General features: G+C 40.4%; 4 protein-coding genes and 1 long non-coding RNA gene across 14 annotated transcripts in view; 2 read left to right on the top strand and 3 right to left on the bottom strand.

Annotated features, from left to right (window-relative positions):
- SLC11A2 (solute carrier family 11 member 2) overlaps nt 1-15925 on the top strand; it is a 36359-nt gene extending 20434 nt beyond the window's left edge. For 4 of the 5 annotated variants that reach the window (XM_029954280.1, XM_029954282.1, XM_029954281.1 and 1 more), the window contains exons 7-17: nt 499-569; nt 677-744; nt 2071-2226; nt 2887-3045; nt 3490-3576; nt 4558-4677; nt 4835-4984; nt 5947-6020; nt 6654-6807; nt 8846-8899; nt 14658-15925. In XM_029954280.1, the coding sequence (XP_029810140.1) occupies nt 499-569; nt 677-744; nt 2071-2226; nt 2887-3045; nt 3490-3576; nt 4558-4677; nt 4835-4984; nt 5947-6020; nt 6654-6807; nt 8846-8899; nt 14658-14735 (1171 nt within the window). In that variant the 3' untranslated portion in view covers nt 14736-15925. The remainder of the gene's footprint in view (nt 1-498; nt 570-676; nt 745-2070; nt 2227-2886; nt 3046-3489; nt 3577-4557; nt 4678-4834; nt 4985-5946; nt 6021-6653; nt 6808-8845; nt 8900-14657) is intronic. The other variant, XM_029954284.1, reaches the window with a different exon arrangement.
- Nucleotides 15926-19800: 3875 nt separating this feature from the next.
- Nucleotides 19801-60328, bottom strand: METTL7A (methyltransferase like 7A). Of its 2 annotated transcripts, XM_029954918.1 has the most exons (4): nt 59477-60328; nt 34920-35019; nt 30398-30532; nt 19801-20260 (listed from the first exon to the last, which is right to left on the bottom strand). In XM_029954918.1, exons 1-4 carry the CDS (start codon nt 59972-59974, stop codon nt 20196-20198), a joined length of 798 nt encoding a protein of 265 aa, XP_029810778.1. In that variant the 5' UTR covers nt 59975-60328; the 3' UTR covers nt 19801-20195. The 2 variants fall into 2 exon arrangements, with proteins under 2 accessions (XP_029810778.1, XP_029810777.1); XM_029954917.1 differs by lacking the exons at nt 19801-20260; nt 30398-30532; nt 34920-35019 and adding an exon at nt 51907-52514.
- A 7133-nt stretch (nt 60329-67461) lies between these two features.
- TMPRSS12 (transmembrane serine protease 12) lies at nt 67462-87904 on the bottom strand. The gene is made up of 5 exons (XM_029955683.1): nt 87676-87904; nt 86617-86812; nt 78860-79128; nt 71241-71383; nt 67462-67923 (listed from the first exon to the last, which is right to left on the bottom strand). Exons 1-5 carry the CDS (start codon nt 87902-87904, stop codon nt 67672-67674), a joined length of 1089 nt encoding a protein of 362 aa, XP_029811543.1. The 3' UTR covers nt 67462-67671.
- A 172-nt stretch (nt 87905-88076) lies between these two features.
- LOC115305440 lies at nt 88077-89809 on the top strand. Its single transcript, XR_003914783.1, has 3 exons — nt 88077-88156; nt 88698-88829; nt 89680-89809. It is a non-coding gene; the product is annotated as an uncharacterized LOC115305440 (long non-coding RNA).
- A 16899-nt stretch (nt 89810-106708) lies between these two features.
- The window catches only part of ATF1 (activating transcription factor 1), an 82000-nt gene continuing 44529 nt past the window's right edge, over nt 106709-144179 (bottom strand). For 2 of the 5 annotated variants that reach the window (XM_029954854.1, XM_029954853.1), the window contains 7 exons: nt 138114-138242; nt 136223-136342; nt 133984-134084; nt 118636-118766; nt 115207-115389; nt 114963-115122; nt 106709-108412 (listed from right to left, as the gene is read on the bottom strand). In XM_029954854.1, coding sequence (XP_029810714.1) covers nt 108268-108412; nt 114963-115122; nt 115207-115389; nt 118636-118766; nt 133984-134084; nt 136223-136342 — 840 coding nt within the window. In that variant the 5' untranslated portion in view covers nt 138114-138242 and the 3' untranslated portion in view covers nt 106709-108267. Of the gene's footprint in view, nt 108413-114962; nt 115123-115206; nt 115390-118635; nt 118767-133983; nt 134085-136222; nt 136343-136571; nt 136771-138113; nt 138243-144179 lie in introns of those variants that run through there. The other 3 variants (XM_029954855.1, XM_029954852.1, XM_029954856.1) reach the window with 3 other exon arrangements.

A 144179-nucleotide genomic window follows, 5' to 3' on the forward strand; every position in this document is an offset into this window, starting at 1 on the left:
TTTACTAGATTTCAAAAAAATTTAAAAACAAAAACCCAACTCATTTTTGGTTTTCAAGATTCAACTCGAAATTATTTTTTCTGTGGAGCCTTTCTGGAGCCACCGTCTCTCCCAGCAGCCTGTAGGCTCTGTATGTTCCATGTCTCATGTTGGGTTATATATCCCGCTATTATGCACTGTGTGACATCGTGTGTTACAATTAGTTATTTGTATATCAGCGTATCCCACTAGACAATGAGCTCCTTGAGGGGGAAGACCTATACTTCTTAGCTTTGTATCCAAAATGTCTCACTTAGTAGACACTCTGTTTGAGTGAATGTAATTAATTCAGTTGGTGCTGTGATCCTGAACTACCTGAGGCCAGACCACCCACCGCTGTCGTCTCTCCCCCAAGTCCTTCTTCTCCAAGAGTTGTATATCTGGAAAGCTGTTGGAAAGAGAGTGTTTCTCAGTGTTTTCTTTCTTTTCGTTAATCTCCGTCTCTTACTTCTGACCTAGGGTTCCTCTGTGGGGTGGAGTTCTCATCACCATTGCAGATACCTTTGTATTTCTCTTTTTGGACAAATACGGTAAGGGGAGTGGGAACGGAGGGTTCAGTCAAAGAATCTACTTCCCATCATGTAGCTCATGGAGAAATCTGCCTTCTGTGAGCTCACTGTTGCATTTTCCCTTTCAGGCTTGCGGAAGCTAGAAGCATTTTTTGGCTTTCTCATCACTATTATGGCCCTCACGTTTGGATACGAGGCAAGTGTTATATCTATTCATTAGCTTTTTACAACAACCAAAAAGATTTTTTTTGCCTTTTATTTTAAGATTGTATAATGGTAGGGTGGGTTAATTGTATCACATGTATTAACAAAAAGCCGATTCAGCCTAGGCCAGTTTTGAAGGAATAGGATCTATAGCAAAGGCGAGTCTCCAGGAAGGCCTGCGGGGGCTCCTACTTAAAAAATGACTAGATTTTTTTAGGACTTCCTAGACTAGCCTCCCTGGTTCCAAGTTGGCCATCCCAACAATAGAGCATCTTGGGAGGGAGTTAGGGAGGAAGTTGCAGGGTTATTTCTAGCTGTTAACATGAAGGGATTCTAGTTTTACTTATCCTGGCTTATACCAACTGCAACTTGAACTTTCTCTGTATTGTAACAGTTAGTGAACTATAATGGTTATAGCAGATGGTTCCTGCTTTCTGTCCCAACCCAGATACTCCTAGGAATCAGTATAATTTTATGCAGTAATAGTACCTTTCTATGTTCAATTGTTTCTTAAAGTATTTATTTATTTTGAGAGAGAGAGAGAGTGTGTGTGTGTGCGCGCACGCAAGCAGAGGTGGGGCCGAAAACGAGGGAGAGAGAGAATCCCAAGCAGGCTCCATCTGTCAGCACAGAGCCCCACTTGGGGCTCGATCTCATGAACCATGAGATCATGACCTGAGCTGAAATCAAGAGTTGGATGCCTACCTGACTGAGCCGCCCAGGTGCCCCTATGTTCAATTGTTATAAACTGGTTTTTGCTTATTGGCCTCACTAAACTTTGAAAAATATTAGCTAATCTGTGAATAGATTATGCAATAGGTCAGTCTAAGGCTTCCAAGAGAAATGCTGAACCAGGAAAAAGTATGTATGAGAAGTATGTTGTGAAAGAGTCTCAGCATACATTAGCGGTAAACATAAGTGATTTTTAGATAAACAGAGGTGAATAGAGGCCTAAGTGTGGGTAATCAAGAATTGGCTATATTCTTGGGTCTGTCTCACAGGAGTGATTGTGAAGCGGTTATCAGTGAGGCCTTTAGCAGCTGTCTGTTTCTTTAGAATATTAGTTACATTCTCCACACATCTACTTTGTATATTTAAGATATGATATAATATAATCTGGATGCCCCAGGCCTGAATTCCCAGACCTCTGGCAGCAAAGCCCCTCATATGCTTCTTGGTTTTCTAATGGTTCTGTGTTCCTCATTATTCTAGGTAGTTGTTGAAGAAAGTGTTGTAAGGAGCAATGGATGCTGAGGGTTTCCTAGTACTGTGTTACTCCCTGGCCTCATATCCTAATGGTTGTTATGTTGGTGTATAGTATGTTACAGTGAAACCCAGCCAGAGCCAGGTACTCAAGGGCATGTTCCTGCCATCCTGTCCAGGCTGTCACACCCCACAGATCGAGCAGGCTGTGGGCATCGTGGGAGCTGTCATCATGCCACACAATATGTACCTGCATTCTGCCTTAGTCAAGGTGAGTATGGCCCTTATCTCTGTGCCCCCCAGAGAGTTGATGTTCCTTTAGTTGCAAGGGACACACATGTAGTTTAAAACTGTTAGTGCCCTAAAGAAGTATTTTTCCATGGGCGGATATTTATAAACTCCACTAACTCAGACTGTTTTTATCACAAAGGTGACCAGAAATAAGTGACCCCACAGAAAAACTGGGACTAAAGTTCTCCATAAAAGGTCCAAAAGTACACCAAGTCTCTTGTGTTTAAATCTCGAAAGCCTGAGTGGCCTTGCGGAGATCGGAAGTAAAGAGCCCAACCAAGCTTTTATCAGTCAGTCTTGTACAAGTTTGCTGGGAGATTTCCGAGACCTTTATAATTAAGGTTATTAGGACTGGAAATGAGGTTGTTTTTGCATGTCAGTGGTTCTTCTAGCCACAGTAACTGAGGGCCCAGTAGCACGTAGTCATCATTTCCTGTGTGGGGAACGTACAGTGTTCTCAAAGTGTCACGAAGTTCTTACTCACTTCATGAACTAGGATGTTAAGTGCGTTTTCTGACATTCCATATGGCCAATTGTTTTGCCCTCTAAATCTTGCAGCTAACTCCAAACTCCAAATGCAATATTACAAGGAGATTTGTTCTAACTAATTAACAACTACTGCTATCTATCCTCTCTCTAGTCCAGACAGGTAAATCGAGCCAATAAGCAGGAAATACGAGAAGCTAATAAGTACTTTTTCATTGAATCCTGCATTGCTCTCTTTGTTTCCTTCATCATCAACGTCTTTGTCGTCTCTGTCTTTGCTGAAGCATTTTTTGAAAAAACCAACGACCAGGTGGTGAGTAAGCCAGGGGTGTGAGTGGTAGTGAATGTGAGCATAAGTGAAGGAATGGGGTAGGCAGAATGACCGTGACTTGAAGGTCCAGAGAAACAGATATCCACCCTCAGGGCTGCCCCCTAATCACTGCACTAGTCAGGGTCTAGAGTCCGGAGGCAGACTAAGCCTAGACCCATTCTTCCCAGCTTTTGGCACAGCAGGGAGCTTGCCTCAGACTAAAGACTGCCTCATGTTGATGGTATGGGGGTATAGAAGGATTACAGAAGAAGACCACTCATGGCGTTGGTGCCAGTCTCTGCTCCCTTTACATCGTAGCCAATGTCTTACCTCCAGCCTATGTCTCATAGATGACTTGGGTTTGGTGTGTAGTTTGTGATTTGCAGAAGAGTTCTGATCGGGTCCTTGCCTCAAAAATAAAAAGCTCCTAAACTGCTTGCATTCCAGGTTGCAGTCTGTAGAAATGCCAGCAGTCCCCACGCTGGCCTCTTTCCTGATGATAACTCGACACTGGCCGTGGACATCTACAAAGGGGTAAGCCTATTCAGATTTGTGATCACTGCTCCTGAGTCAATATTCTTGGACTAGTATCTGGTCTCTTCTCTGGGTTTACTTCAGAACTGAACGTATCTTCTCTGGAGTGCCATTTATGTCAGAGGTCTAGATGCCTCTGACAAGCGTTTTGGGTTATATGGGAAGGAATAGAGGATCAGCTGAAAGATAAATGTGGACAGTATTAGCCATCCCAAGAGTTAAGCTGGTAGTATGTTGTTTCATAGGATTTTTTAAAAATTTCTTTAAAATTTTTTAAATTTATTTTTGAGAGAGAAAAGAGAGAGCATGCATGTGCACGCAAGAGGGGGAGGGGCAGAAGCCGGCTCTGCACTGATAGTGGCAAGCCTGACATGGGGCTCAAACTCACAAACTGCAAGATCATGAAGCTGAAGTTGGGTGCTCAACTGAGTGAGCCACCCAGACACCCCATTATAAAATCTCCTTTATTATAAAGGATATTAATTGAGGGAGACTAAAGAAGATATTCCTGGTAAAGTGTTCTTTATTGGGACGTCTCCGTCCCTTTTATGTTAGTTATATTGTGAACCTGCATGAGTAGAATACATCGTTTATGTAGCATTTCCCAAATTTATGTGACCTTTTTCTTCACTCCTGTTACTATCTTCCAGAATAGTGTGTTAAGTGATACAATTTGGGAAATGTGGTATAGACTTTTTTTTTTTTAACATATTTAAGATCTAGGTTGAAGATGAAGGCTTTAAGAACTTGGAAAAGAGAAAAATGAGGCAGAGGAATGAAGGAATGAATGTCCAGGAAAATTTAGGTTCAAGGCCTCTGAAGTGAGGTCCGGTCCTGAGTCTAGCTTCTGGGGCGGTTCCTAGCCTAGCGCTTGGTGTAGGTTGGTGCATAGGAGGAGGGAGAAATACTGTGAAGAGAAGTTCTGTTCTGGGAGTTGTCTAAGCAGATGATTGACACAGGCTTTTCCCTTGCCTCTCCCAGGGTGTCGTGCTGGGCTGCTACTTTGGGCCTGCTGCCCTCTACATCTGGGCAGTGGGGATCCTTGCTGCAGGGCAGAGCTCCACCATGACGGGAACCTATTCTGGCCAGTTTGTCATGGAGGTGGGTGCTCTTGTGACTGGTATACATGAGAGGAAGGAAACATTGTCCTTTTGTTACTTCTGCTTACTCCCGTGTTTCCAGGGGCTTCCCGAACCTCCCCAAACCTTTCTCTGCTTCCTATTCTAGACACTCACCCTGCTTCTGTGTTTTCTTCCAGGGATTCCTGAACCTAAGATGGTCACGCTTTGCCCGAGTGATTCTGACCCGCTCTATTGCCATCATCCCCACTCTGCTTGTTGCTGTCTTCCAGGATGTAGAGCATCTAACAGGGATGAATGACTTCCTGAATGTTCTGCAGAGCTTACAGGTGAGGAAGGAGCTGAGGAAACTCCCATTCCATTTAATTAGGCAGCCTTATATATTGCCCTTAGGTACCCAGTCTATAGGGCTGGGTGCTGGGGAAAATTGAGAGGAAGAAAGAGGCACAGTCTTGGTCTACAGTAAATGTATGGAATCCCTGGTATCTAAAAACCTTTTAGGGGCACCTGAGTGGTTCATTTGGTTAAGCATCCCACTCGACTTCAGTTCAGGTCATGGTATCACTGTTCATGGATTTGAACCCTACGTTAAGCTCTATGCTGATAGCGCAGAGCCTGATTGGGATTCTCTGTCTCCCTCTCCCTCTGCCCCTCCCTCACTTGCTCTCAAAAATAAACAAACAGAGAATAAATAAATGCATAAATGAAAGCTTTAAGGGTGCCGGGGTGGTGCAGTCAGTTAAGTGTCAGACTCTAATCTCGGCTCAGGTCATGATCTCACAGTTTGTGAGTTCGAGCTCTGTATCCGGCTCTGTGCTGACAGTGCAGATCCTGCTTGAGATTCTGTCTCCTCTCTACCCTTCCCCCTGTTTGTTCTGTCTCTCTCTCTCTCTCTCTCTCTCTCTCTAATAAATTAAAAACATTCTTTTTAAATAAATAAAATCTGTTGGAAATAGTTTGGTTTTAAAAACCTGTTGAATGGGAATTATTTGCTATAATTACATACAGAGTATAAAACTATTGTTTCTTAATCCAAGCAAACATTAAATAACATAGGACCCTGTTAGGTCCTATGGAGCTTAAGAAGACAAGATACAAGTGTTTTTAGGGACCCAAAGGATCGTGATCGATGCGAAGCTAATGATGGCCCTATAGATTTCAACGTAATGCACGAGCCTGTCGGGGCGATAGGAGTAAGTTTTCATGGGGCACATGAGGCAGTGCGCTAACAGTGCTGGGTAATATAAGGGTCTCCAGTAGTCCCGTCTGATCTGTGTTCTTTCTTTTCCAGCTTCCCTTTGCTCTGATACCCATCCTCACATTTACGAGCTTGCGGCCAGTAATGAATGACTTTGCCAATGGAATGTGAGTGTACTTGTCTCATTTCCCCAAAACTTGGTGGGGACATGGTGTCTTCATCCAACAGGCCAGTCAGAAGATGAGTCATACAGGGAACCGAATGCTCTGGGAGATGATTCTTAGAGCTGCCCCTCAGTCTTTGGCTTAGAAAATGGAGACTCTTAATGTAGTAAAAGAAGGCAAGCACATTTTCCATTTCTAGGGAGAGAAATGGGCTTAATTCTTAGGGCTTTAATTAATTTAGTGGCTTCAGCTTCAGCCACTGAAGTTGCCTTAATTTCATGTTAAATGATCTTAACAAGAAAGGCATAAACTAGTATCTTTTGTAAGCGTCTTAAAAGGTGTAGGGTATTTGAAATTGTTGCATCTCTAGGAACTCAGGACTTGTTGCATTTTTAGGGCTTGTTGCCTTTTTAGGGACTTAAATATTAGGGATTATTTGATAGTATTTCCCCCATCTCTTTCTCCCTATTGGTGTCCATTTGGCTCATTTAATCTAATTGGGACATAGTAAGAACAATTTTCAGGTCATTTGAAATGCCTCTTACTCCTGTCCAGTCTACCCCACAAGACAGAGTGTCCTTTTCTGCTGATGGATAGGTTGGACTCTTCCACCAATGATTGCTGATTCTTTTACAGAGGCTGGAGGATTGCAGGCGGGATCTTGGTCCTCATCATCTGTTCCATCAACATGTACTTTGTCATGGTTTATGTCCAGGAACTTGGGCATGTGGCATTGTATGTGGTGGCTGCTGTGGTCAGTGTGGCTTATCTGAGCTTTGTGTTGTACTTGGTAAGTCCATTCAGGAGGGAGTAGGGGACGTGTATCAGAGTTGCTAGAGACGGAGCTTACTGATACCGAAATGAAAGGACCCAAAAGAGCACATAGCCATCTTAGCTCCAGGTTACTGGAACAGTTTACATGAAATTGTCAATAACGTCAGCTGTGGTTAACAGTATTTTTAACCATAAAATTTAGACTCCTAAGAACTGTCATGTCACTCCTGCCGGTTTCCATTCTTAGTAATTCCTAATAAGAGAGTATATTGTGTTGAGGAACTAAAAGAAGAGCAGAGAAAGAAGAGAGCGGTACGAGATGGGGTCGGTGTGATGTCAGAGCTTGAGGTGGGATGCATGTGAGGTCAGTCCTGCTCAGCTCTGCCATTTCCTAGCTGTCTCATAAAGAACAGTGATCCTCTCTCATTGAATTACTGAAGAGTGATTTTAAAATGGTTAGGAAATCGTAGCTACATAGAAAATGAATACAGAATAATGTGTTCTGAGATAATCAAATTCTTTCTCAAAAGTCTAGGATGATAGCTGTGTTGGGTTGGCACCATCATGGGGGCGCCTGGGTGGCTCAGTCAGTTAAGAGTCCGACTGCCTGGGTGGCTCAGTTGCTTGAGCCTCCGACTTCGGCTCAGGTCAGATCTCATGTTCGTGGGTTCGAGCCCCGCGTCGGGCTCTGTGCTGACCGCTAGCTCAGAGCCTGGAGCCTGCTTCTGTTTCTGTGTCTCCCTCTCTCTCTCTCTGCCCCTCCCCCTCTCATGCTCTGTCTCTCTGTATCAAGAATAAACAAAACATTAAAATTAAAAAAAAAAAAAAGAGTCCGACTTCGGCTCAGGTCATGATCTCGTGGTCCATAAATTTGAGCCCCACATTTGACTCTGTGTTGATAGCTCAGAGCCTGGAGCCTGTTTCGGCTTCTATGTCTCCCTCTCTCTGCTCCTCCCCTGTTCATGCTCTCTCTCTCTCTGACTCTCAAAAATTAATAAACATTAAAAAAAATTTTTTTTAAGGCTTTAAAAAAACATTAAAAAAAAAAGGATGGTACCATCATAGATACATTCTTTTCTCTATTTTCCAAATATTTTGTAACATTACTTACAGTAATGGAAATAGTTCTAGTAACAAAAACAACACATCCATCTCCTTGTTCCATACAAGTTTCTCTGAAAAATGCAAGTGTGGAGGATTAGGGGAATTTATACCATATCTGCTGCAGAGAATGGTTAAGGACGGAGGCTGGAAGCCTCATCTTTTGAACACTTACGTAGTCCCCATGCCAGTGTTTGCCACAGGTTAGGTACTAGATTGAGAAAATCACGTTAGTGACTACTGAAAACTTATGTCCTGGATTGATGTATCTTTTCTTTTTTTTCTCCCCAGTAAACCTGGGGCACGCTAGGATTATGCTGAGCCTATATTCTAGGAATTTACTCCAAGGAAACCCAAGTAATTGAACATGGCCTTGACAGGAGTTATTTTAAAAATTCAGTGTAGAAGTTAAGGGAATCCTTCCTTCTGCACATTGGTTATGAAGGGTCTGAGTTGACCTCAGTCTCCCTGAGACTGCCGAGATTGTTGAAGACCCGTTTCTAAGCCTGCGGGTGATTCCAGGGTGGGCCACTGCTATTAAGCCCCCCAAACATATACTTCATAGAGCAGTTCAGGATGCTACTCCAGCTGTATTGGTCTGTCCGCCTTTCCTCCACCTCCACCTTCATCGTGAGGAGTGGGTCTTCAGGGAACTCCCAGCTGGATAAAACAAACAAACAAAACAAAACAAAAAAAAGCAGTAGGAGCAGGGAGCTCAATATTGAAAATAGTATGAGAAAAATGTTGCTAAGGAAGGCAGACTCCAGGATGTTCTGAAGGGGGTGTGGGGTTGGGAGAATGACTCGTGCACCCTTGGTGACCGGAGATGAGCAAAGCTGGATATGCAGGGAAGAGAGCAGGTTCACGTCTGAGCGGTGCGGCCTGAGCAGTCATGGTGGGTGGACGGGCTCTCCAGAGGGGTTGGTGAATGATGACCACACTTTATCTTTCAGGGTTGGCAATGTTTGATTGCACTGGGCATGTCCTTCCTGGACTGTGCGCACACGGTAAGCATCTCTAATGTCCTGCTGACCGAGGACGCCTACGGAGGCTGTGCTAAGTAAACACTGGGTCAGTCTGTCTGTCCTCCACAGGTAGCCATCAGAGCCAGTGTGTTTCTATGGTTTACTGTGTGAACATAGACAAAAGTATGTGCTGTTGCACAGACTGCATTCAAGACTCAACTGTTTGTTGGGAAAGACTGTGTTTTAATATATGTTTGAAAGATGGAATTTTTTTTCTTCCTGACCTCCTAACCTGGGAACTGGATTAGATAGGATCTTTGAAAAGCTGATATTTGCTGCTTTCATTCCCAACACTAAACTACACCGAGGGCCAGCTTGTCTTATCCTTTTGAGAGAAAAAAATCAATCGTGAATGCATGATTCTTAGCCAGGCTGTGTGTTAAAAAAAAAATTTGGAAAATGTAATACATTTTTTGTAATACAAATTATAGGGTGGGTATGCAAGTTTTGTTTATCAAAAGGTCCTGGACTTTAAAGAGGCTGAGAAATGCTTTTCTTATGCATACCCTTTCAGTGACTTTAATTATTAAAGAAACTCACCTAAAGTGGTTTCATCCATATTAAATATAAAATTAGGAAACATCTCTACCTCTTTCAGCTTCAGGATTCTTTTAACTTCTTTCTACTTTAAATTCTTGGTGGAAGTTAAGAGGGATGCGAAAGCAAAAAGTTAGAAGGTGATAAATGAACAAATAGCAAAGCTGACATGGCAGGTGGTGGTTATTAATCACCTTGGAAAATCACAGAGCAGATCTTCCCCAGAGATGGGGAGCTCATCAGGATTTTCCTAAGTGTCATCTTAGTACCGAGCTTTTCTGGTGATACTTCCTCTTGAACACATACAGTTGTAAAACCGTCACCTTCCTCATCCAGGAGGTTGGTTATAGAAAAAAAATGGTAGCATTTATGAACTGACATTCTCATGAAATTTTGGAATGAGGACAAAAGACTTGAAGGAAAAGAAGACCCATCTGTTGTATTGCTAAAAGCCATCTCCTACCAGAATTGTCTCGTTTTTCCGAAGAATGCCCACGACCGCTTGCAAGGCAATCTCAGGAGCTGCGGACCTAACTGTTGCAAAGCTCTCTCCCTCCCTCAGCAACTCAGTAGGTATCGCTGTGGTTGCAGAGTTCTCTCTCAGCAAGGTTGCACTGGGCTACCTCTCTTCAGCCATTCCCTCAGAGGGAAAAACTTTGAGACCAGATGGTGGAGCTCTGAAGTCAGAGGAAATGGGTCCCTTCAGCATGAAGCTGCTGCTCTTCAGCCACTTCTGATACTTTTACATGTGGAACCTGAGATTGTGTGATTATATCAAACCATATCACATTTGTCTGGTGGAGATAAATAATCAAGTCTTTTATAGCCACTGACTTGGTGAGAACAGTAATGGGAATGGCATTGAAGGACTTTTCATTTTGGGAGCTTTCCCTCCGGAGTCCTGGTTGATTGATATTTTCTATTCATCTGAGCCCCTAAAAGCATTATTGCTGATATTTGGCACACAGTCAAAAGCACAGACTGGATGAACTGTCTTTCATAAGGCATTAAGGATAAACTACTTTTTCACTGACCATACCTTCTCTTAGTCCCTCAAGTAATTATCTCCCAAGATCATGGAAGACACATTTCCCTAACTGTTGCTCCTCACATCTTTCTCCTCCCCCTATTGTCTTGCCCCCAAACTGGTCCTAAGGGCCCTCTGTAAAGATGTTGGGGACTGACATCTTAATCTCTCATCTAGCTGTACTAGGTGAAGGCATAATTGACACACATTCTTGGCAAAGACAGTACAGTGACACTTGCCTTTGCCCTGAGTCTGCATGGGTCCAGTCAGTCTCAGATTCACAATACACATTTAGAAGTCCAAGTAAAGCTGTTTGTTTTCTTTTTAAAGTTTTATTGATGACTTAGGATGATGGAAAAGTCGACCCAGTTAAGCGGCATTTTAGAATGCTACGTGTGGAGTGTTTTACAGTGTTCGAAACACTCCCAACCATATTCCATTTGATCTTCCTAGAAAGAAAGTACATCAGCCAGCGCTCTGGGTGCAATAAACAATGCTTATGGAGTCTTCCGGTGCCAGCATGTGCAGAGTGTGTGTGATGTTAAGGCTACACAATTGTACCTTATGTAAATTCATCCTGTTCTTCAGAAATGTGACATGAAATAATTGTGCTGCTACACCCTCTTGGAAACTCATAGGGATGGGGAAAAGCTGTAGCTTGGCTCCTGTGAGGTCCTGCTAGTCATACTACACGTGGTTGCAACTGAGTTGTTAGTGACCGTTTAACAGTATGTAAACTTGGTTTGTAATTAAAAAATTTTTCTTTTTCCTGTTTGGTTTCCTGGGTATTTTTTTCCACCTTGAAAATAATTCTGAAATACTGAAACATCAGCCACCACCTGGATTGACATATTAAGCCCACATTGTCTGTGATTTTGTCTTTTGAAGGGATGGAGTTATAAGTACGTTTAGTCCCCAGAAGACTTAATGAATAGCAGACACCAAACAAATATCCATCTACCCACTTAGTCACCTACTGTGTGTTTTGCTGTTGCTGAAGGTCACATCATTGCCTTATTTAAACTGGAAAAAAAAGTTTTTTTCTGCTTTTTTTGCTGTAAGATGAACATTTTTCTATCTGTAGTCTTGTTTCACTGTTGATATAGGCTTTTATATTCCATTTATGCTGCCAATAAAAAGTATAAGTGTTTGAAAAGAGAAACTAAAATTGTTCAGCTTAGAAGTTGAAAGCATTTTGGCAGAACAGATATAAATGGAAATATTGGCACCATTTAATAAAAACAAAGACAAAGCTCAGGCCTAATGAACTACTTACTAGCCCTGTCACGATACAAATGACAGGAAAATCTAAGTCTGTACTTCATTTATCCCAAGATTGTCACTTGAACTTCATTTTCCCTTTCTCTGTCGTAAGCTTTTCCTGTCTTTCTTATAGGAGCTGAATACTATAACGCCATAGGAATAATCTGGGAATTCTGTTCTCTGTGTTGTCTTTCCTCATTGAGCTCTCCCTTCTTATCTTGGGTTTAATTTCCAAACTAAAATGGGATGCAACAATTTGATGATCCTGATTTGAGACAATTTCTCTTAGCTCTGCCCTCTGGAATGCTTTCTATCCCTTTGTTAGATAGGACCAACGGATCTAAGTGTGTCGGCTTCCCTTGGCACCTTAGCTTAAAGACAGCTAACACTGACTACTATGTGCTCGTCCTGGTCTGAGCACTCATATCACCTCCTTGAATTGTTCTAATAAGAGGATCAGCCTTTATATCGATGAGGCAACTGAAAGGCCGAAAAGTAAACTTCCTCAAATCACCTCACTGGTAAATGAGCAACTGGCATTTCAACCTGAGTCCCCATTGTCATTACCAAGCCATGCCATACATACATAGTACACTCTTCCTGCAAGGTTAATAAGACACCAAGCTTTGATGTCTGGCAGTACCCAGGAACACCTCAAAGCATTTCGCTTGATACTCTGATTAGTGATAGAATATATTCTAGCTCAGAAGTTGCCAAATGACAGACTAATTTTGTTTGGCCTGTGCTAAATTTGAAACAACTTTGAATGCATTTTGGTAGGCACAGAAGGTGGACAGGGCCCTCTGTGATCCTACCCCAGTAATAGCTAAGAACTATTAAGTTTACTCATTTGCATTAACCTCTCTGCCCCTGTGACAGTAGTTAGCTTATTCCTGTGCCATTCAGCCTCACTTCTTAGTGTCTCAGAGCAATATGACAAACTTCTCCAATGAAGGAAGTCTAACAAGTCATCTAAGCGAGTCTGGGGATCACAGGATGAATAATGCAGCTCTTGCTTATGACGTAATGAGGAAGCCCACCAACTCCGTTCTCTTGTGAAAAGGCAGCAATGAATTTATAGTGTATCTGACAGTCCTTGTTTACTAAAACCTGAAATGTAAGATCCTGAAGTGAATACGGAGGCTTATCTGAAGAGCTGTTTCTCTGCCCTAAGGCCAGTGTTAGTAATTTCCTAGCCCGCCATGCCTAGAACAGTTTTATTTCAGGCTTCATTTGGTGTCCGCTTCACGCAGTCATCATAAGCGTGAGGCATACAGGGCAATTTGTAATGTGTTAAGAAATTCTATTTGTCGAGGTTCCTGGTGGCTTAGTCAGTTAAGCATCCAACTCTTGATCTCAGCTCAGGTCACGATCTCACGGTTCATAGGTTCAAGCCCTGCAATGGGTCTATCCTGAGAGTGTGGAACCTGCTTGGGATTCTCTCTCTGCCTCTCTGTCTCTCAAGATAAATAATCATTAAAAAATAAATATTAAAAAATTATTTTTGTTGAAGACTAACATAGTATATTAGTGTACTTGGCATATTCAAATGTAGCATTTAATCTCATTTTACAAATAAGGAGACGGCTCCAAAAGGATTCATGAACTCGCTTAAGGTCACAGGAAGTGGCAGAGTTGGAGCTTGAACCCAACTCTGGTGCTTCTTCCACTGTACTATTAAAGGAATATGTTCCTCCTCTGTATTTATAGTCCACATTCTGCCTTAAGTCACAAGTTGTTGATCCCAAGGGGTGATAACATTGCTAAAGCCCTAAGTAACAACGGAGGGCCAAAATGAGATTCAGTGATTACTTCACGGTGTACGCAGAGGAGAGAAAAGAGTAAACTACAATTTCACAGATCTCAACATGAACCATAGGGATTTAGGTTTCCAGAAAGGTGGTTTGGCAATGTTTTTTTTTGTTTTTCATTTTATTTATTTTAGAGCAGGGGAGAGGGGCAGAGGAAGAGAGAGAGAATCTCCAGCAGGTTCCACACTTAGTATGGAGCCCAAGACGGGGCTTGATTCCATGATGCTGGGATCATGACCTGAGCCAAAATTAAGAGTCTGACACTCAACCGACTGAGCCACCCAGGTGCCCTCGGCAATGTGTTTTGAAAGCAGTCCAAGTGATTCAGTTCAGCCGGAACAAACATTTGGCACTCAGGTCATCTCCCTGTCGCTATTAGCACACGCTCTTTCTTTTTTTTTTTTAGTGAAAGAATTTGCTTAGGTGCCAGAAGATCATGGGGCCTGGATCTCAGGCTTAGGCTTTAGATGGAGCTCAAGATTTAGAATTAGTATTTGATTCTAATATTTATTTTAATTACTTTAGAGTTTATTTGATTTCTAAAACATAGTACTAGAATACAGAAGTGCTGTGTGTTTGTTTGCTCTTGTCCTTATCACAAGGACCCATCCTGAAGCAAGTGTGTCACAAGAATAGTCAAAGTGCATATTTTGCTGAGGGCATTTGACATTATCTCAATTCTTAACTATTTCTGCTCCTAGCTATTATTTTATGTAAACCATTTCTGTAAGCCATTTCTTTTCTGAAATAAAAGTACTGAAGTACTGGAGCAGCAGTACTGAAGAAAAAGGTCTATATTGATGTGCTAATTAAAAGTACCCATGTGCCAGTTTCAGTATTTAAATACTTGCAGATCAGGGAACGCCTGCGTGGCTCAGTTGGTTAAGCGTCTGACTTCCACTTGGGTCACAATTGGTTGGTTTGTGAGTTTGAGCCCCGCATCCAGCTCTCCGCTGTCAGCATGGAGCCCGCTTCAGATCCTCTGGCCCCCTCTCTGTCCCTCCCCTCACATATGTTCTCTCTCTCTCTCAGAAATAAACATTTAAAAAATGAATAAATACTTGCCAATCGCCCTAACCCTTTTCCATTTTTTTGTCCTTAGTACCATCTGGGATTGACAGCTCAGCCGGAACTCTACCTTCTGAACACCGTGGATGCTGACTCACTTGTGTCTAGATGACTGACAGCCTGAGAGACTGTGTCAGAGCCACTTTGTCTTAGCCCTTTTGTGCCAGGTGTCCTGTTAACATCTCTGTTAATTCAGAGGTGAGTTTTGTTCAGATGCTTTGAACAAAAGTCAAAGATTTCCTCATGGGAAGGGTGTTAAAAGCTGACAGCTCTAAGTGTAGGACGGAGACCCACCCACCTCACAATAGTCCTACGATCGCTGGAGCTAAATGATTGGCCTATGGTGGCCACACACCCCTATGGGCTTGTGTCTTGACTTCTGGAATTTTAAAAATATAGATGTGTATATATTTATGTAAACCTGAACATGTCAGTTTGGGTAGAGTTTTAAGGTTATATGAAATTGATAGGTCTTTCTTATTTTTTTAAAAGCTATAGATAAATTGGATATTTGTTTTCTCTGGATCATAAGTGAGAAAGGAAAGGGAATAATGCTCTTTTTCAGAATGATCTGGTCAAATTGACTTACCTTTTAAAGTGACAGTCGACCATGGCTGGTCAAATTTGACTTCAGTTTTAACCAGACCCTTAGCAACTACTTGCGACCCGCATATCATTTCTAAGGAAAACAGTTCTTTTTAGCAGGTTTATCCAGGTTATTGCATGTTTTGTAATTATTATTCTCCGTTGCTTTTCTTGAAATCTTTTCAGAGGTATGGTGGTATTTCACAAAGAGCTTATTACCTTATCATAAGATTCTGAAACCACACTCTCACTAACCACCGGGTTTCCATGTGATGTAACTCAGCCCATTTTAGCATTTAAGCTTTAGGTATAAAAAGAAGAAACTTTTGTTTGTTTGTTTGTTTAAAGAAGAAACTTCTAACATTTAACTTTGAAAGTCCAAACAGAGAATGATGGAATTTGTTTCCTTTCTGTTTGTAGAGTCCTCCATGTGTTTTCTTTCCATTTTTCCCATTAAAACTCCACAAACACCATTTCTAGGTCGAAAGTCCATTTCCAGGAATGGTTAATATTTCTAGTATTGAATTTTCTTGAATGCTAAGCATTTTATTTTAAGATATTTATACCAAGTAATATGAGAGCAGAACTAGACCAGGACTTGGATCACTAGTTCTCATGTCATAAACTGCCTGCCTTTGTTTTTTCTTTGACCCCTGTTCTTAACCAGGATGTTTTTTCTTAAGATTTTTATAATAAAGAAGTTAATATTTAAAAGTTGGGAAACTGTTGCATAATTATCCATGAAAAGAAGAGTTTCCGCACGGGGCCCACATTCCTGCCTGGAATAGCACTGGGCGGAACTGAATGGCGGCTCTCCATGTTTAATGGACTGTACTTCTGGGTGGCACACACTTCTCTGATTCATTTCCTTCTAGCTCCAGAGCCATTGAGTTTGCAAACCCTGCAGCTTTTGTTTTACTCTGAGCATCATTTTCTTCCTTCAGCTTGAAAGTGAAGTATCTGACCTCTCTTATTGTACTTATTTAAAAAAATTTCTTTTTAGTGTTTATTTATTTTTGAGAGAGCATGAGCAAGGGAAGAGCAGAGAGAGAAGGAGACACAGAATCCGAAGCAGACTCCAGGCACTGGGTTGTCTGCTCAGAGCCCACTGCGGGGCTCGAACTCATGGGCTGAGATCATCACCTGAGCCGAAGTCGGCTGCCCAACTGACAGAGCCACCTGGCACCCCAGTCTTATTTTAAAATTTAGTAATTTTCAGTAAGACTTTTAAAAATTCCAGATATTGCTTATCTTCATTTATAAAGATTGTTCCTCTAAGTGGCAGGGAGTTTTCTAAGGTAATACTTTTTAAAAATTGTCTCATTTCTATTTCAGAGGCCCTTGACACTTCTGGTAAGAGTAACATTCTTACATTTGTAGGTTAGAGTCCTGATCTTAAAAATGAAACTGAATTAAAATCAGTTATCAGCTTTCACTTGAAAAAGAGATTTCTTTTTGAGAGAGAGCGCGAGCACACACGCACACAGGGGAGGGGCAGAGGGAGAGAGACAGACAGACAGAGAGAGAGGCAGAATCTTGAAACAGGCTCCATCCCCATTGCAGGGCCTGCTATAGGGCTTGATCTCCTGACCCTGAGATCATGACCTGAGTTACAACCAAGAGTAGACCCTTAAGCCAACTGAGCCACCTGGGTGTCCTGAAAAAGAGATTTTTTAAATGAGTTTCAGTACTTTAGATTTTTTTTTAAACATTTTATTTATTTAATCTCAATACCCAACATGAACTCAAACTCATGACCCCAAGATCAAAAGTCACATGCTGTTTGAGCCAGCCAGGCGTCCCACAGTATTTTAGATTCTTTATACACAGATAGTAACTCTAGATGAACCAGTTTGGATTTTCCTCCCTCCCTTGGAAATTCAATTTCTCAGGTAGTTTCATTACCAGAGAGTTAGGAGAAAGAAGAAAAGTTAAAAAATCCAGTTTTGCCACTCATAAAAAGATGAAGCGCATGGTTAAAGAGAGACTAAGTACTTGGGGAAGTAAGAAACAGACTAGAGTTTACAAAAGTTTTTAAGTTTGGGATGCCTGGCTCACTCAGTCGGTAGAGCATGCAACTCTTGATCTCAGGGTTGTAAATTCGAGCCCAACGTTGGTGTGGAGCCTACTTAAAATAAAAGTAAAATTTTTATGTGTGGTTTTTTTTGTTTTTTTTTTGAGAGACACAGACAGGATGAGCAGGGGAGGGTCAGAGAGAAAGGGAGATACAGAATCCGAAGCAGGCTCCAGGCTCTGAGCTAGCTGTCAGCACAGAGCCCGATGCAGGGCTCGAACCCACGAACCGTGAGATCATGACCTGAGCCGAAGCCAGACGCTTAACTGACTAAGTCACCCAGGTGCCCCAAATAAAAATAAATTTTAAAAAAAGTTTATAAGTTTATCCATCAGGTCATACAACTCCTGTAATCAGAAAATTTGATAAACAGAGTCATGCTAAAATCAGTAGAAGAGATGGATTTCTAAAGAATGAGTCTTGGGTAACCTTCTTTTCTAAGTTAGAACATTTAATCATTCTCTAATTTATGATGTGCAAATCTGGATTTTACATGTTTATATAGCTATTAACATATTCAATCGTAAGATTAACCTAGAAGCATACACTCACCCAGTTCCTCATGATTAACATTATGGAGTCAATTTATGAGAGGATGCTCTGACAACGAATAACCAGACTGTCAAAAAACTACAGTTAAATAATAATTACTGGGCACCTGCTGCTACATAGCCACATGTCCACCTAATAGAAAAGGCAGTCAGAGGGTGCTTGGGTGGCTCAGCTAAGCATCTGACTTTTGGCTCAGGTCATGATCTTAGTTTGTGGGTTCGAGCCCCGTGTCGGGCTCTGTGCTGACAGCTCAGAGCCTGGAGTCAGCTTTGGATTCTGTGTCTCTCTCTCTGCCCCTCCCCTGCTCTTGCTCTGTCTCTCAAAAATAAGTGTTAAAAAAATTTTTTTAACTAAAAAATAAAAGGCAGAGCATATTGAGGCAAATGAAATAGTTTAGCAAGTGAGGCATCAGGGGTTTCAGTAGTTAATGAAAAACCTTTTCAGCTTTAAACATTATGATATTAAGCCTCCAAAGTCTTGCCCCAGAGCGTTGTGTACGTTCAGGCACTGTCTGTCATCTCTGTATAGGGTCTTCCTGCGGTGACCCCTCTTCTTAACCCAAGCTAATGTGGATAAAAGAGTATCCTGCTTTTTAACTTTTCTACATAGATGATTTTACATTTTAATTTAAACAGTTTGTGAGTTCTCATGCATAGCTACTCTTAGTGAATAAATGCTTTGCATTTCTTTTTCAAGCAATAAATATATTCAGCTGAGAGTAAAATTACAAAAATCTGGAACCTATTGGATTTTACGAAAAAAGCCTACTTCTAATTAAACACTTAAGTCTATCTTTAGTGCACAGTATCTGTTGAGAGAGTGGAATCTTTCCAGTAGCCTGAATAGAAATCTCTCTTCATTGTGTAATCAATGTGAAGGGTGACATTTCTATGCCAGCTGCTCTCCATACAGCATATTAGATCCAGCTGCTGGACTCCTTAGTGGCATAAAGTCGTCAGAGTCTTTCCTTGCCTATTTTCCCAAGAGGACAGCGTTGACCAAAATATGTACACCTGTTGGTGGAACTAGGTAAACATGATAGGTAAAAATGACAATTTTAAAAATAATTGCCAGTGCCAGTGGAGAAAAGTGTATATAATACACAGAACAGTGGGTTAATACCTAGAATGCAGACTTATGTTCAGATATTCCTACATCTTTTCCTTTCCCAAATACTAGACTTCACCCCCCTATCAAATTAACCCTTGATGATAGGAGACATCAGGGAAAAGGAAATAACCACACAGATAATTTTATAATGCATTCTTGATTTTATTTCAGTGAATGTTTTTTTCAATTGTTTGTTTCTGGTTTTGCTTCCCGCCCACCCCTCCCCCACCTCCCTTCCCCCCCGCAGCTAGTCTTAGAGGGTAGATCTGAGTCACAACAGTAATGACTTCAACAGTCTAGTTAACTTTTTAGAACCTTAGGGCAGTTATAGAGGAGTTTAAGGTCACAGGTATAGTCAACATTTAATGTCTGTTTTGATTTCTGTGTTTTCTAGTGTCATTCCAGATTAGCAATAGCACTGGACTCACTCCTTTCACCCCTACAGTTGTCATCCAGGGTAAAGGGATTTTTTTGTAGCAATTTATCTTTGTACTTTTAGAATTGCTTTCAAGTATATAAAAATGAACACACAGATATTTAAATGTTAAACATTTATGTTTGTGGTAAAATAGTCAAGTTTTTAGATAAGAGTGAAGCACACAGTGGTAAACCAAATTTAAAGAACAACGTGACCATTCTCTGATTAAATTGTTTCCCATTCTCAAAAGGAACTTACAAAAGCTTGCCCTATTTGGAGAGAATTAAGCAATGAATAGAGCATCACTTTTTTTTTAGGGTTTATTTATTTATTTTGACACACACACACACACACACACACACACACACTCAGGATCTGAAACAGGCTCCAGGCTCTGAGCTATCAGCACAGAGACCAACACGGGGCTTGAAACCACAAACCATGAGATCATGACCTAAGCTGAAGTCGGACACTAACCCACTGAGCCACCCAGGCTAGACCCTTACATTTAATACAGATAGAGATAATTTTTCTGTGGCCATTATATAACTAACTCCTAATTTTCAGATTGGTTTTGCATAATATAATTTTCCACCACTAACTAGAAAATAATTCTAAAAGTCAGAAAATCATGTCCTAGGTTCTGAAAGATGACAAGGATATTTTTGAGTTGACAATGACTCTTGGTTTGGAAATCAACGTAAACAATTGAGACTTTCTATACAAGGCTATGAGAATCCTGTCTCATACTTCTACAGTATAATTACTACATATTGAAAATTTATTCTTCAGAATAAATCGTTTTCAGAAGCCTTCTTGTCTTGTATGTAACTTCATTTTTTGGACACATTGAAGAATCGAGGTCTTATGTAATCCTTATACATAGAATAGAGAACACCTAGAAACAAAAAGATATACATCAATACGGTATCTATGGGAAATAAACACTAAATTTCTAGTATTTTACTTGTATTTTTCCAAAACTGGGCCTCAGTTTGGGTGCTTTTCTTTTTCTTTTTAAGTGAACTCTATACCCATTGTGGGGGCTTGAACTCACAACCCCAAGATCAAGAGTCATGCTCTACAAACTAAGCCTGCCAGGGGCCCCATTATCCCTTAATTTAAAAATAAACAAGTACCTTCCATCTTACTAACTTTTGGTTTAGATTATATAAGTGGCTCTAGAAAAACAAGCCCAAAAAAGTTACAGCCCATTAAGATCAGTACAAATCTATGTCTGAATTTATAAAATTACTATGCCATCCTAAAATTTGAGTTTTAAAATACTGGTGAAAAAGAGAGAGTAGGGAGATTTAGACACCTCAACTTAGCAAACCCCTATTCAGTGCCTGCTTGTGCTCAGTATCTCAAGAGAAACAAAGGTGCTTCTAGGGGTTTACAGTCTAGTGGCCAATATGAGTTTAGGCAGATGAGATAGCCATAGGTCCTTCACAAGGATGAGGTCCTAGGACCATGGAGAACGGGGGAAAGAGTCAGGGGAAATAGTGTGTGGAATAGAGTGGCTTCCCTGAATTGTGGGGATGTCAGCAGATGCTTGGACTCAAAGCAGGCTAAGGAGTCTGCTCACCTCCGGTTCCCACCCATATCAATTACCAAGGCTTCGGCCGTCTAGAACATCATCTAATCTAAATCCTCCATTTTCTTCTGCTTTCTTTCTGACACCTCTTGTTAATATTTCAGGGTGCACAGAAAATAAAGGGTCAGTAAGTTAGTTCTCAACATGGTAGCCACGTGAGGCAGCTGTCTGCATCATTTTCTAATGAAATAGTATAACTATCATAGATGCATATATGGATTATATAATCCAAGGCACAAACATGCTTACTTGAATCATTGTCATATCTATGGAAATAACATTCTCCAATGCAGAGAGAATTATAGAACTCATTTCCCTGTGTTCATTAGACACAGATAGTTCTTACCTCATGCCTACCTTTCAAATGTTGGTGTTCCCTGGAGTTCCGATTTCAGCTCTGTCCTCACCCCACTCACACCTGTGGCCTCACTGGGAAGCACATTACTAGATCTCTCTTCTAAATGTAATAATCATATTCATTATGCCATGTATGGCATTTCCACATACCTGGGTAGGTGGCTGCCAAACTTTTAAATTATGCATAAATCCAAAATTTGAGCATGCCCCTCAAAATGTTCATTTATTTATAAACTTATTAAAATGTACTGTTGGTCAGTGTATATATTAGTAAAGCTTTTTTTTGTTTTGTTTTTAAGATAAAAGAATATTTTTCCCACAGACCCATGGATTTCCTTCTACATCTGCTAGGGTATGAGTACTCTAATTTAGAGACATCTGCTGTAGGTACCTCAGTCAGTATAATATAGAATTAAGAGTTCAGGCTCTGGAGTAGAGAGCCCATGTGATTGTGAGCAAGGTTTTCCTCTCTAAACCTCAATTTCCTTTTTAAATTTAATTTAATTTAATTTTTTATTTTTGAGAGACAGAGACAGCCTGAGCAGGGGAGGGTCAGAGAGAGAGGGAGATACAGAATCTGACGCAGGCTCCAGGCTCTGAGCTAGCTGTCAGCACAGAGCCCGATGCGGGGCTCGAACCCACGAACCGTGAGATCATGACCTGAGCTGAAGCTGGAAGCTGGACACTTAACCGACTGAGCCACCCAGGCGCCCCTAAACCTCAATTTCCTTATCCACAAATGGGATTATAACAGTACCTACCTCATAGGGTATCGTTAAATAAAGACTTTGGTCTTTGTCCAGAGTTCCTAGCATGGACGTTCTAAAATGCTTGGAATTGCTCAGGTATAGCAATGTTATTCATGAGCCTTTTGGATCATACCTGAGTTTATGTTAATGGTGTGATCCATGGCGGGTTCCTAGGTAACTTCACGATATAGCTAGTCATGCCAGAAAGACCAACCATATGACCAGAGGGTTCTTAGACCTCCAGGAGGGGAATAGGACTGGAGATTGTGTTGTCATAGGGCCAGTGATTCAATCAGCCGTGCCTACCTAACGAAGCCGCAGTGAAAACTGCGTGCTGAAGCTCAGTAGTTTCTTGGTTGGTAACCACCTTGATGTGCTGGAAGGGTGGCGTGCCCTGATCCCACAGGGAGAGGGGTACGGAAGCTTTGAGTTTGGGACCCTCCCAGACCTCACCCTATGTGTCTTGATCGGGCTGGTTCTGATCTGTATACTTTACAATAAAACTGTAATCGTCCTGAGTTCACAAGTTGTTCTAGTGGAATAGCAAACCTAAAGGAGTCTTGGGAACCCCTGAATTTGTAGTTAGCTAGTCACAAGTGCAGGTGGCCTGGGAATCCCCAATGGCTGGTGTCTGAAGTAACAGCAGTCCCTTCAGGGACCATGTCCTTAAACCTGTGGCATCTAAGGTGAGCTGTAGTGGTTGGCATTGGTATTGAATTGTATTATGGTATACCAGGTGGTGTAAAGAGGTGTTTATTAGGATTAAATCATTATATTATACACCTGAAACTAATGTAACATTGTATGTTAGCTATACTGGAATGAAAATAAAACTTAATAAAGTTTACCTACAAAAAAGGTTAAATGAGGTAGTGATATATAAAGCAGTTAGAGCGGGTTGCACCTCATAAACACTCATTAACTATTTGCTCTTATTGTTTTGCCCAGTATGTATGCACTTGCTCTCCTACCAACCCTGTTCTACTTCATTCTTTACATTAGTGAAAGGCACATCTTGTATCTTATTGCCCAAACCAGAAACCTAGGAATCATCCTGCACCCCGCCTCCCTTACTTTGCCCACCCACTGAGTCGCTGAGTCCTCAGTGTGCCTAGAATCCATCTCTCCCCATTTTCACTGTTAACTGCTTTAATTCAGACCCAGTTCATCATCTCATTGGCCTCTCTGTCTTTCTTTTCTCCCCTCCTTTGCCAATCATCTCTAATCGTTTTCTTTTCCCTTTTAACATTTTTTCATGGGGAAATATAATATGCATGGAAAACAGTAGACACAATTTAAATGACTAGATTAAAAAACAGTTATAGACTGAATACCTGTAACTGTGGCTCAAGAAATAGAATATAGCAAGCATCCTAGAAGCCTGACTATATCTCGCTCTCTTTTCCGTAGGTAACCGCCGTCCTGACTTTTATGATAATGGGTTTTTCCCTTGCCTTTATAGTGTGACCATCTGTTTAAACAAATAGTTCCATGTGGCCGGTGTTTGAGCTTCTGTAAGGCAGGCACCTTTCTCAGCTGCCATTCTGACTACGTTACTCCCGTTTCAGTCTTTCAGTGGCTCACTTCATCTTGTTAGCTTCTCAGCTCGTAACCATATACATTTATAGGGGATTTGTTTTATATCAGTTTAGCTAAGCTGTAACTGTTTTTTTCCAGGATTCCCATCCCTGCATCTTCTGAGTTAGCTTGGCTCGTAAGAGATATTTTGAAGGTGGAAATTGAAGCAGTAGCTTCTATATGTTCATGCTTGGAAAGATCGGTGCAGGGTCACCGGCCGCTGTTACAGCTCGTGATGTCGTTGTCCATCTGCTGGCTCCCCGTGCCGTTTGGGGGCAGCAGTCCGACCCACGGCTCCTTCAGCTCCTTCTGGATCTCCTCCTCTAGCTTCTTTGGCTACAAGGCCAGTGGATTAGCTCCGTGATTGAGGGCGCCAGCTTCTCTTATAGGTCACGCCATGATGGAAGTTGGAGTCCATAAGAGACTGACTCATGTTTCTATTTCTTTGTGGGTTCCAGCTCTTCCTTGCAGATTCCAGTTTATTTTTCCTTCCCAACTGCTGCCTTGCTAAATTTAGGCTTCAGTATTAGAAACATAAGCAACAGCCTCACATGGACTGTTTAACCAGCTCCCAATGTTTCTACAATAACTCCCTGTTTATATATCACTATTAGTAGCTTTACTTCCTTCTCTGGTCGAGCCCTGACTGATACAGATTTTGGTATCAGAAGCTTCCAGAGGAACATAACCATGAGTATAGGTTCTCTGAACTGGTTCTGGGTTATGTCGAATTGGTCCTCTGGTGTGAAGAGATTTAAAGATATTAATGGCAAGTTTTTTCAGTAGTAAAGACAATGCTAGCAGTCCCTGGCGTGCCAGCAAAGCATTTTTTTAAGATCGTTGCCTGTAGATACCCATAATCAGGTGCCTATACAAAACAAGGCTTTGGGTGATCGGTATTTACTGTCATAGAACATTTAGTGGAAAAGAGAAGTATAATTAGGTTGGTTTCCTCTAAGTGTGCGGGAGAACTTGGGAAAACAAAATAATGGGCTCAGAGCTTTTAACTCCTTGTTTAAAGTCCTATGACCGACCTGAAAGCGTTAGGACTTCCCAGAAAGAAACTCAGCTTCTGTAGCTGTGAGGCTGATATTTTTGAAAAACAAACACAAGAACTAATCCTGTGAGTGGCTAATCACTACAATAATAAAATTTCCACCCTCACAAAGTCTCTTTTGTCAAAGTTAGGGCATTGCTTTGGAAAGAGTAGGACCCTGAAAATTAGGATAGGGACTCGGGCAGATTTCAGTGAAATGGAGTCCTTAAATTTCTGTATCTGCCTGAGACCCCGTTCCACTCCTTTCTGAGAATGACTGAAACTTGGACTGAAAAGTAATCCCCACTAAATGAAGTTTCAGTGCCAGAGCTTTCTTGGTATACTTCCAAGGTACAGCAGTGATTCTGTACTGACAGTCATTCTTCTTTACGGGGGCAGTTTTGTTTCCCAGGGAAATATGGCAATTTCTGGAGCTATTTTTGGTTGTTGCTCTGGGGGTGGGCAGGTGCTATTTGCATCCAGAGGGTAGGGGCCAGGGATGCTGCTAAACATCCTGTAATGCACAAGACAGACCTCCACAGCAAAGAGCAATCATCCAAAATGTCAGTAGTGCCAAGACTAAGAAACCCTGCCATTCTGGAAGGTGTCCAATGGCTTAGAGAGATTGGAATATTAAGCTGGATTTATCTTCCTCACTCACCCCCTAAATATATCTACGCCTGGGAGAAATAGATTTGTGAAGGGATTCCCGGCATCCTGGGAGAGTCCTGTGGCCACTATCTTCTGTGAGCCAGAAATGACAGGAGGAATTGCTAGGCTTCCTGAATTCAGTGGGGATGGTGGGATCCTGAAAAGCAGGGGTCCGGTGGCACCATTTAATTGACAAAGACAAGGACATCATGATTACTGTAATGGGCAGCAAAGACTAAGCAGTAATCAGAATAGTCTAAGCCACAAAGACCTTTGGCATTGTCTGATTGATTATGGTGTTCCTAGAGTTGAAAGTGGTGGGTAGCATTTAAGCAGAAAAGCTCTAGGTTTGGTGAATAAAAGTTTAACTTTAATTATCACAGTAGACAGCCATGGGCCCCCAGCCAATTCCCAGATTTGAGTCACTTCACAGACCCAGAGTCCCTTGAATAACAGAAAAGTCAGATATCCTTAAGAAAAGATGGCTATAAAGTAAATACTTTACAGGACTAAAAAATAAATACTATAAATTCTCCATCTAGCCTTTCCCAACGGGATCTGTGGCCATTCACCAAGTTGCCTATGCATAAAGAATGGCAAATAATCACATTTGTGGGAGATTATTAAATGTTGATTCTGAATTGATACTAATGCCTGGAGAATTGGGGCAGTCTTCCAGTCAAGCTAGAAGTTTATGGAGGTCAGGTGGTCAGCAGAGTTTTGCTATGGGTCCATTTTGCAGTTTGACTGGTAGGTACCTGAATCCACCCACCATGTGGTATTCCCCTAGTTCTGGAATGTGTAATTGGAATGGACATACTCAGCAACCGTCAGAATCCTCCCATCAGTTCCCTGACCCGTGTGTAAGGGCTGTTATGGTGGGGAAAGCCTGAAAGCCATTCTGCCGAAAGACTAAACCAAAGCAATACTGCATTCCTAGATGGATCGTAGAGTTTAGTGCCATCATCAAGGACTTTAAAGATGCGAGGGTGGGGATTTCTACCACATACAAGTTCAGTTTGCCTTTTTGGCTAGAAGACAGATGGCCCTTGGAGAATGATAATGGATTTCTATAAACTTAATCCAACGGACGACTAATTGCAGCTGCTGTCCAGTGTGGTTTCGTTGCTATGGCATATCAATACAAGCGTCTCTGCTCTTTGATTTGCTGCTGTTAATCTGGTCAGTTGCTTTATTCTGTGTACCTTTTAATTAAAACTATCAAAAGCAGTTTGCTTTCACCTGGTTAGGCCAAGAGTATACTTTCACTATTCAGTCTCAGGGCTGCCTGAATTCTCCAAACTATGCCATAATCTGGTCTGCAAGGACCTTGATCATCACTTCATTCCACAGGACATCACATTAATCTATTACATTGATCTGATCTATCACGGGTGGATTAGGTTACTACTATATAATGGTAGGGTAAGGAGGTGTGTGGGGAATCCATGATATCTTCTGGGCATTTTTTTTAGTACTCCCATGTCCTGTGATTAAAGTCAATGGAAAACTATACCCAACATAAGCAGGTTGGCTAATGACCCAGACCATTTGGGCTGGCTAATGACCCAGACCATTCAGGAATGAAGGTTTGGGTCACCATTCTAGTCACATAACCATGAGGAGACAAGGTGCTTGCTGGAGGCAAAGGGAGTATGAAATGACTAGTGGAAGAACTTAGTGGAAGAACCAGCCATGACCATCTGACCATTTGCAGAAACAAAGTCTGACAGTTAGGAATGTTTCTTCCTTAGTTTGATATGAATACATTTGTGTATACATTAATCTTTTTTCTATTTGCTACTTCCATTTATCTGCCATCTAATGTAAGAAGTGTTAATAATAGTTAATCTTATATTTCAGGATTTAGGTTACAGGATATCAAACGGGAGAATGTGACTCTATTCAAAGACAAATCAACACCACCCAAAGATGGATAAAGGGATTTTTATATCCTCTTTCGGGACAGAATTAGCATGTTTTTGGTTATACAATGGATGGCTGATTTTGCCATTGTCTTTATTTGATAGTTAAGTGTATTAAAAGGGGTGTATATGGATGCCAGGTTGACAAGGCGTGAATAGTGGTGAGTATGTATTGTGTCAACTTAAGCTAAACTATAACTACATTTTCCAGAGTTCCTTTTCATTTACTCCCTGAGCTACTGCAGAAGAGACATTTTGCATTAAGATTTAGAAGACAGAAGTAAGCAACAGCTAAATTCTAATTTTTTTTCTTGGAAGGCAGCACATTTTTGCTTATCTGCTTGTTCACTTTGTTGGCATGAGGTAACAACTAGGAGTGCATCTACTGTGCTCCTGCTGAATTGCCTCCTTCACCTTTTCTGACTCCTGGGCCAGGTTCATGCTTATCTCCAAGACGGAAGGTGTCATTTTTCCCTCTGTTGCTCCTATCATCAAATTTAGAGGCTTAGAGATGGTGCGAAACCCACAAGGGTTCCAGTCTGTCCTGTGTGTTCCAGCTCATCCTTGTAGGTTCCAGATTTTTCTTGCTTCTTTCACTTTACATCTACTTTTCTTTTAATTTTTAAAAAATATTTATTTTGGGGGAGAGCACAAGCAGAGGATGGGGAGAGACAGGGGGACAGAGGATCTGAAGCCTGTTCTGTGGTGACAGGTTGACAACAGTGAGCTTGACGTGGGGCGTGAACTCACAAACCACCAGATCATGACCTGAGCCAAAGTCAGACGCTCAGCTGGCTGAGCCACCCAGGCACCCCTACATCTACTTTTTCTTTTGTCTTATTATTATTATTATTACTATTATTATTATTACTGTCTGTTTATTTTTGAGAGACAGAACATGAGCAGGGGAGGGGCAGAGAGAGAGACAGACCCAAAATCTGAAGCAGGCTCCAGGGTCTGAGCAGTCAGCACAGAGCCCAACATGGGACTTGAACTCACAAACCACAAGATCATGACCTGAGCCAAAGTCAGATACTTAACCGACTGAGCCACCAGGCACCCCTACTTCTTCATTATAAGTGCTTGCCCTACCCACTTCAGGTCTCTGCTGCTGATATGTAAGCAAGAGCCTCACAATTGCATAATTCCGAGCGCCCTAATAGATCTCCTGTTATGTATTACTGTTAGTAGTTCTGCTTCTCTTATCAGACACTGACTGATTCACTTACCATACCAAGCTTTATAGAGTTCCACTAATGTGCCATGCTTCCGTGGCTTTGTTTTTAACTCAGCCTAGAATTCTGATATCCTTCTCTGCCTAGCTAATTCCTCCACATTCTTGGCTCCTATGGTTTAATCCTTAGAGACGCTTCTCCTGGACTCTCAGCCCTCGTTAAATGCCCCTCCTTTATGTTTGTGTTTCCATAGCAACAACCTGTGCTCTCTCTTGCATAGTATCCGTGTTTTTATGTTGTTTTCTTCTGTTCTTGGTCTCTCTCCCTAAGGAGACTAAATTATTTGAGGGTAGGGACTGAGTCTTATCTCTATATCTCTAGGCCAGCACATAGCAAGTGCTCAATAAATGTTTGCTAAATGATGAAAATGAGCACTGTAGGGGCGCCTGGGTGGCTCAGTCGGTTAAGCATCCGGCTTCGGCTCAGGTCAGATCTCACGGTTTGTGGGTTCGAGCCCGCATCGGGCTCTGTGCTGACAGCTAGCTCAGAGCCTGGAGCCTGTTTCAGATTCTGTATCTACCTCTGTCTCCGACCCTCCCTTGCTCGCACTGTCTCTCTCTGTCTCTCAAAAATAAATAAAAAGCATTAAAAAAAATTAAAAAAAAAGAAAAAGAGCACTGTAACTTTGTAGTGAGGTTTCTTGTATTTTTTTCAACACCTGTATATCACAGATCATGGTAATGAGATAATTACAAGCCCCACACTGCTCATTCCATAATCCTAGACCTGCTCTTAGGCTGATTCTACTCTGCACAGTATGAAAGAGAACTAAGAACATTGTGACTTGCTCTCAATAATGTAGACCCAAAGACAAGATAATTTAGGTCCCCAACGTGGATTTCTTGTTAGAACCATCTGGCTTAGCTGTTGATATAACTGGAATTAACCAGATAATTTTACACCTGTTCTCTGGATTTGACATTGTTAAGTATAACCTAATTTATATAGACTAGTTAAAAAAGGATTGCCTATTGCTCAGACTGGGACTAAAAGAACAAATGTTGAGATTGTGGGCTCTAAAAAATGTTAAACTACATCAGTAATTATATCTTCTGTTCAGATAGGCCAGGAACTATGACCGCTGCTCCTAGGTGAGCAGTAAAGGCTGGAATCTAGACCCACTGCTTTAGTTGGGTTATAGAGGGTACAAACTATTCACTGCTCCCTTCACGATATAAGATAACAGAACCCCAAACCTAGTTCTCTACCTTTTTTAAATGTTTATTTATTTTGCGAGAGAGAGTGGGAAGGGGCCGAGGGAGAGAGGGAGAGAGAGAATCCCAAGCAGGTCCCGCGCTGTCAGCACCGAGCCTGATTGTGGGACTTGAGCTCACAAAATGGGAGATCATGACCTGAGCAGAAATCAAGGGTCGGACTCTCAGCTGATGGAGCCACCCAAGTGCCCCCCGGGTTTTTAAACTGAGCTATAATCGACCTCGAACATTATATTAGTTTCAGGCGTACAACAGTGATTCGTTATTTCTATACGTTGAACGCCCAGTAAGCCTAGTAACTAGCCTAGTCTGTAACCATGCACAGTTGCAGAATTTTTTTCTTGTGATGAGAACTTTGAAGATCTACTCTCAGTAACTTTCAAATATGCCAAACAGTATTATTAATTCTAGTCACCATGCTGTACATGACACATGACGTCCCCGGGACTTATTTATATAACTGCAAGTTTGTACCTCTTGTCTCCTGGTTGTTTTTCTTTCTGTGCTTAAAATACCAAGAAATTAAGCCTCTTATGGAGAAGCAACTTCAGCCAAGTGAAGTTCATGGTCTTTCTTACCATTCCTCCTCCATTATATCATCTTGACCCAATTTTCATTTTCCGATATGATAGAATAAAATAAATAGAAATGTTCACAAAGACAGTGAGCACAAGATCAAATTAAGCAGGTTACCTAGAGTCACAGCTCCTACAGCACATCCTTGGGCAGCAACTCTCGTGTGAATAAGATGAATGGACATTTTCTGATCTCTTCTGTACTTTAACTTGTAAAGACCATAGGACACCACAGTCATAAAGCCTGCTATTCCTGTGAATTTAAAAAGTAGAGGTTATGTAAATAGTAGGCTAGGATCCCCAAGATTTAGAGAGCTGATGACTGTCCAAAGGATCAGTACTTGGAAGATAAAGAGGCAGGATACCCAAGAATGCTTTAAAAAGAACCATGCTGGATTTGATCCACAGGTTTTTAAATAGACCCTTAACATTTATGGACTCAATATTTGCAGTTTTTGACTCTTCCCAGAAAAACCTGAATCATATAGTGTAGTAATTTCTCATTTTCCTGAGGCGTGATTTCAGATTGTGCGCGCTGAAGACTTTTATCTGGGACACGTCACTTTAGCTAGTGAGTGAGCCAACCGCAAGCATCCCAGCCTCCATAGCTTTTGAATGTTTGCCTTTGCTCCTCTCTACTTCTTATCAAATAAGGATTAAATCTAGTAAAATGAGAACATCTTTGATCTTCTGTAAAAATGAGATATTTAAATTATAATGAGAGAGGGAAAGGTATCAATATTTGTACAAGAAATGTGTGACTCCAAAAAGAACTGTGACCCTGGGAAACTCCAGAAGCGCACACGAATATTGTTGTATTCCCTACCAATGCAAGGGGTGAATCTACTGCTGTGACAACCAAGATCTTAGGTAATTAGCTCTAAGACCGAAAGCTGATTAACTAAATAGGAAAGGTTCTAGAAAGAGATTTAAAACACTGTGAGAACACTGTGAGAATTCATGACAAATCAAAATAACCAAATAACAGATAAAGAATTATTTAATAAATACCATTGGTAGAATTTGTTGGCATGAAGAACTAATTTGGATTTGTATCTCACAGCAGACCCTCCAAAAAAATTCTGCATGAGTTAGAATTAAATGTAAAAACAAAAGAAAAACACAAATAAAATTAGGAGAAATGGCATACTTATAATATCTAAAAGAAGGTAAAATAGACTTAAGAGAAAATAAGAACAAAATGCCATTTTGACATAAGAATAAAGAAAACTTTTACATCATGAAAACATGAGTCTATTTTCTGGGTTTTCTTGTCTGTCTTGTTGGTCTGTGTATCTGTCACCCCATCAACACCACACTGTCTTGATTACTGTTGCTATATAGTAAGTTTCCATATCAGGTAGAGTGATTTCTCCTACTTTATCCTTTTTGAGGTTTTTTTTTGTTTAATGTTTTAGCCATTTTAGGACTTCTGCCTTTTCATGTAAATTTTATTTTTATTGGCTTTTTTAAACTATTTTTTAAACAATTAAAACAAATTTTTAGGGGCACCTGGGTGGCTCAGTTGGTTGAGGGTCCGGCTTCAGCTCAGGTCATCAGCACCGGCTTCATCTCACGGTTCGTGGGTTCGAGCCCCGCATCAGGCTCTGTGCTGACAGCTAGCTCAGAGCCTGGAGCCTGCTTCAGATTCTGTGTCTCCCTCTCTCTCTCTCTGCCCCTCCCCAGCTTGCACTCTCTCTCTCTCTCTCTGTCTCTCAAAAATAAATTTAAAACATTAAAAAATTAAAAAAACATTTTTTAATGTTTATTTTTGAAAGAGAGGGAGACAGAGCGTAAGCAGGGGAGGGGCAGAGAGAGAGGAGACACAGAATCTGAAGCAGGCTCCAGGCTCTGAGCTAGCTGTCAGCACAGAACCTCACATGGAACTCAAACTCGCGGTTCATGAGATCATGACCTGAGCCATAGCTGGATGCTTAACCTACTGAGTCACCCAGGGGCCCCTAAAAATATTTTTTAAAGTTTATTTATTTTTGAGAGAGAGAGAATCCCAGTGACATAGGGCTCAAACTCATGAACCCAGAGATCATGACCTGAGCCTAAATCCAGAGCTAGAGCCCAACTAAGTCACCCAGGAGTTACACTAAACCTGTAGATCAGTTTGGGGAGAGTCTTCCAATCCATGAACACAGTACTACCTGTGGTCTTTACATTTATTTAGGTCCTTTTTTTTTTCTTTCATTCACATTTTGTAATTTTCAGCATAGAAATTGCATACGTGTTTTGTTAAGCATATATCTAAGCATTTCATGGTCTTTGGAGTGACCATAAATAAGGTGCTTTTTTAGTTTCCATGTTTGTTGTTAATATATAGAAATTCGGTTTGTATTTATGTAGGATAGCAAGTTTTGGTTAGCTGTATTGGCACATGTGTGCCTCTCTGGGTGCGTGAGGGTATATTTATAATTTCAGAATCTATTTAATAAGTGGAAGTAAGAGTCAAGAGTAGTTGCATTGACGTGTATATTTTACAGGCTGATTAGTAAATGAAATAAAAATTAAAATGACAAAAAAAACAGCAAAAAACAAGTAATAATAGAACAGTGGTAGGCATGTTGAAAAACAGGTACATTGCTGAATGCTCTTGAGTTGAGCCAGCTCTGGAAATATATAATAAGGGGTATTAAACTGCATATACTTCCTATCCTGGAAATTCATACTCCAAGGAAATAAAGCAAAAGAAACATCAAGAAGTTGACACAAAGATGTTTATGGCTACACTATGTATGAAAAAAAGCTGAACAACCCAAATGGCCCAAAGGAAAAACTGCCATAGCTGTGAAAAAAATTAAAAGCCTAGGGAGAACTAATATACAGAAATGTGCATATGAAATGTTAAGTGAAAGAAGCCAAAGCAAGTCTTCTGTCAACGCAGAGTTGCACTATATATAATGTGTGCAGAGACCTTACCAGTGATCATAAAATAATTTTAAGCAATATAAAAAGATTATAATGATGGACATTGTTTTAAGATAAATAAAAATGTTTTGTGAACTTTCTGCACAGCTCACTCCCTGCAGCAGGAAATACATAATAGATGTTATTAAAATAACAGTAGCTAAACAAACCATTCAATAATATATATTCAAATTTTATCATTTATTTTTCTAGCAAAAAGTTGATTCTCTTCCCTTATCAAATCAAGGCTCTGTTCTTAGTTAAATTGGTTTTGTTTCTTTTGGGAGATTAAAGTCAGAACCTTTACTGTTTTCCATGTAGTGTCTCTGTAGTTTACATAAAATTGAATTTAGCTGGATACACTTTTATCTTACTACTTTAATCACCCTAAATGTCTCTGGAAAAATAATTTAATTTGCAATAGGCACAGTGATTAATCTCTGTTCATGATAGCGATCTGTTCAAGGTGCATCACGTTCTTGAATTGTTTTTCTAGTTAAAAATGCTAAGGAAAGTGAATCAGTATAACATTATTTGCTTCCATTTCTTGTGGGCACTATTATCAAGTTTTAATCAAGTCAAATTAAAATTATAAATAGCATATTAGTATAAGGTAAAATTTTGATTCTTTTTCATATGTGAATAATGACACAGGAGGTTGCTAGATTTGCAGTGATAATAGAAACCTAATGACATACTTATTCAGAAGGTTTTAGGGAATTAATCCCTTATATAAGTGTAACTTACATAATATCAGTCTCATTTAGTTATTTTAATAGCTTCCCGACCAAATGAACACCAGGAAAGAGGCACGGCTGCAGTATACAATAATAATGCTTATATCAGCTTTAGCATCCAAAAGAAGAAAGAGAAAACTTAGATTTTAAAACATAATATTGGTGCTTAGATTGTGGGTGTGGGTTTTTTTAAGTCCACATATATATAATATTTGTTCTAAATGTAAGCCTAATTAAGTCTGTGTCGGGGAAGGATAAAGAGGTTAAGACTCCAGGTCTAATTATAACACCACTTCTTTAATCTAGAGTTTACTTAACCATCAGCCTCAACATCTAGAACACTTCAGGAAACCAGCAAAAAGGGCCATTGAACATGAACATTACAGAGTTCATGCTCTCAAGTGCACAGACAGGTAGGTAGGCCTAGGCTTTTTCATTCAGAGCTGCTTTACTCTGAATTGACTCACAGTCTCTTAAACTTGGGTATCCAGCTTCTGGTGCCCCAGAATACTAGAAGCAGGAGTTTTTGATTGCACTCAACGTTAATGGAAGAGACAGAAAAATCTATAAACATCAGACACAAGAGTTTAAAGGTTGGAGTTAGAACAGAAAGAGACATACACATCTCCATAGTCACTCTTAGACTTTCATTATAATAAACTGATGCTGCGAATTATCCTCGTGGTCACAGAAGTTCATTCAGTCAACTCCAGTTAGAATGGCTGGGAACTAGTAATTTGAGATGGACCTTGAATGAAAAGGGGTTAAATAAGAAGTGAAGCTTCATAATAAAAATAGCTAACATTTACTGGGGATTTACCATATACTAGAAACTGTTCTGAAAGTTTAACTTATGCTTAGAGAGGCTTAACTTCAATTATCTTAAAAATTCAGTGATGTAAAACATTTCCGTTCTCAAAGATACTGGGTGAGACATTAGTGTTACTACAAACAGTTCTCCAGCGTCCGGTCAAGGCTTGTACTTACCTACGGGGACAAAGGGGGAGTCTCTGGATTTCCTACTCAGTCGGGAGAGTGGGCTTTCATCCCCATCTGCTGACCACTGGTCATCTGGTGACATTTTTCTCTCTAGTAACAGCAGGGGATAAATGTGGTTGCTGTGAATCATTAAAAATCCATTTACCCTCTCCCAATATATTGTTGATTAGTGTTCTCAATTTGCTTGATCTGCCTGCTCCATTAAAATAAACAGTCATGTTTCCTTCACCCTTTTCATTATGGAATCCTTTAGTTTCGTTTGGGGGTAAGGGGTAAAAGAAAAAGAGGTGATGATAGATTCCATGAATACAGAATGAAGACACACATCATAACTGGGTTATTCCGTCTCCTTTCACTGCTCAGCATTTGAGGACATTGGGAACCTCAGAACATCTTCCGCAAACAGTAAGACAACGCTTTTACAAAACATTTTAAAGAATGACGGCAGTGCCAACGTAGGCAAAATTATTTGCAGATCCACAGGTGATGGGAGAATGATCACTCCAGTTCTTCAGAATGTGCATTATACAGTCACTGAGATAGTTACCAAACACATACCATGTGCCAGGTGCCATGCTAGACAATGGAAATAATCCTCGTTGTCTATCCAGGAATAAGGAAACTCGCAAGAGCAACTATAATCACAATCAACATGGTTTAGCAGCACCTGAGTGTTATCTGTGCGACCCACTATTTTCACCTCAAAATTCAAATCCTATAAATCGGCTTTCATCAGAAAATGTACCCGGTAAGTGGCAGAAGCACCATACCTTTGGTGTACCCCACCACCTGCTGTCTGTCTCCGAGTGTTCCCTGAGCAGGAAGCCGTAGATCAGAATAGGCTTTGTAAGGCCGGGACACATTTATGTGCAATTTCCTACTAATTGATAATGAGAAAGCCCAGAAACAACCCGCCCCACGCCCCTCCCCGGCGGGGGTGCAGGGGAGAGGGGGAGCGTGGCCCGCTGCTGGTCTTGCCAAGGTTTCCACATCCTCTGCTGGAAATTCTCTAGTAGCACCACCTGGACCACAAACATTGGGTTTTTGAGGACGACGCTAAGGAAACATTAAAGCTTTTGAAGAAGGTGGTTTTACTGGATTCTGCCTTCACAGGGAGCCCCCAACTTCTCTCAATGGCTGTGAGTCCCACTACCTGGTTCCAGGACCCCAAATCAAGAGGAAAGTGGGCCCATGATTACAACACTGGGTTTGGGTGGAGGTGGGTGTTAGCCCTCTGAGGCAAGACTCTTGTCTTAAAGAATGTGGGGCACCTGGGTGGCTCAATCGGTTAGTCCTCTGACCTCAGCTCAGGTCATGATCTCCCGGCCCCTCAGTTCAGGCCCCCCATCAGTTCTGAGCCTGAAGCCTGCTTCAGATTCTGGCTCCCTCTCTCTGCCCTTCCCCACTCACACTTGGTCTCTCAAAAATCAATCAATCAATCAATCAATCAATCAGAATACCACTTGCTTTAAAGGGGAGCCCGCTGTGGCCCAGATCCCAGGATCCTGGGCAGGATCCACGAGCCTGCACCTGGGGCCACACCTGCGGCTCATGCAGAGCCTAGAGCAGCTTGGGTGCCAGGCTGTGAAGCACTTGACGTCATTCTGCCCGCAGCCAATGCGGGCGCAGGAAGGTGCTGAGTGAGCTGCTGTCCTGCACCTGTGCCAGGAGCCTGAGCCTTCCGTGGCTCCCGGGCGGGTTGGTGGAGGACACTGCTTTTGCTTCTGTTGTGACCCTGCAGCCTTCCGGTGCTTGAGGTCTGGGAAAAGTCCTGGCTCACCGCCACCTTCCAACTGCATCCACCAAGATGAGCGCAAAGCACCAGGTAGCATTCATGGTTTTTTCCTTATGGCTTTAAATTTTTAAGTAATTTCAAATTAAGAAACTTCAAATTTCAAAGTTCCCAGAATAGTACAAAAAATTGGATGTCTGACACCCAGTTTGCCTTTTGTTAGCATTTAGCCACATTTGGTTTATCATCTTTCTCAAGAAAAACTTCTCACTTCTTTCCTCCTGAGAACCATCTGAGAGTGAGTCGCATATTGATGAGCCCCAACCCCAATGCATTTGGGGCATTCTTTTATGTAACCATAGTACTGTGGTCAAAATCAGGATCTTAGTATTGCTATATCCTACAATCTAAAGATTTTATTCATATTTCACCAGTTAAGGTCCCAATGAAGACCTTAATATTTTTTTTCTAGGCTAAGTTTCAATCAGATTATTGCATGTGGTTGTTAAGTCGCTTTATCCCCCACTAATCTGAACCATTTCCTTAGTCGTTGTGTTAGTTACGATTCTCCAGAGAAACAACCAACAGGAGATATATACACCTACATACATACTTACACACATACATACATATATATATATGAGCTTGCGTATCTCCATATGCATATATTTGTGCATATATACTTATATATGAGGAAATTTATTATAGGAAGTGGCTCATGTGATTGTGGGGGCTGCGAAGTCTCATGATCTCCCATCTGCAAGCTGGCAATGGTTCAAGTCCTTATCCAAGTCCAAAGGCCTGAGAACCAGGAGCACTGATGTCTGAGGGCAGAAGAAGATGCGTGTTCCAGCTCAGGCGGGGAGCACATTCACCCTCCTCCTGTTCGGGGGCGGGGGGGGAGGATGTCTCTCAATTTAGGTTTTTTCTGATACTTTCTCATCATTAGATTGTGGTTATATGTTTTTGGCAGAGTGACGCTGTGTCTTGGTGTGCGGTATCTGGAGGCACATGTTAGTGCATCTGGCGGCAGTCACTTTGATCCGCTGGTGTGCTGATAAATGTTTAACAGCTGGTTATTCAGAGGAAGAGAAGCCCCGATTTCGTAATATTTGTCTATTTCCATTTGTAAATACTCCCACCATGGTCAATTTCAAGCCACTGTTATGTCATCACTGAACACAAAATTGGGAAGCGATGTGCTGCCCCTGAGTTGAGTTGATTTAACTCTGGCACACCACGGTTTTGAGCATTTGGATTAAGGTGGAATCTGCCAGTTTCTCCACTGTCAAGTTCCTTTTTTCCTCTTTCTCCAGAGTAAGTATTTTGTGAGGAGATACTTTAATATTATACAAATATACTATTATGTATCAGACTATTACTCATTAACTTCAGCATCCATTTATGATCCTTGCCTGAACAACTAATATTATATTTGTCAGGTGGTAATTTTCTAAATACATCATTCTTTTTACATTTTTCAGCTGGCATTTGACTATAAGGAATTGCTTTCCCTTCTTTCCTATTTAATTACTCATTTATTTATATCAGTTTGGGCTCATGAATTTCTATTTTATTCAGTGGCTTATAATCCATCACTATCATTTTTTTATTTTATTGGTCAAATTGTCCCAGATGTACCTAGCGGGAACCCCTTCCAGCTGACTCCTATTGACATAAGCCCGTCATCCTTCAAACATTCATTATACCCCGGCATGACAAGATGCTCCAGGCTAAACTTATGCTTTTGGTGTCCCCGCCCTGAAATCAGCTGTTTCTTTAAGGAGCTTTGATTCATTTTAGTGGAGAATGATGTTTAGAAACCAAATTTCAAGCATGAGAGGTGCTCATTGTTCCTGGAGTGTCATTCCTTCTAGGCCCTCTCTCAACAGGCAGAATTAGGATTTATATCTATGTCTATTTCTCTTCCTATGTATCTATCTATATTAAAATCGTGAGTTTGTAGTAAGATCTCTAAGTTAACCCAGCTCCACAGGTTCATTCTAGTCTTCCCTTTTCATTATTTGTGATTCCTTTCTCTGTGAGAGACTTGGCTCCCACTATCTTTAGGATATTTACTTATTTGCTTAATTCTAGAATACACAAAAATTCATTCCAGATTTCTAGCCCATACCTCTGTGAAAAACAAGCCCATTAAATATTTTTTATAGTTCTTTCAGAGGGAAAATATTAAAATATCTGTCTTCAAAAATCACTTGGAATGAAAATACATTTCTACACAAAAACTTGTGTGCAGATGTCCATAGCATCATTGTTCTTAGGAGCCGATAAATGGAAACAGCCCAAACACCCATCATTTGATGGAGAAATAAAATGTGAGGGAGGCAAACCATAAGAGACTCTTAAATACAGAAAACAAACTGAGGGTGGATGGGAGGAGGGTGGGGGAAAGGGGAGAATGGGTGATGGACATTGAGGAGGACACTTGTTGGAATGAGCACTGGGTATTTTATGTAAGCAATGAATCATGGGAGTCTACTCCTGAAGCCAAGAGCATACTGTATACACTGTATGTTAGCTAACTTGACAATAAAATTACATTTAAAAAAAAAGAGAAAGAAATAAAATAAAATGTGATATAGCTGTACAGTGGAAAATAATTTGGTCATGAAAAGAAATGAAGTACTGATATGTGCTATACCATAGATGAGCCTTGAAAACATGCTAAATGAAAGGAGTCTGTTATAAAAAGACCATATACTGGGTGATTTCATCTTTATGAAATGTCTAGAATAAGCGAATCTATAGTGATAGAAAATAGAAAGCTGCCTGTGTGACTCAGTTGGTTAAGCATCCAACTCTTGCTTTTGGCTCAGGTCATGATCCCAGGGTCATGGAACAGAGCCGAGCGTCAAGCTCCATGCTGTGTGTGGAGTCTGCTTAAGATGTTCTCTCTCATTCATATTCTTTCTCTCTCTCTCTTCCCCTTTCTCCCTCTCTCACCCCACCTCTGCACCTCTCCCCTGCTTATGCTCACTCTCTCTCTCTCTAAAATAAAAAAATAATAATAAAATTAAAAACATAAATTTAAAAAAAGAAAATAGATTAGTGGTTGCCTGGGGCTGTGAGACAGTGGAAGGAAACAGGGAGTGACTATTAATGGTTACAGAGTCTTCTTAGGGGGTAATGAAAAAAATGTTTTAAGTAGATTGTGTTGGGGGCACCTGGGTGGTTTAGTCGGCGAAGCGTCTGACTCTTGATTTCAGCTCAAGGTATGATCTCATGGTTCATGAGATCAAGCCCCACGCCAAGCTCTGCACTGTGTGGGATTCTCGGGCATGGAGCCTGTTTGGGATTCTCTCTCTTCTCTCTCTCTCTCTCTCTCTCTCTCTCTCTCTCTCTCTCTTCTCTCTCTCTGGCCCCTCCTCTGCTTGTGCTTTCTCTCTCTAAATAAATAAATAAACAAACATTAAAAATAATGATTGTGATGGTGGTTGTACAACGCTAAATATAATAAAAGTCACTTAATTGTATTTCAGGTACATTTTAGGATATGTGAGTTATATGTTAAGAAAGTTGTTTTAAAAAAGTTACTTGAGGGGCACCTGGGTGGCTCAGTCGGTTAAGCGTCCAGCTTCGGCTCAGGTCATGATCTTGCGGTTTGTGGGTTCAAGCCCTGCATCGGGTTCTGTGCTGACAGCTAGCTCTGAGCCTGGAGCCTGCTTCAATTCTGTGTCTCCCTCTCTCTGACCCTCCCCTGCTCACACTGTCTCTCTCTATCTTTCAAAAATAAATAAAAAACATTAAAAAAAGTTACTTGAAATATAGCTATTTGGGTTGACCCCCCCCCCCCCGCCCCGCCCCGCCCCGCCCCGTATCAATATGGTTAATCTTCATTTAGGCGAGGCACCTGGGTGGTGCAGTGGGGTAGGCTCTTGATCTAGGCTCATGTCATGATCTCTCATGATTTGTGAGTTCGAGCCCCACGTTGGGCTCTGCACTGATGGTGAAGAGCCTGCTTGGGATTCTGTCTCTTCTTCTCTCTGCTCTTCCCCTGCCTGCTCCTTTCCTCCTCCCTCTCTCTCCCTCTAAAGAACAAACAAACAAACCAACCTTAAAAAAGCAGAAAAGAATTTCTCTCTCTCTCTCTCTCTCTCTCTCTCTCACACACACACACACACACACACACAAGAATACAATTAAGTGTTTTTTATTTTTCAATTTTAGGTTCCCCTCCCTTCATTTCATTTTACATAACATTCTTTTGCATATTATATGTAAGACATTAAGATGGTTCCCCAAATCAAACTGTACAAAGGTTATATTTTAAATGCATCACTTCTCTCTCCCCTTTTATTAGTACTCTCTTCCCACTCACCCACCATAGATAACCAGTCTCACTAGTGTCTGGCTTATTCTTAAGTTTTTCTGCAAAAATAAATATATGCATAGGTACTTTCTTGCTTACCCTTCTTTTTTACAGAGAAAGTATCACATCATAGATAGTTTTACCTAACATAGCTTCTGTTTACTCAATAATATATCCTTGAAATCACACTGTCTCCCCCTGCTCTATGGGCACATAGTACATACTCCCCTGTGCAAAACTGCCGTCGTTTATCCAAGTGTTCGTATATATGAGCATCTCGCTTGGAAACATTACAAACAATGCTGCGATGAACTGTCTTGTGCTTCTGTATTTTACTACTGTTGGAAGTGTATCTTCAGGATGAATTTCTAGAGGGGGGATTGCTGGGCCAGGAGGTAAATGCAGGTACGGTTAGCTTTGTCAGGCACTGCCACATTCCACAAGGTTTGTGCACATTTGCATTCCCACCAGCAGTATCCGGGCATGTCTGTTTCCCCATGGCTTGCCCAACTGAACGTGTTGGCAGATTTGGGACTTTGCAGACCTGATATGTGAGAAAGGGGCTCTCACAGTAGTTTTAATTAGCACTTGGTATATTGTGAGTGAGTTTGAGCACGATGTTTAGGGCCATTTTTGCATATGACAAATTGTTCTCGTAATTGTAAAGTTCCTGATGAATTTGGGGAGAGTTGGAAGATCTCCCCAGACGCATCAAAGGCTTCTGAGTTAAGGGATCAATATGGGAGGCCTCCAGAAGTAGAAATAATTTTAGCATGAGGAGATTTGTCAGAGACAAACATGAACTGTCCTATAAAGTGCAGCCTAATTTTCTATTTGATACCTAGAAGGTACTGACAGCGTTTTGTCCCGCTGGACCCCTCATTCAGTTCTTCCCACAACTATTTGGCCAGTCTACACTGTTCTCACCTTGGCTCTATGTTAGGCCAGCTGGAGCTTCATTAAGGCTCCCACTATCATTTGCATATTTACCTTTTCTTTTCTTGTCCGGTCTAGCTGGTATGGCAGGCGGAATAACACCTCCTCTTCTCCACCCCCAGGGATGGCCACACCCCAGTCCTCACAACCTGCTGGATGTGTTATCTTACTGGCAAAGGGAAATTAAGGTTGCAGATGGAATTAAGCTTGCTAGTCAGCTGACCTCGAGAGGGGAGGTTATGCTGGATTATCTGGGTAGGGCCAATGTAATCACAAGGGCCCGTATAAGTGAAACTAGGAGGCAAGAAAGGCCAGTTTCAGAGAGAGATCTGAAGGTGGAGGAAGGGACCATGTGCCAAGGGATCGGTGAGGCCTCTAGAAGCTGGAGAAGGCAAGGGGACAGTTTCTCCCTGGGCCTCCTGGGAAAAGCAAACAAATAAAACCCTGCCAACACCTTAATTTTAGCCCTGTGACCCCCATCTTGGGCTTTTGTCCTCCAGAACTGGAAGATAATAAGTTTGTATTGTTTTAAACCACTAAATTTGTGGTGGTTTTCACAGCAGTGATAGGAAACCAATGTGGCTGACGCATGCCTGGCATTCTCCTACGCAGCCAGTCCGCCCCAAAGGCCGGGAGAGAGTGGGACTTGGCAGTTCTGTCCAACTCCCACAAAGGGAAGACTGTGAACTAAGGATGGGATCCTGAGGAAGTAAAAGGCAGCAAAGGAGCTTGAGACGGAGCAGTCAGAGGGTCAAAAAGACTCACAAGAGAAAGGAGGAAGATCTCCCATGGAGCGGCCAGAACCAGGGCAGGTGTTACACAGTTCATACAAGAGACAAAGCCTTCATATTAGGGAAGCAGGAAGTCAGCGGTGACTTTGAGGAGGACAGTTTCAGAGAGGGCTGGTGACCCAATGATAATGGATTGAGGAGTGAGTGGGAAGTAGGCAAAAAAAAAAAAGGATTAGATATTTTTAAGGGATTTGACAGTAAAGGGAGGAAAAGAGCACAGCAATTTCAGGGGAAATCAAAGCTAAGGGTTTTTTGGTGCTTTTCATTTGTTTGTTTGTTTTTACTGGAGGAAGGCGGGGTGGATTTTAGGATATTTGACCACAGGAGAAGGGTGAAGATGCAAAGGAGTGCAACTTGGCAGAAACAAAAGACCTGAGACGAATGAATCAAGAGCCCAGGGCCGGCCTTGTGCGTGCGGTCAGGAGAGGGCATCCGTGAGGTTCTTAAGTCTCTAGACTCACTCAGCGGCTCTCTGTTTTTCCCTCCGTGGGGTAGCAAAGTCATCTGCTGAGAGGAGAAGTGGGGAAATGAGCGTAGTCAAGGACGGGCCCTTGTGGCAGCGGAGGATAAATTACCAGATTTCCGAGCAGCCCTGAGAAGTCTAACTCAGGCTCTGTGTGCTCTCCTGACAGCCGCAGAGGCGAGCGGCTGGGGTGGGCTGTGCGTTTCCCACAGGTGGAGTGCTCAGATAGAGGCTGAGCTAAGACGAGCACCCTGTCCTCCGGGAAGCTCTGAGTCAGACCCGGGGGGACAGGTGAGTAGAGCGGCAAGAGCAGCACATGAGGACGTGAGACACAGAGAGGCCTGGGCTCCTGGGAGCCTGGAGGAAGGACCTAAAAACCCAACTGGAGAATGAAGGAAGTTCCTTTTGGAGAAAGTGACTTTTACAGGATATTTTAGAGAACTTATCGATTTGACATGAAGAAGGGAGAGGGTAGGGCATTCCAGGCAGAGGGCACCGCGTGTGGAGACGCTCCCAGCGTGTAGAGGCAGGGATGGGAGTGGCTTGCAGAGAATCAAGCTGCAGGGCCAGCAGGATGAGATCACAAGAGCCTGGTGTTTTAACCTAAGGATTTTGAAGTTTGATCTGAAAGCCATGAAAAGCCATCCAAGGATTTGAGGCAGGAAGTGATTTTTTTTTTTTTTTAAATTTAGGTTCTGGGGAGCAGCACAGAGGACAGACTGGAGGGGTTGGGCTGAGGCCGGTTAATCCAAGTAAGGAATGATCTGTGCAGACGCAGTGGAGGAAGAAAGGAAGGGACAGTGTCTGGCTGGTCTAAGGAGGTGAGGAAGAGAGCAAACTAGGATGATGTCCTGGTTTCCAGCTTGAGTGAGAGTGACAAAAACAGTTTTGCTATTTACTAAGATAAAAAAATACAGAATAGGAAGCAGATTAGGGGTAAAGGAGACCCCACAGTCAGAAACTGGCAGATTTTTGGGGCTCCTGGGTGGCTCAGTCAGTTAAGCATCTGGTTTCGGCTCAGGTCATGATTTCACAGTTCGTAAGTTCGAGCCCCGCATCGGGCTCTGTGCTGACAGCTAGCTCAGAGCCTGGAGCCTGCTTCAGATTCTGTGTCTCCCTCTCTCTCTGACCCTCCCCTGCTCGTACTGTCTGTCTCTCAAAAAATAATTAAAAACATTAAAAAAATTTTAAAAAAAGAAACTGGCAGATTTTTATGGCAAAAGAAGGCATGAGTAGGAGTGTAAAAATGGACTGGTTTTCTCTGCTGTCCAACCTGGTTAGAAAAGGGACACAACGTTGTCTGGCAGCCGGAGGCAGGGAAGTGGCATTTAGAGGTCTATAAGCTGAAGCATAGGTTTAGTGGGGGAGGTAAAAGGCTAGGAGGCTGTTTCACGTACGGGACTTCAGAGGCACCTGGGTGGCTCAGTCAGTTAAGCGTCCAATTCTTGATTTCAGCTCAGATCACCATCTCATGGTTTGTGAGTTTGAGCCCTGTGTCAGGCTCTGCACTGTCAGACTTACTTATAGAAGTAAGATAACTTTTCCTATAGAAAAATTGACTTTGTTCTGTTACTCTCCCAATTGCTTAAGGAAGCTGGGCCCTGTGAAGAAGCTCCAAGGCTCCGGGCAAACAGTTGGAAGTTTATTGGGATTATTTCTCCCTCTCTCTCCCCCTCCCCTGCTCAAAAATAAATAAATAAACATTTAAAAAATGGGACTTCAGGGGCGCCTGGGTGGCTCAGATGGTTAAGCGTCCGACTTCGGCTCAGGTCATGATCTCACAGTTCGTGGGTTCAAGCCCCGCATCGGCTCTCTCTGCCTCTGCCCGCTCATGCTCTCTTTCTCTTAAAAATAAATAAACATTATAAATAAATATTATGTATTTATTTTAATATTGCAGCCTTTGCTTTTAAAAAAAAGGTTTTGATCTTTGTCCCTAAATTTTGGTGGACAATAAAGTTGAAAAAGAAACTCTTCCTCTGGGATCAGAGCAGATAATCTGTTCCCATAACCTGAGAGGTGAGCTAGAACTTGAACTGAGTGCTGCTGTTTTTACAGTTCTAATACTGTCTGCTTAGCCTGACAGGTAAACTATGAGCCAAGATTAGAGGGATTTGGGAAATCACGTCTGTATCTTTAGCACTCTGTGAAGAAGTTCTTTGCAGCATCTCATGTAGGTGCCAAACTTTTTTTTTTTTTTTGAGAGAAAGAGAGAGACAGCATGAGCAGGGAAGGGTTAGAAAGAGAGAGGGAGACACAGAATCTGAAGCAGGCTCCAGGCTCTAAGCTAGCTGTTAGCACAGAGCCCGACGCGGGGCTCGAACCCACGAACCACAAGATCATGACCTGAGCCGAAGACGGACGCTCAACCAACTGAGCCACCCAGCTGCCCCAGTGCCAAACTTTTTACTGTTCGGTGCAAACAGGGCTTTGCCAGGTTATTTTTTATGGGAGATTTCTTTAACAGTATACCAAGTCTCCAGAAAAATGTTAGGGTGTATAATAATTCAGCCGGTTGGAATTCTAGGACTTTCTTACTTCTACTTATAGAAGTAAGATATCTTTTCCTATAGAAAAATTGACTTTGTTCTGTCACTCTCCCAATTGCTTAAGGAAGCTGGGCCCTGTGAAGAAGCTCCAAGGCTCAGGGCAAGCAGTTGGAAGTTTATTAAGCACTGTTTGCATTTACGTCATTCATCCTCACAAGAATCCTAGGAGATGTAGGTGGTGTTCTCTTTGCTAAGTGGATTAGTAAGATGCAACGTTAGTAAGATTAGATTCAATTAGATTCAGTTAGGAAGATTCAGACATTCTGATTCCTAACCCTTTCCCACTGGCCTGCACAGCAGGGAGAAGTACTGATGTGTCCGTTGACTGATAGTCCTAAGTGTGGGGTTGAGCAGCCTCAGTTCAACTTTACACTGAGTAGCTTCCTTCATATCTTTGAGTTGCAAGAATAGCTAAAGTGTTCTGGAAATGCTGAACTTGAAGGCCGTGGTGGTGAAGGCATGGAGACCAGGTTGAAGCATTTTCTAGCATGAGAGATAATGACTTGGATCAGACATCAGTGCCTTCCTAGGAAATCACTTCTTTGTGCCTCAGGAAACTTATTTGCTGAGTTTTTGTTTTCCCATCCTGGTTATTGGGGGGAATTGGGTGAAGAAAGCAAAGAAAGCTGAGTCAGTTGCAAAAGGAGTGTTTTTCTTTCCTTTCTTCTTTTTTTAGGAGTGTGTTTCTACTACTGTATCTATGTGTAGTATCTTCCCCTCACCTTAGAGCTATTTGTCTGCTGTATCCCTGAGCCACACAGTACCCAGCAAGTTCCTACACACATGGTTTGTGATTCTCGCTGTCCACACTCAATCTATATATGTGGTCATCCAGGGCTCCGTTCTCAACTAGGATGGTGGCTGTGGAAAGGCAGCAGAAGGGGCCGTCTGAGAGGTATGGAGAAGAGGATTTGATGACGAATTAGTCAGTAATTACTTTGGGAGCACCTGCTATGTAGTAAGCACTGTGTCTGGTGTGTGCACTAATACCCACAAGTGTGAGTATTAGTGAATGCTGAGGGATTTCTCAAAGAGGAAGCTTCTTGAAACAGCCAGCAAATGCTTTCTAGAAGGGCATCCTTTATCTGGCCCTTGGGAAATAACCACAGGTGTTGAAGAAATTAGCAAGGGTCGTTTATTTAGGGAAGGACACAGTGAATTTTGGTTTTGACATGTTAAATTCTAAGTATCAAAGGAATGGCAAAGTGTGAATCTTTTCCACCAGATGATAACTCACAACCTAGGAGTAGAAGCAAGGCCGAAGGGATGAACACACACTGAATGAGTCTCGAGGGACCGTTCACGGTGAAATGGTAGAGAAAGGAGACAGAACGACAGACACTTGGGTTTGAAGAGACCTCAGGAAGCAGTGCAACGTTGTGGAGAGGGCTGGGTGTGCAGTCAGGTAAGCTTCCTGGGCATATGGGTGTGATCACTCACTAAGTGGCTTTGGGCGAGTGACATTGCCCATTTGTCAGTGGGCCCTTTCTCATTTGTCAGTTGCAGGTAATGTGTCTGCCTTGGAGAGTTATGAGTATTTTATGAAATAATTGTGTAAAAACTTGGTGCCTGGCATAAAGAAGGCATGTAATAAATGAAAAATTTTTATGATTAGCTATTCGAGTCTTGGAATAAAAGGATCATTCCAAGGAGAAGGTTGACATCAGTGTCAGACCCATTTTAATGTTTTCTATTTATTTTTGAGAGACAGTGTGAATAGGGGAGGGTCAGAGAGAAAGGGAGACACAGAATCTGAAACAGGCTCCAGACTCTGAGCTGTCAGCGCAGAGCCCGATGCGGGGCTCGAACCTGCGAACCGTGAGATCATGACCTGAGCTGAAGCTGAATACTCAACCGCCGAATACTCAACCGACTGAGCCACCCAGGCGCCCCCAGACCCATTTTAAAGATTGAGAAGGACGCAGCCTGAATTAAGGCTGTGAGAGATTTTTACTTTTAGAATGGTAAATCCTGAATGTCAGTTGTCCTTGTTTGTATGTAATTCTCAACAGAGTCACAAATAGTTTCTTTTAAAAATGAAATAATACCTTGCTTGGTTGGTAAATTACTATGTTTTCTTTTTTGTTGTTTTTTCTTTTTTATTTCCTGTTTTTTATTTATTTTTGAGAGACAGAGACAGCGCAAACAGGGGAGGGTCAGAGGAGAGGGAGACACAGAATCTGAAGCAGGCTCCAGGCTCTGAGCTGTGAGTACTGAGCACAACGCAGGGCTCGAACCCACGAACCGTGAGATCATGACCTGAGCCTAAGTCGGATGCTCAACCGTCTGAGCCACCCAGGCTCCCCTGTTGTTTTTCAACTGAGTTAGAAATTGGGAACATTGGCCCCTCTATGTTCATTTCCAGTATCCTCAATTAACATGACCTCTGTTCTTAATTCTGGCAGTTCCATGGATCAGGGGCTTCTGATTTTTCGTTTATTATTTTGACAGAATTTTATTTTTAAGTAATCTTCGCACCCATCGTGGGGCTCTAATTCCCAGCCCTGAGATCAAGAGTCACACGCTCCTCCAGCTGAGCCGGCCAGGCGCCCCTGGTTATTCTTTAATGTAGCCTGAAGGCTTTTGGTTTTAAGTATTGAAATAGTTCAAGTGACACTTACTGAGCAGTTTTCCTTTTAGCTTTTGTTGGCATTAGGCTCCTGTGATCTTGCACTCCCAATTGCATTAACAGATTAACAGGAATTGAATTTCACTAAGCTTTAGGTCTTCTAAAGCAGTACCAAAGGGAAAGGCTTCTGTTCAGGGTCAAGAGTACAAAAGGTGCTATTATGCAATATTTGCTTCACTTGCTCTCCAAGTACGAGATATGTAGGAATTCAGAAGAAGCAATTAGAGTATTAGAACACTTCGTAACAGAGTGTTTTACAATATTAACATAAGAAATTTCAAGGGTGTTTTGTTTTGTTTTATTTGCCACTAAAATTAAATGTTGGGCTCAGGGGTCCAGGGACTTAACAAGACTAGGAAGAAGTCTGGTGTAAATAGGAGCCATCCACAAATCCTCCTTTCGGTCTCTAGTACTCGGCCCCTGCCTGTCTTCAGTTCCTTGAACACGTTGTGTTTCCTCCTTATGTGTGTGGCACAGGCTGTTCTGTTAGGCTGAAATACTAATACCCTCTGGAATTCAGCTCGGATGTCCCTTCCTCAAGGAAATCTCTGATCCTCCCCTCCCCGCCCACCCCAGGGCATCAGATTCCATTTTCCTGGCGCCTGGTGCTTCTCCCTCAAGCTAGCATTGATCACAGCCTTATGCTCCGTGAGGGCCGGGAACAGGTCTAGCTTATGCAGGGCTCTGTGCCAAGCACCAAGAACGGAGTACTCAGAGGGCACTCAGTAACTGCCCAATGAAATTCAACATTTGTTAAGTACCAAATGCTTCACTTCATTAATTCCTCTCAATAACCCTTTAGGTAGATATCATCCTCATTAACAGATGAGGAAAGTGACACTAGAAAGGGAAACAAACCACGAGAAAATCTTAAGGATAGAGAACAAACTGGGGGGTGATGGAGGGAGGTAGGTGGGGGATGGGCTAGGTGGCTGATGGGTCTTAAGGAGGGTACTTGTGATGAGCACTGGGTGTTATGTGTAAATGATGAATCACTGAATTCGACTCCTGAAACCAATATTGCACTGTATGTTAACTAAAATATAAGTAATAATAATAAAAAAGAAGGTGACACTAGAGAAATAACTTGCGCAAGGTCACACAGTCTACAAATGACACAACCAGGACTTGACCTAGGTCACTTTGACTCCAAAGCCAGTGTCATTTTTGTCTTTTATTTTCCTCGTTGCGTGCAATTAATTATCCCAGTGAAAAGCCAGAGTTCTCAGCATGGTACTACGTAATCTACCACAGGGAAGCAGAGTCTCATCAAAATGCAGCAATGTGCCCATAGTGAGCATCTGTGGTGTGTCTTCTCAGCCTCCATTCCTGGTTTCCCCTGGCCTTGTTTTCATTTGGAGGATATACAAGTCTCCTGGTCTCCGTTCAGAGTCTGGGTGTGCTCGGCCCGGGATGAAGCTCTGTGACCTTGACTTGAGCCAGTCAGCATAATCCGTCTGGTCCACACATTATGATTGGCTCAGGGATGGGCTTGTGACCCCAGATTGTCCATAAGAGTCAGTGGAGACTCAGTGCAGAAATTGGTTGGAGATTTTGTCAAGTAGACTTGATGTTTCCAACTGACCTCCTCCCCGGGAAGCATGACAGTTAGCACTACTTCCACAGACTCACCACCTGATAGGGCAGACCGGAAGGGCAAATGAGACCTCCGGTAACATCACGAGCCCCGCTCAGGCTGTGGGGGAGGCTTTCTGCCCCGTGCTTTTCACGAATTTGAGTTCTTAAAGTTTTGTGGGTTTTTTGTCGTTGTTCATGCCTTTTTCTGGTTGAACAGTTGACACTTGCAATCTAAGAAATCCTAACCAACACAGGACCTAGAACACATTGGACCGGTTTTACCTTTTTCTGTTTCCATTTTGCATGGGCTTAGGTCACTACCATAGGCTCTCAGAATGCCCACAAATGTGTGGAGTAAAGCAGTGAGGAGGTGCTATGGTGGTGACGATGTCAAAACAGGTCTTGTAGTTTGGGGAATGAGGGCTTCTGAGACTTGCTCAGTAACTCATGGGATGTAAGAAACTTCATGTATTTATTTCTCCACGGAAAAAGGATCATCTTTGCCACACCACTTAGACCAGAGGAAACTGATAAGCATGTGCCTAGTACATTGTGCTTTGGCATTCCTTCCAACATGCTGATAACATTGCAGCCTGCCAACCCGTTGGCTTTCTTATTTCTCAATCACTAGACTGTTAACCAATAGCGAAGGGGGTAGTTAAGGAGGGCCCCACTTCAGAGTGACTGCAGAGGGAGGAGATTCCTGTTCTAGAGCTCAGAAGGCCTTAGAGAGTATCCTAACCTCCCCGCAACAGTAACTGTCTTCAAGTTCAAGAGAGTCAGAGCGTTACGTTTCCTTTCTTTCTGCTCTATGAATTTTACAAGTGGAGGTCTTTGGACTTGACATTTTCAACACCCATTCTGACCTGCCCCAAATTGCTTTCTCCAAGCAATTAATGGCTCTAGAAAGAAAAATCTGTATGCTCAAATAGCTTAATTTTCCCCTTCCAGACATTAAAAAAAAAAAAAGCCAAGCCAGCAAAGACTTAAACCATTTATTTCCATTCCTAAAATCTCTGTGAATTTATTGATTGATAATTAAAATAGTCCCTTTGTAAAGTCATCTCAGAAAATATACTGACTTTATTAAAATACATACAAACTATTGCTATAAATGCTATTCTTAAGCCCCTTGAGCAACCTAACAGTTGTTTTCAAAGAATTTATGATTGTCAGAGGTTCCCATGGTGGCAAGGAACAAAGAAATCATCTTGAGACAAGTGTGGACATCTGTTCAGAATCATCTCCAAAATACGTGCTTACTTGACAGATTCACAGATTGCCTGCCTAGGTTTTTAGGGGTTCTTACAAAGTGGATCTAATTACACAAGGTTTTCCTAATTATAGTGGGCCTTTTCCTTGCCTACAATTTAAGACATCCAGCAAAGTATATGCTACCTAATCAAGAAAATGGAGCCAAGAACGTTCAAAGTATCTCAACTATTTTTATGGACATACTAATGTGTCGAGTACAATCTACATCTTGAGAATTGTAGACTAGAATGCAGGAAAACAAACGTTAGTGGAATCCTGGAGTAAACTCAGTAAAGCTGGGCAGAACTGGGTGTGGCGTCCTGGTCCATTAATTTTGAAAATCCTAAGAACACCACATACATTCAGATTTCTTTCTGAAAAAATCTGGACTGTTTAGATTAGGATTTTCAACTGGTTAGGATTTCTTTATTCATAAGATCTTGTCACATTTTTCCTTTGAAAATCCTCTTTTGAGTGATTTAACTGCTTATTCACACCAAGCTCTCAAAAAGCGGGTGAAATTAAAATCTGTCACGTAACAATTTAAATAAGACCGTTGTGGGCACCTGGGTGGCTCCTTCGGTTAAGCATCTGACTTCAGCTCAGGTCATGATCTCATGGCTCACGAGCCTAAGCCCCACATTGGGTTCTCTGCTCAGCACAGAGCCTGCTTCAGATCCTGTCTCCCTCTCTCTGCCCCTGCCCTCCTTGCACTCTCTCTTTTTGCCTCTCAAAAATAAAACATTAAAAGATAACAAATTCTATGGTATTAAAAAAATGACCAAAAAAGGCAGCTGGGAAGATTTTGAAGCTACAGAATAAAGTTTGGCGATAATGGTAAACTTCAATTATGAAAGCCCGGTGTTTCCTTTTAAGGGAGGGTCCTGTTTTGCTTTGGTTTGGTTTTGATCCTCTGTGAGACAAAAGAAAATGGCTAAATAGGTTATCACCTAAGCTTTTAGGGAGGAAATTCAGCTTTACTTTAAAAAGAAAAAAAAAGGTGTCCTTTCTCTCAATTAGTATTGTAAGTGTAAAACTCCAGCCTTAAGCCATTTGAGCCTTGCAACTGTCTGTGCCCTGCCCCCTACTTCACCGCGAATCCATAGATGTGAGGGCGCACCAGCTCCCAGGGCAGCGGCGCCTGGAGGTGCTGCAGCTCAAGGTTAGAGAAGCGCGCCCGTTCCAGCGCCTTCCAGCTCTCTCTGGTCAGATTGCACCCGTCAAAAAGCAGGTACCAGGCAGGATCCAGGACTTGTTGCCAGAAGTAATTCCAAGTTGAGCTCTCAGCTGCTACATGTTCCATGAAATAGAAAGCCCCTCCCTGAGAAAGGAAAAAAAAAAAATCCAGGATTTTGGTTTTGGAAGAACAGGTTTCTAAGATGATTTAAGCTTCGATTTCAGTGGCCCCAGAGGCTAACTTCATGAAAAAGGCATGGATAAATTGAAACTTACTAAGCTACCATTTTGGCCAATAGTCTCACCTTCTGTCACAACAAAGCTGCCAATATAAGGCAATGAACACATATTTTCTGATCATAAAAGTAATATGTAGGGACGCCTGGGTGGCTGAGTCAGTTAAGTGACTGACTTCCACTCAGGTCATGATCTTGTGGTTGAGTTCAAGCCCCGCGTCGGGCTCTGTGCTGACAGCTCAGAGCCTGGAGCCTGCTTCAGATGTGGTGTCTCCCTCTCTCTCTGCCCCTCCCCTGCTCACACTCTGTCTCTCCCTCTCTCTTAAAAATAAAGAAACGTTAAGAAAAATTTTTTAAAAGTAATATGTAATAGCTAAAACTAAAGCAGTTACTGCTTCCAGGGGGTGCGAGCCTTAATGCCTATCCCGTGTTAACTCACTTAATCCTCACGATAAACTTATTTGGTAAGTACTACCATTCCTATTTTTACAGATAAGGAACATGAGTCACACAGAAAATAAGCAACTCGCCCCAGTTCACACAGCTTACAAATGTCACATCACCTAAGTGGTCTGGCTCCAGAGGCTGGTAACTCTGAACCCTGCCTCATCAATAGGTTTATTTTAGGAAATGTAAAAACAGTTTTAAAAGAAAAATACCCACTATTCTCTCATCTCAAGATAACTACTGTTAAGATTTTGTGGGGAACCTGGGTGGTTCAGTCAGTTAAGCATCTGACTCTTGGTTTTGACTCAGGTCATGATCTCATGGTTAGCAGATTGAGCCCCATGTTGGGCTCTGTGCTGAGAGCAAGGAGCTGCTTGGGATTCTCTCTCTCTCTCTCTCTCTCTCTCTCTCTCTTTCTCTGCTCCTCCTGTGCATGCACACTCTCTCTCAAAATAAACTTAAAAAAATTTTTGTGTGTATTATGTGAATATCTATTTTTTCCCTAAAACTAGGATTAGAATGTATATTCTATTTTGTAACCTGCTTTATTTATGTATTTGCATATTATTCTAAAACATGATTGAAAAACTTTTCACACAATATTTCACACCACTGAAGGTGCCATGTCTTATTTAACCATCTCACTGAAGTTATTTCCAATTTTTTATGATTATAAATACTATTGCAGTGAATAGCCTTATCCATCTCTGTGACCAACTCTAATTATTTCCAAAAAAACTAACTTACTAAAAAGTGGAACTGCTGAATCCAAAGTCCATGCCTTCTTAAACCGTCGGTACCGGTGGCCAAACTGCCCTCTGGAAGAGCCGTAGCGAGTTTGCATTACACTAGCCATGCATATGAGTGCCTGTTTCTAATACACTCTTTTTTTTTTAATGTTTTATTTATTTTTGATACAGAGAGAGACAGAGCATGAGAGGGGGAGGGGCAGAGAGAGAAGGAGACACAGAATCTGAAGCAGGCTCCAGGCTCCGAGCTAGCTGTCAGCACAGAGCCCGACGCGGGGCCCGAACCCACGAACGTGAGATCTGACCTGAGCCGAAGCCGGAGGCTTAACCGACTGAGCCACCCAGGCGCCCCTCTCATACACTCTTAACAATCCTTTTTTCCTCTGAATCCTTGGCAAGTTGATGGGTAAAATGGTATTTCATTTTCAGTAATGTTTGTATCTTTAATATTCTTAATACATATAACATCTTTTGCTAAACCTTATTGGCAATTTTGATTTCTTCTCTTCTGATTTGTCTGTTGATGTCCTTTGTCAGTTTTCTAATAGGGTGTTGGGTTTTTCTTACCGCTTAGGGCATTTACTATAATAAGACAACGTATACTACAAATGCTTCTCCCAGTGTGTTGTTTGCCTTTTAATGACAATTTTTTTAAACTTCTACTTTTATTTAAAAACAAAAATTTGGGGGTGCCTGGGTGGCTCAGTCAGTTGAGCATCCAACTCTTGATTTTGGCTCAGGTCATGATCTCATAGTTAATGGGCTTGAGCCCTGCACTGGGCTCTGTGCTGACAGCACGGTGCCTGCATGGGATTCTCTGTCTCTGTCTCTCTCTGCCCCTCCCCTACTCATGCGTGCACTGCGTGTGTCACTCTCTCTCTCAAAAAAAAAAAAACTTTAAATACATACATACTTACATACATATGTACACATTTTTTAAAAATTTCATCTGAAAAATTGTTCTTGGGTTCTGCTTTGCAAACCTGTGGGAGAGTCTGAATCCACACCCAGCACTGCCTGAGACCAAGTAAGCATGTCTTCCACTTTTGTACCAATGCAAATGATATGGTGAATTAAAACACTGAAGCATCAGTCCAGGGACGCCGCCCAGTAGGCATCACTGAAGTCTCCCCGCCCACCACCATCAAGTCTAAGTTAGTCGCCCAAAGGGTCTGAACAGCTGCGGAAGCTTTTCATCGGAGGTCTGAGCTTTGAAACAACCGATGAGAGTCTGAGGAGCCATTTTGAGCAACGGGGACCGCTTACGGACTGTGTGGTAATGAGAGATCCGAACACCAAGCGCTCCAGAGGCTTTGGGTTTGTCACTATGCCACTGTGGAGGAGGTGGACACAGCCCTGAATGCAAGGCCACACAAGGTGCATGAAGAGCTGTGGAACCAAACAGGGCTATCTCGAGAGACGATTCTTAAAGACCTGGTGCCCATTTAACTGTGAAAAAGATTTTTGTCGGTGGCATTAAAGAAGACACTGAAGAACATCATCTAAGAGATTAGTTTGAACAGTATGGGAAAACTGAAGTGACTGAAACTGTGACTGATGGAGGCGGTGGCAAAAAGAGAGGCTTTGCTTTTGTTACGTTTGTTGATGACATGACTCTGGAGAAAAGACTGTCATTCAAAAATACCATATTATGAATGGCCACGATGGTGAAGGAAGGAAAGCTATATCTAAGCAAGAGATGGCTGGTGCTTCATCCAGCCAAACAGGTCGAAGTGGTTCTTGAAACTTTGGTGATGATCATGGAGGTGGTTTTGTGGGAATGACAACTTTGGTCGCGGAGGAAACTTCAGTGGGCGAGGTGGCTTTGGTGGCAGTCGAGGTGGTGGTGGATATGGCGGCAGCGGGATGGCTATAATGGATTTGGTAACGATGGAAGCAACTTTGGAGGTGGTGGAAGCCAGTACTTTGCCAAACCACGAAACCAAGGTGGCTGTGGCGGTTCCAGCAGCAGCAGTAGCTATGGCAGTGGCAGGTTTTAATTACTGCCAGGAAACAAAGCTTAGCAGGAGAGGAGAGCCAGAGAAGTGACAGGGAAGCTACAGGTTACAACAGATTTGTGAGCTCAGCCAAGCACAGTGGTGGCAGGGCCTCGCTGCTACAAAGAAGACATGTTTTAGACAATACTCATGTGTATGGGCAAAAAACTCGAGGACTGTATTTGCGACTAATTGTATAACAGGTTATTTTAGTTCCTGTCCTGTGGAAAGTGTAAAGCATTCCAACAAAAGTATTAAAAAAAATTTTTTTTAATGCTTGTTTGTTTTGGAGAAAGAGAGAGACAGAGTGCGAGCGGGGTCGGAGGGCGGCAGAGAAAGAGAGGGACAAAGAATCCGAAGCAGGCTCCAGGCTCTGAGTTGACAGCACAGAGCCTGACCGGGGTGGGGGAGGCTTGAACCCATGAACCATGAGACCATGACCCAAGCCAAAGTCAACACTTAACTGACTGAGCCATGCAGGCACCCCTCCAACAAAGGGTTTTAATGTAGATTTTTTTTGGCACCCATGCTGTTGGATTGCTAAATGTAATAGTCTGATCATGACATTGAATAAATGTGTTTTTAAAAAAATTATAATAAAATGCTGAAGTATCAAACACATTACTGAAGTCACGGTACCACTGTGTCATTGGGTATTTTATTCAGTGCTCTCATCTAGGGCAGCCCTGTGAATGTAGGTGAAGTATAGACATAATAGAGGGTAGAGGTTATCAGGGGTTTTTCAGAGGTCGTCTCCCTCTGTACCTCCGTGGGAAGTGAGGGGAAAGAGACCTCCAGATCCCCTCCAAAACGTGCGGTGACGGTCACACTCTTCTTAGCCTCCTCTAGCTACCCTAGTCTTGCCTGTCCCAAGCAAAGGTGGGAGTTTCCCCTGTTCTATGGGTAAGTGTAAGACCTGTGTTCAGGAATGGAAAACTTAGAATTTCCTGATTGGGTGAAAAATAAAATCCATAGGCTAGGACAGGAGAGAAAGGAGGAGACCCCGGAGGCCAGTGTACCCAAAGGGTCACACAGGTTTCAGTTAAGAAAGATGCCTGTCACCCATGCAGGTGACTGTTGTGTGGATAGCTGGTTATGCAGGTTTGGGGTTAGACAAAAGATCTGGGCTAGAGATTTAGGTTTAGAAACCCTCTGTGTCTGCGTGATAGCTGAAAACTTTGGGGGCACAGGAGACTGCCCCAAGGCTGTATATAAGTGAAATGAGAGCCAAAAAAGAAACTCCAGTATTTACAGATGGGCAGAGGAAGAACAGCCAGCAAAAGTGGCACAAAAGTTGAAGTTGGAGAGAGAAAAAGGCCCTAGGGGTGAGCACTGTGGTGCAACAGTGAGAATATTTGCATTAAAGGAAGTCAGACCTGGGGCGCCTGGCTGGCTCGGGTCAGTTAAGCATCCAACTTCAGCTCAGATCATGATCTCACCGTTTGTGACTTTGAGCCCCACTTCGGGCTCTGTGCTGACAGCTCGGAGCCTGGAGCCTCCTTTGAGTTCTGTGTCTTCCCTTGTCTCTGCCCCCCCCCCACTCACACCCTGCCCCCCTCTAAAAAATATATAATAAATAAATGGACATCAGACCTACTAGCTGTGTAGCCTTGGGTGAATTTCTTTACCTCCCTGAGTCTGTTTCCTCAAAACATGAAGACAATATCTGTTTCAAAGGACTGTTTTTGTTGTATTTTGTTAATGACAATGTAATAAAGCTCCTGGTTATATTCAGTAGAGAGTGGAAGGCTACCAAGAATCTGATCCTCTTAAGAGTGCTATAAAACGAATTACTTGTTTTGTAGGCATAACGCTGTAGGCAAAACATTTGCTTCACCTTGCCCAGTTCCTGCCCAGTCTCAGGACACAAGAACCCAGCACTTGGGTGTAAGAGGCAGAACTCTTTCATTTACTATTTTGACACTGGCCTATCCTTGAACCAGAGACAGAATTATATCATTGCCTGTAAACCCTATCTCAAATCCTTTTCTCCCTGAGGAAGTTCTGCTACTAGAAAATAAAACTGGGGATTACAGACCATCCTATTCTCCCCAAACAGTGTATTCAAATGGTGAGACATCCATGCCTTATCTATGTACAACTGTGTTTAGAATAAAGAATGAAGGTAATAGGTGAAAATTACATGCAGGTATAAAGAATTCCAAACAATACCAAAAAATATAAAATGAAAAGTAATTCTTCCCTTGCATCCAATCCCATTCCTGAGAAGTAACCACTGTTAATAGTTTTTTGTCTGTCATTTCCTTTAACATATATACATATATATGTGTATGTGTGTAAATACATATATATGTATATCCTCACACAGTGGGTTTCTACTCTACCTAATGGTCTATGCTTTGATTGCTTTTTTTCATTTAACATTATCTCAGGGATTTTTTCACATCAACATAGATAACTTTTCCTTGTTCTTTTTAACAGATACACAGAATTCTTCTATACTCTGTGACAATTTACTTGAATAGCCTCCTATTGATGAACACGTAGGTTATTACCAATTTATGCCATTACAGACACCCTAATGCATATCTTTGCATATGGCCACATTTTTGCATATTTGTGCAGTATGACTATGGGATAAATTACTATTGGAGAAAAGACTATATTCACCTTTAGATATTTTGATAAACTTTGACATTATCAAATTACCCTCAAAAGAGGGCACTTTCCCCAATGTTTATGATTCCTGCCTCCCAAAACCACATCACAATATCAACCTTGAAAGCCTCTGACAGTATAATAGGTAAAAAGGGTATCTGGCTTTATTTTGTTCTCTAATTGCATGTAAGGTTGAGCATTTTTGTTGTATAATTGGCTATTAAATTTTTTTTTATTTTTTATTTTATTTTTGAGGGAGAGACAGAGAGACAAAGTGTGAGCAGGGGAGGAACAGAGAGAGAGAGAGAGAGAGAGGGAGACACAGAATCCCAAGCAGGCTCCAGGCTCTGAGCTGTCAGCACAGGGTCCGAATTGGGGCTCGAACCCACAAAATGTGAGATCATGACCTGAGACAAAGTCGGAAGCTTAACTGAGTCTTCCAGCTGCCCCTATAATCGGTTATTTCTAAAAAATTATTTATTTTGCCAGAGAGAATGAGGGGGAAGGGGGCAGAGAGAGACTCCTAAGCAGGCTGCCCACTGTCAGCACGGAGACCCTCCAAAGGGCTCTGTGTCACCAACTGTGAGATCATGACCTGAGTAGAAATCCCGGGAAGCTTAACTAACTGAGCCACCCAGGCCCCCCCCCTCATCTAATTGGCTATTTTTCTTTATATTTCCATTCCTACTGTCTACCTATTTTTCTCTTGTTTTCTTATTGTTTAAAAATAATCCTGATGATCTTTTGATTTGTAATGTCTTTTAATATGAAGCAAGTCAACCTTTTGTCTATCATCCCTGGCAAACACTTCTGTTTTTGTACTTTACTGTGCGTATAGTAATTTTTTTCCTCTGTCGACATTTTACAATTTTGTGCATTCAGAATCAGTCTTTCCCTTTATAGCTTCTTTCCAACTCTAGGATTTTACAAAATTCAACAGTGCCTTCTCTAGTAGTTTTACCTGTTATGTTTGAAAGTCTGATGCACCTGAAATTGACAGAACTTCCCTTGGTGACAGTGGTTGCCACTCACCAGTCCTCCTCACACCCCCTCACTCACCGGCCTCAGCACTCGGCACACCTCCTGGAGGATCTGCTCCTGGCTCTGCACGGAGCACAGGACCAGGGTGCAGACCACCACATCCACGGAGCCATCGGCCACCTGCTGCATGTTCTCCCCCGCAGCCACCACGAAGCGCTCGAACTGCAGGTGTCGGTTCTCCGCGACGCTCTTGATCAAGAACTCCTCAAAGTTGGGGTTGGGGTCGACACACGTCACCCTGCATCCAGCCGGGTAGAACTTGAAGTTGGCCCCGGTGCCGCAGCCCACTTCCAGCAGAGAGAGCTTCCCGGAGGGGTCCGCAAACCCCGGCAGGTTGCTGAAGAGCTCGCGCTTCTTGCTCGCCATGTGTTCGTTGTACATCGTGGTGAACCTCCGCATGAAGTAGGGGAACCACTTTTTGCATATCTGGTTCCACAGGCCCAGAAAGTTCAGCAGGTATACGGGAAATAGCAGGATACCGATGGCCAGCCTGAGGATAAAGATGATAAGCGCCATCACCACGAAGAGAAAGAGATCAACGGGTTAGCAACCCAGCAACCAGACTCCTTTATTGCAGGAAGTAGGCTTCTGGCTAGAGCCAATCCGCTGGCAGAGGAAAGAACTGGCCGTGCTAGAGAGATACAGCTGAAGTCAAATCGTGGGCAAGAGGCCCATTTCACCTAATTAATAGGCGATGGGCAAAAGATGCAGCTTAGTCTTCATGAAGCAAAGTGAGAAGTTTCCCGGCTTCTTGATTACAGTCCCTTCTTCCAAATCTATTTCTGCTTACCCTTCCCTGGGTCTGGAAACTACCGCTAGTTTCCTGCTGGAGTTTTATATGCACGGTGCACTTACACACCCCATCCGGGTCCTCCTATGACATCTGCAAAGAAAACAGAACCCGTGGGTGGAGCCTGGTTAAACCATACTAGGAGGCTGCGGCCAAGTGACCCACTCCTATGCCGTTTTGTCCTTCTCCTCTCCCAGCCCTGTTTGGGTTTTTTTTGTTTGTTTGTTTTGTTTTGTTTTTAAGAGGAAATGAAAAGACACGCTTGCCTGACCACAGTTAACAAGAGTTTCTCCCTTTTGCATTCTGGGCTGAGGCTCTCAGACATTCATAACTCAATAGGATTATTTTAAGTCACAGTTCTGAGCCGCCCGTTTTTTAAAGGGCAAGCTTCAACTTCAAATTGTGGGCAACTGCTACATTACTCAGCTAATTTAGATAAAAATAGTCCCCAGAATATTTGTGCTTGGGAACCTAAAAACCTAAAGTACACAAAGTAGTTTCAAGCATTCATCTGTTTTTAACAAGAAAGCTTTGGCTTTAGGAAGGGTCAGGAAGCACAAACATTTTCAAAAAATTATGGTAACAAACTGAGGGCTGATGGGGAAAGGGGAGAAGGAATGGAGGAGGATGGGCATGGAGGAGGGCACTTGTGGGGATGAGCACTGGGTGTTACATAGAAACCAAGTTGACAATAAACCATAAAAGAAAAACTAAAACCAAAAATTATGGTAACGTTTACTTTTTAAAATTGGGTGATGGATACAGGGAGTGTCCTGTTGATTCACTATTTGTGACTCTCTATACATAAAAATAATATATCTCTTCCATATTTAGCAGCTTTCTTGAGGTGGAATTAATATACAATAAACTATATGACGTGTCCAGTCCGTAAGTTCTGACCTAGGTACATACCTGTGACACCATCACTTTAGTCATCACTCCTGAAAGTCTCCTTTTGCCTCTTTGTGATCCTTCCCTCCCGCCCTCCCCATCCCAAGGCAACCACTGATGTGGTTTTTGCCAGTAGAGATGACTTCTGCATTTCCTAGAATTTTGTGTAAATGGAATCAGGCATAATGTACTTTTCTGTCTGATTTCTTTTACTCAGCATGATTATTCTGAAAGTCAGCAACATTGTTGCATGAATCCATTGATTTTGCCCTTGGTGGTCTTCCATCGTATGGATGTGTACCTGTTTATCTGCTCACCTGCTGATGGACATTTGGGTTGTTTTTGATGGTTACAGATTGAGCTAATGTGAATATCAGCATACAGGTCTTTGTACAACATATGCTTTCATTTCTCTTGGATAAATTCTTATGAGTAGGATATATGGATCACGTGATAGGCAACTATTTAACTTTTTAAGAAGCTGCCGAACTGTTTTCCAAAGCGAGTGTACCATTTTATATTCTCCCTGTAAGGGTATTCGAGATTTAGCTGTTTCACATCCTTACCAATACTTGCTATCATTGTCTTTTTTGATTTTGGTCCTTTTAAAAAGTCTATAGTAGTCTCTCATTGTGCTTGTAATTAGCATTTCCCTGATGATTAATGATGTTGAGCATCTTTTAATGGGCTTATTTGCCATTTGTGGTCTTATTTGGTAAGATATCTGTTCAGATCTTTTGCCCACTTTTTTTTTTATGTCTTTTATTTTTATTTTTATTTTGAGAGAGAGAGACAGAGAGTGAGTGGGTGAGGGACAGAGAGAGAGGTAGACACAGAATCTGATGCAGGCTCCAGGCTCTGAGCAGCTGTCAGCACAGAGCCTGATGTGGGGCTCAAACCCACGAACTGTGAGATCATGATCTGAGCCAAAGCCGGACGCTTAACTGACTGAGCCACCCAGGTGCCCCTGGTTTGTTTTTAAGATTCCATATGTAAGTGAAATCATACAGTATTTGTCTTTTACTGTCTGACTTACTTCACTTAGCATCATACCCTCTGGGTCCATCCATGTTGTTGCAAACGGCAAGGTTTCATTCTTTTTTACGGCGAGTAATATTCCATACTACAACTTGTTATCCATTCATCTGCTGTTGGACACTTAGGTTGATTCCATATCTTAGCTGTTGTATATAATGCTGTAAGGAACGCAGGGGTGTATATATGTTTTCAAATTAGTGTTTTCATTTTCTTTGGGTAAATACCCAATAATGGAGCTGCTGGATTGTATGGTGTATTTTTAATTTTTTGAGGCACCTCCACAGTGTTTTCCATAGTGGTTGCCTCAGTTTACATTTCCACCAGTAGTTTGACCCTAGCCATTCTGACAGGTAGGAAGTCGTATCTCATTGTGGTTTTGATTTGCATTTCTCTGGTGATGAGTGATGTTGAGCATCTTTTCATGTGTCTATTGGCCGTCTGTATGTCTTCCTCGGAAAAATGTCTTGTCAGGTCCTCTGCCCATTTTTAAGTCAGATTAATAAATATATATTTATTTTGGTGTTGCATTGCATGAGTTCCTTATATATTTTGGATATTTACCCCTTATTGGGTACATGACTTACAAATATCTTCTCCTGCCTGTTCAGTAGGTTGCTTTTTTATTTTGTTGAAGGTTTCTTTTACTCTGCAGAATCTTTTTAGTTTGATGTAGTCTTGATTATTTATTTTTGATTCTGTTGCCCTTGCCTGAGGAGACAGATTCCAGAAAAAATATTGCTAAGACTGATGTCCAAGGGATCACTGCCTCTGTTTTCTTTTAGGATTTTTATGGTTTCAAGTCTTGCGTTTAGGTCTTTCATCCACTTTGAATTTTTCTTTTTTTTTTTTAAGTTTTTTTTTTTTTTTTTTTAGTTCATTTATTTGAGAGAGAGAGCGAGCTTGGGAGAGAAAGCAGGAGAGGGGCAGAGTGAGACTCCCAAGCACATTCAGCACTGTCAGTGCAGAGCCTGGCGTGGGGGCGCTGAATCTCTCGAACTGTGAGATCATGACCTGAGTCAAAATCATGAGCCAGTCGCCCAATCGACTGCATATATGCAAAAAGTGCAAGGAATGATATTGGAACATTTTCACACACCACAGAGACAAACTCAGGGCACCTGGATGGCTCAGTTGGTTAAGCTTCGGGCTTCGGCTCAGGTCATGGTCTCACGGTTCGTGGGTTCAAGCCCCACGTCGGGCTCTGTGTGAACAGCTAGCTCAGAAGCTGGAGCCTGCATCAGATTCTGTGTCTCCCTCTCTCTCTGACCCTCCCCTGCTCACGCTGTCTCTCTGTCTCTTAAAAATAAATTTAAAAATTTAAAAAAATCAGTTTACGCTAGCCCATACCATGGGGTATCTTTCCATTTATTTGTATTGTTTTCAGTTTCCTTCATCAGTGCTTTATAATTTTCAGAACACACCTTTCAGAACACCTTGATTAAGTTTATTCCTAGGTATTTTATTGTTTTGTGCAATATAAATGTGATTGTTTTCTTTTTAATTTTTAATGTTTTTATTTATTTTTGAGAGAGAGAGCAGGGGAGGGGTAGAAAGAGAGGAAGACACAGACTCCAAAGTAGGCTCCAGGCTCTGAGCTGTTAGTACAGAGCCCTACACAGGGCTCGAACTCACGGACCGCGAGGGCATGACCTGAGCTGGTCAGATGCCCAAAGAACTGAGCCACCCAGGTGCCCCACGTGTGATTGTCTTTTTAATTTCTGTTTCTGCTACTTATTTATACGTGTATAGCAATGCAACAAATTTCTCTGTATTGATTTTATATTTTGCAGCTTTCTGGGGCTCAGCTGTTCTAGTAGATTTTTGGTGGAGTCTAGGTTTTTATTTATATGTTGTCATGTCATCTGCAAATAGTGACAGTTTTACTCCTTCCTTTCCAATTTGGATGCCTTTTCTTTTTTTGTCTGATTACGGTGCTGGGACCTCCAGGACTATCGTGAATAAAGGTTAGGAGAGTGGACCGCTTTGTCTTGTTCCCAACATGAGAGAAGAAACTGGTTTTCAGTGTTGAGGATGAAGTTAGCTGTGGGTCTGTCACTACGGCCTTCATCATGGTGAGGTGTGGTCCCTCTAGGTTCCCCTTGTTGAGAGCTTTTAGTGTGAATGGATACTGTGTTTTGTCAAATGCTCTTTGGCATCTGTTGAGATGCTATGACTTTTAGCCTTTCTCTTGTTAATGTGATGTATCATGCCAATTGACTTGCAAATATTGGACACCCTTGCATTGCTGGAATACATCCTACTTGGTTGTGGTAAATGATTCTTTTTAATGTATTGTTGAATTCAGTTTGCTGATATTTTGTTGAGGTTTTTTGCACCTATAGTCTTTATTTTAAAACCTATATTGTAGGGCACCTAGGTGGCTCAGTTGGTTAAGCATCTGACTTTGGCTAAGGTCATGATCTCAGCTCATGGTTTGAGTTCCATGTCGGGCTCTGTGCTGCAGCTCAGAGCTTGGAGGCCGCTTCAGATTCTGTGTCTTCCTCTCTCTCTGCCTCTTCCTTGCTTGAGCTCTCTCTCTCTCAAAAAATAAATACACACCAAAAAATTTTTTTAATAAAATAATGCCTATTTTTTCTGTTATAAATATTGCTACCTGGTGCTTTTCTCCCTTTCCATTTGCGTGGTATATGTTTTCCAGTTCTTTACATTCAGTCTGCATGTGTCTTTAGGTCTGAAATTAGTCTCTTGTAGGCACCATATAGATGGATTTTTTGTTTTGTTTTGTTTTCTTTATCCATTCAGTCACCCTATGCTTTTCGATTGCAGCCTTAAGTCCATTTACACATAAAGTAATTAATGGTATGTATGGCTTTTTTTGCCATTTTGCTACTATGTGTCAGCTATACTCAAAGAAAAACATTAAAATAAATTGCAGTCTGTACTCTAACAGTCTCTTTTGGAGGACAGAACTGTTATGTAACTGAATTCCAGTTGCCTGAAATAAGTGAACTCAATTGGGAAAAATATAAAAAGTTGCTGGTAGCAGCTCCTGCCTGATTAGAAATACATACCTAATGAGTAATTAAGGCATACTTTTCTTTTAAGCTTATTTATTTATTTTGAGAGACAGAACAAGGGGAGGAGCAGAGAGAAGGGGGAGAGAGAGAATCCCAAGCAGGCTCCACACTGTCACCACAGAGCCCTACCTGGGCTGCAACTTATAAACTGTGAGATCACGACCTGAGCCGAAATCAAAACTCAGATGCTCAACCTGAGCCACCCAGGCAACCCAAGGCATACTTTTGAAGTGAAAAGCAAGAGTTTCCCCCCAGTCTGCCGATATATTTTAGAAGAGTTACTTAATATTAATATTCAGGGCTATCAAGTGAATCTGAATGGTACTCAAGTGGTATAATAAGAAAAACCTAATACATTATGCTGACTGCTATAAAGCATTACCAACTAATTCCTTATAAGAGCTTGTTGATGGATAATCTAGGGTCTCTTTTAAGAAAGAACAGTCACTATCCCTTTAGTGTTGTGTTGCTTATAAGCCTATAAGAATTATAGTCTTCTACTCCATGAATGTTAAACCAAAAATGATCCCTAAGAGAATTAATAGATGGAAAACTCATCCTTACCTTCAGTTAAATCCTGAAATTAGGTTATAGCAAAGCAAAACATCAAAAACAAAACACTTGGTTTTAGCTTAAGTGCAAAAACAAAGATTAGAAAATTAGTTCTCTTTTATAACATGGGTTCCCAGAGTTTAAAGGAAATGTGAATTTATTAATAATAGGTAACTGAGTCAACTTGTTCTTTTGTTTTGATAATTTATTTTATAGAAGTTTGTCCCAGGTTGGATTCCCTCTTTTATCCAGTGAGCATTTTAGTCACCTCTCCTCACAGTTAACTATGAGAGCCCAAGGAATACAGAATTGGAAAATGGGCTCCAAGACAATAGGTTTAGAAGCAGGTAAGGGCACCTGTGTGTCTCAGTTGGTTAAATGTCTGATTCTTGATTTTGGCTCAGGTCATGATCTCAGGGTTTGTGAAATCAAGCCCTGTGGCTGCTTGCTGATGGTGTGGAGCCAACTTTGGATTGTCTCTCTGCTCCTCCCTATGTGTTTGTTCTCTCTCTCTGTCTCTCTGTCTCTCTCTCTCACTTTCTCTCTCAAAATAAATAAACTTAAAAAAATAAAGAAGTAGGTAAAATGCTTTAAGAAAATCACATTAGGGGGCGCCTGGGTGGCTCAGTCAGTTAAGCCTCCGACTTTGGCTCAGGTCATATCTCACGTTCGTGGTTCGAGCCCCGCGTCAGGCTCTGTGCTGACGGCTAGCTCAGAGCCTGGAGCCTGCTTCAGATTCTGTGTCTCCTTCTCTCTCTGCCCCTCTCCCTCTCATGCTCTGTCTCTCTCTGTATCAAAAATAAATAAAACATTAAAAAAGATTTTTAAAAATCACATTATAAATTTTTAAATAAAGGTGCTCCTGGGTGGCTCAGTCGGTTAAGCGTCCAACTTCAGCTCAGGTCATGATCTCAGCCCATGAGTTCGAGCCCCGCGTAGGGCTCTGTGCTGACAGCTCAGAGCCTGGAGCCTGCTTTGGATTCTGTGTTTTCCTCTCTCTCTGCCCCTTCCCAGCTCACACTCTGTCTCTCTCTCTCTCTTTCAAAAATAAATAAGCATTAAAATTTTTTAAATAAGTTTTTAAATAAAAAGTAAATTATTTGGGGGTGTCTGCACCATAGTTCTTTTTTGGCATAAGAAGGGAAGTCTAATAGTTTAAAAGTTATTTTCATTAGAATTTTAAGAATAGCGGGACACCTGGGTGTCTCAGTCATTTGAGCAGCCAGCTTCCAGCTCAGGTCACGATCTTGCAGTTCATGAGTTCAAGCCCCACGTCAGGCTTTGTGGTGACAGCTCGGAGCCTGGAGCTGCTTCAGATTCTGTGTCTCCTCCTCTCACTCTCCCCCTCCCCAACTCATGCTCTCTCTCTGTCTCTCAAAAAAAAAAAAAAAAAAAAAAAGAGTAAATGTTAAAAAAATTTTTTTTACAATATCCAAATACTTTTTCTCCTCTAAGTATCCTTTGAGAATCAGAAACAAGATGATAATTAAAAATATGCTCTGTATAGCAAACAAATTTTAAAGAAAATCTAACATAATAGGAATAGGTCTTGATTAATTTAACAAAAGAACATTTTTCATTTTAATTATAAACTCCTTTTTATTTGGCATTTATAGACATAAAGTACATATTTAACTGAATATTCTACACAAACTCTAGGGAAGTATTCCAAATGATTATATGATTATAAAGTAAAAAAAAAAAAACAAACAAAATACATCAAAGAGGCATGTGATTCACTGCCAAATTTATAATCACATGTCTAAAATGTCGCAATCCTTTTGTTACAAAAAACGTTCATGAGAACTGTAAAGTGGGCAATTACTTGCCAAAAGAACAAATAGTTTTCATTATGTGGAACATGGGAAGGGACACAATGCGAGATAAAGGTCTTCAGGATTTCATTATGGAATTCCTAGTAAGACCCCAGAAGCTGAGGCTATGAGGACCCTTCCAAGTAGAGGATTTACGTTACAGATGCCTTTACTGCTCGCCCCGGAGAAGTGGTCTGTCAGCCACTGGCGATAGAAGGAAGGCCCACAGTAGACGCCAGGAAAATTCTTCCGACCACAGCCATATCCGTAACTGGTAATTCCCATCACAAAAAATCGACTGTGCTCTGGTAAGTAGCACATTAATGGTCCACCACTATCACCCTATTAAAAAAAGTCCTAAGATAGTGTTAGTTGCTTCTAGTACTCTTTAAACAACAGTAAGGCTGAAATAAATTAATCCCATTAATCATAAATTGATATAAATATACACTTTATGAAAAAAACTTTTAATGTTTATTTTAGAGAGAGAAACAGAGCGTGAGTGGGGAAGGAGTCGAGAGACAAAACAGAGACACAGAATCCCAAGCAGACTCCAGGCTCCGAGCCGTCAGCACAGAGCCCGACACAGGGCGCGAACCCACAAACCGTGAGATCATGACCTGAGCTGAAGTCAGATGCTTAGCTGACTGAGCCACCAAGGAGCCCCAATATACATTTTCAATATATCTTCAAGTTATAAAGAACCATAGATTTTCAGGTTTACATTCCAACTCAGACAGAAAGCATTCAGTCTGGACTGATATTTAGAGGAGCCATAAAGCTGGTAGATAAACTTCTTACATGCCTGGTGTTGAACCAGGATACTATAAATCAAATTGTTTGGACTTTTTAGTGTAATTACTCAGGGAAATACAATTTAGGAAGGAGTGTGCAAAAATACTGTAAGTACTATTAGAATACTTTCATTGCTTGATGCTGTTTGTGAAAAGTGCAACTTTAAGACACATAAAGGATTCTTGGGGCGCCTGGGTGGCTCAGTCCGTTAAGTGTCCGACTTCAGCTCAGGTCATGATCTCACTGCTGGTGAGTTCAAGCCCTACGTCAGGCTCTGTGCTGACAGCTCGGAGTCTGAAGCCTGCTTTAGATTCTGTGTCTCCCTGTCTCTCTCGCTCCTCTCCTGCTTGTGCTCTGTCTGTCTCCAAAATAAATAAACATTTAAAAAAATGCATAAAGGATTCTTGAAGTTGTGTGCCAGGCTTGCTAACTAGAAGAGAAGTGTAAACTGGCATCTTGCAGGAGATGGCATCTTTCCAAGTGTTAACGTTGGCTGGTGCAGGGTAACGGGAATAAATGGCTAGGCCTCTCAGTCGTGTTACAATAATGAATGTCCGTCATAGTTTATACAAGACTGTCTGCACCAAAACACTATAACTGAGGACTGTTAATCATCAGAACAACTGGGGCCTTGAGACAACACTTTCAGTGCCTAAAGATTAAGGCGTGTGTTTCTAAGGTGTTTTCAGTTTCTCTATATAAGGTAGGCACTGAATGAAGGAATGTCAAAGGAGAGACCGAGTGTGAGCAGGGGAGGGGCAGACACACACACACACACACACACACACACACACACACACACACACAGAATCCTAAGCAGGCTCCAGGCTCTGAGCTGTCAGCACAGACCCCAACGCAGGGCTTGAACTCATGAACTGTGAGATCATGACCTGAACTGAGGTCAGACGCTTAACCAACTGAGCCACAAGGCTCCCCAATAATGAGGATGTTTTGCTTATGAATGCAATTCAATTAGATTTAGATTCTCTACTGTTTTACGCAGCAAAAATTTTAAGGAAAAGGACACTGAAGGGGCGCCTGGTGGGGCTCAGTCAGTTGATCATCCGACTTCAGCTCAGGTCATTCGAGCCCCATATCAGGCTCTGTGCTGACAGCTCAGAGCCTGGAGCCTGCTCCCGATTCTGTGTGTCCCTCTCTCTCTGCCCCTGCCCTGCTCATGCTCTGTCTCTTTCTGTCTCTCAAAAATAAATAAATGTAAAAAAAAATTAAAAAAAGAAAAGGAAAAGGACACTGGAAAGCTAAACCCTGGATTGCAGAAATCAGAATGAGTAGGAAAAGGTTAGAGCATGGAATACTGCTTGGGAGTGAAGTGCTAATAAATTTAGAAGTAGTGAAGAAAAGTAGAATAAAGAAAGATTCAAAAAGCACAAGAGACAAAACCAAAAAACAGGTAAGTTGGACTTATGAAATAAAAATCTGTGCTACAAATGGTAACATCAGGGAAATGAAGAGAGAGACCACAGAATGGGAGAAAATATTTGCTAGCCATATTATCTGGCAAGAAACTTGTATCTGTAATATATAAAAAGTGCTTATGACTCAATAATAAAAAGACAAATAACTCCGTTTTTAAATGGGCCAACTATTTGAATAGACAAATCTTATCCAAAGAAGATGTACAAATGGGTGGCTAATAAACACATGAAAAGATGGTTAACATCATTAGTCAGTAGGGAAATGCAAATGAAAACCATAAATAATACCCCCCCTTCACATTCATGAGGGTGGCTGCAGTCAAGAAGACAAACAGTAGGGGCACCTGGGTGGTGCAGTCGGCTGGGCGTCCGACTTCTTCGACCTCGGCCCATGATCTCGTGATTTGTGAGTTCAAGCCCTGCGTCAGCTCTGTGCTGACAGCTCAGAGCCTGGAGCCTGCTTCAGACAGATTCTGTGTCTCCTTCTGCCTCTGCCCTTCCCCCATTTACGGTCTGTCTCTCTCAAGAATAAATATTAAAAAAAAAAAAGACAATAAGAAGTGCTGGCAGGGATGTGGAGAGATTGGAGCCTTCCTGTTGCTGGTGGGAATATAAAATAGTGCAGCCATCTAGAGCAGAGCGTGCCATTTCTTCAAAATGTTAAACACTGACCCAACAATTCCAGTCCTAGGTGGAGTTTCCAAATGCAATAAAAACATACAGACACATAAAAATGTATACACAAATGTGTACAGCAACATTATTCATAATAGCCAAAAAAAAAAAAAAAAGGAAATAGCTCAAATGTCCATCAACTAATGAATGGATAAATTGTGACATATCCATACAGTGGAATATTATTTGGCAATGAAATGGATAAAATATTAATACATCCTACAACATGTATGAACCTTAGAAACACTATGTTAAATGAAAGAACCCAGTCACAAAACATATTGGATGATTCCATTCATACGACATTTCCAGAACAGGCAAATCTATAGGGATTACTGGTTGCCTAGGTCCGAGGGCAGGTGGGCGGAGAATGGGGAGTGAGTCTAACGGGCAGAGGCTGCATTCTGGGGTGACGCGGATGGAGATTATGGTTGCAGCGCTCTGTGAATATACTAAAAATCCATTGAGTTATACACTTTAAATGAGTGAATTAGACATATGTAAATTAATATCTCAATAAAGTTGTTGATAAGAAAAGGAAGATTCAAGACAAATTTTGCCTAAAGTTGACCATGAAACCAAGGAATTAGGAAAGCAATAGGATTTGGATTGTTGGAACATAGTTAAAAAGAAAAAAGAATTTACTACTTTTAACCTTGATAATTAAGACTTCCCCAGAAAGTGATCAAAGGCCTTGCTCAAGTTTGCCTCTTGCTTTAGCAAATATGTCAGAGGAAAATTATTTGGTCTTACCCTGCAAGTATCAAAAATTCCATCTTCATCACCTGCACAAAATGAAGTGGTAGGAATTTTTTGCCCATAACTCTGCTCAGAATCACAAATCTTTCGAGAGATATAATGTACTTCCGCTTCCTGTAACACATCTGTAACATTACCTATTAACAAAAAAATACCAGTAAATTATTTTGGAGAGCAGGCATTTTGACAGCAATATTAAATGTTCATGTTGTATTGGTTTTCTTTCCAAAGTGGTTCAACAATTAGGTAAATTGTATCCATATATGCATGTATGCCTAGGAAGATTGTGGAAGAAAAATTTAATCATTCATAGTTTAATTCCTTTAAATTATTTTTTGTCTCTATGATTTGCCCATTCTGGACATTTCATCATATACATGGGAGCTCCAATATGGGAGCTTTTATGTCAAGCTTATTTTACTTAGTATAATGTAGCACGTACCAATACTTCATTCCTTTTAATGGCTAGATAATGCCCCCTGGAATGAATATACCACATTTTGTTTACCCATTTATCAGTTAATGGATCTTTAGGTGGTTGTTTTGTTTGCTAATAGGAATAATGCTACTATGAGCATTTGAGTTCAGGTTTTTGTGTGGACATGTGTTTTCATTTCTCTTGGGTACGTACGTAGGAGTGGAAGTTCGGAATTATTTGGTAACTGTATATTTAATTTTTTGAGAAACTGCCAAACTATATTCCAAAACACCTGTACAATTTTATATTCCTCCCAGCTATGCATGAAGGTTCCAATTTCTTCACATCCTTGTCAACATTCATTCCTGTCTAACTTTGGATTATAGACATCCTTGTGGGTGTGACATTTATTAACTTTGAAAATTACATTTCCTAACTATTGATAGTGTATAAAAATGAACATTTTGGCATTTTGGTTTGATATCTGGACACTTTACTAGACTCTCTTAAGTCTGATGTGTTATAGACTCTTTATTAATGTAGACAGTCCCATCATCTGTGAGTAACGAGGGGTTTGTTATTAGCTAAGTCACATGTGTTTTGCAGCTTTTTCTAGTGTGACTGCACCTGCTAGGACCTCTACTACAATACTGATAAATGTAGGTCTGGTGGGGGAAATTGTTCATGATTTTAAGAGAAATATTTTTCTGTAATAATGATATTCGCTGTAGTCTGGAAGTAGATAACCTTAATTAGGTTCAGGAAGTTCACATCTGTGTCTAGATTGTTGTCGAAAAATTTTTTAAATTTATTTATTTTTCACATACACACACACACACACACACACACACACACACAAAGTGCAAGCAAGGGAAGGGCAGAGAGAGAGGAAGACATAGAATCTGAAGCAGGCTCCAGGCTCTGAGCTGTCAGCACAGAGTTGAATGTGGGGCTCAAAGTCACGACTACAAGATCATGACCTGAGCCGATGTCAGAGGCTTAACAGACTGAGCCGCCCAGGTGCCCCTAGACTGTTATGTTTTTAACAGAGCTTATTCTGCTCATATTGAAATAATCATATTTTAAAAATCCTTTAATCAGTTACTGTGGTGGATTACATCAAGAGACTTCTAACATTAAATCACCCTTACTTAATTTCTTAGATAAATTCATCTTGGTTATATTGAATTCTGTTTATATTTTCTTGATAGATACAGTGTGCTTATGATTTGTTTGGAATGTCTGCCTTTATAATATTGGCCTTTCTTGTACTATACTCTACTTATAAATCATAAACTGACTAGTAAAAAGAGAGTGTGTTCCCTCTTTTTGGATTCTTTGAAAGTTTTCATATGAGATTTAAACAATCCATTTCTGGTAATTGAGGTAGGGCTCACTTGTTCTGAATTCCAGTGTTTTATTTTTGAAAACAATAATTACTGAATCATTTCCTTTACTCTTTATAGGACTATTCTTAGTCAATTTGGATTACTTTGAATTTTCTAGGAATTTATCCATTTTATCTAAGTATTAAAATTGAGACTATAACATAGCTTAATGTATTATTTTCTCTTTTAACTCATAACATTGGTGTCTGTGTCTTCTCTCCTTTTCTCATCAGTCTCACCAGGGGTTGGTTTGGTTGTTTTTTTTTTTTTTTTTCAAAGAACTAGATTTTGGCTTTGTTGGTCCTCATTTTTCTACTTTATTTTCTATTCATTAATTGCTGTGCTTCTCTCTATTTCTTTTCTTCTGCTTTCTATTGGTCATGTAATGTTCTTTTAAACTTTTTAAGTTGGATATTTAATGCCTGGTGGTTAGCCTTTTTGTCTCTATCAGGTCAGATATTTACTCTTTGATATTTTTGAGCCTGTAGGTGTATGTATTTAAAGCTTTGTATCTCCTTTTATATAGGACTGAAGTTGTGGCATTCAAGCTTTTCTGTGTAGTATATACATTACACTTCAGGTCTGAGGATGTAAAGTTATTATGACATAGGAGTTATTTAGTAGTGTATTTTGAATGTTCTAAATGTGTGAGTTTTAAAAAAATTTTTTGTCATTTTTACTTATTTTTAAATTTTTTTAATTTTTTAAATTTATTTTTGAGAGACAGAGAGAGACAGCACACCCAGGGGAGGATCAGAGAGAGAGGGAGGCATAGAATCTGAAGCAGGCTCCAGGCTCTGAGCTGTCAGCACAGAGCCCAAGGCAGGGCTTGAACCCACAAACCATGAGATCATGACCTGAGCCAAAGTCGGACGCTTAACTGACTGAGCCACCCAGGCACCCCTCTTTTTGTCATTTTTTAAAACTTTATTGGGGCGCCAGGGTGACTCAGTCAGTTAAGTGTCCGACTTTGGCTCAGGTCTTGTGGTTTGTGAGTTTGAGCCTCATGTCGGGCTCTGTGCTGACAGCTCGGAGCCTGGAGTCTGCTTTGGATGCTGTGTCTCCCTCTCTCTCTCTGCCCCTCCCCGGCTCATGCTCTGTCTCTCTCTCTCTCTCTCTCTCAATAATAAGCATATGTTAAGAAAATTTAAAAATCTTTATTAATGTTTAATTTACATAACATAAATTCTCACACTGTAAGCTTGCAGTTTAATGGTTTCTGGTAAATTTATACTGGCACCACAACCCACGTTTAGAATATTTCCTTCACTCCAGAGGGTCCTCCCCTGCCCATCTGCAGTTGAATCCCACCTCCAGCCCACATTCAAAAAATGACTGATATGATTACTGTTGGTGTGGGTTTGCCTTTTCTAGAAAGTGTGTATAAAGAAATCAGTTGGCCATAAATGTAAGTTGGGTTCCTTTTCTTTCTTTCTTTTTTTTTTTTTTTTGGACTCTCTTGTGTTCTATTGATCTCTATGCTCTCAGTAAAGAAAACAAACCAATACCATACTGTCTACTGTCTTGATGGCTATAGTCTTATATGAAATTAGAGTAACTCCTTCAGCTTTGTTGTTCAAGATAATTTTGGCTATTGTAGGTCCTTTGCCTTTTCATAGAAATTTGTCAATTTCTATGAAGAATCTTGCTGGGATATAGACAGTGATTGCATTGAATATATAGGTCAATCTAGAGATACTTGCAACATTAACAATAATGACTCTCCTGATACATAAATTATTATGACATTCGTTTATTGGGTCTTTTTTACTTTCTCTGTATAATGTTTTGCAGGGTTTTTAAAAAATATTTACTTTCTTTTTAATGTTTATTTTGAGAGAGAGCAAGAGCACTGTGGGCACGCACAGGCAGGGGAGGGGCAAGGAGAGAGGGGACAGAGAGGCTGTGAAGCAGGGTGTGTGCTGCCAGCAGAGAGCCTGAAGCAGGGCTCAGTCTCATGAACCATGAGATCATGACCTGAGCTGAAATCAAGAGTTAAGTTGCTTCACTGACTGAGCCACCCAAGGCGCGCCTTGAAGTTTTCAATGTACAGACCTTGCACATCCTTTGTTGACTACAATGAATGTAAGTGTGGCTCTCTCTCTCTTTTTTAATCTTAATTGAGGATTCATTGAGCTTTTGTAAATGTTTTTCATGAAAGTTTGGGGCCATATTTTCTTTGCATATGTTTTCTTCCCCATTTTCTCTCTCCCCCTTCCACAAATCCCATTGCACACATGTTGGTGTACTTGATGTTGTGCCACAGGTCTCTGAGTGTGTTTTCATTTTTCTTCAATATTTTTTTCTCTATGTTCTTCAGATTAGGTCACTTCTACTGCTTGTTTCAGTTCACTGATTCCTGTGCCATTTCGTATATCTAGACTTTTTATTCAGTTCTTTTGAAAATTGATGAATTCTCTATAAATATTCCCTATTTGGTAAATTATTGTCATGATGTTTTCCTTTAATTCTTTGAAAAATAGTTCCTTTGACTTATGCACATTTAAAGAGCTTTTTTGGGGTGTCTGAGTAGCTCAGTCAGTTTAGTATCCAATTCTTCATTTCAGCTCAGACCATGATCTTATGGTTCGTGAGATCAAGCCCTGCGTTGGACTCTGTGCTGACAGTGCCAAGCCTGCTTGGGATTCTCTCTCTCTCTCTCTCTCTCTCTCTCTCTCTACCCACCCCCCCACCCCAATCTGGCTTGCACTCTCTCTTTACCTCAAAATAAATATATTTTTAAAGAGCTTCTTTAAAGTCTTTATCTGCTAAATTCAACATCTGAGCCTATACAGAGTCTGTTTCTATTGACCATTTCCCCCCTGAGAACAGGTGACACTTTTGGGTTTTTGTTTTTGTTGTTTTTTGTTTGCTGTTTTGTTTTTGCATGTCTTATATTTTTGTTGAAAATTGGGCACTTTAAGGGCACCTGGGTGGCTAGGTTGGCTAAGTGTCCAACTTCAGCTCAGGTCATGATCTAATAGTTCATGGATTTGAGTCCTGCATTGGGCTCTGTGTTGACAGCTTAGAGCCTGGAGCCTGCTTTAAATTCTTTCTCTCCCTCCTCCTCTGCCCCTCTCCTGCTTGCATTCACTCCCACTCTCTTTCTCTCAAAAATAAATAAATAAGCATTAAAAAAAAAGAAAGAAAATGGGCACTTTAGATAATGTAACAACTCTATTTCGATTCCTTCCTCAAGCATGTAGTCAGGGGCACCTGGGTGGTTCCATCAGTTGAGCATCGAACTCTTGATTTCGCCTTAGGTCATGATCCCAGGGTTGTGAGAGATCGAGCCCTACATCAGGCTCTGCACTAAGTGTGGAGCCTGCTTAAGATTCTCTCTCCCTCTGGTCTTCCCTTGCTCACATTTTCTCTCTAAAAATAAATAAATAAATAAATAAAATAAACATAAAAGAATGTTATTGTCTTTCTTAAGGTAATTTGACTGGACTTAAATTGTAGACTCTGTTGTGACTGTTGATGTCTCTGCTCAATGTCTTAATTCTGATTTTTACTGTTAGCCTAGATTCATGGGGCTTACATGCATATCTGCATAGTTTAGGGGTCAGTCAATGATTTGGGCTGCTGGTGAATACATCTTTGTATGGGTTGGGGAATGCATTCAAAGTCCAGTCAGTTTTCAAATCCACTTTGCTTTTCTCTTTATTGTGACACATGTATGGTTTCCCAATCAGCCAAGGATGTTTGGAGAGCTTACTGAACTATTCTATAGCACTCTCATTTTCAGGATTTTTCTGTCAAATTTCTGACTGTTCTACTGCTGGCTATATCTAGGACTATCATCCCAGGCCGGCAGAGCTGTGAGTTTCCCCTGTTTGTCTCTTACTGGGTCCACTACTTTATTGAGAATGCTGTTAGCCTGGATTTTCATCTGTTGTTCCAGATAGAGTTCACCTCCTCTGGCAACAAGATTCTGTTCTTCGTGACCCTGGTGAAACTATTGCACTGATTGATCTGAGAGGGGAGTTAGGAACAACCACAAACAAGAAAGCTTCAAATTCCTCTTTCACCCAAATGTATAACTGCTTATGATGAGCAAACCTTTCTCAATTTGTTATGTGCTTTGGTTGATTTCCAAGACCCTTAAGTGGTTGCTGTTGGCAATTTTGTCCAGTTTATATCTTACGGGTGTGGAGAAGATTTGCCATCCTCCCCATGCCATCACGGCCAAAATTCCCATCCCTTTTATTGTTTCTAAATTAATCATAATCATAGTTCATAGTTTGTACATTACTTATCCTTTGAACTTTGAGATTTGCTTTATGGGCTAGTAAGTGGTCAATTTATTATTATTTTTTAAATGTTTGTTTATTTTTGAGAGAGAGGGAGACAGAGTGTGAGCAGCGAAGGGCAGAGAGAGAAGGAGACACAGAATCCAAAGCAGATTCCAGGTTCTGAGTGTCGGCACAGACCCTGATGCAGAGCTTGAACCCACTGAAAGTGGTCAGTTTTGTAAAGATTCTACCTGTACTTGAAAGGACAAAATTCTCTAATTTTTTGAGGGCACTGATTGGCTATTAAATCAAGCTTGCTAATTACATTGTTCAAATATTCCAAATCCTTACTAAGTTTTTATCTGTTTGATATGTTAATAATAAAAATAGTGTTGTATTAAAACTCCCTACCATCACAGAGGAATTATAATGTTTGCTGTACAATTCTACTTTTCCTTAATATTATCTGAGTCTTATTAGGCTCAGAAGTCTACAATTGTTCTACCATCTTGGTGAGTTAAACCTTTTCTAAATAAAAATGACCTTCTTTATCACTAATAATTCTTTTTAAAAAAATTTTTAATGTTTATTTATAAATGAGAGAGAGCGAGCTGGGGAGGGGCAGAGAAAGAGCGAGACACAGAATCTGAAGCAGGCTCCAGGCTCTGAGTAGGGCTCAAACTCATGATTTGAGCCAAAGTCAGACACTTAGCAGACTGAACAACCCAGGCACCCCTGATCTATACATATTTAAATGGCTAGTTTCTTTGGTGAATAGAAAAGAGTCTCAACACTTGAACTCTTGTATTGCTAACTAGATGTTGATTCCCTCAAGAGCAACTTGTACTTAATGTAGTACTTAGATATTCAGGCTTTACTATAAGGAAGATCTGGATTTGTGTCCCAGCTTCTCAACCTCTAAGATCCACAATACCCGGTCTGTTAAATGGGAATAATAACATTAACTTCCTAATAGGAATATTCTGAAGATAAGATAAAATAATATAGTTAGAAAAAAGGGACTTAGACATGGTAAATGCTCTCAAATAGTAGCTATTGTTAACTCATAAGGCAGAGACTCGTTTCTACATTTACTTGTTCTTCCCAATAGTTCAATCAATCAATAATTAGTGCCTGTTTGTGCACTAAAAAAAAGAGATGGCGATCAACCTGTTTGATACTAAGCAGGACATTAAATAAAAAGGACCCTGAATTTGATCCCTTACAGCCAGAAGCTTATTAAGATAAGCCATTCTCTTACGGACCCATATTGCCTGTGAGTCTCAGGAACAACAGAAACACTTAGAACTGTCATTCTCTCTGAGAATGTCTAGGGGTCCAAGTGTCTTGCCCAATATAACCAGAGAGAGTCTCTATTTCTGCTTGGGAAGATAATTTCCTCTTTCCCACAAGGAAGAAAAAAAATACAAGAAAAATAAACACATTTCCTTTTCAATGGCTTATAAAGACTAATTGCTCAAGCTCATGGTATAAAGAGATAAATGTATAGAAGGATTCACCCTCTCTAATCACCAGGGAAAAATATACAAATAAAATCCAGACTGTAGTTACCTTCTTCTTTTGTTCTTCCCCAGCCGCTTATGAAACACTTTGTGTTTTGGTCCAGTTGTTGGAAAACATCAAAAGGTAGACAAATAGGCTGAATATAGTCATTATACCTCACTGCTTTTTTTAAATGAAAAAGTGCAATATCATTTACATAAGTTTCCAAATTGAAGCCTGGATGGACAATGATTGCTTTCACTTTTATCTTCTTGGAGGAGGGATGCCCTCCGTGTATATTGTTAGTTCCAACCACAGCTGTCCACATTAAAGGATCCCTGAAAGAGAATAAATGTTGTTATAAACATGTTTATTAAGTGAGTATTCTTAATCTCCCACTAGTTTTTGTTTTTTTCAGGTTAATCAGAAAAATTGAATCTTTCATGTACATAAAGTCGCATCAAATAAAAGCCAAATATCATGGTGTAGGAAAGGAGAAAAAGATCAGTGGGACAGAGGGTCCAAAAACAGATTTAAGTACATGAGACTTTATTTACTTTTTTTAAATTTAGTTTTGAGAGAGAGCACGAACAGGGGAGGGTCAGAGAGAGAGGAAGATACAGAATCCGAAGCAGGCTACAGGCTCTGAGGTAGCTGTCAGCACAGAGCCCAACGTGGGGCTCGAACCCATGAACTGTGAGATCATGACCTGAGCCAAAGCCGGATGCTTAACCAGCTGAGCCACCCAGGTGCTCCCATGAGACTTTAATATATGATTAACGTAGGACTTCTTACCAGTGGACAAAAGAATGAATTATTCGACAAATGGTATTGGGATACTTAGCTAAACTAACTAGTTTGAAAAGTGAAATAAAAGTAAATCTCTGAAAAACATCAAACAGTAAAATAAACTCAAAATGGATTAAATATTTAAATTCAAAAATCTTTTTTAATGCAGAAATCTTTTAAATCGCATCTTCATTTCTTTAAAAAAAATTTTTTTAAATGTCTTTGTTATTCTATTTTGAAAGACAGAGACAGAGTGCAAACGGGGAAGGGCAGAGAGAGAGGGAGACACAGAATCTGAAGCAGGCTCCAGGCTCCGAGCTGTCTGCACAGAGCCCGACGCGGGGCTCAAACCCACGGACTGTGAGATCATGACCTGAGCTGAAGTCAGATGCTTAACTGACTGAGCCACACAGGTGCCCCTTTATTTCTTTTAGAGATACATAAAATGGTATGTCTGAGATTTGCTTCCAAATACTTGAAGGGGGGAGGAGTTGGTGAGGATAAAGATGAAATAATATCAGGTATGAGTTGACAGCTTGAAGTTGGGCGCTAGGTACATGGAATTCACTAAATTATTCCTTCTACTTTTGTAAATTTTTGAAATTTTAGAATGAAACATTTGGATATTAAATTAGCATGAAAATTATAAAAAACAAGAAAGAAAATGTAGATGAATAAATGGCATTGATAGGAAAAAGGACTTGATCAATTTATAAATGGATAACTGATTTATAAGTATATAAAACAGGATGTGCTTATGGATTTTGACAGTCTTTAAAAAAAAAAAACAAGTAAAACTCCAAACCAGAAAGTCTGTAGGTCAAAATCAACAATTAAAACCCTAAGCATTTAATAGTTGTTACATCTGGAATTGCACGGGGAAGGAGGACCTTTCACTTTGGATACTGTTGTTTACAAGCGGTGAGATTCCTCTTCATCCTTCAAAGTGTGTGTGTGTGTGTGTGTGTGTGTGTGTGTGTTTGAGGGTGATGCTCAGGATAAACAAAGTCATAAAAACAAAGGAACTGATATTCCTGTGTTAAGGATACACAGATGGCTTCTTTGCCGGCGTGTATCAATAGCCTATAAAAGGTTGCGTTGTATTTTATTCTGCAATTCTACTTCCTAGAAGTTCTCCCAAGGAAAGAGAAGATATTTAGCTATCTTAAAAGTGGATTAGGTAACCTCTAGAACGTTTACCCCAAAATTTGAACCCTAGTTCTATTTCTGTAAAAAGAAATCATTGCTTTGAGCTACTTTGAAGTAATAATCTTTCTTCTTTTCTAAACTTACCCAATTTATGTTCCTTACTTCAATTTATATTCAGACCATAAGATTACAAAACAGGCTGTAGGAGCACCGAGGTGCACTTCAGGTGGTTGAGGGTCCAACTCTTGATTTTGGCTCAGGTCATGATCCCAGGGTCATGGGATCGAGCCCCATACCAGGCTCTGTGCTGAGCATGGAGTCTGCTTGACATTCATTCTCTCTCTCTTTCTTTCCTTTCTTTCTCTCTTTTCCTCTCCCTCCCCTTTTCTTTCCCCTGCTTTTCCTCGCTCTCAAATAATAATAGTAAAAAAAAAAAAAACCACCCAGGCTATATACACTGAACACTGTGAAACACTGTTGAAATTAAACAAGAGATGAATGGAAAAGTGGAAAAAGATCCTGTGTCCATGGATTGGAAGACTTAATATTATTAAAATGACAATAACTACCCAAAGCAATCTATAGATTCAATGCAATCCCTCTAAAAACCCTAGTGATTTATTTTTGAAGAAATAGAAAAGCCCATCCTAAAGTCATACAGAATGTCAAGGGATCCCCATATTGCCAAAACAATCTTGAAAAAGAAGACTCTAGTTGGAGGACTCACATTTCCAGACTTCAGAACTACTGCAAAGCTACAGTGCGGTGCCGGCAGATACACACACACCAAATGAAAAGAATAGAAAGGCCCAGAAGTACACCCTTGCATACGGGCCCAACTGATTTTCAACAAAAGTGTCAAGACAATTCAGTGGGGAAAGGACAGCCTTTTTCAACAAAATTTTCAGGCACAATTGTATATGTACTTGCAAAAGAATGAAGTTGGACACTTACTTTACATCACATGCAAAAATCAACCCAAAATGGATAAGGGCCTAAATATAAAAGTAAGATAAAAAAACTCTTAAATGAAGACACAGGAGGAAACTTTCATGGTTTTGGGTTTGGCAGTGATTTCTTGGATATGACACCAAAACAGTAACCAAAAATAAATAAATTAATCAATTGGACATCTTCAAAATTAAAAACATTTGTGCACCAAAGGACATTATCAAGACAGTGAAAAGACAAGCCACAGAATGAGAGAAAATATTTGAAAATCATATATTTGATAAGGGATTAGTAGCAAGAATATAAAAAACATTCCTACAGCTCAGCAAAAGTCCCAAGTAAAAATGGGCAAAAGGTTTGAATAGATGTTCAGAGAAGATATACATATGGGCAATGAGTACATGGAAAGGTGGTCAATGTCACTAGTCATTCGAGAAATGTAAACCAAAATCACAGTGAGGGGCACCTGGGTGGCTCAGTCGTATAAGAACCTGACTCTTGATTTCAGCTCAGGTCATGATCTCAGGGTTGTGAGATTGAGCCCCAAGTTGGGCTCCATACTGGATGCAGAGCCTGCTTGGGATTCTCCCTCTCTCTCTCTGCCTCTCTTCCTCTCTCTCTCTCCCTCTCCCCTTCTCTCCCACTTTACCACTGCCCCTCTACCCCTACTCTTGTGCTCTCTTTCTGAGAAAAAAACAAAAACAACAGCCACAGTGAGACACCTCACACGCATTAGGCTAGTTAGCATAGTAGTAGTGTCTAAGTGTTAAGTAGTATCAGTGATGAGCTAGGCGTAGGGAGACTGATATTCTGAATTGATTTCTAATCAGTGTAGAGTACTGGAAGACAAGAAATGTAAGAGATACTGTGCAGAGAGAGCTAACTCTAGGTAATGGAGCTCTTAGTGATGGTGTTATCTGAAAGAATAGGATTGTAGAGGAAAGATTTTTAAAAATTCATTTTCGGAATTGTTGAGACGGGTGACTCCAGTATAAATGTGTCATAGGGAACTGGAAATGTGGCTCTCCAGGTGAGTTTCCAGTACGTGGTGACTGCTGAAACAGAAGTAGATGAGACCTCTCTAGCAAAGACTACAGATGATAAGGCAAAAGGATGAGTGGAACTTTAGAAACATTGCCATTTAGATGATGACAAAGACTTGTCAAGGAAAAGGAGAAAAAAAGAGATGGTGATTTACAAATCAAGAAAAAAGATCATTTCAAGGAGGGCAGTGGTCAACTCTGCCACGTTATAGAGATCAAATAGAAGGGGCGCCTGGGCGGCTCAGTCAGATAAGTGTCCAACTCTTGGTTTGGGCTCAGGTCACGATCTCACAGTTCATGAGTTGAAGCCCCGTGTCAGACCCTGTGCTGACCGTGCAGAGCCTGCTTGGGATTCTCTTCCTCTCTATGCCCCTCCCCCGCTTGCACACACTCTCCCTCTGTCTCAAAAATAAATAAATAAGCTTAAAATCAAATAGGATGGGGACTAAGAAGAGGTCATTGGATTTGGCATGGAGGAGGATCTTTAATAGTGTGATTTGGCCAAAGAAATCAGACTGCAATTGGGATGTTATGAGTCAGGGCAGATGAAGCAAAAGGGGGTCTCTCGAGGAGTCTAAGACTGAGGGGAAGAACAGAAACAGGTAGGGTTTACGGTAGGTTGATTGGATTTTTAAATAACGGTGGAGTGACCCACACATCTGTGAGTATTACAGGAAGAAACCAGAGAGACATTGAAATATCTAAAGAAACACTGAGGTTCAGTGAAACAGCACAGGGTGGAGAACTGGCTTGAAATCAGGGGGCTGCTACGTAAAAGCAGCGTGAGCTCAGGCAAGTTACCGAACCCCCTGCTCTCTGGATTCCCCCAGCGTGAAACAGAAATAATAATAGTTATCTCAGAGTGTTACTGGGAGGGCTTTTATTTTTAAAACACAGAATTAGGGGCGCCTGGGTGGCTCAGTTGGTTAAGCATCCTGCTTCGGCTCAGGTCATGATCTCACAGTTCGTGGGTTCGAGCCCCACGTCAGGCTCTGTGCTTCGGATTCTGTATCTCCCTCTCTCTCTGACCCTCCCCTGCTCTTGCTGTCTCTCAAAAATAAATAAAAAACAGAAAACAAATTTTTAAAACACAGAATTATATTTAACATCCTTAGACAGTATTTAATCTAAGAGCAAGTCTTTGACAAATGGTTGTTTTAAGAAGGAATAAGGGCTAACTGACGGTGCAAGATAAATGAGGAACTGGAATAAAGGTGGCAAAGTCAGTCCCCTGACAGGAGGGCGCTCTGAAAAGTAGAGACTATGCCTCAGTGATGTCTACTCCTCACACCCAGCCCAGCCCCTAGCATATAACATATTATCCAATAAATGTGGAGCACAGAAGTAAAAACATCAGTGAGATTTAGTCTTGAGAAATGTTAAGTGGAATATGAACATTATCTTTAAATAATTGGAAGAATTGGGTTAAATATATCTGGCTTCAGAAAGCAGATAAAAAACCAAGGCCCTTATTTTATTTTTATTTTTATTTATTTTTTAATTTATTTTTGAGAGACAGAGAGAGACAGTGCAAGCAGGGGAGGGTCAGAGAGAGAGGGAGATACAGAATCTGAAACAGGCTCCAGGCTCTGAGCTGTCAGCACAGACCCCGACACGGGGCTCGAACTCATGAACCGTGAGATCATGACCTGAGCCGAAGCCGGATGTTTAACCAACTGAGCCACCCAGGCGCCCCTAATTCTGTGTTTTAAAAATAAAAGCCCTCCCAGTAACACTCTGAGATAACTATTATTATTTCTGTTTCACGCTGGGGGAATCTAGAGAGCAGGGGGTTCGGTAACTTGCCTGAGCTCACGCTGCTTTTACGTATTTTAACATGAGACAAGCTTTCTAAGAACGAGAGCTGTCCAAAAAAAGAAATGAGATTCTTCCCAAGGTAGCAGTCCATCATCATAAGAGATGTTTCAAGTAGAGAGCCATATGGTATAGTTATCGTTATATGGGTGGGTTTTCATTCTGGCAAATCTGGATTTGATCCCTGATTCTGTTGCTCTAGCCATGAGCAAGGTATTTAACACTTGAGTCTCAGGGTCTCCCTACAGCAAAAAATGGTTGTAAACAGTAGTAAAATTAAGTAAGGAAAAATGCTTGGCTCAGAACACTGAAGCAATCATTGTCTCAGACTCGAGAGCCCCCCACTTCAATACTGTAAGAAGGATTCAAATACAGGACCTTTAAAATGCCTCTTTGAACTCTAAGATTCTATGACAATACAACAAAGCTATATTATTTGACCAAGGTCATGTATCTGGTAGGTTTTGGAAACTTCCTTCAAGCTTCCGCACCAGAGTGTCAGCAGAAGTCTAGGCCATGGGTCTCCTCAGTCAAAACTCACTGTTCTTCCTACCGTGTCAAAGGACTAGACCAGTAAAAAGAACAATGTCAGGACTTGGTAGGCAAGAAAAGCTTTTCCAAGAATTTTCGAACCATACCAAGCAGGTTTTTCCTCCCTCCTTTCCTTCTGAATGCTGTTGAAAAGCAAGTTTTAAAGAGAGCATGTTAGAAACAGTTGTAAAGCATTCACCCTTGAAAGAACAGAATTGATTTGAACTCTGCAACTTTTTTTCTAGATCTCCTCCCTTGGTTTATACCTTAGTATCTGACTATTTTTCTACCTCTGTTCCTCAAAAGGCCGATTTATGAAACTGAAATGCATGTTTCAAAGATTTAGTATACCGAGCCGCTTGGCTCAGGGTCCTGAGTTTAAGCCCCACGTTGGGCACAGAGCTTACTTTTTAAAATGAGGCACACAGACTAAAACTTTATGTACCCCATGAGGCCGGTTGCCCTCAACCGAATTTTGAATTTGTTAGTTCCTCTTAAAGACTTTTCATTCTTCTCCAAGAGAGCTGTTCTCTTATAAATTAAAGACTAAAGGGAGACTGTATGACAGGTCCCATCATTTCCCCAAAGCTTCTTTTCTTAGACCTTCATCTTAAAAGGTTATGAGGGTCATGAAGTTCTAGTCTAACTGTGGTAAATCCTACTTCTCTAAGACTGACATCATCCATAGAATCAATAAACATTTATGTCTTCTGTAAAGTAGGCCAAGACCTATATTAGTCCGAGGAATACAAAATAAAACATGTAGCTCTTGGTTTAAAAAAAAACAAACTCCTGATCCAATCTTTAGAAGGACAAACACATGGTTACAATATAGTTGTAAAAGCTAAAAGAAAATTGTATTTAAAGCAAAGTCTAACAAACTCCCACCCATAATCCAAATCTGTCTCCTAGTTTTGTATCATCCATAAACAAAGAATGTCTTTTATATTTTTAGATGGTTGGGACCCTCCCCCAATAGTATTTTGTCAAATTTCAGTGTTCATAAATAAAGTTTTATTGGATCACAGCACACTTATTCAATTGTATTGTCTGTGGCTACTTTGGTTCCATAGTGACAGAGTTGAGTAGCTGTGACAGAGTCCTTAAAACTTTTACTATCTTTGGGGCACCTGGGTGGCTCAGTTGGTTAAGTGTTGGACTTCAGCTCAGGTCATGATCTCACGGTTCGTGGGTTCAAGCCCCGCTTCAGGCTCTGTGCTGACAGCTGGTAGCCTAGAGCCTGCTTTGGATTCTATGTCGCCCTCTCTCTCTTTGCCCCTCCCTCTCTCACGCTCTGTCTCTGTCTCTTATAAATAAACATTAAAAAAAAAAACCCAAAAAAACCTTTTACTATCTTTGCAGAAAGTGTGTTCATCTCTGGTTTACAGGATTCACATCAACAAATATTCAGTATGTTATGCATAAAGCATCATGGCTATTTGTAAACACACACCTTAAGTGAACATGGCTGAAATCGAATAGTCCTTTATTACTTTAAAATATTCCCGAAGAGAAGAAAAAAATAGAAATTGTGTTGTGAATACACACCTAGTGTCCTTAGTGCAGTGGGCGGCTGTGAGGACCCACTTACTTTTCACTAAGCTTCCTCCACATACATGAGCAAGAATTTTGCCTGATTGGATCTGCAGGCTAACTACCCACGGCCATGCACCAAGTTGAGCTTCTGTGCCCCCTATAATCCGAGACTCTTTCAAAGCATCTGCAAGTGGTGCTATTCCACAATCTAAAAGTAAAAATCACACATTATTTGGACTGAACATCTAATAATATGCATTACTACCTAATCTTAACACACTAATCTTTTAAATTCCTATTTAAAAGATGGATACAGCAAGCTGGATACCTAAGGCATGTCCATCTTTTGAAAAAAAAATCTTAAAGGGGAGTTAACACAAACATGCCTTAATTGATTACTTGCAAATAGGCATTAAATCAACATGATTCATTAATTTTGAAATTCTATTCCTCAAAAATATAAAACCAAGATAGGGTTCTTTGACCAGGTATCACATTGTTCCTTGTGCAAAATGGCAATTAAAGAGCCTGGGACTGTGAATCACCAGCTACAAATTATACTACTTGCCATTTAACTTGTTAGGTTAATTTTTCTCAAGGGTAGGAGGGAAAGGTCACCTACGGGCCCTTTCAACTCTGAATTCACTAAATTATTAATCATTAAATTGGGAATGACAAACCTTAATTTGTTGTTGTTGTTGTTTATTGTTTTGAAAGAGAAAGTGCCAGCAGGGGAGGGTCAGAGAGAGAGAGGGAGACACAGAAGCTGAAGCAGGCTCTAGGCTCAAACCCACAAACCGTGAGATCATGACCTGAGCTGAAGTCCGACGCTTAACCGACTGAGCCACCCAGGCACCCAACCTTAATGTTTTAAGGAGCATATAGGTGTGTTACATAAGCGTATGGCCTTTTTGCTACAAGGACTACTACCCTGTCATGACTGGACTGCTTAGGTCTGTATATTTTAAAGGCGGTTGGAATAGCACAAAGGGAGGGACCCAAACCCAAACACTACAGAAGTGGGGGACATGCACGGGACACCGTCCAAAGAGAGGAATGAACGTATACTGCCCTCTTCGTCTGCTGCTCCCTTCTCCTGGGCCTGGTGTACCCTCCGCCTCGTTCGCGGGGCCTCAGGCCACCCCTGCGTGGCCGCCTGCTCCCGCGAGTGGCCGCGCCCAGTCCTTTCGTTGAGCGGGTCGTATCCTGAGTACAGGAGAGCGCTGCCCACGAACAGCACGCTGCTCAGGAGCCCCGGCCCCATTTTGGAACTCCTGGTGCACAAGATGGCGGCAGGCATTTCCCGCCTGCGCAGGCCGTGGGCCGCGGCCTAGGAGGCGGAATGGGGGTGCGGTGCTCAGGTGGGTCGCGGCCTAGGATACAGGGTGTGCACAGGCAGGCCACGGCCTAGAAGACGGGCGGGTGCGCAGGCGCTCCACGGGGCTGGGGGGTGTGCGCATATGGGCCGTGGCCTAGGAGATGGGAGGTGCACCGAGGTCCGCGGCCTACGAGACTGGGGTGTGCACCGGCCAGCCGTAATCTAGGAGACTGGGTGCGTGGGCACGCGGAGTGGGAGGCCCAAGCACACTAAGAAGACCAGGGCCGTGGGGGTCGGAGGCCCGTGAAACTGGTGCAGTGGCCCGGATAGGGCTGTTCCCGTTGGCGCCCACTCACCCGAGGAATGCTTCCCTTACCCCATCCGAGCGTTTATTCACTGGCCATGTCCACTGCGCTCATACAGTACAGCTGGGTGCCTGTCGTGGGATGGGAGGTGCGGGGTCCCTGGGCACTGCTAGTTCAGACTTGTAGGGTCCGGAAGGCTTCCAGAAGTCAGGGTAGCTAAACCGAGGCACGGAAGCTGAGGAGGGGAGAGGGAAAGCAGAAGACAGAGCAGTGCAGAGGCTGGGATGTGAGGTAGGGTAGCCTCTGGGGAACGCATTTTCTGTGATACAGATCGGTTTCAGTGTTTTGTAGTAGTTTGCCCTTCAAGTGATCACCTCAGGGTGAGCTGATAAAATCAAATTGCAGGACCACCAAAGTTAAGGACAAACACTGCCGATAGTAACTGCTGGCTTGCTCACTCTTTCTCTCAGTCACTTCAGTCCAAAGCCTGAGAGATGCGTCATTCCTGGCCCCTGTTAGAATCCCTGAGATGGCTTTGGACATTCCAAACATTGTGGGGAGAGGACAAGATAAGTGGCACCAGTTAATTGATCCATTGAACAGTAGGTATTAACCTCACATATGCACCTGTACTGAAATAAATATCACATCGCTGGAGGGGTTTTAAGACCCGTTTGACCCACAGAACTTTGTAACTTGGCTAGCAGACAAAATCACCTGGGGAACAAAGAAATAAACCATGACACCCAAGCCTAATACAGATTCAGACTGGTGTGGGCGGTGGCAGTCTGGGAAGGTCCCTGAAGGAGAGGGGTGTGAGCTGGGCCTAGATTGCAGGGGAAGATCAAGAGCGGAAGGAGATGTAGTGAGGCCCAGCGAGGCTGACAGTACAGAATACATAAAGGCATGGACATATATCCATACATGTTTCCCCAGAGAAACAGAACCAATAGGATATGTAGAGATAATATATTCATTATGGAAATTGGCTCACTCAGTTAAGGAGCCTGAGAAATCCCACAATATGCCATCCGCAAGCTAGAGAACTTGGGAGACCAGGGGTATCAGTCAGTCCAAACCCAAAGGGGTGAGAACCGGAAGCCCTGGGGTGGGAGGGCAGGAGAGACGGATGTCCCAAATCAAGGCAGAAGGGAGACTTTACCCTTCCTCCACCTTTTTGTTCTATTTGGGCTCTCAGTGGATCGGATTGAATGACACCTGCCTACATTGGTGAGGGCAGGTCTTCTTTACTGAGTCTACTGATTTAATGCTAATCTTATCCAGAAACACTCTCACAGACACACCCAAATACTGTTTTACCATCTATCTGGGCATCCCTTAGTCTAGTCAAGTTGATACATCAAATTAACCATCACAATAATGATAATGTGTGTGTGTGTGTGTGTGTGTGTACATTTATTATTATTTTTACTGTTTTCTATTATCTTACAGAGACAAACAAGAGGAGCCATGCCTTAAAATTGTTGATCAGGATATGTAAGAGAAAAATTAAGTTAAAGACTTCTTCCTGGTTTTGTATTTGATTTTTGAGTCCAAAATCAACATGTATGGCTCTTTTTCCCTTTAGCAGAGTCATTTAATACAGTTTTTGGATATGCAGTAGTCAGTCTGGAGCCTGCTTCCTACTTAAGGGTAAAGGCATTGACTGCTCAGCAGAACTGAAGAGAAATTTTTCAGTGCGCAAAGGAGGCTGGGGAAGAGGGAGGAAGGAAGCAGGCAGAAGGCCAGGCTGAACCCGGAAGAGATCTAGGAGAGTCGCACTGTGGTGGGTTGACCCAGGGTCTTTAAGGACAGCGATGATCTAATGTTTGGTTTTAAATGGTTTTATTGTTGCTATCTTGAGCTGTGCTGAAGGCTGCTTCTCTTAATCCCACATGGTCAGTAACAAGGGAACAGTGTGGGCTGTGATTAGTCTAGGAGGTAGGTCACCTGGCGAGGAATTAAAGTAGGGGTCAGTAAAAGGACAGCCACCTTGCTCGTATCATCTCTCTGAGGTCGTCAGAGTTGACAGCATTAAATCAAAGGAGGCTATTGGTTGGGGCTTGCATGTGGTGATGCACGGGAAAGGGAACAGATCAGGGCCGTGCTGAAATCCAGGTGTGGTGGGAGGTGGGCCACCCTGGAGTGAAACAAGTTGCAGCATGAACTGACCCAGGGCAGACAGGACACAAGCTCCTGTTCTCTGAGTATCTTAGTGGAAGGTGATACTTAAAAAGGGAGAATCACAGGGTATATTTCTGTGTATGGGGGGATGTGATCAGACGGGTTATGGCTTTGGAAGCAGGTCAAATGACAGGTCTTGGTGTGACAGTTCACAGGGATTTGACACATTCTCTTACATATTCTGGCCAAAACCAGATACCTGTAGCCAAGTCATGAAAGGGTAATGAAAAATGCAATGGACCAGTAACTGCAAAGGTCCCGCACCTGGGTTTCTTCTGCGTTTTCTAGATCTTCGCTCTTCTGTAACCATCACTTCCTTTCTTTGTGGGATCACTCCCAGCAGCAGCCTCCAAAATGACCTCCAGTTCGCTTTCTCCTGGTAGTCACAGCCTTGTTTAATCACCGCTCCTCACCCCCCCAGCCCCCCACTGGCGCAGTGGGTGCCGTAGGGTTAGCCGGGTTTAGTAACATGTTTCTAGCCAATAGAAAGTGGCAGAGGGAGTGGGCCATCCTTTCCAAGATTAGGTTATAGAAAGATTATGACTTGTCCTGGACATTCTCTCTGCCTGTCGTGCCCTGAGGGAAGCTGGCTGCCATGTTGTGAGTTGCTCTGTGCAGTGGCTCCCAGAAGTAGCCAGCGAGGAGCTGAAGTCCTCAATTTGATGGCCCAGGAAGAACCAATCCTACTGCACTACATGAGTGGGCTGGGAAGCAGATCTCTCCCTGGTCAAATTCTTGGCCTTTCTCTTTCCTTTAGAAGGAAATATTCTGAATTTTTGTATTTATTATTCCAGTGCTTCTCTCTATAAACCTGGGTGTACAGTAGGGTAGCCATTAGCAACAGGTGACAATTTAAGTTTAAATTAAATTAAATATTCCGTTTCTCGGTCATGTCAGCCATATTTTAAGTGCTTAATAGCCACATATGTCTAATGGTTACCGTACCGGACATCAATGTTATAGAATATTTACAGAGTTCCTTTGGACAGTCCTGCTCTATACAATATGTTTAGTTTTGCATGTTTTTGAACTTTATATAAGTTGAATCATACAGTGAGTTTTCTTTTGCAGCTAGCTTTACCATATTCATACTAGGTTCTTAACTTTCACTCATGTGGTTATCTATAATTGTTATTCATTTATCATACACCTACTGTGACTATGATAAAATGTATTTATCTACTTTGGAATCCGTTATTGATGGACATTTGAATTGTTGCCAGATTTTTGCTATTACAGCTACTCCTGTTATGCACATGAGCATGAGTTTCTCTGGACTGTATACCAGGTTGAATTGCTGAGTCATAGAGAACACACACCATTATCTTCTTTAAACAAAGTCAAATTGTTTTTAAAACGTTGTAACAGTGTATGCCAACTAGCATCATATAAACGGTCCCGTTGTTCACATTACCACCAACTCTCTAATTTTCTACCAGTCTCTGGGTATGAATTGAGAACTCATGGTTTCAGTTAGCATTTTCCTGATTTTGAATGAGTTTGAGTATTTGAATATTTTTAAAATATATTTAGGAGACATTAATTATCTCACATTAAGTGCCTCCTTAGGTCTTTCATTTGTCTTATTGATTTCATTAACTGGGAACCTCTGATCTCTTCATTGTCTCCATAGTTTGCCTTTTCCAGAATGTCATATAATTAGAATCATACAGTATGTAGCATTTTCAGATTGGCTTCTTTCACTTAGAAATATCCATTTAATGTTCCTCCATGTATTTTCATGGCTTGAGAGCTAATTTCTATTCAGTGCTGAATAATATTCTGTTGTCTGGATGTACCACAGTCTACCCATTCACCTACTGGAAGAAATCTTGGCTGCTTCCAAGTTTTGGCAGTTATGAAGAAAGCTGCTGCATACATCCTAGTGTAGGTTTTTGTATGAAAGCAAGTTTTCAACTCCTTTGGGTAAATACTAAGGAGTGCAACTGCTGGATCGTAGGATACAAGTTTGCTTCGTTTTGTAAGAAACTGCCAAACTCTACCCAAGTGGCCGTACTGTTTTGTATTCCCACCCATGATGAATGGAGTCACTCTCCACACCCTTGTCTTTATTTGGTGATATCAGTATTCTGGATTTGGGCCATTCTAAGAGATGTGCAGTGGTGTCATGTTTTAATTTGCATTTCCGTGATGACATATTATGTGAAACAACTTTTCATAGGTTTATCTGCCATCTGTATATCTTCTTTAGTGAAATATTTATTAAGGTCTTTGGCCCACTTTTTTGATTGGGTGGTTTTTATTATTGAGTTTTAAGAGTTCTCTGTATATTTAGGATAACATTCCTTTATCAGCTGTGTCTTTTGCAAATACAGCTGACCCTGGAACAGTGCGGGGTTAGGGGGGCTGATCCCCTGCACGGTCAAAAATCTGTATTTGACTTTTGACTCCCCCCAAATTTAACTACTAATAGACTGCTGGTGACTGGAAGCCTTACTGGAAACATAGTTGATAAACATATTTTGTATGTTATATATACATTGTATACTGTATTCTTACACTAAAGTAAGCTAGAGAAAAAATGTTATTTAGAAAATCATAAGGAAGAGGGGCACCTGGGTGGTTCAGTCAGTTAAGCCTCCGCCTTCAGCTCAGGTCATGATCTCATGGTTCGTGGGTTCGAGTCCTGAGTTGGGCTCTGTGCTGACAGCTAGCTCAGAGCCTGGAGCCTGCTTCTGGTTCTGTGTCTCCATCCTCTCTGACCCTCCCCTGCTCACACTGTCTCTCTCTGCCTCTCAAAAATAAATAAAAAAACATAAAAAAAAATTTTTAAAAGAAAATCAGAAGGAAGAGAAAATATATTTATAATACTCTACCGTATTTATCCATACTGTAAGTTTACATCATTGATTTACAAGGTGAGTCATCTGTCAGTACCTACATCAATACTGTATTATATGACACAAAATACAGTAGATGTTATACAGTTTCCTGACACTAGTCATCAACAATAACATAGAAGGTGAAAAATGCATATTTATTTGTAGGTATAACGATTCACTCATTAATAGCAAAGAAGCAGCAATATGATTGCTTTATGGGTAGCCTAGAGTAATCGATAAGATTTGCTTCACAGTAGCCTTCATGAATTAATGAATCACTATAACAATTTTTTGGCATACAGCATCACAGTAATATTCATAATACAGTATCAGAAATATTGTCATGTTTCTAAACACCACTTACCTGTGATGACAGGCTGATATGAAATTTCTCCAGTTATAAGAGAGGCATGCTATACAATAATATTCTTTGAAAGCAAAGTTATAAAACAGTAAGAAAACTAATACGTTATTATTTTTAAACATGCCTGTGTCGGGAGAGGCTGTCCGCTTCTGGACAAGGCTTGCACATGGTGTCCCACTTGATGGATCCTTAGGCGATGATGATTATGATGATTCAAAACGTCTCATAGAGTTCTGCGTGAAGACCCTGACCTACCCCACAGACAAGTTCGTTAACTGGACAGTATGGCGGATGGTTATTAACTGTTCATTAAGTGGAAATGGCTTGTCATAAAGTTCATCTTCCTGTCTTCGTGTGGAGTGCGCTGACGAGGAGGGGCCGGCCTTGCCCTCTCCGCGGTGGGAGGGGCGGGAGAGGCAGGCGCACGTGGTGTGACTTTATGGACATACATTGTAGTTTCTGTCTTTTTTGCTTTTTCATTTCGGTAAAGATGGTTCCATATGATACCAATCCTTCTCCCACCATGCGCTTTAGTTTCAGTGCCGATGTCAGAGGAGGGCCCCATCATAAAAGGAGTCAAAAGCAGTCTTGAATAATCGGAACCCGTCTGTCAGATTATCTAACGTCCGTTTGTTTCCTGGCACCGCTTCTACATCTTCTCACTGTCTGGCACTGGGTCAGACGCACTCACCTCCATCCAGTTGTCTTTGGCTAATTCCTCTGGGGTGGTATCTGTTAGTTCTTGAATTTCTCCAAAATCCGTATCTTGAAACCCTTGACCCCCACTCAACCTTTCTTGCTGTGATTTGATTGGCTCCGTTGTAAATCCCGTGTCCAACATCTGGACACAGTTTTCTCTGACAGGAATGTATTGTTTCGTGCTTCATGGCTTTTTCTCTAACAGCAATGGTGTCTTCAAAGGTGTGATCCTTCTAGGCTTTCACGATGTTCGGTAGGGTCCTCTTCCCCAGTGCCGACAGTCCTTTCCATAGAGCACAGTGTAGGATGAGCTTTAAAGGTTTGAATCCCCTGATCTAGAGGCTAAATTAGAGACATTGTGTTTGGGGGCAGGTAGATCACTTTAATGCCTTCAGTACTGAACTCATGAGGGGCATTGTCCGATATTAAAAGAACTTTAAAAGGCAGTGTCTTACTGGCAAGGGATTTCCTTACTTGAGGGACACAAGCATTCCAGAAAAAGGTTCTTGGCCGGGCGTTCTTGTGCAGCCCAAAGACTGGAGGCTGGTGTTTATCTTTTCCCTTTAAGCCAGGGGGTTAATAGCGTTATAGATAAGGGCAGTACTGATCAGAAACCTGACCACATTTGCAAAGGACAGTAGAGCTGGCCTCTTCTTCCCGGCTTGAATCCTGGTGCTTGCTTCTCTTTCTTACTAATAAATGTCCTTTGTGGCATTTTCCCCCCAGAATAGGGCACTTATAGCTGCATTAAAAACCTGTTCAGGTCAGTATACTTTCTCCTCAATGATTTTCTTCTTCTTCTTCTTTTTTTAATAACATCTGGGAACTCAGTGGCTGGCTGCAACACTGGAGCCCGCTGCAGCAGTAACAGGAGGTAGCGATGAAATTTACAGCAATACAGTATAGACTGCAGCTAACTCTATGCAGTTACGATTTAGTACTGCGTATTTGTTTATCTACTTTTCTCTCCACGGAATGGCACAAGTACAGCCTGTAAATTTGGATAGATTTACCTTTTTATAGTAGACATACTTTATGGTAGTAAGTGATAGAACAGTGTCCGTATATTTTATACATTTATGACATTGCTTTTTCTGAAATTTTTTTGATATTTCTAGGCTAAGTGGTTCATCTGTGCCTTTTTTTGAAATTGTCAAAAATCTCCAAAAATATTCCAGTGTATTTATTGAAATAAATCAATAAATTTCTGAGCTTAGATGGCTCAGTCAGTTAAGCATCCAACTTTGGCTCAGGTCATGATCTTGCAGTTCATGGGTTTGAGTCCCACATCAGACTCTGCTTCAGATTCTGTCTCCCCCTCTCTCTGCCCCTCCCCTACTCATGCTCTCTGTCTCTCAAAACTGAATAAATATTTTTTTAAAAATTAAAAAAAGACTACCTTTTTGCTCCATTATAGTGCCATTGCTCCTTTGTTAAAGATCAGTTGACTATATTTATATGGGTCTCTTTCTGGCTTCCTTGTTCTTTTCCAGTGATGTATTTGTGTGTTCTTTTGCCAAAACCACGCTGTTTTGATTACTGCAGCTTCATAATGTGTCTTGAAGTCAGGTACCATTAGTCGTCCAACATTATTCTCCTCCTGCAACATTGTGTAGTCTGTTCTGGGTCTTTTTACTCTCTGTATAACCTTCAGAATCAGTTTGTTCATATCTACAAAATGTTGGGATTTTGACCGAGCTTAGGAATCTTGACAATACTATCTTTCTGTCCATTAACATGGCGTATTTCTCCATTTACTTAGTTCTTTGATGTCTTTTATCAAAGTTTTGTAGTTTTCCTCCTGTATAGTTCTTATACATATTTTTGTTAGATTTATACGTAAGTACTTCATTTTGGAGAGAGGTTAATGTAAATAGGATTGTATTTTAAACTTCAAATTCGAGTTGTTCACGGCGGGTGTACAGGAAAACTTTTGCACATTAACCTTTTATCGTCAATCCTGCTGTACTCACTTATCTATTCCAGGAGTTTCTTTATTGAATCTTTTGGATTTTCTGTATAGATAATCATGTCATCTGCAAATGAAGAGAATTTTATTTCTTCCTTCCTGATCTGTTACCTTTCATTTCCTTTTCATATTTCACTAGCTAGGACTTAACAGTACAATGTTGAAAAGTAGTGGTGAGAGGGAACATCTTGCCTCGTGCCCGACTACAGTGGGAAAGCTGAGAGTTTCTCCCTAGTAAGTACGAGGAGAGTTACAGGTCTTTTTGGTACATATTTATCAAGTTGAGGAATTCCCCCTCTTGTTTACTGGGTTGATTTTTTTTTTCTTTTTAAATCACGAATGAATGTTGAAGTTTGTCATATGCTTTTTCTGCATCTATTGTTGATTTTTCTTCAGCCTGTTGTGAAGGATTGGTTTCATTTCATTTTTTTAAATGTTTGTTTGAGAGAGAGAGAAAGTGCGTGCATGAGCAGGGAAGGGGCAGAGAGAGGGAGACGGAAAATTCTAAGCAGGTTCTGTGCTGACAGCAGATTTGCTGACAGCAAATCCTGATGTGGGATTTGATCCCATGAATGATGAAATCAGGAGTCAGATGCTCAACCTACTGGCCACCCAAGTGCCCTGTGATGGATTGATTCTAAAATGTTGAACCAGCCTTGCATACCTATAATAAACGCTACTTCGTCATGGTCTACAATTCTTTTTACACATTATTGGATTTGATTTGCTAATATTTTTGAGAATTTTTGCATTTGTTCATGAGAAGCATTGTTCCGTAGTCTTCTTAGAATACCTTTGTCTGGGGGGTGTCTGGGCGGCTCAGTCAGTTAGGCATCTGACTTCAGCTCAGGTCATGATCTCGCAGTTTGTGGGTTTACGTCCTGCAGAGCCTGGAGCCTGCTTCGGATTCTGTGCCTCCATCTCTCTCTCTGCCCCTCCCCCACTTTTCCTTTGTCTCTCTCTCTTTTAAAAATAAATGTTGAAAACATTAAAAAAAAGAATATATTTGGTTTTAGATTTAGGTTACTCAAAAGATGAGTTAGGAAGTATTTCTTCTGTTTACCTTCTGAAAAAGATTGTGGAGAATTGGCTTAATTAGTATAATTATAATTCCTTAAATGTTTGGTAGAATTCACCAGTGAACCCATTCAGGTATAGTGGTTTCTATTTTTTAAATTTTATTTATTTAAAAAAATTTTATTATTTAGTTTTGAGAGAGAGACAGAGCGTGAGCGAGTTAGGGGTCAGAGACACACACACACAGAATCTGAAGCAGGCTCGAGGCTCCAAGCTGTCAGCACAGAGCCTGGCATGGGGCCTGAACTCACGAATGGTGAGATCATGACCTGAGCCGAAGTCAGATGCTTAACTGACTGAGTGACCCAGCCACCCCAGTTTTTAAGCTTATTTATTTATTTTGAGAGAGAAAGACAGCGAGCGAGTGCGTGCAAGTAGGGGAGGGGCAAAGAGAGAGAAACCCAAGCAGGCTCTGCACTGCCAACATGGAGCCTGATGCAGGGCCAGACGCATGAACTGCAAGACCATGACCTGAGCTGAAGTCGGATGTCCAACCGACAGAGTCACCCAGGTGCCCCGGTGCTTTCTATTTTGGAAGGTTATTCATTGTTGATTCAATTCCTGTAATAAATACAGGTCTCTTCAGATTGTTTCTTCTTGTGTGCGTTCTGTCAGATTGTGTCTCAAGGAGTTGGTCCATCTCACCCAGGTTATTAAATTTGTTGGCACAGTTGTTGGGAGTACTCCTTTCTTCTTTAATATTCATAGGTTCAGTATGTGTCCCCTCTTCCCATTTTAATAATTTGTCTTTCTTTTTTTCTTAACTTGTTTAGGAGGCTTATCAATTTTATTAATCTTTGGTTTCATTGATTTTTTCCATTGATTTCCTGTTTTTCGATTTCATAGATTTCTAATTTTTGTTTTTTTCTTCTGCTTACAAATAACTGAATCTAACAATGTTTCTCTGTGTTCTGTACTTTTGTAACTTGTTTAGGATGCACTTTATGTGACTTGTTTAAGAAATCCTTCCCTAAGTTGAGGTTTTCAAGGTATTCCTTACATTATCTTCCAAAGATTTTATAGTTTTTGTCTAAGTTTTCCATCCACTTGGAATTGATTTTCGTGAATGGTGTGAGGTAGGAATGCAATTCCCATTTTCCTCTATGAAAAACCAGTACTTCCAGCACCATCGATTTCATTTTTAAACATTTTGTATGGAAAAATCATATGTATACAAAAATAAAACAAACCTGATAATTATAAATTCATGGCCAATCTTGCTGCATTTATATCCCTATCTACTTTTCCCCATCACCAAAATTACTTTGAAGTAAATTCCAAAAGTTATGGGGGCGCCTGGGTGGCTCAGTTGGTTGGGCGTCAGGCTTCGGCTCAGGTCATGATCTCACAGTTCATGGGTTCGAGCCCCACACAGGGGTCTGTGCTGACAGCTCAGAGCCTGGAGCCTGCTTCATATTCTGTGTCTCCCTCTCTCTCTGCCCCTCCCCTGCTCATGTTGTCTCTGTCTCTCAAAAATAAATAAAAACCATAAAAAAATTCTAAAAGTTATGCACCTTTATATATAAACATTTTATTATTCAAAGATATAAGGCATTTAAAACATAATTGCAGCACCATTATCACACTTAAAATAATTCTTTAATAGCAAAACCCACTGAATAAATCCAGCATTACCCAAAACCAGACAAAGACATTATAAGGAAATAATACTGCAGACCAATATCCCTCATGAATAGAGATAAAAAATCTTCAATAAAACATTAGTAGATCACATCCAGAATTAATAAAAAAAGATTATACATCATGACCAAGTGGTAGTTCTTCTGAGAATGCAAGACTGGTTCAATATTAGGAAATCAATTAATAAAATCTGTCATATAAACAAAGGCAATACGGGGCACCTGGGTGGCTCAGTTGGATAAGCATCTGACTCTTTTTTTTTTTTTTAATGTTTATTTGTTATTTTGAGAGACAGAGAGACAGAGTGTGAGCTGGGGGGGAGGGGCAGAGAGAGAGGGAGACACAGAATCGGAAGCAGGCTGCAGGCCCCGAGCTGTCAGCACAGAGCCTGACGTGGGGCTCGAACTCCCAGACTAAAGTTGACACTTAACTGACTGAGCCACCCAGGCGCCCCAGCGTTTTTAAAAAAGCCACATGATGATATCAATGGATATGGAAAAAGCATTTGATTAAATTCAACAAATTTGAATCCTCAATAAAAAAATTCCTGAATTAGGAACAGAAGGACACTCCTCTAACATGAGAAGTGGCTTCTATAAACAAAACAAAACTAAACAAAACAAAACAAAACAAAACTCCTACGGCTAATATTATACATAATGTTAAAAGACTGAGTTGTTTGCCCCTTAAGACAGGAGAAATTAAGAATGAAAGAAGGCCATTCTTACCAGTCCTATTTAACACTGTACTAGAAATCCTCGGCAGTAAAATAAAGCAAGATAAATTAAAGACATGTAGGTTCTAAAGAGATAAAACTATCTCTATTCACAGATGACATTATCTACATTGAACCCACTCCTTCTGTTCCCAAGGCCTCAGCAATCTACCAAAAAAAAAAAAAAAAACAAACAACAAACAAACAACAACAACAACAAAACCCTCCTAGAATAAGTGAAGGTAACGGGACACAAGGCTTCTATCTAAATCCCAGCCAGGAAACCGAAGTTTAAACATTTTAAGTAGCTAAAAGAAAAAAAGAAAAAGTAGTAGTTAGGTATAAATCTAACAACATACATGTATAATCTCTATGCCAGGGAGGGGGGAAAAATGAAAAAAGAAAAAAGAAAAGGAAGGGAAGGGAAGGAAAAAAGAGGAAGGAAGGAACAAAGGAATGAAGGAAGGAAAAGAGAAATCTGAGAGAAAAAATCTGAGGAAGAACACTGAAAAAGATCTAAATTAATGGAGATCTATCGTGCTTATGGATGAGAAGCCTCAATATTGTTAAGGTGTTAGTTCTTCCCCCAATTGATCTATACATAGGTTTGATACAACCCAATCAAAATCCAGCAGGATTTTTTAATAGATATAGGCAAGTTGATTCTAGAATTTATATAGAAAGGCAAAGGGACTAGAATCGCCAAAGCAATTTTAATGGGGAAAAAACAAAAACAAAAAACTTGAATTCATACTGCCTGATTTCGGGACTTACTATAAAGCTATAGTAATCAAGGCAGCGTGGTTCTGGTCGAAAGAGGGACGTGCAGATCAATGCAACATAGTCATTTGAAACCAATCCTTTAAAATTTTTTTTTCTAATGTTTTACTTATTTTTGAGAGAGAGAGAGACAGAATGAGCAAGGGGAGGGTCAGAGAGGGAGATACAGAATCTGAAACAGGCTCCAGGCTCTGAGCTAGCTGTCAGCACAGAGCCCGACGCGGGGTTCGAACCCACGAACCATGAGATCATGACCTGAGCCGAAGCCGGACGCTCAACTCACTGACTGAGCCACCCAGGGCCCCCCGGAACCAATCCTTTGAAAAATTTATTGACTTATTGCCTAATATATGGTTCTACTTTTATAAACATCCTTATGTGTTTGAAAGAACTATTTCTAGCTTCATATTCTACATCAAATTTCAATGATAAGCTGCACACTTTTCACATTTAAACATCTCCGAAATCAGGACGATCTGGCCCTCAGCGGCATGGCATCCTTTCACTGGCGGTGGTTTTTCTTCCTTACTGGTACTTGAGATAATAGTGTGTCTTACTATCAATGGTGTTTTACAGTTGATGAAATTCAGTATTTTAGGTCAAGTCTTTTAATCGTTCAAGTCAATGTCTTTACTGATTGTTTTCATGTCTTTTGTATCACTTATGAGAGCAATGTTAAAAACTTACTAAGATTGTGTATTTTTATTTCTCATTATATTTCTACATTTTGCTTAACATCCAGTTTAGAGGTGTTTTATCTTCCAGATGAATCTTTTAGCATCTCATAGTGACTGTCTTAACCTAAGTAGTATTTTTTCTTTAAAGTCTATTTTGTTCAATATAAAGGTAGCTCTACAGTACTTTCCTTTGGCTAGTATTTGACTGGTATAACTTTTTCCATATTTTTCCTTTCAACCCTTCTGTATCCTACTTTTTATTTTAATTAAAAAATTTTTTTATTATTTATTTTTTGAGAGAGAGACAAAATTATGAGCAGGGGAGGGGCAGAGAGAAAAGGAGACACAGAATCTGAAGCCAGATCCAGGTTCTGAACAGTCAGTACAGAGCCCAATGTGGGGCTTGAACTCATGAGCCATTGAGATCATGACCTGAGCCAAAGTTGGATGCTTAACCACCTGAGCCACCCAGGTGCCCCTATTTTAATTTTTTTAACGTTGATTTTTGAGAGACAGAGAAACTGAATGCAAGCAGGGGAGGGGCAGAGAGAGAGGGAGACACAGAATCCAAAGCAGGCTCCAGGCTCTGAGCTGTCAGCACAGACCTCAACACAGGGCTCAAACACGCAAACCATGAGATCATGACCTAAAGTCAGACACTTCTCTGACGGAGCCACCCAATATGACTATGAGTAAGTATTCATATTTTAGATATATATTTTGTAAATAACATATAGCTGGATTTTGTTTTCTAATTTAACACGGCAACTTTTGGTATTTAAAACACCTGGAGAATTTACATTTATCATGATTACTGATACATAAAGATTTCTACCATTTTACTTTGGGCAATTACTTTGCCTGTTTCTTTTCCCTCCTTTCCTGTCTTCTTTTGGATTGATGAGTGTTTTCCATTAGGTATAGAATGCTAGATTTATTTTTAATGTTTATTATTTTTGAAAGAGAAAGAGAGCGAGTGAGAAAGCAATCGAGAGCGAGCTTACCAGAGAGAGGGGGGACAGAGCAAACTGTGTGATGATCGCAGAGATCCCGACGCGGGGCTCACACCCACTGTGAGATCAGGACCTGAGCCCAAGTCAGGTGCTCAACCGGCGGAGGCGCCCAGGCCTCCCGAGATGTTTTACTGTGTATAGCGACATAGTGAAAATCAGAGGGCTCTTTTGTCATTTCCCCAGGTAGATTGGGCTTGTGAAAGACCATGTTTCATGGGTTTTTTTTTTTGGTATTTTCATCAAGCACAATGTTTTGTACATAGTTAATTCATAAAAATTGCATTTGATTACTTATGATGGTAAAGAGTAGTGGGCAAAAAAGGAATGTGATCTTTTTCCTTTTTGAAATTCTGTCTAAATCCATTTTTTGTTTAGTATTTTATAAACTTAATCTAAATGTTATTTGCACAATGTTTCCTTAATTAAAAAATTTTGAGGGGGGCAAGCATTTTTTTCCCGATGTGATATTAAATATCTAATTATTGCCAGTGGAAAAAAAATATTCTATGCTATTTTCCCCCCCAAAACAAAGAATTAAGTGATGCCAGATAAAATCCCAAGTTTTCTTTGGTATTCTTAACCTTTCATTTAGAGAATTCTACACTGGTAAAGTACCACTCATGAACTGCCAAAGAAGATATTATCTTCTAACGTGTATTTAGGGATTCAGGTAATAAACATAAAAACACGCCCTGGGGGCGCCTGGCTGGTTCAGCCAGTACAGCACATGCCTCCTGATCTCAGGGCTGTAAGTTTGAGCCCTATGTCCAGTGTAGAGATTGCTTTAAAAAAATAAATCCTCTAAAAAAATAAAATAAAAAACACAGACTCAAGGAGGGAAATTGGATTGGGGCTCAGAAAATGATCTGAAGATAACAAAACGTTAACATTTATTATTATGAATGTAGGTGTACAAGGATTTTATGTGTCAAACTTGTGTAGTTTTTTTATATATTTAATTTTACATTTGTACAACTGCGATTTTAAAATGGAGATTGCCATCTAGTGGACACACTGAAACAGAACTTAAAAAATCTGACTGTAAAGATACAATGAACAAAACTTAGATTCTTCAACAACACAGAGAGAAAAAAGGTCCATTCTTATGGTTAAGACCACAAACTTTGGAGTTGATCCACACCTAGGTATGAACCCTAGTTTTGTTGTATAAGTAGGGACTTTTTTTAATTTTAATTTTTTGTAAATGGGATTAGTGCCCTTTAATTTTTAATTTTTTTTTTTTTTTAAGTAAGCTGTACACCCAACATGGGGCTTGAACTCACAACCTTGGGATCAAGAGTTGCATGCTCCTTCTACTAAGCCAGCCAGGCGCCCCAAGACTACTATTTTCTTTTTTTCTTTATTCTTTATTAAAATTTTAAAAAATATTTATTTTTGAGAGACAGAGCACAAGTGGGGGAGGGGCAGAGAGCAAGGGAGACACAGAACCTGAAGCAGACTCCAGACTCTTAGCTGTTAGGAGAGCCCAATGGGGGGCTCAAACTCATGAGCCATGAGATCATGACTTGAGCTCGACTTACTGAGCCACCCAGGTGTCGCCACACTATTTTCTATTGAATGGTTAGGTATTATTAGGTTTGAGTCCCAGACCCCTAGTTATTAATACTCCTATAATCTTAGGCAAGTTAACAAACTCACAGGATGACATAGATATCTAAATTCCACAAGAGCTATAACACTGCCTTGCTCATCACTCTTTCCCCAGTAAAGCTTGACGTATAAAAGGCCTTTAATAAGTATCTGAATAAATGAATGAATGGATGGCATTACTTTAATACAGTTTCTGGGTACATTTACTAAGCTTGTTGTGCTCAATGAATGGTAGATATAAAGGATTACGTATGTTGTGTATATAGGAAACCCTTAATTTGTAACAACTTATACCTATTTACTTAAGTTACCAGTTAAAGGCAGCAAACTACTAGATCTGTTACTTTTGAGGAAAAGGATCCCAATCATGACACGATGAAGACTTGATCTCTAACCCGTTTGCTACAAAGAAACTTAATGCTGATAAAAGGCAATAGTTATCAGAATCAGTTTCTTAAAAAAAATGTTATGGACATCTGGATGGCTCAGTCAGTTAAGCCTCTGACTCTTGATATTGGCTCAGGTCATGATCTCACAGTTCATGGGTTCCATCCCTGCGGACAGTGCGGAGGCTGCTTGGGATTCTGGCTCTCTCCCTCTCTCGGTCCCTCCCCAGCTCGTGTGTGTGTGTGGGGGGGTGGTCTCACACTTTAAAATAAAAGGTTAAGTGGCCTAAATCTCTTCCAAATGACTGTCCCTCAAGGCTCTTGCCAGGGGCGCCTGGGTGGCTCACTCAGGTGGCTAAGCGACCAACTCTTGATCTTGGAGCAGGTCATGACCTCAGCCTGTGGGTTTGGGGCTCCGCGCTGGCACAGAGCCTGCTTGGGAGTCTCGGTCTCCTTGTCTCTGCCCTTCTTCCACTTGTGTACACGTGTGCTCTCTCTCAAAATAAATAAGTAAACTTAAAAAAAAAAAAGGATTCTTGGCAAACTCTGCCTAGGACAGGCTTCTGAATTCTACAACCTTGATGTAAGTGTTCCTTTGTTTTACAGTAAAAACAAGCAGTATTTATTAATAATAAAAACCTACTTTGTATAACAAATATAATTCTAATTAGATTTTCATATACTTTGAACATTTGTTTCACTATAACCTGTGACTTTTCCTTTAAATTGAGCCCTTAGTCAAATTTCACTTTGTATCATTTTTAAAAATTAGCATCTTTTCTGGGAATTTGAACTACCATTATTACAACTATGTAATTACAAGCCATAAATACTTATTTTTATAGCATTCCTATGTCCATGTTTTTTAGCTGGAGAAAAACCCAGATTTAACCAGTAACGTCAATGGAATAATTGCTAAATGAACAAAGCAATACACAGCTGATCCTTGAGCAACGCAGGTGTGAACTGCGTGGTCCACATATACATGGATTTTTTGCAGTCACAGTTTAGTACTGTCAATGTATTTACTGATTTTAGGATTTTCTTTTCTTGAGCTTTATTGTAAGAATGCAATATATGACACATGGGACATACACAAAATATATGCTGACTGTTACTGGTAAGGCTTCTTCTGGTCAACAGTAGGTTCCTATTCTTGGTGAATCAAAAGTTGTACGTTGATTTTTTAAACTTTTTATGTTTTTATTTTTGAGAGACAGAGACAGCACAAGCAGCTGAGGGTCAGAGAGAGAGCGAGACACAGAATCCAAAGATAGGCTCCAGGCTCTGAGCTATCAGCAAAGAGCCGGACGCGGGTCTTGAACCCACGAACTCACGAACTTGAGTTCATGACTTGAGCTGAAGTCACAGGCTTAACTGACTGAGCCACCGAGGCGCCCCCAGTACACTGATTTTTGACTGCATGGGAGTTCGGTGCCCCTGACCCCCGTGAACTGCTCAAGGGTCACCTGTACTCAGATTTGTGAAGCTCTGAGACATGCTATTCACGCTCTGTACAGTAAAATTAAAGGGGCGTCTTAATTCATATACTCAGTATATACTTAAGAATATACTTAGTTTATACTCTCAATTATGGGGAATAATTATTTCCATCACTATAATATATAAGTTAACAAACTGATTGAAATAGAAAATTTCTATTAAAATAGAAAATTGAGCCAATGAAGTAATTTCACTGGTCTATTGAACGTTTAGAGTCTAATTTCAGGTTTGGATTTAATCACTTTTAAAATTTCATAAGCTCCTCATTGGCCTCAAGTTTAAAAAAACCTCTTGAGGGGGGTCTGGGTGGCTCAGTGGGTTAAGTGTCTGACTTCGGCCCGAGGCATGATCTCATGGTTCATGGGTTCACATCTTGCCTTGGGCTCTGTGCTGACAGCTCAGAGCCTGGAGCCTGCTTTGGATTCTGTGTGTCTCTCTCTGTCCCTCCCCTGCTTGTGCTCTCTCTCTCTCTCTCTCTCTCAAACATTAAAAACAAACAAAATCAAAGAAAAACCTCTTGAAAGATAATCTGGTATGCATTTATGGACTCAGCAGTAGCTTGCTCATGCCTGTTACATATTGCTAGTGGCCTCAGTGACTTGGTTCAGTGAAAGCAAGGCCCTCCAGCGGAGTCTGCAAGCCATGTTCAGTTTATAAATATGTGTGGATGTCCACCTGTTAAGGCATTAAGAGCTAAAGGATCTCTACGGCAGCCAAGCATAACAAATAATCTTTTAAAATTTTGTAAAATGCCCTATATCTAACATAACCTTTGAAAATACTCCTGGTATAATACACTGACCCCATGCTCCTCACCCTCTTGAGGTCTAAGGGGCCGGAGACACTGGCTATATATCAAATAATACGTAATCCTGCTAGTGATCAAACTGCTGCCAAATCAACGGAGTCCCATTTAAAAAATACTATTAATGAAACTTTTCATTAGGATTACACAAATTTGTCAGTTGTGTTAAGATTTCTATACAACAGGCTCCTTAATCATAAACACTTGCAGAACAAAACATTTAGCTTTTAGTTTATTGTAATTGGTTCTGACCAAATCAAACATATAACAATATCCTCAAAACAGGCTGTGTAGACCAGAATTTTAAATTTACCCTCATTTTAAAACTAGAAGGGTCCTATAGTTAGTGTAATTAACAGAATGGCCATAGGAAGCTTGTTCACGTAACAAGCCATATATTTTACATTCAGCAAACTTAATTTTATCAAATATCCTTTAATTTCACAGACAACAATATGACACATATTGTGTAAGAAGCGCACAATAGTTCTGCAGCACGGTTTCAAAGTGTATACAAACTGGTATACAGAGGGTAAACGCCGGGGTACGGATGGCATTGTTGAGCTTTGGATAAACTGCATACAAAACTTGCAATTCAAATATTTAGCCAATCTGGAAACTTTACTTCTCATAATATAAAAATGAGATGCAAAATATTTTTTTACTAAACTATATAAACATTTAAAATAATCATTAAAAACTCAACTTTAGAATTTATAAAGATTAGCTATAAAAATATATTGGCAGTCACTTTTCTTAGAAATGTACCATTCACTACATTACAAAATAGTCTCTAACATAAAATTGCCTTAATAACCATACTATTTTAGAATCTGAATAACCTTACATTAAACTGATTATAAAATCCTCTTGGAAAACTTTGGTATGCGTCTTCAGAAGGTTTGTTAAAAATACTCTAATATCACCTCACGGGCCTGTAAACATTCCATTCTATTAAAGCACAACAGAATAGGTCATGTATATTCAACCGCATACAGAATATAGAATCAAAAAACAATTTATTATATATTTGTAGAAAATTTTCATTTCCAGAATAACCAAAAACCAAACTATTTAAAAGTATCAAACTTTTAAACAGAAGTTCTCTCTCCATTCTGATAAAAAATGTTACAAAATCACCATATTCTATTCATGTACCTTAGACGCCTTTGAGGACAAAGCCTCAAAAATAGTTAAACCCAAGTCTCAAAACCCCTCTCAAGTACAAGAAACAAACTTTAAAAAACCCATTGCAAACGATCTGACACTAGGACAAGTGTACGTAATCAAAACACATAATTTATATATTTAGTTATGTATTAGCTTTTCTATTTGTAATTTAGAATTTATTGGCAGAAATAAAACACATACACACACGCACACATGCACACAAGTGAAAAAGGTAAATCTTAGGAAGTGGTAAGAAATGCAAACCTATAGTGTAAACTGATTCATTTTAAAAATCAATTTACCAAATTTCACCTTCTCTGGCATTTTTGGGTTACTGTCATTTAGGAAACTCAAATTGGTGAGAGACCACGCCCCCCTCTTGAGTGGGCTTCATGTTTCCGGGGCGTCCAGCTGTCCAGTGACTTCCTTGAGCTCATTTTCCACTTTATCTTCTGTCACCAGATCTCCTGCATATGATAATTATCTTTGAGTTGCAAAAGCCTAAATAAAAAGCTTCATTTTTGACCTTATAAAACTCCACTAAAAAAAAAAGAAATCCATCTAATTTTTAGGCAAGTCTGCAAAAAATATTTTCTTTCTTAATCAAACACTTTTATGGGAATAAAGATCCTTCAAAGTTTTTAACTCTTCTATTAGAGTTTTATTTTGATTTTCCAAGACTGCAACTCGATTTTCCAGGCATTTCACATATTCTTTCTTCTTTCTGCGACATTCTCGAGCAGCTTCTCTAAATAGAAGCATTAAAAACCACTGTTAGAAAGACGTTCACATTCTTTAAATGGTAAATGCACCTTAGTACTATCCTCCCTGTCCTCTCTCCACATCTCCACACAGCAAAAATACATAGATCTTAAGTGCAGAATTCAATCCCTTTTGGCAAATGCACATACTTGGTATTTACATAAACCCCACACTTATCAAGACACAGAACTTCTTTGTTGTCCCAGAAAAGTTCCCTCGTGCCCATTCCTGGTCAGTCCTCTCCCCAAACTACTGTTCTGGTTTTGATCACCACAGATGAAGTTTTTCCTATTCTAGAACCTCAGTTAACAGAGTCCTATGGTATGTGCCCTTGTGTCTGGTTTCCTTTCATTCAGTGTATTTCTGAGGTTCATCGATGTTGCTTCATGATGGTCTGTTCCTTACTGTTGCTGAGTGTGTTCCATTGTGTGACCATCACCGTCGTCTACTGAACTAGTCTTTGCGGCCGTGGCTAGTTTTAGCTGCCATGCATGTTCTTATGCCAGTTTCTTTGTAAGCATATGTCCCAATACTAAGGAGCGAAATTTATGGGTCCTCTGGCTAACTTCTGACACAGTTTCTTCAATTTTTATTTAGGTTTTAATTACAATCAGTGCTTGATACTCAGTTTGGTAAATGTCCTCTTAGAATATTTCCACGAAGTCACATACATGTATTATGTAGAGAAGTATTATTTTGAGTATTTTTTTATATTATGTACTGTATTATCTGCAGCTTGTTTTACAGTGTCTTAATGTTTCCAAGTAGGCACAGATCTTTGCCATGTGAACATTTCATTGTTAATTCATTTCCATCTCCCTAACTCCTAGTGAGATTGAACGTCTTTTCAAAAGCTTATTGGTCTTTTGGCTCTCTTATGTAAACTGCCTTTTCATACCCTTTTTCAATTCATACCTTTTCCTGTTTTACGATGAGACAAATTTACAAAGACAAATAACCTAAGAACTCTGTGTGCATTATACATATTAATCCTTTATCTGTTTTTATTTCTTTTTTAAAAGTTTATTTTGAGAGGGGAAGAAAGTGTTGGGGGGGGGGAGAGAGAGAGAGAGAGTCAGTCAGACGCTCAACCAACCAAGCCACCCAGGCACCTCTGTTTTTATATTATTTTCTGTCATTTGACTTTCATATTTTTATATCTTATACCATAAACGGTTCTCTTTTAGTCTTTTTCTTGGCTTAAATTAAAATTCCATGCACTGTATATATCTCTCTTAAAGATAATTTTATTGCTTAAATTTTCACAATAGTCTTTAATCCATCCGGAATTACTTTTGTATGTGGTATAAAATAGAGTCCAATTTAATTTTCTTTCAGATGCAGTGTTGTGTCAGATAACATTTATTAAATATGCTATCCTTTAGAAGTATTGTACTTAACTAGCATAAGAAGCTATTTCTGGGCTCTATCCTGTTTGCTAATGGTACTGTATGCCCCTTTGCTGATACCAAGTTTTGATTACAGTGGCTTTAGAGAGTATGTTTTGTTTATTTATTTATTTTTTGAGAGACAGCGCGAGCAGGGGACGATCAGAGAGAGAGAGGGAGATAGAGAATCTATCTGGCTGTCAGCACAGAGCCTGATGCGGGGCTCGAGCCCATGAACCGTGAGATCATGACCTCAGCCGAAGTTGGACACTTAACCGACTGAGCCATCCAGGCCCCCCTAGAGAGTATGTTTTAACGCCTAATGGACAAGTAACCTCTTTCTGTTCTTGACCATTCTTGAACACTTTTTTCTTTCATGTAAACTCTCATCTTATTTTGTCCAATTCCATGGAAATCTATAGTCTGAATAACATTAAGTTTATCTGTGTATTTTAGGGGCACCTGGGTGGCTCAATCGGTTAAATGGCTGACTCTTGGTTTTGGCTCAGGTCATGATCTCATAGCTTGTTGAGTTTGAGCCCCACATAGGGCTCTGTGCTGACAGTGTGGAGCCTGCTTGGGATTCTCTGTCTCCCTCCTTCTCTCTGCCCCTCGCCTGCTCACTCTCTAGCTCTCTCAAAATAAACAAACTTAAATGTGATCCTCTCCTATTAAATTTACTAAGTATTTTATGATTTTTTTTGGTCACTAATGTGAATATTACTTCCTCTTATTATTTTCAAGATGGTAAGGCATAGTAGAAAAACTTACTAAATTTTCTTATAAATCACTGTAATCAAAAAAATTTATTATGGAATAGTACACACAGAAGACTGTATGTGGTGTAGATATGTTATGAAGCAGAATAATGAACACACATTAACCCAACACCTGATTTAATAAGAGAAAATATGATCCACACTGTTGAAGAACCTTCTGTGCTATTTCCTGATTCCATACCCCTGCCTCTTTCCCAGAAGCAATTACTAGCTTCCATCTTTTACATATTTATAGGCCTCTATTATATACAATTTAGTTGGCTTATACTTTAAAGCTTAAAATATGACCCTTTATGTATTGTTACAACTTGTTTTCACTCAACTTTATTTTTCTAATACTAATTCTAATACTAATTACAGTGATCAGCCAATACACAGGAACACTACCGGACTGTATAAATACAACACGATTTGTGTCTATTCTGTGGCTACGACTGTTGAGACTGTTTCTTGATTTCTGCTGCTGTGAACATTTTTATGCACACTTCCTGCAAAAGTCTCAGTCTCATACACAGAGTAAAACAGCTCAGGTCACTGAGCAGATCCAGGTCAGCTGGACTAGATAAGGCCAACTAATGCGAAGTGGCTGCACCAACTTTCACTGTTCCAAAGTCTCGCCAATTCCCGGTTAGACTTTTAAGATTTCTGCCAAGTGGGTGGGGATAAAGGGTAACTAAGTGTGCGGTATTAATATGCATTTCTTTGATTATTGATTGATAAAGGTGAATAACCCTTCATATGATTATTAATCTCTTGTGTTTTCTGAGAAATACCTATTCATATATTTTACCAATTTTTCTTCCGTTGGGTTGTACTTAATAAGTTAGAAGATATTTACATTTTTTCAAAACAAGTCTTTTTTTTGTTAGCTATATTTCAAATATCTTCTAAAGGGTTGGAGCTTGTATTTTCAGTCTATAGATGAACAAAAATTATTAATTTTAATGAAGATTAATTAATCTTTTATGTTAATGTTTGTGGGAGGGGTGTGCATTGTTTTCCTGTTCCTGAAACCATAAGATTATATGTTTTCACCTAAGAGTTTCAAAATTTCATCTTTCACATTTGTGTTTTTAACCCTTCTGCAATGCTTCTGTGTATGGTGTAAGGAAGAAATCCAGTATTTTTTCATTTATCAATAATTATTGAAGAGTCCCTCCTCCTTCCAATAATCTGTCCTGTATCAGGACATCATGAGTCCATGGATTGGTTTCCGAGCTATTTAATTGGTCGTTTTGTTTTTTTTTTTCCTCAGTGCCAGTATCACATTATTTCAATTACCACAGCTTTAAATAAAACTTGATATCTCCTCACCTTATTCTTCTCTGGAATATTTTGGCCGTTCTTGGCCCTTTACTCTTCTATAAATTTTAGTATCAACTTGTCAAGTTCTTCAAACAACCTGTTTGGGTTTTGATTGGAACTGCATTGAATCTATGGATCAATTGGGGGAAAAATAGTCATCTTTGTAATACTGAGTTTCTGTATCTATGGACATAGTACGTATTTCTCCATTTTATGTAGATCTTCCTTAAGGTCTTTCAAAAACATTGTACAATATTTTCCATAAGTGTCCTGGACATCTTTTGTTAGATTTCTTCTCAGGTATTTTGTTGATAACATAAATGGTATCTTTTCAATAATTATTTATCAAACCATTGCTGATGTAAAGAAATATAATTTTTGAAAACTGGTGTTATATTTAGCAATGTTACAAATTCATTACTTCTAATAGTTTTTCTGTAAGTCCTTTTAAAAAAGTAGGCAATTATATAAAAAATAGTAGGCAAGGATTTCTTTCATTTAAATCCTCATAATACCCCTGCTCTTTTCTTGTTTTACACTAAATGGTTAAAGGTTTCCAATACAATGTTGGTTCCTTTTCAAATACGTTGTAGATGATTCTCCTGGATATTCTAAGCACATGAATATATATTTACTACTAAAAGCGGTTTTTTTCTTTTCTATTTTTTATCACTTTTATAATCTCTTGATCTTGGATGATTTTCAAGGATATTAAAAAAATATTTTAATGTTTATTTTTTGAGAGAGAGAGTGTGAACAGGGGAGGAGCAGAGAGAGGGGGAAACAGAATCTGAAGCAGGCTCCTGTCAGCACAGAGCCTGACGTGGGGCTTGAACCCACAGACTGTGAGATCATGACCTGAGCTAAAGTTGGACCCTTAACCGACTGAGCCACCCAGGCGCCCCTTTTTTTCTTTAAAAACAGTAGACCGATAACTGACGGCTTTATAAAAGTTGTTTTGTTGTGTGTTGTTTCTGATGACTCTTGCTCCTGAAAGGTAGTGCGGTTATTATCGAATATCTAAGTCTTTGGACTCTGAAAGCTGGACCCGTGTGTTTAAATACTACCTCTACCACTTACTAAGTAGTTTAACTTTGGGCAAAGAAATTAACCTAAGCCTCAGTTTCTTCATTTCAGAAAAACTGGAAATAATAATATATACACCTCAAAGATTTTTGTGAAAATTACATAAAGGTTTGGCACACTTGATGATGGAGGCCTAATTCCTTGGATAGTCTGTGGTTTTTCAACTTGTATTTGTTAGAACTCAGTGTATGGGATTTGTTAGAGCCTGTGTTAAGACTGCTTTCTTCCAAAAAGCTGGGGGCATTACAGACCCAGACTATTTTTAAATTACAGCTGACTCTTTAACACAGGTTTGAACTGTGTGAGTCCACTTATATGCAGATTTTTTTCCGATATAGTTCTGTAAATGTATTTTCTTTATGATTTTAATATACCCTTTTCTCTAGCTTACTTTATTCTAATACAGTATATACCACATATAAAATAGAAAATATGTATTAATCAGCTGTTTATGTTATCAGTAAAGATTCTGTTCAACTAAAGTTTTTGGAGAGTCAAAAATTATACATCCATTTTCAACCGTGGGGGAGGGGGGAGGGGAGCGCCTAACCCCTGCACTGCTCAAGGGTCAACTTTACTTGGGTCTTGACTTCATGAAAAATCATCACCTCTGACCCAGTTCCCCCGCCTGCACAGACCCCAGGCTCTGTCCCCAGTCCCCTCTGCATACTGAAGCTATACCAATAACAGAGATGCGAAGTGATCGACGGATTATACAGGGGTTGCTTCAGTGCTTATTAACTTCATGGTGTTGTGCTTCTGAGTCACTCTTAACCTCAAAAGATATCTCTCACTTGCCTGCAGGCTTGTCCAATCATTTAAAAGGGTGGTTTTTATATTTAATCAAGCTTTTAATAATATTACATAGCTGAGGTCATATGGTCAGAAAGAGAAGTCTCATTCTAGTAATTCTTAACAAATCTTTTGGGTTTCCTAGGTACATAATCATATCATCGACAACAAAAATACAATTCGTCTTTTCCAGTATTTGCATAACTTACTTCAGTTCCTGTCTTACTGCATTTGCTGGAACCTCCAAAAACAACAGCCAACCCCTGCCGTGTGACCCAAGTTCATTCACACTGAGGCATACTCTTGGTTTTTAGTAAAGAAACATTTATCTTGAAGTAACTAGATTCATTTCTCTAGTCTTTGTATGATAATCTTTACTGTCTAGAAAATCATCTTTTCTTCCAATTTTCTAATTTACTGATGAGAGGAGTTAAAAATAGAATCCTACTGTAATTTTTAAAATATTTGTTTTATAGGTGGGCATCTACCCTTTTTGATTCCTAATATAGTTTTTATTAGTGTCCTTTCTCTTTTTTTCCCTTGAACTCATTGGAGAAGGCTACTCATTATATTCTTTTTCTCAAAGAACTGGTGGTTTTTCATGGTTGATGTACATACAGCTTACATAACTATGTTTAAAGTGCATTTTAAATGAAAGTGTTTCTGGAGGTTAAATCACTGCTATATATTCATGGGTAAAATTCATTTTTAGCATTTCAGTGTCCATCAGTGTTTTTTAGGAATTCTTTCCTCTTCTTGCCATCAATGGCAAGCAGCAAATTATTATTTTAACTTTTGTCAGCCCAACAAGAACAAAATATATTGTTTGAAAAACTCTGCTATTTAAAAGACACAATAAAAATGAAAGAACTCTAGGTCATATATTATGTTAAATAGATTGTGCAACGGGATTCACTGGGAATGAACTAGATACAACCTAAAATCAGTAAAATAAAGCTGAGGGAAACCACTCTTTTGTTTTTTTTTTTTTAAGTAAGCTCTACTACGGCCAATGCGGGGCTCAAACTCACAACCACAAGATAAAGTCGTGTGCCCCACACCAGCTGAGCTAGCCAGGCACCCTAAACCGCTCTCATTTTTAATTCACAAATCCAGCTAACACCTGGTTGTATTTTGAGATTTCCAAAAACATGACCCATTCTGGCAGTACGAATTTACTACCTACCTGTTTTTCATCAACCTTATCTCTCTCTTCAGTTGGGGGTCATCTGTCTTAGTTGTCGGAGATGTAAGCGTCACAGGAGAGGTCATCACCACGGTTTGTGGCAGAGAAGCAGCGGAAGGGGTGGTGCGGATCTGATACGTCTGCATGTCTCCTGACGCGGCTGCGTGGTCAGAAGAATGCGTTAGTTCATAAGCATCTCTGAAAGCGCACCGGATGTTTTCCACAGGCACTTGCACATACTTACTCTGTACAACCACCTGGTTGCTGGGCACAAGTATCTGCTGTCCATCTGAGGTCTGTGCGTACTGGAGAATTGTTGTCCCTTGCTGGGTACTGCCTGAATTTGTCATGGTTAATGTCTGAAGACCCTGCACTCCATCTGTGCCTGGGCTGGCCAGTTGTAAGGCTCCATTTGGGGCAATGGCAACTTTAACCAAAGAGAGAACACAGCTATTGTGAGGCTACACAATATACTAATTGCAAAGGACTCGTGGAAAAAAACCCCACCACTATGTATTAAAACACGTTTGAATGCTGTTCCACTTGGTAACTGTTAACTACTTCGGGTGAACTATATGTAAAAGAAAGAAAATGGCATTTCTCTATAAACTTTCACAGTTCAGATGCACTAATCTGAAAGTTAGTCTTAAACTAAACACACTTTGGGCTCAATGGAGCACTGCATGCTAATTGCTAATGTTGTCACAGCAGTTCTGGAACATTAGGAGTCGGGGTACCAATGGCTAACTTTTAAAGAAAATATCAGTAGAAGGGAACATTGATACAGTTTGTAATTTTTATTCAAAAGAAGCATTAAAAAGATTATAAGCTTAAAAATATTTTTGAATACATTAAATGTGCCTATGGAAACAATTTTAATAGGATAAAAGGCTACATAATGAAAATATAAATCTTCATACTTATTTCTGAGCTCTACTATCTAGTGGTAACCACTATTAAAATGTACTAATTATTATTTACTTAAGCGATATTTTAAAAATGTAATGTATTCAAGTCACTTCCTAGTGAAAATCACCAAAAAAGGTTGTCATGGGAAAGAGGTCACATTACTATGTGCCCCACAGCATTTTTCACTGAATTATGCTTTTTGTTTATTTATTTTGAGAGAGAAAGTGGGCAGGGAAGGGGCAGAGGGAGGGAGAATCCTAGGTAGGCTCTGTGCTGTCAGGGCAGAGCCCAATGCGAGGCTTAATCTTACAAACCGTGAGATCATGACCTGAGCAGGACACTTAACCCACTGAGCCACCCAGGAGACCTTCAATGAATTGTTTATGCTTTCCTCTCAAACCTTAAATGAAACACCCATCAGATATGACCAAACGGAAAATTTTTAGCATTATGCAATCCCACGTAATAAATCCCCTTCCGAATCTAATATCTCCTTTCTGTGCCCTTTTATCAGCTTATAATTATGTAACTATTTTTTCTCCTTTTACGAGGAGGTAATAAACACACCTGTCTAGGGGTGTATGTTTTATTTTTTATTTTTAATTTTTTAAATGTTTTATTTATTTTTGATACAGAGAGAGACAGAGCTGAGAGGGGGAGGGGCAGAGAGAGAAGGAAACACAGAACCAGAAGCAGGCTCCAGGCTCTGAGCTAGCTGTCAGCACAGAGCCTAATGTGGGACTTGAACTCATGAACTGTGAGATTGTGATCTGAACCGAAATTGGATTCTTATTGCCTGAGCCACCCAGGCCCCTAGAGATATATCTTTTAATGTTAAATATATGTAGTAATACAGAATGTTTTCATTTTTATAACCTATCTTCCTATTTTTGTTTAACATGTGTATTTTCTCGTTGGATCTACTCTAAATCTACACTGATAACAGCAGCCATTAGCTACATGTGTCTACTTAAATTAACTGAAGCAAAATAAGAAATTCAGTTCCTCAGTCTCACCAGGCACATTTCAAGTGCTCGACAGTCACGCATGGCTTAGTGGCTCCTGTACTGGACAGTGCAAATACAGAACACTGTCATCCAGAAGTTCTATTGGATCAAGCTGCCTTGAACACCAGTTTGAATTGTACTTATTTCAATTATAACATATTTTCCTAATTACTAATTTTAATTGTTTTAGAATAATAAGCCATATTAATATGTCATAATTTTTGTGTGCTAATATGCTGCTTTAAGGAAAAAATTTTTAGGGGTGCCTGGGTCAGTTAAGTGTCTGACTTCAGCTCATGTCATGATCTCATGGTTTGTGGGTTTGAGCCCCATATTGGGCTCTGTGCTGACAGCTCAGAGCCTGGAGCCTGTTTCAGTTTCTGTGTCTCCCTCTCTGCCCCTCTCCTGCTAGCACTCTGCCTCTCTCTCTCTCTCAAAAATAAATAAAAACATTAAAAAAAAAATTTTTTTGAAAACAGTAATGGATGTAAATGGTAAAAAAAATAATCAGTTTTGTTTAAAATGAAAGTGAACTTCTCAACTGCCTCTGATCTTTGCTTCCAGGTTTCCTTCCTTGCAACCACTGTTCTCAGTTTCTTATGTGTCCTCATTGAGGTGTTTTTTACATATTCTTTAAATAATTTATTCATAACAAATTTCACGGAGAGCCTAATATGCACCAGGCCCTCTAGGCCAAGAATATAGTTGTGAACAAGAGTTCTTTCCCTCAGGGAAGTTATCTTTAAGAATAAATCACAAATAAACTGATCTAAATTATATATAATTTATAAATATGTACTTTTTAATAATTCCATATAAATGCTATAAAAAATGTAGGAAAGTTAGCTAAAGAGAGCATATTTTTAAAAAAGAGTGGTCTCTTTGAGAAGCGACACTTAGAGCAGAAGTAAGGGTGTAAAAGCCATAGGAGGCTCTGGGAGAAGAATGTGCCAGGCGGTGGGGATGGCAAGTCCAAGTCTCCTGGGGCAGAAACAAGCTCCATATGTTGGAGAAACACAAACAAGGTCTGCATTGCCAGAATGCCAGCCAGTGGCAGGGGAGACTGGAGTTTGGTGAGGCCAGCTCCTGAATGTAGCTCAGCCTTACAGGACTTACGTATTCTAGGGGTGATGGGGAGTCACCAGGGGATTTGGAGCCAAAGTGGTGTGAACTGATTGACATTTTAAATAAATTGCTTTGGCTGGAGTACGGAAAACCATGAGAGCAAGAATGGAAGCAAAATGACCAAGTGGGCGCGCACGGCGGTGATTCAGATGGGAGTACCAGCCAGGGTCACGGTGGTGATTGGAGACATGAGAGTGGGGAGATGGGGCACTGATTTTGTGGCAAGAGTCAACTAGACTTGAAGAACAGGAGTTAGGAATAGAAGGAGAAATCCTCAATAAATGGACAGCACAAAGAATTCTAGGGGGTGATGAAATTACATCTTGATTGTGGTGGTTAGACAACCCCAAGCACCTGTCAAAACGCCAAAGTAAGCATATCACTTACAAGCTGTGTGACTTTAGGGACATCATCTAACCTAAGGCTCAGTTTCCTCATAAACTGATAACTGCCTACCTGACAAAGTTGTTGTAAGGAGTAAATGAGATAATGCTGAAAAAGTATTCTGCATTATTTTTGGCTCAAAATAGTAACCTTCTATTAATTATTCTCACTATTAAAGCATGACAGTCCTCTATACATCACTTTAGATTTTATGTATCCATCACATAAAAATGTATTCCTATACGTACTGTACTGTCCACTGCTAGTTTGGTAGATGGGCGTTGGAACAGACATAGAAGTGACAGCAGAAACTCCAGGGTTTTCTCCGTCTCCTTTTCTGCCCCGCGTATCTTCAGAAGATAGATCTTTCAAAATTTTTCTGTGAAAAATAAAACTCTATTAATGCTGGTAGCAAGGACAGCTTTATAAAAACAAATTGCCAACCCTTTTTTAATCTCAGGTTAAAAGTACAATAATCTACTAGACATCTAAACTGTTCTGTCAAGGAGCCCTTTAGTTGAGCACAGACTACTGTAATGATGTACTGCAGGCGAGTCATGCTTTAAAGTCTATGGTTCCCCGAAAAGAGACGCTGAACAAATACACAGAGTGCCCTTTAATGTACAAGGCCCCCATAGGGTATGAAATGTCTCTTTCCCCTACAAGAGAGAGGACTCTATTGTAAGGTATTTCACTAATAAGAACAGTATTCATTTCCTAAATAGTGACTTTTATTTAAAATGACCAAACTGGGACAGCTGGGTGGTTCAGTTGTTTGTCAACTTTGGCTCAGGTCATGATCTGAAAGTTCATGAGTTCGAGCCCCATGTTGGCCCTGCACCGACAGCTCAGAGCCTGGAACCTGCTTTGGATTCTGTGTCCCCCTCTATCTCTGTGCACCCCCCACCTCCACTCATGCTCTCTTTCTTTCTCTCTCAAAAATAAACACTAAAAAATAAATAAAAGACTAAATTTATTTTTCCAACCTTCAACTCTATAGTGAGAACCCCAAAGTTTTAAAAAACCAGTAAGAAATAAGAATACTAAAGCACACACTATTAGTGATGTTATTTATTTATGATTTTAATATTTTTAGGTAATCTCTACACCCAACATGAGGCTCAAACTCCTAACACCGAGATCAAGAGTTGCATGCTCTGCTGACTGAGCCAGCCAGGCGCCCCAATAAAATTGTTTAACAGGAAGTAAATATAATCCCACAGGTACCCTCAGATTGGTAAAATGGGACTTAAGACAGGAATACAGGGATAGAAAAGGACTCCTTTATGGAAAGGTTCTTAATGAAAAGAACAAACTTCCAAAGCACCATTGGGGGTGGAGGGACAACTGAGCAAGCATTATTTCTGTCTAGAAGAAAAAGAAAAAAGGAATCTTAAAAATTCTATGTTCATTGTGAAAACAAAAACCAAAAAACAGTCACAAAGTGGGGGAAACAACCTTATCATTGAAAAGGATCTTACATGTTATCTATGCCAACCTTCCAGCCTATGCAGGAAGGCCCGAGCATTCCCAACGGCTCCTATTTCCAGGAGAAAGTCATCTACGACTTCCAAATAGCAAACCATTCACTCATTAAGCCCTTCTTGTTTAGAACAAAAGCTAGCTCCACCCAGTGAAAGTTAAGCTTAAAGAAACTAAGCTTAACCCTAATTTTATATCCATGTCCTACTTTGCAATGAAGCCAGATAATTTTAGTTCCTTCAGCTTTTCTTCTATAGCACATTGAAAAATGTTCTCCACCTAGGTCTCCTTACTCTGGACCATCTTCCCACCAAAAGCTAATAAAATTGTACACTGTATCAACAGATGTTCCACGTAGAGAATAAGGGAGGGCAGTCCAAGTTATGGAACATGTGAAGTATAAAGAACAGTACAGAAAAGGTGCCTGGGTGGCTCAGTCAGTTAAGTGTCTGACTTCAGCTCAGGTCATGATCTCGTGGCTCGTGAGTTGGAGCCCTGTGTCAGGCTCTGTGCTGACAGCTCCGAGCCTGGAGCCTGCTTCAGATTCTGTGTCTCCCTTCCTCTCTGCTCTTCTCCTGCTCTCTCTCTCAAAAATAAACATTAAAAAAATAATTTAAAAAGTACAGAAATTAAAACACCTATGTGCCATATACAAAGAATCAATAGATGGTAAGGTATCCTGCTACCTTGAACTCATTAATTACTTCACTTTAGTGTATTCTTTAAGATTTTCTGTTTATGAGATCATTTCACCTACAAATTGTTTTATTTCATCCCATCCTTTCCAATCTGAATGACTTATTTCATTTTCTTGCCTAAATGCCTGAATACAATGTTAGGCAGAAGTCGTGAGAGCAGACATCCACCGCCTGTCATGTTCATGATCTTAGGGAAAAAACACTCAGTCTTCCATCTCTAAACATGCTATTAACTGTGGGCTTTTGGAGGTGTACCTTATTAGATGGAAGAGCTCCCCCTCTTTTTTAAAGTTTATTTGAGAGTGCATGTGTGCACGAGCAAGGGAGGGTCAGAGACAGAGGAAGAGAGAGAATCCGAAGCAGGTTCCATGCTCAGCACAGAGCCTGATGCGGGGCTCAATCCCATGAACTGTGAGATCATGACCTGAGCTGAACACTCAACTGACTGAGCCACCCAGGTGCCCCTGAAAAGCTCCCCTCTATTTGTTTGATGAGCATTTTATCAAATGGATTTGCTAAATGCTTTTTCTTGTGTCTGTTGAGATGATCATACATTTTTCTTATTCTATAAATATGATGTATTGCCTAAAATGATTTTCAGATGTTTAGCCAATCTTGCATTTCTGGTATAAATCCTACTTGTTCATCATGTATAACACCTTTTATATGTCATTGCCTTTTATATGGCATTGGATTTAGTTTGCTAAAGCTCCTATTTTGCTACTGGATCTCTGTGTTTATATTCAGGAAGAATATTGGTTTATAGTTTTATAATCTTTTAATTAATGAGTTGAAGCCATGTCTTGCTTGCTATCACTTGATCTATCAATTATTTGCTGTTTTTTTTTTAATTTATTTTTGAGAGAGAGAGAAAGAAGAGTGAACAGGGGAGGGGCAGAGAAAGGGGAAACAGAGGATCTGAAGCACACACTGCACTGACAGCAGAGTGTCTGATTTGGGGCTCAAACTCACAAACCACGAGATCATGACCTGATGACCTGAGCCATACTCAGATGCTTAACCAACTGAGCCACCCAGGAGCCCTGCTTTCTGTTTTTAAAAAAGACTTCTGGGTGTGCCTCGCTGGCTCAGTTGGTAGATAGAGCATGCAACTCTGGTTTTGTTTTGCTTTTGTTGATGTTTATTTATTTTTGAGAGACAAGAGAAACAGAATGTGAGCAGGGCAGGGGCAGAGAGAGAAGGAGACACAGAAACTGAAGCAGGCTCCAGCCATCACAGAACCAACCCAACATGGGGCTTGAACACACGAACTGTGAGATCATGACCTGAGCCAAAGTCGGAAACTTAACTGACTGAGACACCCAGATGCCTTAGAGCATGTAACTCTTGATCCTCAGGGTCATGAGTTCAAGCCCCATAGTGGGCATAGAGCTTACTTATTATTAAAAAAAAAAAAAAATCAAAAGTCTTATGTATTCTTCTGGGTTATTTGAAGAGTTTTCAGAACTCCATTGTAATTTACGTTTGACTAAATCTCTTCATATAATTTCGTAGCTGCTCTAAGGAGTTATAATATGGAGACCTCAGCTACTTAGAATCACTGTTTCACCATGTCAAGTGAACCTTGGAAACCTTAGCTCCAGAATGAGTTTCTTCATCTGCCTTCTTATGTTACAGTTGCCTTATACATTACCTCTGCATACACTAAAAGCCCCGTCAGACAATGCCGTATTTTCTTGTCAACCAGACATATTTTAAAGAATTCAATCACGGAATAGTTCATTATACTTGCCCAGATCTTGCTGTTGCTGTTTCTTCATTCTTAACTTTCCAGGTTTCTGTCTAAAGAGCTTTCTTAGCAGTTATGCTATCAATGACTGCTCATAGTTTTCCTTCATTCATCTGAGAGTATTTATTTCACCTCCCACTTCTGAGGGATATTTTCGCTAAAGAATTCTGGATTGACAATTCTTTCTTTCAGCACTTTAATAAAGTACTTCTCACTGGGGCGCCTGGGTGGCTCAGCTGGTTCAAGCACTCCACTCCTGGATTCAGCTCCGGTCATGATCCCATGGTTTCTGGGTTCCAGCCCCTCCTCAGGCTCTGTGCTGCAGTGGAGCCTGCTTAGGATTCCCTCTCTCCACTCTCCCCCTAATTGCGCATGCACATATGTGCTCTCTCCCTCAAAATAAATTTAAAAAAAATTTCATTTCCTTCTAGCCTCCTTGTTTTTGATCAGAAATCTGTAGTGACTCACACTGCTCCCTTTTAAGTAACATGTCATTATTCTCTGTGCACAAGATTTTTGTTTTTAGTTTTCACCAGTTTGATTATGACCTGTCTGGGGAGGGGTTTGTGTTTATCTGTGGCTCAGTGTTTGCTGAGCTTTTGAATCTGTGGGTTTCACCAAAATTGGGAACGTTCCAGCTATTATTTCTTTAAATATTTTTTTCTGCAACATACTTCTTCCTCTCCTATGACTCTAATGGCATTCATGTTAAAACTTTTGGTATTGTCTCATAAGTCTCTGAAAATTAGTGAATTTTTCTAATCTCTATTGTTCAGACTGAAATAATCTCCAATGATCTTTGAAGCTATCTCCTTATCTTTATTTTCCTATTCAACCCATCCAGTGAGGTTTTATTTGTTACTGTATTTCTCAGCTCTAAAATTTCTATTTGGTTCTCTTTATGCATCTACTTTTTGCAAGGAGTTCCTATCTTTCTAATCATTTCAAGAGAATTCACACTTGTGAGAATATTTTAATAATAGCTCAAGTCTTCGTCACATAATTCCAACATCTGTGTCATCTAGGCGACGGCATCCACTGACAGTCTTCCTATGCCAAATTAAGATTCTTCTGGTTTCTTTGTATGCCAACTTGGGGTATTTTCAATATTATGATGTCAGACACTGGCTCTTGTTTATATTCCATGGAGAATTTTGTATATTCTTGTTTTAGCAGGCTATCAACATCTATTGTGTCCAGGCCACGGATTCTGACCAGCATTTAGTGGACTGGGGTTCCAAAGTCATTTCAGTTTTGAAAGCCTTTGCAGTGTTACTCAGACTTGGTCCACATGTGTGCTCTGTAATTACTATTCAGTCTGGGACTTGAGCCATGGTCTGGCCTATGTGTAGTTCAGTTCCCTAAGTCTATATGTGCTAGGGAGGCCCATTTTTATTACTTATTTGCTAAAAACTTATGAGTGGGTGCTGAATTTTATCAAATACTTTTCCTGCATTTATTGAGTTGATGATATATTGTTTGTATGGATTCTTGCTTATGGTTAATTTCCTTGTGTGTTTGATGATTTTTCACTCTGAATTCATATTTGGTTGATCCAAATTTGGTGTAATGCAGAAAGCTTACTTTGGGGAAGCTTCCTTTTAGGTGTTCTAGCCTCCTGCAGGGATCCCAGCTTGAACACAAATCTCAGGTTGAGAGTCCCTTCCTGCAGCAGACCTGCAGCAACGGGTGTAGTCTGATTTTCATGCTTGCTTCTGCTTCCCACTCTGGGTTCAGCTCATGTACTTGTATTGTTAAAAAGAAAACCATAGGCCCAAAATGGCATCACTTAGGCTGAGCGTCCAACCCAGGGTTTAAGGTTTAATACCTAATCTATAAACCTCCCCAAGAAATTAAGTCTTTACTAGTCAGTCAGAACTTTTCAGATCAGTGCCAATGAGTGCCACATAGGCCCTCTCCTTCCCCAGAGAAGGCCGAGATCATCTGCATCAAAAGAACCACTGCTCTTCCCACTAAGAGAAAGACACCCTGCTGGAACAATTCTTTTCTTTTGCTAAAATCTTCTTAACCCAACCTCCTTCCTTTAAAAAAAACCAAAAAAACAAAAAAACCCCTTCCATTTTGTACAGCTCCTGGAGCTCCCCTCTACTTGCTAGATGGGATCTGCCCAATTCAGGAATTATTTAATAAAGCCAGTCAGACCTTCAGATTTACATGGCTGAATTCTGTTTGACAGATTTGGTGGCTTCGGGATTAGAAACGAACTTCTGGCAGTATCTGGACAAGGACAATGAAAAATACAGGCACAGCCCTGCAAACCCTTCAGAGTTCCCCATCTTTCTCCCTGTTTCCAAAGACCCTTGGTAAGTCCCTCTTAGTTTTAGCTCTGCTCTTTTTGCGTTCAAGCTACAGATCTGACTTTCCAAAAAAGTATTAATGGGTCAGGCTACACTGACAGAAGGTTCTAAGGAAGCACCAGCTCTTAGCCCATGGTTCAGCCCACACTTCCACCTTGGAATCCTTTTCTAGTTTCAATCTGCAGTCCCCATTTACCGGAGTATGCTGGTTTAGTCATTTTTTTTTAATTATTTTTGAGATAGAGAGAGACAAAGACAGAGCAGGCACAGGGGAGGGGCAGAGGGAGACACAGAACCTGATGCAGGCTCCAGGCTCTGACCTGTCAGCACAGAGCCCGATTCGGAGCTCAAAATCACGAACTGTGTGATCATGACCTGAGTTGAAGTTGGCCGCTCAACCATCTGAGCCACCCAGGCGCCCCCATGCTGGTTTAGTCTTGTTCATTTCCCCAGCGGAGTCTCCTGGTTTAGTCCACACTGGGAATTGCTGGTAATGTGCAAAGGCTTCTCTTAACCACTCTGCAGTGACGTCTTTTGGTTACTGGTGGTCTGTTGAGGGGCACATATTTGTCTGTCTTATTTTATGTAAATAAAGGTTATTCCTAGTAGGGATTTCAGAAACCAAAACGCCACACAAAAATTGGTGGGCCCAGGTCAAATCACTTAAGAGCTATTAGAGCACTCACCACCTAACTCAAAGACTCTCAACATTAGTATAAGCTGGTCAAGGAGCAGGTTAAATTGATACTAGGTCACCCACCCACTGACCTCCAGAAAACATGCAGGCAGTGAAGCACAGTATAAAACAACTCATAAATCCCAACCCCAAAGCAAGGCCCTTTTAGGTATTAGTTTGGCTCTGAGAAACCCAAAGGCCTAGTTAAAACAAACGAGATCCTTTAGATCTAGAGTTAGTGTGCTATCTTCCGGCACCCCTGCTTATTTTATGTTTAAGAACTATAGCGCTGTAAGTTAGATACCTAGCAAAATTGTTTTAGTTAAAAAAAAAAAAAGGAATTACAATGGCTGTTATGAGGAATGTTGAATTAGACAAGATCATTCATTTAAGAAGTGCACTTGAAAGCAAGGGTTATCTATTTTACTTGGCAAGAGGAGGCCTCCAAAAGATTTCAAAATTCCAAAATAGTTTCATTAAAACACTCATGACAAATAGCTAATGAAAAAGAGAAAAAGCTATCTAAAACAAGACTAGAAGACTGCTCTAACTCCTGCCACTCTCTTCTGTCCTTTGAGTAGTCATCCTAGTGAGCTTCTGTCTGAACTGCCTTTCCACTCTGAAAAGACAGTGTGACCTTTTGAAATAAGACCCCTTGGGGCTACTGGTGATCCTCTTCAGGGATCTCTCAGTCCTTGCTCTAAGGCTGAACTGAGGGCTATAGTTAAAGAATTTCTTAAACTAGGGAGGACCCTCAAGAGTTTTTATAACGGATCATCTCCTGAGCCAAGTCGAGAGAAGGGAAATGAAAATTCATGTTGACCCTTCCTTTCCAAATCCAGACCCAGTGGATAATAATCCCTTTCTCTCCTGGGAATAACTATTTCCTTTCTGCTCTGCTTCTTGTTACCTCCTAAGAACATGGCTTGGCTTTCTGCCTGCCGGGGACATGAGGCTGTCTGTTCTTTCTTTGGCTATGTTTGGGAGTAACTCCAGATCTTCTTCTTCTGTTTTTGAAGTAGGCTTCATGCTCAGTGCAGAGCCCAACGCAGGCTTGAACTCACAACCCTGAGATCGAGCCCTGAGCTGAGACAGAGTCAGATGCTTAACCAACTGAGCCACCCAGGCACTCCAACTCTAGATCTTCTTAAGATAGTACCTTTCACCTCCTCTTGGAGGAGGCATCCTGGGTCCATAAGGTTGTCAGAAATATTTACTGTTTGTTCCGGCTGAAACCTAACAAGATATTTGAGAGGACTTTATAACTCTACAATCAGAAACTTGGCCAAACTGGAAGCTGATACTGAGAGCCTGACAGGAATTTTTTTTAAAGGCCTTCTCCCCTAAGCTAAATGTACCCAGAGGGAAAGAAGACATTCTCCTAAGTGGATGGGTATCAGTCCTTTTGGTGTCTTTCAGTCAACAACGCAATTCTTTGAGGAATTAAAAAGAGCTGTCCTTGTTTTAAGAATCTAGTATTTATAGGACAAGAAATATGGTTCCAAGAACAATTCAAAGACCATCAATGTCCAAACCTCCCCTATTTATCTCAAAAGGCTTACAGTTGGGGAGCCTGGGTGGCTCAGTCAGTTAAACATCCAACTTCGGCTCAGATCATAATCTCCTGGCTCATTAGTTTGAGCCCTGCATCAGGCTCTATGCTCTCAACTCAGACTCTAATTCAGATCCCGTCTATCTCTTTCTCTTTGCCCTTCCCTAGTTTGTGCTCTCTCTCAAAAAAAAAAAAAAAAAAAAAAAAAGAGTAGAGTAAAAGAAAATAAAATGTAAACGGGGAGCTGGGATGGCTCAGGTTAGGTTAAGCCACTGGCTCTTGATTTCGGCTCCAGTCATGGCCTCGTTTTGGATGAAGCTCCAAGTAGGGCTCTGCACTGAGGGTGCAACAGAGAGTCCGCTTGAGAATCTCTCTCAAAATAAACAAACAACAAAAAAGAGTAAAAAAAAAAAAAAAAAAAAAGTAAAATGTTTGGGACACCCGACTTGCTCAGTCGGTAGAGCATGCAAGTTTTGATCTTGGTGTTGTGAGTTCAATCCCCATGTGGAATATAGAGATTACTTTAAAAATAAATAAAGTGTAAATGTTCAAATGTTCAATCTGGTCTTCTCTAGGAACTCTTATCTAGTCCATCTCTTTAAAATGCAAATTTAGGGGCACCTGAGTGGCTCAGTCGGTTGGGCTTGTCCAACTCTTGGTTTTGGCTCAGGTCACGATCTCATGGTTTGTGGGTTTGAGCCCCTTGCATTGGGCTCTGCTGGTGCGGAGCCTCCTTGCAATTCTCTCTCTCCAAAGAAATAAACTAAAAATGCAAATTTAATGGAGGTAATTTTTATCAAGAAAAAACAAAAGAGGAAAAGGCCATTGAGAACCTGACTTGCCAACAGGTGCCTAGTTGGCTCAGTTGGAACAGAATGTTATTCTTGATCTCAGGATTGTGAGTTAAGCCTCATGTGTGGTACAGAGTACTTAGTAAAAAGAAATAATAATAAAAACTTAAAAAAAATTTGATTTGTCAAGGATAAATCCAAATTTGAAATGTCTTCTCCAAAAATCTTCGAAAAAGCTTTAGCCATTCAGACAGATAATCTTAACTTAGTCCATCTACCAAAAAACAAAAAAAAGAACCCAAACTCAGACCCAACTTTTATAACTATTCATGGTAGCAATTTTAAAACCAAAGCTATGAGGTCTCTGCAGTCTATATGTTCATGTGTGTCTATACAGATGTGTTGTAGTTATGTGATATTTTCTACCTCTGGATGGTACTGCTTAAATTAATTTGTAAAAGAGCTCTATTTAGTTGGTTTCAAGGCAAGCATCTGTAAGGACTGGGCATTCTGAAACTCTCAGAAACGAACAGAAATGTTTTTCAAATTCATATATCTGAAAAAATAATTGACATGAAATCTAGTTTAAGATTGATGGCTTAATTAAAACAGATATGTCTTTAGAGTTACCAACATTAAATAGAAAACTTTTTTTCTACATAAGTTCATGTTATCTCTTACTCTGTCAACAAAAAAATAAAAGCTTAGGATAATGGCTGACTTTGTCTAATGTTGAATGAGGTTTCTATACATAATCCACACATAGGCATTAAAGAAAAAAGTTTATTAATGAATTTTTCAGTGATACTATGTCTAAAGAGTCTTCCCCAGTTTAGGGGCAAGGGGTGGCAGTTATCTAAAACCTTAAGGTTTTACTGAGTTAGATTAAATAATTTAGCTAACACTAAATTCATTAAATACCTAAATCATTTCCAAATAAGACAAAATGCTGCCACATAAATAATACTTATTACAGAAAATCTAAAAGATATTTACTTAGATATGTTAATGCTATATTGGACAATTAAAAAAGATGTGCTTTTGGAAATTTTGATTTGCAAATTTTAAGAATGCTTTAGTTTTCAGTAGAAATAAATGTTTCTAAGGGTTAAGAATTCTAATTATTATATGTAATTAAAGCTAATAAGAAAACATCTCTATGTGCCAGGAAAGATTTTAAAAAAAGGGGCATGAGAAATACACTTCTTTTTGTTCTAAAATGAAAATGTTTTGTCTAAAGAGGAAAAAGGACAAATAAGAATGTAGAAAAAACTGTTGTAGTAAGTTTGTGGCAGAGGAATCCAACTAGTTAAGATTAAAATAAAATTATTTTTTTAAATGAGTTTTAATATCAAAAGTAAGCTGGTATAAAATTAGAATTTGGTTTTCTCTCTATTAAAACAAAGTTCTCTTGGACTTTGGTAATATTGTGAAAACTCCTTTAAGTTTCATAATTATCTGCCATCCTGTTTAGGCAAGTGCCTTAGACCTATATTTGATACTTTTGATGAATGTCCCAAAATTAAGTTCTATTTTTTAAGGTTTTATTTTCAAGGAATCTCTATATCTGACATGGGGCTTGAAATGATGACCCTGAGATGGAGTCACATGCTCTACCTATGGAGCCAACCACACCCAATATTAAGTTCTAAGTGAAGTCTTTTTTGACTTGAAATATCCCTACAGATTTGTTACGCTTATTTGATTATTTGACAATGCTTCCCAAGTAGTTTACATAAGTAATTCTAAACCTTCTTTATATTGTATTAGTAAGACTGTGGCATGTGTGGATAAGTTGATTTTGTTTCCGCAAAAATGGCCCCTAAATGTCAGACTTCTGCTGTCATGATGTCCCTTACAACATGGCAAAGCCTGCCCCAACACGGGCCTCTGGGTTCTTTCTCACTTTCTGGCAAATTTCATTTTTTGGTTTCTACACTTCTTCACCCACCATGGTATGTTTAAGAAGACTCCAATTATAAATAAACATTGGTGTGGAGACTTCTAGAAGATTGCAAAAGCAGTTTACCGTCAATGTCTAACCTGTCAAGTCCATAATCCTGGAAAACTCTTTTGTTCCCAGAGGCCTCAAACCTCCTCCCTGTGAACACCGGCAGCTGGACTCCATTCATTTGGCACCTGGTATGGGTTATCAATATGTTCTTGTTACTGTATGTATGTTTTCGGGATAGACTTAAGTTTGCCAGTGTGAGGCCATTAGTCTTGCAGCAGGGGAAAACGAACAAAACCCTTAGAAAACGGGTTTCTCATCTGGCCTATACTTTCCACGGAGGCACGCACTTCACTGTGCAAATCATCATTCAAGCCTTGATAAAGGCCTTACAAGTATCTTGGAATTATCACTACCCCATCACCCTGAATCATCAGGCAAGGTGTAGATAACTGCCGGAAATCCCCAAATCTCTAACCTTGCTGAATTTGCCAACGTGTTGGCCTAAAGTGTTGCCACCAGCTCTGCTCACTATTTGCAACACATTCCCTAGGAGACAGTCACGGGCAGACCACTCACTGTCTACTGGCGTACAGCTTTCGGATTCCTTGTCGTCTTGTGCTAGTACAACCAGTTACTAGAAGTCTTTAATGTCTTATACTAAAGCCTATCATTGACAGGTTAAAGAAGCTTTCACAGACCCTATCAAAGGATCCTGTTGGTCACTCTGGAGCCTGGTATTTTGGAAAGGTCATCAAGAAAAAAGAAAACCAAAAACCAAAACTAACCAACACCCAGCTTGCAAGCCCTGTTGGAAATTACCTTACCAAGTGCTCCTGCCTACCGACACTGCTGCAAAACTAAAAGGTATTAAGCCCTGGGTACATAGCACACAGCTAAAGATGGCTCCACCTGACACCTGGTCTTGTACAGATGCTGAAGATCTCTAAATCAAATTGACAAGAAAGAGAAGTAAGTTTCTTACAAGAAACAATGTAGACTGTTTCCATCCAAGACGATGGATCACACTTTTACCGCATTGTCTGCTCAGATCCTTAGACTCTTGATTCATCTGTTAGCTGAGAAGGAGTTGTCTGTGCTGTGGCCAACACCAAGTGCTGTTGTTCCTGGATTAATTAACACTTTTGGGGAAGTTAAAAGTCGCTTAAAAAAGTGACTCCTGGGGTGCCTCGGTGGTTCAATCAGTTAAGTGATTGACTTTGGCTCAGGTCATGATCTCACAGTTCATGAGTTTGAGCCTTGCGCTGGGCTCTGTGGTGACAGCTCAGAGCTTGGAGCCTGCTTTAAACTCTGTGACTCCCTCTCTCTCTGCCCCTCTCCTGTTCATGTGTGCTCTTTCTCTCTCTCTAAAAAATAAACATTTTTAAAAAGTGACTCCTTCCATGAGGTTCTTTCTTTGACTTATCTGATTTTGATTGGCTTAGGTCTTGGTGACCAAGGCTCTACAGTGCACTCCAAATATTGAGGATTATTCTTTTAGTAATTGTAATAATCTCCTAATCTCCTGTGTGCATTGTATTCTCGCAAAGGCTTTAAATGCATGTTCACAGTCACTAACCACCAAGCAAATGATCTAAGACTGAAACAAACAGAATGTGAACCTGAAGCCATGACCTGTGAATAAATGCGCGTGCGCGCACAAATGTCTGAGCTCAAAGGAACAACAAAAACCGCCAAGAACTTCTAAGAGTGGCACTAATGCCTTAAAATCTCACATCTCTCAGTTAAGCTGGAAGTCTGATCAAAAGGAAGGAGCTGTTAAAGAGAAAACCACAGCCCAAAAGGGCATCGCTTAGGTCGAGTCCCCAAACTAGGGGTTAATACTTAATCTAATTGCAGTTTCTTCAACCTTCCCCCAGAAATGTAGTCTTAACCAACCAGTCAGAAAGTTTCAGATCAGCACCAGTGAGGTAATATGTCACAAGGGCCTTCTCCATTCCCCCAAAGGAAGATGAGAATCTGCAATGATAAGACCTCCTGGCACTTACCCCTAAGGGAAAGATAACCTTGACTGGAAAATTCTTCTACCAATAACTTTCTTGCCCCACCTTCTTTCCTATATAGAAGCCTTCCATTCTGTACAACTTCTTGGAGCTCCCCCCTACTTGTTAGATGGGATGGTGCCCAATTCATGAATTATTTAATAAAGCCAATTAGACCTTCAAATTTACTCAGTTAAATTTTAACAGCATATATATGGTTTTTATGATAATTGGGGGAAGATGATATCTATTATTTCCTATAAGTGCACAATGCATTAACAAGTACTTTATCGGGGCGCCTGGGTGGCTCAGTCGGTTAAGCCTCCGACTTCGGCTCATTCATGGGTTCGAGCCCCGCGTCAGGCTCTGTGCTGACAGCTAGTCAGAGCCTGGAGCCTGCTTCCACTTCTGTGTCTCCTTCTCTCTCTGCCCCTCCTCCTCTCATGCTCTGACTCTCTCTGTATCAAAAATAAATAAAACATTAAAAAAAAATTAAACAAACAAACAAACAAAAAAACAAGTACTTTATCCAAGAATTTTTGTGCTGGTAAAGTCCCCTTGTTTGGAAATTAAATAAAAAGAAAAAAAAATTTTTTTTTAAAACGTTTCTTCATCTTTGAGAAAAAGAGAGAGACAGAGGGAGATATCAAATCTGAGACAGGCTCCAGGCTCTGAGCTGTCAGCACAAAGCCTGATGCAGGGCTCAAACCCACGAACCGTGAGATCATGACCTGAGCTGAAGTTGGTTTAATAATTTTATTATTAAACTTTTATTTGCATTCTTTTGGTGACTGCCTCCAATAATCTAAGGTTGTCTAATCAATAATATAAGTAATCAGTACAGGGATCTAATAAGCCATTCCTTATCTTACATATTTCTGCAAAATTCTTTGCATTTTGGTTTTTAAACTACCCAAATTAATCATTACCGTTCTAAAAATCAATGGTTTTAAAAAGTCAAAAGTCAATGAATGTCTTAGTTCACCATTCTTTCTTGTATTCACATTCCTTCCATCTGGACTCGTTTTCTTCTTCCTGAGGTTTACCCTTTAGTAATATCTTAAATCAGCTTAAAATGATTTCACCAGTATTTTGGAGTGATTCTTCAGTTGGGTATAAAGTTGTAGACCAACAGAGACTTTCTTCTAATATTACCATTCAAAAACCTGTTAGTCTAATGGTCATTCTTTTTAAGGTAATTTATCTTTCTTTGTTAGAAGCTTTTAAAATCTTACTGTTATCTTTGGTGTTTTCCAGTTTTATTTAATGTGTTAATCTAGGGGCGCCTGGGTGACTCAATTGGCTGAGCATCCGACTTTTGATTTTGGCTCAGGTCAAGATCTCATGGTTTGTGGGTTCAAGGCCTGCATCAGGCACTGTGCTGATAGTGTGCAGCCTGCTTGGGATTCTCTGTCTCCCCTGTTCACCCTTTTCCCTTTCTTTTATCCTTTTCTGTCTCCCTTTCCTCCTACCTCCTAGTTTTGTTCAACAAGTAATTATTGAGCATCTACTCTTGTATGGTCGCTTTGCAATGCAAAAATTTACTTAAGAGCACAGCCTAGGGGTGCCTGGGTGACTCAGTTAGTTAGGCGTATGACTGCAGCCCACATCATGATCTTGCAGTTTGTGAGTTCAAGCCCTGCGTTAGGCTTTGTGCTAACAGTGCAGAGCCTGAAGCTTGCTTCAGATTCTGTGTCTCCCTCTCTCTCTTCCCATCCTCTGCTCATGCTTACTCTTTCTCTCTCAAAAATAATAAACACTGAAAAAAAACCAGCTCAGCCTATGTATTATTATTTAGTTATCTCTACATGCAACATGGGCTTAAACTGGGGTCAAGAGTTGCATGCTCTTTGACTGAGCCAACAAGGTGCCCCTGGCCCATGTATCATTAACTGAAATTCTAACAGGACGAGATAAACACTGAAACAGGGGTCAGTAAAAAGAATGCCACAAAAGAGAGACCCAACTTGGTCTTGGGAGTTGGAATGGAGGTAATCAGAAGACTTCCAGGAGGAAATAAGGCTTAAAGTATGTGTAGGAATTATGCAGAATGCAGAAAAATGTGTTTCAGCAAAGGGACAAGAGTTAGGAAGCTAAGAAAGGGAACACAAAGTAGTTCAATTCCTAAAATCTACAGTCATCTTGCTTTTAAAGTTAACTATCTAAAAGTAAATATGGAAATCTAGTACTTTGCCAGAAGATAAGATTAAATTCCTCTTTAACAAAGAGGAATTGGACTCAAATCTCTCTCTCTTAACATTTCCCATCCTATACGGACACATGCTTCTTCTTTATATAGTTTGCTTTGCACGGCACCATTCCAACTCATTGTTCCAGAACACATTGTTGTAGAATCTGAAACACCGAGTACTCACCTGTAAGATGGGCGCCGTGCTAGGATCCCGTGGGCTTTCTGTGAAGAGCCTATACTGTCTGATGAGTCCTGAGACTCCTCACTTTCTGATAAAGATGATACCTGAAAAACAGAATTGGTTTTACAGTGGTGAACAATGCAGGTGGGAAAAAAATTTGATCTTTACTTTCAGAAAATACGATATCTCCTGCCACTCAAATTCATTTGCCTTTAAATCTAAGGTTTAAAATACATTTTATCTTTTCATATCTTCCTTTATTTCAAGAGCCCAGATTAATTAAAGGAACTTACAATACAGCATGCTCAGAACAATGAAGAAAGTGTATCCCTAAAATAAAGCAAAACTATTTAACTAGAGTTATAAAGGCCAGTCTCTGATTTCCACCCTATTTCTATATTGATAGAAAACTGAGTATCAGTTTTCTAAACCATTAATCTGATTTGGACCCTGGACATGATAATTTTGAAATGCTATTAGGTATCCAACCATTATCAAATTATTAGATAATAACATTGCAGAGACTGCTAAATATACAAGCCGTTGAGTCAGGCTCGAGGTCTTGGGCTAGACATACAAACTTGGGAGTCACAGCTCTTTAGATAGTTCACAAAGCCTTAAGACTGGATGAACTCAATATACAGAGAAGATTACCAAGAAGAAAACCCAGAAACACTCTAACATTAACAGGTTGGGAAGAGGAGGAATCAGCAGATAAGACCAAGAATAAGCCACCACTGAGGCAGGGAAAATACCAGGTAAGTGAGGTGTCCTACAGAGCTAGCTAAAGCAATGTATTGAAGAAAACGATCAACCATGTTAAATGCTGCTAACAGGTAAAGTGAAACAAGGGCTCAGAACAGACCATCAGGTATTGAAAGATGGGGGTTACTGGCAAGGACAGGTATAAACACATGCAACTTAGAAATCTGTACTCATGGCATATAGCAAGGACATATTAAATGGTAACTAAGTTCTATAAAAGTATGTCAATACAATAATAACCACATGCAAGTTTTAAGTTATAATAGTATCTTATAATTAAGAAAATAAGTTATTTTCAATTTTTAAAACGTATTTCCCAATATTTGTCAAGGTTGCACTATGATTTTTTACTTCATCTTTATTTAAAAAAAAAAAATAACCCAATCAGGCTTCTAGAAAAGAGACCTAACAGATCTGTGCTCTACATAACTACAGATAGAAAGCCTTCCCCTAAACTAATCAGACTTAGATCTTAAATTTCTATAAATCTGATTTACATTTTATAATCTCCCTCAAAAACAAGTGCTAATGTATAACTACTTACATTCTATATTAAAATCTGTATCTTTTGGCAGAAAAGAATGAACTGGTCACAACCTATAGTAATTGAGAGATATGTCCCTTTTGTATTTCCTCAAGCATCATGGATATACCATTTCTAACCTAAACTCTTAACTATTTTCACTGTTCCTAAATTTACTCCAAAGTCTCCCACAGAACTCAAGAAAATAATTTCTGGAACTAAGAGTTTACTTATATAATTAAGATCAAATGTTTCTCTTGAATAACAGACTAATTAAAAGTAAAATCTCCATGTAAAAACTCACAAATCTATACAGTTGTCACCTTTCAAATAGGAAAACCACATAAACATGCAGCTCTAGAGCTGACAGCACTGCCAGATACTAAATAGTCAGGAGGGAAAAATGAGGGGTGACTAAAGGCATTCGGAGACTCACAAGAGCAGAAGATAAAATGGGGAGAAAGAGTAGAAGGAAAAAGAACCCAGGATCACTTTTTTCTTCCTACTGCTGTCAGGTGGTAATATGAAGGGAGACAGATAAAAAATAAGAACTTGCCTCCACTATGAGAACGCTCTTGTTGGACTTCCACAAAGCATAAAGCAGGTACCTTTGTTTTTGTTTTTACTTTGTTGACATTAACACCATTACCCTTACTTCAAAATTCTCTTTTTCATGAAAGATACCACTGGGATAAAAAGATTCTATCTCTTAAAGGCCTTCCTTTCCAAGCAATAAATTCCCCCAAATCGCTTTCCTTTTTCACTGGGTAGTCCATACATGAAATCAGAAATTCACAAACGTTTCTATTTGCCTCATTGGTTCTATAGCCTAATTTCTAAGACAGCCTTACTCTCCTGGTTTATAATATTATAACTATAACAGTTTCAATGTGTCCAAAAACTCAGGGTATAAAAGTCCCCTCTCTCAACCACTAAGTCTTTGAATTTCTGTACCGTTTGCACATGTGGTGGGTGAATTACAGAAGACTGAGCTGTCTGGATGACCCCCTGAACCTGTACTTGCTCTCCAGGAAGAGGTATAATTGTCACTGGCGCAGATCCTCTTAATGCCATCTAAGAACAAATAAAAATTCAGTTAACATATATTATACCTATGCATATAAGACAGCGGAGTTCTTAACACTGGGAAACATATTTCAGGGTCTATTATATTTAATCACATCTATTAACATTAGGTATCTTCTACGGATCAGAGCCTGTACTAGGGGGTTGACGTTACAAACTAATTATAACAAACAGAATAAGATCTGTAATAGAAGAGGAAAAGCAGAAAATACTGTACCGTTGGAGCAAAGAAAGGGTGCTACTACATCTGGGTCTTGAAGGATAAACAATTCCCTGAAATTGTATATGGGGGTGGGGGTTGGGAGGTGTTTTGGGCAGAGAATTGATGGTACAAAAATGTGGAGGCTATTTAGAACGTGGGGTGCCTCGGCGGCTCAGGTCACTATCTCACGGTTTGTGAGTTAAGCCCTGGGTCAGGCTCTTGGATTCCGTGTCTCCCTCTTTCTCTGCCCCTCCCTCCCTTGCTTGTGCTCTGTCTCTCAAAAATAAACAAACATTTAAAAAAAATTAGATGAGCGCCTGGTGCTTCAGTCTGGTATGCATCCAACTTGGGCTCAGGTCACGATCTCGCAGTCCATGAGTTCAAGCCCTGTGCTGAGCTTTGTGCTGACACCTCAGAGCCTAGATCCTGCTTCATTTTCGATGTCTCCCTCTTTCTCTGTCCCTCCCCTGCTTGTGCTTTATCTTTTTCTGAAAATAATAAGCACACAAAAAATTATAACATGTTATTCTGAAGAGATCTGGTTGAAAACCAATCCAGAAATCAAGTCAAAAAGTGAGAGAAATATCAACACTGGGCAGTGTTTTTAAAGAAAAATCAAATATTTAAAAATAATTCCATTATGAGATTATAATTTATTTCTATGGAAATCAGACAGGGTCTTGTAGAGAAATACCACAATAAAATGCTAAGCGAAGAAAGGACCACCCATCAACCTTCAAGGCTCAGCTCAGGTTCTCTCTCTTCCAAGAAGCTTTTTTATGTTTTCAGTTAACAGTGATCTCTCACCTTCCTGTGGACTACTCTGGTCCATACCATTTCCCTTAGAGTTAAGTAACAAAATAGAATCCAAGGCTGCTTCTCGGGTCCTGTAAATCAACTTCCTGACTGTTCCCCTCTTTTTTTTGTTTGATAAAGTCCCCCAAACAATGCCTTGTTCCCTTTCACTGAAGGTTCTTTTCCCCTTCCCAAGATGGGATTCAATTCCAGCCTCATCATCATGAGGTCATGAAGTTTTGTATATAAAATTTTATCCAGGTACTGAGAACTGCAAAATTCCACACAACTCCATCAACCTCTCTCATCACACACTGAAGGACATAACGCAATTCTAGTGCTTTTATCAGCTTAAGGACATGTCCCTAGGATGACCCCAGCCCCCTTATGCCTACCTGAGAAAGCTCAATGCTGCCAAAAAATACATACTGTTTGTTCCAGCTAAAACCCAAGGCCCCTGACCACAGTTTGCTTAGAGCATTTACTTCAGGAAACTTACAGTTGTAAATCCTTTCTGATTCTTGAGGAATAAATCTTCCATAACACAGAAATGTCTTTTCTCAAGAACCTGGGAGCCATCCCTTTGAAATGTTATCTTCTGCAAAAATAGAGCCCTTAACTCCCAGTCTCAGAGGGAGAGTAGGAGCCCAACTTTGATAAGCATCAATCAGCAAACACAGACGGCCTAATCACACCGACCAACCTCCCAACCTGACATCTTCAGTACTTCGCCTTTAGCACCCGCTAGCATTTAAAAAGTACCTTTGGTTTCAGCAGATTTGAGCTCCATTTGTGCGGCAGTCTCTCTCTTCTCTACTGCCTTCATCTGAATGAAATCTGTCTTGCTACCTTTAACATATGTGTGGCTCTCTTTCTCTTTGATAGCACCCACTAGGGGGACATAAAAATTAAGCTTTAGTTAAAACAATTCACAATTCTTAAGAGTCCAGCTCTAGAGCTACCATTACACTCAGAGGAAACACATGAAGGTTGTCTTACGTTTCCTATCCCAACTGAAGCCAACCACTCAACTAACGGGGAAAGCTTGTGACGGGATTAACTTACATTTCTACAAAGATAAAAACAATCATTCATTCAGGGTTTCTGGCAGCCCTTGTGATTTTGTGCAGATTGTGGGTCGAGCAGGTAGGAAAAAGGCACCAGATTTTGTGGTAGTTATTGGTAATCCCTCCTCCTTGTTATCATTGTTCTAACCTCACAAAATGCTCATTATTCAGGGCACCAAAGACCGGTCGGTGTTTTCCCACTCCCACTCTCAAACTTCATAATCTAAATCCTGAGATCACTCTGAAAGCAAAAAAAGAAGGAGCTGGTCCCCCAGTTTTAACACGAGGTTGAAACATAGATGGGGCACTTGGGTGGTGGCTCAGTCAGTTAAGTGTCTGATTCTGGCTCAAGTCATGATCTCGCTCTCTGTGAGTTTGAGCTTTGCATCAGGCTCTACTGATAGCTCAAAACCTGGAGCCGGTTTCGGATTCTGTGGCTCCCTCCCCTGACTGCACTCTGTCTCTTTCTCTCAAAAATAAATAGGGCGCCTGGGTGGCTCAGTTGGTTGAGCGTCTGTCTTCAGCTCAGGTCATGATCTCACGGTTTGTGGGTCAAGCCCTGCGTCGGGCTCTGTTCAGCCAGCTCAGAGCCTGGAGGCTGCTTCAGATTCTGTGTCTCCCTCTCTGTCTCTGACCTTCCCCCACCTGTGGTCTATCTCTCTCAAAAATAAACATTAAAATAAATTTTAATAAAAATAAATAAATAAACATTTTAAAAAAAACCATGGATGACTACCTCCATGCGTTACATTTCAGTGCTAACCATTTTCTGCAGTGACAATCCAATAGGGTTATCACTGGCCACATGTGAATACCAAGCATTTGAAGCGTGACTAATGTGACTGAGGAACTGATTTTTAATTTTACTTAATTTTAAATAATTTAAATTAAAATGTAAATATCCACTTGTGGCTAGTGGCTACTGCAATGAACAGGGCAGTTCTAGATCTTAAGAGCTGTAGAACTTTCTAGTACACTATGGCTACAACCTCAGACCTCCTCTTAGGAGATGTTAAGAGGAAGCAGAAAGAAAAGGATTTTTCTGAAGCTGGTCTGATTAAATTGGGAGCTGTTGGACTAAGCCCCTGATTTCCTCTCATTCTCTGGGGCAGCTGGGCCCACGATTTCTCTTATCTACGTGAATGGACAAAATTCAGCATGGCCCTTTGCTATCTAATTCAGCGGTCCATGGACATAAACACTTGGATGAGAGAAAACAGACAGACAGTAGAATGTCATGGGAAAGAAGCCTCTGTTTCGTCAGTTTGAATCCAAAGTCTTTTAACTCTGAAAGGCATACAGGCTTTGGAGACAGAGAGGCTTGGGCTGATTTGCAGCTAAAGGCACTCACTAACTCTGCAAATTACTTTAGCTCTCAGGACTTTAGCTTCCTTCTTTGAAAATGGAACCAATATGATATTTTTCACAGTTATAATGAAGATTAAATGAGTAATAAGGTAAAAACAAAGGATGGAGAGTAACAGTGAATAGAAAGAGTCTACCCTATTTGGATCCTGGCTCAATAAACTGTTGACAAATATATATGTGTGGACTGTGAGGAAGACGGCAGAATGGAAGAATCCTGAATTCCAAAGACACAGGAATAGAGCAGCTCCATCTGTGTACCTAACTTTGAACATGACCTAAAGACTGGCAGAACTGACTTTGCACAGGCAAATCATAGTGAGGAGGCCACCTTGAAAAGAGTAGGAGGAGCAGTGAAGGGGGTTGAGAAATAACCGCCCTGGGGAGACTGATCACAAATGGGAGAGAGACACCACAAGCACCGAGAAGCGAGAGGATCAAACCCCAGACCAGGCACCCCATGCGCTGGGGACCCACGCAGGGAAGAGAAGCCTCTGTAACATGTGGCTTTGAAAACCAGTGGGGCTTACTTTGGGAGCTTTAAAAATCAGTGTGACTTAACTTGACGTACTTTAAAAATCTGGGCTTAACTCTGAGAGAGCTGGAGGGAGCTAGGAAACTGAGTCTTCATCCTTAAAGAGCCAGCATGATACATAACCGTACCTGAGACACGGCATAGAAGCAGCAGTTTGAAAAGTGACTGGGGTACACGTGAAGGAGATAGACTTATTTACTAAAGGGGCAAGGATCTTCCAGAGATTTCTCCAAGAACAAAAGTGAAGGCAAATGACATCTGTCGCCCTTTTCCCCAGCCTCCAGAGCTGGACACTTACAGGAACCAGTGCTAATTTTACCGCTACCACGTGCCCCACCCCTGAGGTCTCCAGCAGACACACCCCATCTGCTCTCCAAAGTAGCTGCTGCCCCACCCCACCTGGCAAGCAGCCCCCGCAGAGACTGATGCCACTCCAAAGTGGCTCCTGCCCTGGTGAGAGGGGACGATAACTACACACGCCAGTGTGCACACCGTTTGAATAGCAAGCATTTTAGCTGGCCACGGAGGGAGAAAAATCCTGCCCATCAGTGTGGCCCCAAATGTGACAGAGTGACTGACTGGAGACATCTACTCTGACTGTTGACCCATCTACCAACCAAAACCTCTCAACTGGCTGAGCACAGAGAAAGCCCTTTGGTGGGCCTGCAGCTGTGGCAGAGAGACTGCTGCAGACAGCTGGCATGACTGCTGACCCGTACACACCGGCTGCCTGTGGAGGCCTCAGACCCCTCAACACTGCCCGGTGAGCCCACCACAGGAAAAGTGGGTCACTGCCATCAACTAGGTTGAAGACAAACAGGGCTCAGCCATAACAGCAAGGAGCACACACAGCCCACATAACACAGGAGACACCCTTGGAGCAGCTGGTTCTGGTGACAAGGGAACATACTATGGGGCACCACAGGGCCTCTTCTACACAAGACCAGGAGACAGAGCAGAACTCCCTAAAAAAATTTATTTTTTCTAATGTTTTTACTATTTTTGAGAGAGAGAGAGAGAGAGGGAGAGAGAGAGAGAGAGACAGCGTAAGCAGGGGAGGGTCAGAGAGTGAGTGAGATACAGAATCCAAAGCAGGCTCCAGGCTCGGAGCTAGCTGTCAGCACAGAGCCCTATGCGGGGCTCGAACCCACGAACTGTGAGATCATAACCTGAGCCGAAGCTGGCGATTGAGCCACCGAGGCGGCCCAAGAAGACTTCTCTAATACACAGAAATAAACACTGAGAATTAGACGAATGAGAAGACAGAGGAATATGTACAAAGGATAAAATCAGAGCAAAAGAAATAAAAGAAACAGGGATAAACAATATGCCTGGTAAGAATTTAAAGTAATAATCATAAAGATGCTCACTGGACTTTAGAAAAGAGTTATTTTATTTCATCAAAATAAAGAGAAAGGAATCCTAGCCTAACACCAAAGAAAGCTGTCTAACCACAAGAGAAGAGATCAAGAGAAGAAAGTAACAGAGAAGGACTACAAAAACAACCAGAAAACAAGTAACAAATTACTAATAAATACATACCCATCAATAATTACTTTAAATGTAAATAGACCTAATGCTTCAAACCAAAGACACAGTGTGACTAAATGGATTTTTAAAAAGACCCACCTATTTGTTGCCTACAAGAGACTCATTTCAGACCAAAAGACACCTGTAGACTGAAAGTGAATGACTGGGAAAACATGTACCATGCATATGGAAGCAAAAAAAAGAAAAGGCCAGTGTAGCAATACTTATATAGGACAAACTAGACTTAAAGACTGTAGCAAGAGACAAAGGACACTACATAATGATAAAGGGGGAAAACCCAAATAAAGAATATAACAATTGTAAATATCTATGCACTCAACATAAAACCAACTAAATACATAAAGAGAGAAAAGGGTCAATAATAAAATAATAGTAAGGGACTTCAACACTCCACTTAAATCAATGGATAGATCATCTAGACAGAACAGACTGAAAAATCAACAAGGACACTGACTTTGAATGACACATTAGACCAGATGGACCTAACAGACATAAACAGAACATTCCATACAAAATCAGCAGAATGCACATTTTTTTCAGTGCACATGTAACATTCTCCAGGAAAGATCACATTTTAGGTAAAAATGAAAGTCTCAATGAATTCGAGAAGACTGAAATCATATCAAGCATCTTTTCCAAACACAATTATATGAAGCTAGAAACCAATTACAAGAAAAAATATAAAAAGAACACAAATTACATGAAAGCTAAATAACATGCGACCAAACAATTAATGGGTTGACCAAGAAATCAAAGAAGATGAAAAAAATACGCAGAGACAAATGAAAGATGAAAACACAACAGTCCAAATTCTCTGGGATGCAGGCAAAAGTAGTTTTAAACGGGAAGTACATAGCAAAACAGGCCTACCTCAAGTAACAAACAAAAAACTCAAAGAAACAACCTAAACTTACACCAGATAGCTAGAAAAAGAACAAAGCCCAAAGCTAGAAGAAGGAAAAAAACACAAAGATTGTATCACAAATAAATGAAATACAGACTTGAAAAAAAATAGAAAAGATCAATGAAACCAGGAACTGATTCTTTGAAAGATAAAACTGACAAGCCTTTAACCAGACTTATTAGGAGAAAAAAAAACAGGACTCAAAATCAGAGATGAAGGAATAGAAATAATGGACATCACAGAAATACCAAGCAAGGATCATAAGAGAATATTATGAAAATGTATATGCCAACAAATGGGACAATCTAGGAAATGGATAAATTCCTAGAAGCATATAATCTTCCAAAACAATGAGTAACAAATAGAAAATTTGAAAAGACTGATTACTAATGATATTGGGTCAGTAATAAAAAAAACTCCCAACAAACAAAAGTCAAGGACCAACTAGCTTCACGGGTGAATTCTACTGAACATTTAAAGAAAGTTAACACCTATTCTTCTCAAACTATTCCAAAAAAATAGAAGAGGAAAAGAAGCTTCCAAATTTACTCTATGAGTCCAGCATTATCCTAATACCAAAACCAGACAAAGACTACAAAAAAAAGAAAATTACAAGCCAATATCTCTGATGAACAGAGATGCAAAAGCCCTCAACAAGATATTGGCAAACTGAATTCAACAATATATTAAAATTAATCATTTACCACAATCAAGTAGGATTTTTCCTGGGTTGCAAGAATGTTCACGATTTGCAAATCAATCAACATCATACATAATAAAAGAAAGGACACAAGCCATATTATCATCTCAACAGATGCCAAAAAGTATTTCACAAAATACAATATCCATTCATGCTATAAACTCTCAACAAAGTAGATTTAGAGAGAACAAATCTCAACATAATAAAGGCCATATATGACAAACCTACAGCTAACATCATACGCAATACTGAAAAATAGAACTTTTCCTCTAAAGACTGGGAACAAGACAAAGATGTCCACTCTCACCACTTTTATTCATTATAGTACTAGAGGTTCTAGCCACAGCAATCAGACAAGAAAAACAAATAAAAGGCATTCAAATTGGTAAAGAAGTAGTAAAAACGGCACTATCTGCAGATGACATGACACTATATAGAGAAAACCCTAAAGACTCCACCAAAAAATTATTAGAACTCATAAATGAATTCAGTAAAGTTGCAGGATATAAAATTAATATACAGAAATCTGCTGCATTTCTATACAATAATGATGAAACAGCAGAAAAAGAAAACAGTCTCATTTACAACTGTACAAAAAATAATAAAATACTGGGGCACCTGGGTGGCTTAGATGGTTAGGCATCTGACTTTGGCTCAGGTCATGATCTTGCAGTTCATGGGTTCGAGCCCCGCATTGGGCTCTGTG

Source organism: Suricata suricatta, chromosome 10 (genome assembly GCF_006229205.1).
Source record: "Suricata suricatta isolate VVHF042 chromosome 10, meerkat_22Aug2017_6uvM2_HiC, whole genome shotgun sequence".
NCBI classification, from domain to species: Eukaryota; Metazoa; Chordata; class Mammalia; order Carnivora; family Herpestidae; genus Suricata; species Suricata suricatta.

What these genes read in the sequence shown, in the direction of transcription:
- TMPRSS12 (XM_029955683.1), bottom strand. Translation starts at nt 87,904, where the DNA reads ATGCCTGCCGCCATCTTGTGCACCAGGAGTTCCAAAATGGGGCCGGGG. An exon ending in GGGAAGAACAAAAGAAGAAG is followed by an intron (nt 71,384 to 78,859) that starts GTAACTACAGTC and finishes TTTTGTTAATAG; the next exon opens with GTAATGTTACAGATGTGTTA. An exon ending in GAATTTTTGATACTTGCAGG is followed by an intron (nt 67,924 to 71,240) that starts GTAAGACCAAAT and finishes TTTTTTTAATAG; the next exon opens with GGTGATAGTGGTGGACCATT.
- METTL7A (XM_029954918.1), bottom strand. Translation starts at nt 59,974, where the DNA reads ATGGCGCTTATCATCTTTATCCTCAGGCTGGCCATCGGTATCCTGCTA. An exon ending in CTCCCCCTTTGTCCCCGTAG is followed by an intron (nt 30,533 to 34,919) that starts GTAAGTACAAGC and finishes TTAAATTCACAG; the next exon opens with GAATAGCAGGCTTTATGACT. An exon ending in TGTAGGAGCTGTGACTCTAG is followed by an intron (nt 20,261 to 30,397) that starts GTAACCTGCTTA and finishes TTTTGTTTCTAG; the next exon opens with GTGTTCTCTATTCTATGTAT.